Genomic DNA, 144,179 nt, shown 5'->3' with positions numbered 1-144,179 from the left:
GGCTAAATGTATTCATTTGTCTTTTTACCTAATAGGCAATAAAAGATTGCCCTGTTAGAAGAGAAATTCAAGGCCGGATGAGATGCCAAAGGGGCTTTTGTACAAAGTTTCCTGATATCCTTAAGCTTGTCATAGTTCCCTCTGGAGCATCTTTCTTAAAGTTCAAAGACATCAATTATAGATGCAGGGGGAAAACGCAAAAAGGGAAACAAAAACACAAGTGGAGCTATATTCAGCGGGAATTAAATACATATAGAAATTCATTAGAGAGGTACCTGACTTTTCCACAGCTTCGTATTTCTGTAAATCACACGGTAAACGATCCATTAGGCATCCGCGACAGAGACGTGGGATTTTGAAACAAACAAGCAAACAAAGAACCAGAGTTTGGGCTTCTGTCTATTCTCTGTAAACTATGTAACCTGAAGCAGCCACCAGCCCCTGAAAGTTTCAGCTGTCTCATCTGGGTACTGGAAATAATAATGGTTGCTCTCCTTGCTTCTAGAAATCCTCTGGAAGATCGAGATGCAGAGAGTATATCACCAATAACTATACTCCTTTAATGGGGTTGTTTTGGGTTCAGAATGGAGGGAAGTGTGGTCCCTCCCCAAATCTGGGTTTCTAGGAAAATAGAGGTCTCGGGATGAGGAGAGAGGGTCTTGCGCAGAAAAAAGGATTAAAAGAAACATGGTAGGTCGTATGTCGCCGAAAACCCTCCCAAAGATTGTTGTTTCTACTTGAGTAAAGACAGCGCACTCAGGAAAGACAACCTAAATGTCATTTTACACACGGAGCAGATGGGTGACTCCGGGTCCTAATCTTTTGAAAGCTCTGTTTTTTTTCACATGTAAAATGATAAAAATACCAATTCATATGTATGTTTGTTTCTTGTCTGCCAGATACTTTCTGGGATTTTCAAGGAAAATGTTGGAACTTTGCTTTGCATTTATTTATTTATTTTTTTTGCAAAGATATGTGTTTGTTTGTTAGTTTGTTTCTAGCCAGTCCTTTCACAAGGGACTCAATGCCTATCTGACATTCTTGGGATATTTTCCCAGTCCTGCCCCCTTGGGCCCGAGGACCTCGAAGATTCTGCTAAGATACGGGGTGACTGAATGCTTGAGCTGGGCAAAAAGCTTTTGTTCTCTACCCATTTCAGGTCTTTTCTTCTCGGGGGTCATACCACAGTGCAGTTCGAGGCGCGAGTTTACTTTTCCTCATCTTTATTTATCTTTCCCAAGATTTTCCAGCCAAGTTTCTCTTTGTGTTTCCGCCGCTGCTGCAGTCAGCCCCTCCACGGCTGAAAGCTGAAACACAGCTTTTGAGATTGGAGCAGGCATGTTGAAGGCGTTGCAGAGCCGTGTGGAAATAAATTGGTAGAGACGAGAACTTTGTGGAAGAGAAACTCACGTTTTCTAGAAAGTTTCTTCTATGCGGCCAAACTGCAGTTGTACATTCGCGTGGGGCAAGGAGGCTGAGTCCAGACAGGAGGGCTGGGGGTCTCCTGGTGAATTGCAAGCCCAGCAGCCAGGAGGAAATAGTAGAGTCCGAGGGGGGCCAGCTACAGAAAACTCCATATACTGAGGAGGGAAGACCTGCGTCTTCTTCTCACCAGCTCCTCCACATGCCTGTTCTTGGTCTCTTTTCTGAACCCAGGTGAAAAAAAGATCAGATCCACTTTCTTAAAGCAACGGTCTCACTTCAAAGCTCATTTGAAACCTCTATATACTCTTTCACACTATTTTCACCATGATAATTTGATATGGACTCGGCCAAATTAGTGACAAAGATTACTTCACATTTTTGGCTCCAAGGTAGTAGCTGGTGTTCCGTGTCTAGACAAATTTCACTCAAATTTGGAAAGCTAAGAGAAAACATTCACGCAGGTGGAATGTCTCTGCGGCTTTGGGGTTCCTTTAGGTACCTTAGCTGGTCCCAGACTCTAGGCCTCAAGGCTGGGGGAGGGCGGCTTGGGCTTCTCGTCTTGGTTTTACTGAATATTGGGCATTAATCAGTCACTGTAGTTCTAAGCGTGTGGCACACACACATACACCCACTCATATTCACATGAATAATTACAGCGAACATATTTCCTTTCAAAGTGACCAGATTTTACTTAAGAAAAGAAACCAGCATCTAACAAATAATTAAATTGGGGTTAATCATTCCCATTATGAAATGCTTATTTTGGCTTTCGAGGAGAACTCAAATCTGGGATCTTTCAAACTCCCATCAGGCATTAGAAGTAAGTCACATATAATACAGGGATCTAATATTAGACAGCAATGGATCTTATATAAGAACTGAAACAAAGGTAGAACTGAAACGATTTCATGTGAATGTGAGGGGGTTGGAAATATTTTTAAAAGAATGTTTCTCATTGTTGCATGCATAGTGAGAGAAACTGCCAAAATGTGGGCAAAACGAGAGAATTATGCAATGGGAGGAAAGAAATCAAAACATGTAGCATAATTTGGACTCTATTGTTATTAGAGTTTTTTTTTTTTGAATTAATAATAAAATTGAGCAGGTGGAATGAGTCAGTTGATGACTCAGGAAGGCCCATTGGAAACTTAAAACTGTTAAGTAAAACACTCTTCCTTACCATGGATTTCGGTTTCTTTAAATGGTTTCTCAACAGAAAACTGAATCTGTAAGAAGATCTCTACCCTGGGGTTAGCTGCGAGCCCCTACCCACCACCTGACTCTAAACCTTCAGGAAAATGATAGATTGCTAGGACAGATTGTTCACATAATTTCTTTAAAATGCAGAAAAGCAAAAAATTATTTTATTTTTTATTGAAGTATAATTATCATGGAGTGTTATATTAGTTTCGGGTGTACAACAAATTGATTCAACAATTCTGTACATTACTTACTGCTCACCACGGTCAGTGTGGTCACCACCTGTCACCAAACAACGTTATTACAATCTTGCCCGCTAGATTCGCTATGCTGTACTTTTTGTCTTCCTGACTTCGTTATTTTGTAACAGGACGTTTACACCTTTTAATCCTCTTTATCTGTTTCACCCGTCCCCGGCCACATGCCTCCCCTCTGGCAGCCATCAGTTTCTTCTTTGGATTTAAGTGTCAGGTTTTTTGTCTGTCTTTTCTTTTTTCTTTGTTCATTCATTGGTTTTGTTTCTTAAATTCCATATGTGGGTGAAATCATATGGTATTTGTCTTTTTCTGTCTGACTTATTTCACTTAGGATTATACCTTCTAGGTCCATCCATGTTGTTGCAAATGGCAAGATCTTCTTCTTTTTTATGGCTGAATAATATTCTGGACACTTGGGTTGCTTCCATATCTTGGCTATTATATGTAATGCTACACTAAACATGGGTACATCTATTGCTTTGAATTAATTTTTTTCATTTTCTTTGGGTAAATACCCAGGAGTAGAATTACTGCATCATACGGTAGCTCTGTTTTTAATATCCTGAGAAACTTCCATGTTGGTTTCCACAGCAGCTGCACGAATTTACATTCCCACCAACAGTGCACGAGGATTCCTTTTTGTCTATATCCTCACCAACACTTAGTATTTCTTGTCCTTTTGATTCCAGCCATTCTGACAGATGTGAGGTGATATCTTACTGTGGTTTTAAAGCAAATATTTTTAAGGTGCAGTCTGGAAGTACTGAGTAAAAGGGGATGGTAGTGCTAGTGGCAGGGGATATAAATGAGGAAACTGTCGCTATTTTGTGTCTTAAAAAGAGGGCACCCTTAGTTCAGGGCCTACTCTTACCAGTGCCTTGGGATGGTTTTCTGACTCGTGTCCCTGTGAGGACCTCACTAGTATTTCTGCTGCACTGTTACTGGAGTTCTCTTCCTAAATTGCACTGGCAATCCTGATGATTATCTGATGAAAATCACTCAGTTACCCTCCTCATGGTCACCCAGGTCCTTGCCCCAGTGAGCTCTTTCCGCCTCACGTGGGTCCTGTGACCTCTGTGCCCGAGTACGCCCGTTCCCTTGCCAGGAACACCTTCCCTTTGCTGTTTACCTATCTGTACTTCCAAGGGCTGTCTCCTCCTCGATGCCTTCTCTGGTCTCACATGTTATATGTCCTCCATTGCACCTTGCTCTGTTCTCATGGTGTTTTATATTTGCTTCAAGGAGCACGATATGCTGTTCTGTAATCATTTGCATGTTTGCTCCCCTTCAAGACTGTGCATTTCCAGCCACTTCAGACTGACCCTTCCATCTTTGGTGACCTTAATATTTCCTGGGCCTTACTAGGTTTCAGATGAGGCCATGGGTGAACAGCTTGACATGCATTTTTCTGGCTGATGAAGAACCATAGCATTCCTGAGTCTCTTCTTCACACTTCTCGGATATCTAGACACATCTTCCGTGTGAGGACGTCACCCTATCATGTCTTTCTGCTGGGGGCCTTGTGCAGACACTGCCATTGTGTTGGGGGGCTGTATCTGGGGCTCAGAATCTTCCAGGCCCCCAGATGTTTGCATGATCCACAGCTGCACTTGCCAGAGGTCCCTGTGTTCTGTGTAGCAGTGGGGACAATGTTTTGTTTTGTTTTCTTCTCAGGGGTCAGCCTTGGTCAATGGGGCCGGGCTGAGAACCAGATATCTGATTCTTTTTATTGTTTTGTCTTCTAATCAACTCCTGTCCAGAAACTCAGGACGGGCCATCCACCAACTGGTTGATCAAATTCAACCAAGGCATGTATCCAATTTTTATCTCCGCTAGGACACTTTAGAACGTTTTATTTCCTTCCGTCACCTAGACAATGCCTGACATTTAGTAGGTGCTTTCCCAGGTGTTTCTAGGACTCTGAGGAAGGCCTTTATGTTTCTCCAAGCCTCCCTATTGTCACTGACCAGCTTGGCTTGCCACTAAGCATACCCAATCCTGCTCGACTTTTCTTCATGCTGTGCACGTTCCAAAACTTTATAGCTGAATCCCAGGCTGAGCCATAGTTCTGGTACATTTAAATAAAAGTTGGGAGATAACCTATAGAAAATGTTAGGAAGCAGAAATGTTATAACTGGGTGCTGGAAATGGTTGCCTCATAAGCTCTCCAACCTGTTTCAATGAACTTCTGATAACTCTAGGGAATAAAATATTTTATTCTAAATAAAAACCATGTGCATTATGGTGCCTTTTTTGACATTATAACCAATTTAGCTCTTCATTGACATCTCAGCTCCCTATTTCAGGAAATGATGTTTATTTTGATATAATTGAAGGGAATCCCTAAAATTTTATCACAGGAACACAGAGTCTCTGTGTTTTCATATCCCAATCTCCTTTTAAGAAGATATGCTTTCAGTCTTTCAGGTTTTTTTTTTTTTTAAGATTTTGTTTTATTTATTTGACAGAGACAGCCAGTGAGAGAGGGAACACAAGCAGGGGGAGTGGGAGAGGAAGAAGCAGGCTCCTAGCACAGGCGCCTGATGTGGGGCTCGATCCCAGAACGCTGGGATAACGCCCTGAGCCAAAGGCAGATGCTTAATGACTGTGCCACCCAGGCGCCCCTCAGTCTTCCAGTTTTTAAAACCCCTGTGGGATTCATACTCACATTACTGGTGGCACAGCCCCTCGCCCCATGACTGACTGATTGCAATGACCCTTAGCTAGGACAGTGACCCACTGTCTATATGTGATGCTATGCTTGAGAAATGCAGGTCTGGAAAGATGTTAGAGACTTCCCCTAGATCGCCACCATGCCTCCTTTGAAGGTGGGGTGGAAAGATTTAAAATAGTAAAATAATAGGTAATATTAACAAGGCTATTATCTTTATTAGTCACTAAACTTTTTTAAAAAATATTTTATTTACTTATTTTAGAGAGAGGGAGAGAGAGTGTGAGCAGGGAGAGGGGCAGAGGAAGAGGGAGAGAGAGCGTTCTGAGCAGACTCTGCGCTGAGCACAGAGCCCAGTGCAGGGATTGAGATCATGACCCAGGCTGAAGTCGAGAGTCAGATGCTCAGCCAACTGAGCCACCCCAGTGCCCCACAACCACTAGACTTTAGAATGAGAATTTATTGGAAGAGCTCAACAATCCTGTTTCTGAAAATTTCATCTGCCAGATATTTTTCAAAATTTAGATTTTTTCTGATTTTATAATCTAACATGAGCTGAAAGAACCATGGGTATCAAACCAGCCCTGCATGGGGCTTCATTTGCAGGAGGGAGAAGGCAACTTTGTATCCTTTTCTTTTTTTAGGCCACTGTTATTTATTTATTTGTTTTCTGTCACATACAACCAAACCTAACCCTAAATCATTTAGGTGTAAGAGAGAATTAAAGTCTTAGATTGGGTGGGATTTTTACTTCCTTACTGGGATGACACAGTCAATCCATATCTCAATTTGTTCATAGAGAAAACCACATGCACATGAATTATATTTCTGTATGCATTGTGCTGTGTTAATTAGATTTTATGCATGAAAATGTGAAGGCACACAGAAGAATCCAGAACAGAGTAAGTTGTTTATGGGTTTGGGGGGATTCTCTTTACTTCCTCATTTATCTTTGGAATGACAGGTTTTTCTTTTTTTAATTTTTACACAAAATTGGCTTATAGTGAAGGAAACCATTCCTCATCCTAAAGGCAAGTTTCACAGGTGGTTTGTTTTGCCTTAGTTTTCCTAATTCACACAGCATTTGTGATTTAATAGTGACCAAAAGACGTCTGCAGCGTGGAGCAGTCAGAGAGAGGTGCCTATTTGACTACATTTACTAGGGAAAAGATGAAAAGCAACCCTTAAACAGATGAAAGTTTCATCTCCTCATTCACTTTGGGGTTGATTCTTCCTATTCATGTCAAATCAGAACTTTCACGTGTGGCTGAACTCTGGTTGTCAATAAAGCAAGGGTCAATCAATCAGGACAATTCACCCATACTGGCTTGGGGAATCCCCTTAAAGTTTTTTAAAGTTCAAGGTGGGCAGAGCCTGCAACAGAAGGACTCCTAATAGCTCTGAGTCCGGACATGCCAATATTGGCAGCTGACCTTTTTTTTTTTAAAAAGATTTTCTGTATTTATTGTCAGAAAGAGAGAGCGAGAGGGCATGCACACAAGCAGGAGGAGCTGCAGGCAGAGGGAGAAGCAGGCTCCCCAATAAGCACGGGGCCCAATACGGGACTCAATCTCAGGACCCTGGAATCATGACCTGGGCCAAAGGAAGACACTTAACCAACTGAGCCACCCAGGTGCCCCTGACCATTCTTATTGATGGGTATTATTGCTATTGGTATTATTAAGAAAATATTTTCTCTCTTGGAAAGGCCCAACTCACTTTCAGTCTTACTTTATAATTAATGTCTATGCAGTTTTTATAGGCTCCCTTGACTAAGGGTTAGTGTGTGGCTCTCATGAGGGACATAATTAAGGTTTTCTTTTCTTGGGACCATGATGCTAAGTTTTCTCATCTCTTTTTTTCTTTCTTTTAAAGATTTTATTTGTTTGAGAGAGAGAGAGAAAGAAAAAGCACAGGAGCAAGAGGAGGGGCAGAGGGAGAAGCAGACTCCTTACTGTGTAGGGAGGCCAATTTGGGGCTTGGTCCCAGGACCCTGAGATCAGGACCTGAACCGAAGGCAGATGCTTCACCAACTGAGCCACCCAGGCGCCCCAAGTTTACTCATCTCTTGTGCACGTGTTGTCTGTTTTTTTCTGTGGTCTGGACAAAGGAGTATGAATGTATTGGTGCAGAAGATTCCAAACTATGCTCTCAGACCCCCTCTTATTCCATAGGGTATCTCATGTGTTGGTAAGGAGTGGAAGATGGTTCCTAATCCCCCTACCTGCTTTGCTCACAACAGATCAAGTTTCATCTGCTTTATGTATCAGACTGCCATGTACAGTTCTGCACTGTATAAAAGGGATCTATTGCTGAAAGATAAAATAAATTGAAAAGTACTTGGTGGAGGGAAAATCCATGGCTGCTATCGGAAGAATAGACTCCTGGTTCACCTGGTTCACCTAAGTAGGGACAAGTATGATCAGTATTAAATCATTGGAAGTATAACAGATTAAATTAATCAATCTTTACATGTTGTGGGACAAAACAAAGGAAATAGATTATTGTATCTTTCTAGCAGCAAAGCCATTTTCCAACATTTATTTGTGAGTTTGGAACTCTTGGAAGCATGGCGTTTGAGGACAAGGAGATTCAGGACTCACTGAGATGCTGAGGTGCTCCAGTGACCTGAAGAAGACTGAATGCTTCCCCAAATTCTTACTGTACAGGATAAAACATAAACATTGAGGATGAATTGGGTGCATTTAACTGTACTTTAAGTTAGGTAAGTGTAAGTAAAATCATTTTTTTTCCTGAAAAATACAAGATGGCTGAGCCTCCCTATGGATGTTTTAAACACATCCGTATATCTGTATTCTAGCAAGATGGAAGCCACTCAACACAACGGGGCTTCCCTTTCTCAACACGGTTTGACCGTCACTTTCTCCTTCCTCATGAAAGCTGTTTCCCACGCTTAGCCCTCTCCATAAGCCTCCTTGTGTGTCCCCCTGACCTTTTGTTCTCAGCTACTGCCCCTGTCTTGTGCATCTGACTCGGAGCCTCTCAGCGGGATCCGCATGTGGATCCGGTTTACCTGGGGCAGAGCTGGTTGCTGAGATGTGGGATTTCGGGTCTAAAACCAGGAAGAGCGCAGAAAACAAGGAGGAGTTAGTTATCTCACCAACATCATTACCTCCCTTCTCATCTTTGGCTCAACTTAGTCCTTTTAAGACTCTGTTGGTAGAGCATGTGACTCTTGATCTCGGGATTGTGAGTTGGAGCCCCACATTGGGTGTGGAAAAAGACACTGTCTTTGACTCAAGAAACTGCTTTGTAATGAACCAGAGCCCACCATTGAACCACAGGGATTCTCCAGCTTCTGCATGGTTCTCCTTCCCCAAAGTCTCACTGTCCACAGTTTCCATTTCTCCACCTTGCCTCCGCTGAGACCTGCTAGATATGCAGCTCTGGACCCTAAATTTTTCTGTCCCTGCTCTTTCATTCCGGTCAGTAATTTTCTGGCTGCAACTTCTGGTAGAATGACCCTTGTTTTGGCAAGTTCTGGTTCATCACTTCCATTACGAGGCCCTGGAGGCTGCCCCTCTGGGCATAGACAGGCATGCCATCCATCAATGGCCAGTGAATGACTTGATATCAGGGATGAATTAAAATATAATAATAAACTCTAAGTTCAAATTCAATCCAATCTTTTTGCCCTTAGCAAGAACTAAGACCTGGGCCCTATCTAACTCATCGTAGAAGGATAGGATGTCCAGGAGAGTTTAAAGTATTCTAACCCTGGTAAAATGTCTTAGTTAACATCGGTAAGCTGAAGATCACTTTCCAGTCAGGTAACAGTAAATGGTGTCAGCTTTCCTTTCTGAATGCATTGAGCTGCAAATGATCAGGCAATCCTGGGTGGAATCTTGGGTGGAAGAGCTGGGTGGAAGAGCCTACTGTGACCAGGGGAACCTTCTAGGTGTTTAGTGACGAGGTTCTTACCTACAAAGAGAGGAGACCAATGAGGAATAATGTGATCTCACTGTCTATCAGGAATGATTTCTGGTGCAAGTCTTCCTCATTCATTCATTTACTCATTCATTCATTCACTCAACAAATATTTTCAAGGCAATGCCGGGCCTTGTTCCAGGCACTGAAGTTATGGTTGTAAACGAAACAGACAAATATCCCTGTCTTCATGGAGCTTACATGTGAGGGCAGGAGGTAGATAACAAATAAATAGAATGTCATGCAGAAAAGTAAAGCTGAAAAGGGAAAAAGGAGTGCTAGGTGGACGACTTGCATTTCACAATGGGTAAAGGACATCATCAATGAGAAGGTGACATTTAAACAAAGCCATGGAGGAGGTGAGAAAGCTGGTGGTATGGACATGGGCTGGCTGAGGGAGAGCATTCCTGGCCAAGCAGAAAAGTGCATGGCTCCTGAGGCTGGATGTGCCTGGTGAGTTAGAGGCCTGTGTGGCTGGATCAGAGTGAGGAAGGGGGAAGGGGGAGAGTGGGACTCCTTATTGTCCTGCCTGCCTGCAAACTGGCCCAACAAGCCCTTCCGGTTTGAGAAATACTACCGATACCTTTCTCCTGGGCATCTCCCGGATCCCACTGCGGGCTGTCCAGCTCTAACCTGGCAATGGTGACCTAGGTCTGAATCCTACTCTTGTTCCTAATGCACATAGACCATGTGACTTCTTCTGGCTTAGATGTCTTCATCATATGATAGAAGGATAGAAAGTTGGACTCGTAGATGTTCAGCTGTTTTCAACACAGAAGTTTGACTGTTTCTTTAAAGCATACCTTAATGTGATAGGGTTTTATTTCATATGCTAATATGCCCTTTCTTAAAGAATTTGTTATGAAAGTCCTTTATACTTAACATATAAGTGAAAAACAAAAGCAAGAGCTTTTTAGTTACAACAAAATATTTTAAGTTTTATTATGATTATTACTATGATTGCTATTTTATTGTTGGCAAATTTACAGGCACAGATTGGTGGGATGAGAAGAGGAGTTAAAGTTTAAGGAAATCCAATTAGATTATCATTTTCCTATACAACCACTAGACAACTTCACACCCATTAGTTCTTTTTGTTTTTAACCTCAAAATAGGTGAGAAAAGGTAAAGGAAATAACATTAGTTATTATTAGCCTTTGACAGCTAAGGAAACTAAGGGTGAGTGGATTTAGGACATCACTCAACCAGTTAATGGCAGAACGCTTGTTAGAACCAGTGTCTTTTGGGTCTGAGCTTTACGATTTTTCCCACTGTGTCTCTGTGCAATGAAACCCACAAAGACATTCAGTGACAATGTGGACATCGTCACTGAAATAACACACTGTGAGGAAGCTGATCAAGTCGACTTGCTTCTGGCCCACTTTGATTCTATACTGTGTAGGTCTTCTGTATTAGAATGCGTGTTCACCCATCACGATTTACCTCCATTTATTCCATCCACAAATGGTGACAGAACACCTTAGTTTAACACAGTGGGGAAAACAGTGGGGAAACAGTGAAGATAAAGTCTTGTAAGTGCCATAAATGAGACATGAGTTGGGTGCGCAGACCACAGCTGGGGGAACACATAACAAGTGTGGTTTGGGAGACCGAGAAGGTTTCACAGAGATGACATTTCAGCTGGCTTGGAGGAGACGAGAGGGAGTTTGCCAGACATGGAAAAGAGCAAATGGCATCCAGGCAGACTCATTACATACAAAAGCATGTTTATGGGAAAGCGTGCAGCACATATGGAATCAGTAGTAATCCACCATGGTTAGAGCCAAAAGTAAGTTGAGGGTGGAAGGAAGATGAGGCTTAAGAAACTAACTTGAGAGAAATGTCACATGTTCGATTTCATATATTTAACATTTTAACATCTAGGAGAAGACTCAAAGTGAAAATGTCACTCCTGGGTAAGAAATTGGGTGTCTTGCTATCTTCTTCCTTCTTCTTAGGTTCTGGAGGAATCTCTGGATTCCTGCCCTGCCTTTGCCCTGGGAGCTTTCCGGCCTCTGCCCAGCGTGCTCCCACCAGGTGCATGGTTTTCTTTCCCTTTCCTCCTCCCTGCTTTTCTGATGGAAGTTCTTCCTTCTGAGAAAACTGCTTGGGTATAGCACAGATACACACTTACTTCTATTTCAGTTCCTTTGCCTGCCAAAACCCAGGAGGGAGCGTTAGGCCTGATGGAAGCCTTTCCTCTAGGGGACATGATGTGCTCTGGAAGGAAGGCACAAAGGGAGACCCTTGCGCAGGGGCAGCATGAATATGGCCAAACACACCCCCTCTTCTTGGTGCTCGGTAAGGAGCTCTGGCAGCACGTTTCTGACTGTTAATTTCTGAACCTAGAAAATACACTTGACTCCTGGATCCAGAAAATACTCTTCCAAGTTGAAAAAAAAAAATCATGGTTCTTTTTAAATGGGGTAACATCTCTGGAATACATCGTTCCCAAAATAAGAGCCTCCAATTTGGAAAAATCTAGCTGAAATAAATGAAAATAACAGATGGAAGAGAAATAACAGAAGCTATCCAAAGAACAGCAAGAGATATGAAGTGGGGAATCATCTGTCTAGAAAATGGTACTCAGTTGTACTTTTGAAATTAAAGGTACATTGACTTCTGAAGAGATTGCGATTTTTCTCTTGATAGTTCCCCTTTACCCGTTATGTCCTTTCTGAGCCACGGTTAGAGCATAGGAGGTATAGTTTGCTTTTCTATTCCTGTTTCTCCCATTTGTGCAGTTTCCATCTGTTCAAAGGTGTTAAGATCAACCGTTCTGGTCTCCTGGATAAAGGTTTGAGCTCTTGGCAGAGAGCTGGATAAATACAGAGTCATGTTATTAGCATAGGGATGTTTAATAACAGATTATTTATGTCCTTCTTGGCTTGTCTGAGTGCAACTGTGGGCAATCCAGGTCTCCTCGGCAGCCTGCGGAGTGCCCGCAACAGCAGGGCTGGGCCTCTGCTCCTCAGCTCAGCCACGGGAGGCCCTCGAATGGCGACAGCAAGGCCTCCCTGGTGCTCCTCCCACGGATCTCCTGAAGCGTGCTGTTCTGCTCCCTCATAGACAATGGAACCTGTGGGTTACATAATTCACTATTCCATTCCTGCTCTTTTCATAACTGTGAGACCTGGCACATTGCTGACTTTCTGGGTTTCCTTCGTCTTCCCAACCTCCCTCCTCATGTTCCCACGAATGGCTTTGAGGGATCCATCCACCGTGAGGCAGTAGATGAAGGCTTTGTCCCTGGCTGTGTGGGCACCCCGTCCCGCTGCCATCCCCTCGCTGGGGTTGCCAAGAGATATTTACACAAGGAAAGGGATGGAAGCTTTGGTTGAACAATTTATGTCTCCAGTCTGGTTTCTGTCTCTCATCCCTACCCTGTTTGTCTGGTCTAATGAAATGAATGACTCACTTTGTTTTAAGTTTAGGTAGAGACAGTCATGAGCCACTAGCATTCATTCCTCTCCATACTCACCCCCTCCACCCTCGTCTTCCCCAGCTCTTTGCCCCTCCAGAGTGGAAGGCATAGCCTGCACAGAAGCATTCCTGGCCTGAAATCTCGCCCCTAAACGTCCCTGCAGAAGGATGGGAGGAGAGGAAAGAAAGAGAGAGAGATGGAGAGACAGAGAGAGAGATATGGAGAGAGAGGAATGGGGAGAGGAGAGAGAGAGGACACAGAGAGAGAGACAGAGAAACAGAGAGATGGAGAGAGATAGAGACAGAGAGAAACGGAGAGAAGAAAGAGGAGAAACAGAGAGGAAGGAGAGGAGTGAGGAGAGAGAGAGAGACAGAGAGATGGAGACACACATACCCAGAGACAGAGAGAGAGAGAGGACGTGGGAGAGGAAAGAGAGAAAGAGGAGAGACAAAGACAGAGTGACACAGAAAGATAGAAACAGAGACATAGAGACACAAAGAGAGAGACAGAGACAGACAGACACACAAACAGGCAGAGACAGAGAGAGACTTCACCAGTCTGTTTCCCAGGAGAACGTATCCCCTAACCATTCCTAGACTTAGAAAACACTACCAAAGGTGCCATTTGTCAGTGGTGGTGGGGTGAGTCTTCATGGGAGCCGCACCGCATCCTTGAGAAAGCTGCAAAGATGAGTTCAGAGTAACCGGACAGAAGCTGACGTGGCCATTTACTCACTTCCCATGTCGCTGCAGTTTTCACAAACAGTTGTTAAGTACCCGGACATTTTTCAACAGGGCACCGTACCGTCTCCCTGAAAGTTTCAGTGGGAGCCACTCCAGAGCACGAGCTGGGAGGGCCTGAGAAATAACACAGCACAGACTTTCCAACTCTTCCCCAGACCCTCCATCCACGTTTTCATAAAGTCTTAGAGCAACACGTGGCATTCTACCTCCCCAACGTCAGAGAGGGGGACCTCGAGTTTGTGCTCCCCAGTGAATGACTGGGGAGGGGGTTAGTGAAGTGGAGCCTAGAAGAATGAGAGACAATTAACCTCCCACTGGACATTCTCAAGCAGAGAAGCTGCGACAGCAAGAGTTTGGCTTCAAGTTTGAACTTTCGGCCAAAGTGGTACAGCTGCTTGCTATCACGGCCTCCCAGGTTATCGCCTTGCTCTTTCCTTCTCCACCCCCCACCCCCAGCTGCTAGAAGAGAGCATGTTCTTTCCTTGTGGTCTGTATCTTTGGGACTTGACATCACTCCTTTGTCTTCTTTGGCAACATAAAGCCCATAAAGACGAGGGGCAGAGGAACATATCTTTTTCTGAAATGAGATGAGAAAGATTTCTGAGGAAAAGAAAATCCATACCACTCTGTATGAGGAAGACCTTCTTCTTTTCTGACGCCATCAGTTCTTGTTTTCCGCATCAGTTTTTGTCTTACTATCAAGAACATCTGACACCACTGGAAAACTGTCTCCTTCAGATTGCTGGTACCCAATTTCCTTCCTGTGTAGGTCTACCCATTAGAGGCCAAACTTCTCTCATGTTGGTGCACTGAGCCCAGGTCCTTGCTGCTAAAGTTCTTCAAGAAACATCACTGTACCCTCTGCTCCCGGTCACTTCCCTGAGGCATCCTTACGCCTTGTGGCCTGGCTTCTGCCTCCACTATTCAATTGAAACTGCTCCTGTCAGGATCACCATTCATCTCTTCGTTGCAAACTCTGTGCTCATCTTCCTAAACTCCCTGCCACATTATCACGTCTCCTTAAAACCATCTCTTCCCCTTTTACAAAGCTGCTCTCTCTTCTCTACCTTCTGCCCTAGAAAGTTGGATACCTCCCATGGTTTTCTCTTCTTTCTTCTCACCCCTTGGCAATTCTATCCAGGCCTATAATTTGACCATTTACCTCCCCATCTCTAGGGCTAACACTTCTCCTGTGCTTGTGAGCTTTTCCTTCCTACCCGCCTGATGAACATCTCCAACAAGTTGTCTTACAAATAATTCAAATTCATTATTTCCAACTGAACTTGTCTACTTTTCTGCACAATGTCCCGTTCCTCTGTGTTTCTTATTTCCAGGACACTCAGGACCATCATTGGTCATACTTTAAACCTATCTTCTTTTCACTCCATTCCCATTTTCATTACCCCCTACTTAGGCACCTGGTACCTCTTGTCCAGACTGCTGTAGTAATGAAGCTGATGTTCTTTCTTCCACATCCCTCTGATCTCAAGCATTGCCAGAGTTCACACACTCTGTATAGCTCTGATTATGCTACTCTTCCTGCTCAACAACTTTCAATTATGGGTCTTTATTACTTCTCAAGGTTACCATTTGTGCCTTAGCTTTTAACACTCTTGATGTTCTGGTCCCAGTATTTTTTTAGTTTTATATCCTACCACTTGGCTAAAAACTGAAATGTGTTCTATTCCCTTCCTATGCTTTATATTTCTCTGCTGCTTTTACTCTAATAGTCTATTATCTGTGCATTTCCCCTAATCATCATATTCTCCAATCCTGTCTTGCCTTTAAGGACGCTCTTTAATGAAGCCTATGTTGCTCATCCCATTCTCCTTTCCCCATTTTGGAACACGCACTGTGGCTTACACTGACCACTCTTTGCATTATCACAGTTCAACTTATTTTAAAACAATGATGTTCAAGTTTTCATCCTACCAACCTCCTAGGAAATAGGGAAGCTTATCTTGTGCATTTTTAAATCTCCTCCAGCACACAGCACACAGCCTTCCTTGCATTGTAGGTGTGCTATTTGTTGCAGAAATGGAAACCATCTTGATTTTTCTTACCATACTTGGTTAGCAATCAAAACTACCTTCATCTCCTTCTTTCTCACTCCTCCTCCTTCCCTTGCCCCATTTATATATAAAACACAGACTGCTACCATATGGTGCCTTTCTAATCACACTCTCGTGGGAGAGGAAGAGACATGTTATTACAGACTACTGATCCTTTAGCTGTATGAAATGACAATTCTAACTTAAAAGCAGATAGTCGATTTAAAGTTTTGTAGTCTTAATGTTCTTTTGTTGGATTATTTAATCTCCTTTACCAGGAAGTTGAATGATAGGCATGTACCCTAAAGATTGCATTAATATAACTTTGCAAAGATTTTAATGTGAGACACCCTTTAACAAACTGGAAAATCAAAAGCCTGTGGTGGGTAGGTATAATTCTTGAAGGGATATTACTTTCTTTTTACTTCAGTATAATCAATGTTGTGGCAGGAAAAAAGTTAGGAGCTGAAAAAAAACAACCTGAAAAATAAGTTCTAGGTGATGAATGAAGAATAAAAAGGGGAGAAATCAAAAGACAAATTGTTCAACATAATAAGCAAATGACAGACTTCTGGTGCCAACCAGGGTGGAGTAAGCCTACTACTTCTTATCTATCCCACTGAGTAAAAGTCAAACCTCTGGACGGAATACAATAACCAATTACCTGAAGACTCCGAGAAGTCAATAATAGCTGTCAGGCAGAGGAGGGAAGTCAAAACTTGAAGAACAGCCAGAACTGGTAAGTTCCTAATTTTTTCTCTTTTATGTCTCAACTTCAATTTATGGAAGGCCAACAGTCTGAAAAGTGGAACTATACAACAGGTGTGAGGAGCAAAACCCAAAAGAATGCTATCTTTCTGGACAGAGAGCCGGGAAAAGAGGCCCCTGAAAGTCAGAGAATGTAGGATGCTATCGTTGTTGTTTTTATGTTCAGGAAAAAAACTCCTTCAGGAATGAAAGTAAAATAAAGATATTCTCGTCAGCTAAAGGAATTCTTCAGGGCGGAAGGAAATGCCATCACATGAAAAATTGAGCATCAAGAATGGAAAAAAAAAACCCAACAGAATTGTTAAATACTTGGGTAAATATAATAGACTATTATTATCATTTTGAGTTTTAAAAAATATATATGACTGTTAAGAGCAAAACCTACACTCTTTGTGATGTGGTTTTAAATCTGTGTAGCTGTAATACATATAACAAGGAGACTGTAAAGGGAAGAGGAAACAGGGACCTATATGGCTAAAAGCAATAACATATTAACTGATATTAAGTGAATATAAACTGATATAAGTAATATTAATTACTAATGTAATTAAGTGAACTATAAAAAAGCAACGACGAAAGAAATAGTGAAAAAAAAAAGAAGTATGGACTAAAAATCAATCAAGTCAAAAGAAAATATTTTAAAATGTTCAAATAATACAAGAGAAGACAGGAAAACAGTGAGCCAAGCAAAAAATCAAAAGAGCCCTAGAGAAAAACAAACAATAAAATATAAATTTGAATTAAAGTATGTCAATAATTCCAGTAAATGTTAATTGTTTAAGTAAACCAAATAAAAAATTGGGATTCAATTGGACAAATTCGACTGGAGAAAAATTCAAGACTCAAATATACTATGTCTATAGCAAGCCCACGATAAATAAAATTGTATAAATAGATAAATAATTAAAAAGATAGAAAATGATATGCCATGCAACAAGAAAATCAGAAGACAGATGGAAATGCTATATTAATACCAGACTGAGCAGAGTTCAAATGGTTAAAGACAAGCATTACATAATGATAGAGGGGTCAATTCATCAAAGAGGCCTAGCACGTCCGAATGTGCATGCATACACCTACCAAAGTTAATGATACATGAAGCAAAAGCTGACAGAGCTGAAAAAAGCAGCAGAGAAATCCACAATTATAGTTGAAGACTTGAGCGGTCATCGTTCAGTAATTGAAAAAACAAGTAAGTATAAAATCAGCAAGATTTCAGAAACCTGAAAAACACTGTCATCAACTTGAACAAATACATATTCTAAAGTATTCCACCCAATAATCATATAATACACATTTTTTTCAAGTACACATGGAAACTTCACCAAATTAGACCATATTCTGGGCAATAAAACCCACCTTGAAATAAAAGAATTGAGATCATTCAAAGTGTGTCCTCTGATTATAATGGAATTAAAAGAGTTAACAATAGGGGAGAGATACCTGACATATTCTCAAATACTTGAAAATCTCACAGATACTTGTAAATAACCTATAGGTCAAAGAGAGCATCTTAAGGGAATTCAGAAAATATGTTGAAACAAATGAAAATGAAAATACAATTTGTGGGGGTACCACTAAAATGGTGCTTAGTGGAACATTCTTATCATTAAATGCTTGTATTCGAAAAGAAGAGAGATCTGAAATAAAAAATCTAAGAGCTAAAATTTTTAAAAAATCAACAAACAAAACCTGATAAAATCAAGTGGTGGAGGGGTTGAAGAGCAACTGGAATGCTTACACATCCCTGGTAGGAATGCAAAATGGTAGAGCTGCTTTGGTGAACATTATGGCTGTTTTTTACAAACTTAAACATGCATTTAACATATGACAGAGTGATTTCACTCCTAATTGACTCAAGGGAAATAAAAATCTATGTTCACACTTCTTTGTGTGAACATAGGTTTTTCACAATTTTGTATCACAAATTTTATTCACAAATCTGTATCACAGCTTTATTCATAATTTATTTCCCAAACTATAAACAGCTCAAATATCCTTCAACTGATTTTATTAGTTTCCTGGGGCTGCCATAACAGAATATTACAAGCTCGGTGGCATAAAACAACAGATATTTATTTCCTCACAGTTCTGGAAGTTATGAGTCCAAAATAAAAATGTTGGCAAGGCCATGCTCCCTTTGAAGACTCTAGGCAAAAATCCTTCCTTGTCTCTTCCTAGCTTCTGGTGGCTCCCAGCAATTCTTGGTGTTCCCTGGCTTGTGGATATATCACTCCAATCTGTCTCCATTTTGACATGGCTTTCTTTCTCATGTCTCTGTATCCAAATCTCTTTTTCTTTTTCTTATAAAGATACTGTCATTGGATTTACGGTCCACCCTAATCCAGTGTGGCCCATTTTAACTTGATTATATCTGCCAAGACCCTCTTTCCAAATAAGGTCACATTCACAGATAATGGAGGTTAGAACTGGAACACATCTTTTCTGGAGATGTAATTCCACTCACTACAATGGTGATTGGATAAAAACACTGGTACATCCATCCAATGGAATATTACTCAGAAATAAAAAGGAACAAACTATTAGTACATGCAAAAACATGGATGAGTCTGAAATGCATTATGTTAATGAAGAAAAGCCAGATTCGAACAGCTACATATGATATGATTCCATTTACATGACATTCTGGAAAAAGCAAAATGGTAGAGAGAAAGAACTGATCAGTGGTTGCCATGGATTAGGGGAAGAGGGAGGGTTTGATTGCAAAGGGAACTTTGAAGGTGATGTTTCCTGTTTCTTGTATCATGTTTGGTGTGAAGTTTGCACAATTCCATTTGTTAAAGTCTATAAATTGTACACAAAAAAGAACAAATTAAAAAATAGGTTAGAAATTAAAAGTATATGAACAGAGTTTGGAGGGAACATAAAGCCAGATATTCAAGGAAAATCACAGATGCAGCGAGATGGGACCTGCTATAAAGGATGAAACTTTAAGAAAAGAGAGCAGTGGGAGAAATACATTTTTAGAAGTCTCGTTGATGGTACGCAATGTGATTGCTGCTTCCATATTACCAGAAAACTTAAAGATCCGTGCTGCTCAAAATTACATTTATGTTTTGTTTTGTTTTTGGAATTCAAAAACTATATAGCCTGGACTTAAGCGGGAGCAAGTTACTTTTTTGGCTATAAAATAATCAGAGGCCAGTATGAGTTGTGATCATTTTTAATGGCAACTATCTTCAAATGTGATGCAGAAGTTAGGCATGGGAGCGTGGAGTTAGGAAGAGAAGCTCCCACATGCAAGAACGTGGAGTGTTCACCACCTACCTTCACATATTTCCAAAAATCACTTGAACGCTTTACTTTAGACAATTGAGAAAAAAACCAAAACCTAAAATGTAAGAAAGGCAATTTTACGGTTCAAAAGAATCTGAAGAGTGAAACTCAATCATTATAAATTTAATGTGATTTTAGTGTGAATTTAAAACCTTTGAAAGAGAAGTTATATAATGTAAAATTATAATTTAGTGAAGAAAATGGGTTTAAATTTTATGTTTAAATTTATGAACAGCCAGAGTTAGAATGCAGTTGTGAAGGAGTGTGGCTGTGGGTGGGAATTGGGGGCGAGCAGAAGCAGGCAGACAAAACAGATTGCTTCACTCTTGACTTTGACAACCTTCGAAATAAGGGTAAGCCATTTCTAATTGTTTGCCTAAAATATATTCTCCCTTCTTCCTAAGAGAAACCCAGTTTTGTTCAGAGTGGCAAACGACCCAGACATACATACATACATACATACATAAATAAATAATATCCTCTATTTCCCAGCTTGCTTGTTGCCAGAGGAAGCCGTGTGACACAATTCTAGCCAATGAGACCGGAGAGAAAGGTCACTGCAGGTTCCGGGTACATTTTATTACAGGGGTATAGACAACTGTTTCTTCCTTCCTGTTCTCTTTTTCTCTCCTTTTCCTCCTCCTCCTGCTCCTCCTTCCCCCTCCCTTGCTCCTCTATCTTCCTGGTTGGACTGTGGAAGGGAGGGCAAAGATACAACGCTTCTCTAGGACACGGTGGCCTCTGTGGGATGAACGCCTTCTGCTTAGGGCAACAGAGCAGAGCGAGGGGAGGAGTCTGGAATATGGATAACTCTGGGGAGCCGCTGAACAACCTTGTACTTCTATGTTCTTACTTCCTGTTCTGTGAGAACAGTGAGTCCTGGTCTGGATGTTTTTCTGTTTCAGGTAACTGAAGCCAGTCTCCAACTAAAGATGTTTTCGAAAGCATAAATCTAACCACTAATAGAATCATAAATAAAATATATACTTACCAAATTACTAAAAAAGATGAAGGCAGCAAAATGGTGCCTAAACAACAACAACAAAAAACCAAAGTAATAGCCAAAGACATTAATAAAGTGATAAAATGATAAAAACAATTCCACATATACCATGTGGAATAAATAAGAAGAAAAGATTAAAGTAAAATAAAATCTCACTATAACCTGCTTACAGGAGTTGCCTGTCAAGAAAGAATCACCAGAAATTTAAAATTAAATGTTTGTCAGATATTTATCAGGGAAACAACAAAAGAAAGCAGTATGAGGTGGCAGAATTTACATCAGACAAAGTAGAAATTAAGGCAACAAATATTTAACCAAGGAAGTTCTTTTATTCTGATAAAAAATACAATGAATTATGAAATGTCCTTTATGAGCCATCTGCCTTAACTACACCTATCAGTCAACATTTCCGGGAAGAGAAAAAGATAAATTGGTTAAAAACTGTTGTGAAAGCCTTTAACATGATCTTTTAGGTCTTCAAAGATCATGGAAATAAAAAATACATAATGACATAGAAAATGTAAATAATACATTTAATGAGATTGAGGCAATCATATTAAGGTGAGAATACATGGTCTTTTTGAGGGTTGAGTACATTTTCAGAACTAAAAATTATAAAAAACTGCAAAATCAATAGGTGATACACTCTGACCTTTATTCCAAAGAAAATGAAACCACAACATCAGAGCTATGTAGTGCTGCAAACCATACTTAGATGATCTGGGAAAATACTCATATTATGAACATACAGGATTGTGAGAAACAGGGTCCTTCAAAATGATAAACTGTATGATCCCAAAATTTTAAGTGTGTGGAATAAAATACTATGATATTCACCTTAGGTGAAATTAAGAGAGATACAACTTTGTGCTACTGTATTTTATGCATTTTCTACCAGGGAGTAGGTACTGTATTTATAATACATGAAAAACAGTAATTGGTGATAAGAGCAGAAAACCAAACTGAGTGTTCAGTATGAACTAATTTTGTGAGTGTGTGTGTGTGTGTGTGTGTGTGTGAATTTACAGAGACAAAAGTTTAAAAATTTTGCTAACATATTAATAGTAGTTATCTCAGAACTAAGGATATTTCTCCAGTTTTCTACAAAGAGTCTAACATCTCCATAATTAGGGGAAAATAAATATTAATAAAAAGTAAGCAGTCATTGGAAGTCTTCCTTTTCAGATGGCATAGGGATTCATGCTTTAGAGCATTTCTTCTTTCTAAGTATGTAGCAACACAAGTTCATACATTTATATATACATATTTGAATATATATGATATATATTATATATGTGTATATCTATCTATCTATCTATCTATCTATCTATCTATCTATCTATCTATATTTAAAAAGGAGAATAGAACATTAATAGCTGGGTTCAAAACACAAAAGAGTAACTTCAGATGCTGAATGAAGTTGGTACACAAGTCTAGAAGCCAGAAGATGGGACCAGTGACTAAGGGTTTAACTCCTGTGGGCACTATCTAATGTGTTCCTTATGAGACAGGCCAGGTAAACCACACTCATTGATTAAAGTCTAGGGCACCTCCCGCCTCCATGTGCCTTCGCAAAACAGGAGACTGGACAGAAGGAGGCCTGGATTTCTAGCACAAAGAAGCAGAGATGCAGCAAGACAAACACAGGTACTTACAGTCCAGGAATGAGTTGGGTGGCCAGCTGGACTGGAGGTTGGCACTGGGATAGCCCCAGTGCCACCATGGATTAGGAACCCAGGAACATCGTAAGAACGAGGGTGGTGGTGGTGGCTGGGGTGAGAGGGAGGCAGGAAGAAGTGATCACAAAAGTTCTGGACAAGCTGGGAGGCGCGGTTAAGGAAAGGGGAAGGAGGGAAGAGGCAAGAAAGAAAAGAGGGAGCGAGAGGAGGAATAACAGGCAATTTCTCACTCAAAACTCCTAGACACAGGAGGGACTCTAATACAAAGAAAGATCCAATAATATCAGCAATCAGAAATTCCCTCTAGGTGAATTGTGCAATGTACATAGAAAGAAGGCCGCATAATTAACCAGAACTTCCTTAGAGAGGGATCGGTGTGCATAAAAGACATGGAACCCAAACCAGTTAATCTAGGCATCTAATGGCTGCTCTGGGGAGATGTCTGGTACAGAACCATAACTTAATGCAGATGGACATGTATATGGCGATGTTATATATATAGCTATGTTATGTATATAACACAAGTTTATATATAATTAGATTACATGATCATATATTATGTAGTATATAATTTAATTACAATTCACATATAATTATATATGTGAAGATATATTATCATATAGTCAAATTATATATACTATAATATAATAATATATATTATATAATATATAACTTAATTATACATTCATATATAATTATATATACTTATATATAATTAAATTGTATATTTACATATAATTTAAAAATCTTTGTAAGCCCTATCACCTATTAGGGTAGATGTCAATAGTAGTTAGCAAAGGAGAATATGACTTCACAAGTTTACTGATCATATGACTCAAAAATGCATTCAAGTTCCTAGAGGGTGAGAGGCTCAGTGATTTAATAATATTTTAAAACATCAGAGGTCCCAGCACAACACTAGAGTATCTTAGAGTCTAAGTACCACCACAGCCTAGGGCGATAGGCCCGCAGGGTTCAGGGTTCAGCCTGTTGCTGCTTCCTGGAGCTCTCCTAGGGAGATTGCACAATAGGGGTCAGTTTGGACTCTGCAACGTTAAGAGGCTATGAAACCTTCCTAATGCTTCTGGAGAGCCACCCCGTGGTACCAGAGAACAGTGCACAGAGTTGTGCCCCTGCTGGAACCTCTGTTCACTTCCTTCTGTGCTGCTCTCCTCCCAGATTCAGATCTCACTTCCCATTTCACCTCCACCTTGGACTCTCGTGTGGCCGATTCTGTTTGCTGTGGTGGCTGTCATGTTACTCAGATGTCCCTGAGCTCATGCCTTCAGGTCCAAACCCTTCTTTCAAGATCTTAGATCCCAGGCGCTGGCTGGGAAGGATGTTACGGGGACACCAGGTGACTCCCACCTCCCTAGAGACCCTGCTCAGTGTTCAGTTAGCATAGAATGTCCCCTTCCTTTACGAGGGCCTTAATCTAGGCATAAGAGGGCCTACTTGTCAGTCCCAGAGTGTTTTCGGTAGAATCCCCCAAAAGAGCTAGGAATCCTCAGGAATATAAGTACCCCCTCCCATAGCCGGACTCCAAATCCTGGGGTTCAAATGGTGGATGCCAAGATACGTGACACAGAAGAGCGTGTACAGCTGTTTTCTACCTTCAGTGCGGGCAGAGCAAGGAAGAAAGGGTCTAATTTGCAGGAAAAACAATTCTAGTCAGACTAGAAGTAACAGTTTCCTACTATTGAAGATTACTAATCTTTGAAAGACCGGTGAGAGTATTTTTAAGAAGTCAATAGACTTACCATATGCCGGATAGTCTTCCAGGGGCCAGGGATACAGAAATGGCTAAGACACAGTCTTACCGGGCTCATGGCTGTGGTTGGGTGATGGCTCATCTCACGCAGGGTATCCCAGCCTCCTCCTGTTGACATTTGGGGCCAGATCATTCTTTGTGGTTGGGGGTTACTCTGTACATTTCTGGATGTTAAGAAGCATCTCTGGCTTCTACCCATTAGATGCCAGTAGGAGGCCCTCCCCCAGTGGTGACAAAAATGTCTCTAGTCATTGCCAAATGTCCCCTGGGGGGGGGGCAGAGTTGCCCGAGTTTGAGAATCATTCATCTAAGAATGTATTAAGATCCGTGAACCCTGATTTTTTATTTGAGCTGGTATTTGGGGAGAAATAATTCTCTTCATGATGTTTTTACATTGAACGGATCCACTGGCTGGTAAAAGAAAAATGGGGAGGAGGCGGTAGCCTGGTGGGACCCCAGAGTCTTACTCCTGGTGGGCAGGCTTTCGTTTGCCCCTACAATAAGGGAATGGCCCAAGGACGGGAGTCACAAGCCTATAGCGATCCGTCGCATCCAGTGTAGCATTAAGGCCCAAGAAGACAAGCCGTGAAAACAAGTCCTAACTGGCATCAAATAAAAGGTTTTTAACCACATGGAGCAAATCATTCTCTGGGCTGTGCCAGGAAGGAATCTGGAAGGGACACAATTATGGAGATTACAACTAGAGAGATGATTAGAGACTTGGGGAATTCTTTTTTCAAGGACTTGCTAAGGAAATGGGACTGTAATTAGAAAGGGAAGTAGAATGAAGGCTTCCCCCCCCCCCTCTTTTAGGTCAACTAAAAAGCTTCAGTAAATATATAACAAGAACCTATAAAACTTCCAAATCAGTGGGAAAATGTGCTAACTTCAAGAATCACTAATGAATACATCCTAAAGCAAAATACTGCATTTGAACATCAGTCTCTCTGTTACCTGTCAGGTCCAGAGCTTCAGGAGTTTGAGGTATATCCTGGAATAGCCGCTGACAAGCTATTGAAATGAAAATTCTGAATAAAATTAGGACAGCCCATTAGCCCAAATGGGGGAACATGGTAAAAGATTTCATGGATTCGTGAGTTGTGATTTTTTTTTTTTTTGTCATTGATATTCTTACTTTGAAAAGTAGAGAAAGTAATTTTTGCATTTTTGGGTGGGGGGGATAAAAACCAAACTGAGATCTGAGGTTTTTATAGTTTGGCAAATTTCAAAGATATGAAAGCAGAATTTTTGGCACTCGGGGACTGAGAGGCAAATGACATCATATGGCTTAAGGGAAATAGAGAGCTAAAAACGTACATTTGGAAAATTTCAGAAGCTGGCTGCCGCTGAAATAATTTTGAATTTTTTTCCAGTAAATTTAGTTGTCACAAAAGGCGCTCGATTGACAGCCCCGCAGAGGAAAACGTGCGAGTCCGGGAGAAGCGATGTCAGCTCCTGCCTGAAGAGCACCTGGGCTGGAGGGCCTGTGGTTGCCTTGTCAGAGCTGGCCTTTTGGAGGCCACTCCCGGCGTTGGTTACACCCTGGGGGTGAGTTCAATGATTCAGCCGCGGTCTGGTGGGCTTGTGGGGAGGAAGGAGAGCCAGTTTCCACCCTCCAGTCTCCGTTTCTTGAGTCCTGTGGCATCCCAAATTTTTATTGGGGTGATTTGGGGGATTATTCATTTTGAAGCTCAACTTAGTCTTCCCAAAGCTTCTGCGTTACTTTTCGTTTCCTGAAGGGGAGGTCATGGCATGATATCATCTTCAGTAAGTGGCAGGTGAATTCAAACATGGAGGATGGTGACAATGGATGAGGGGAAAAAGATATTCCAATAAAACCATGATTGATGATTGACCCACTGCGTCCCTCATCCTAGTGTGGGGGAGGGGAAGCCGGTTGGGGGAAAGGAGGTGTATCTGGGCTTATGATGGATCCAGGGTGGGAAAACTGAGGTAACAGGACCTTTTTCTGTCCTCTCTTTTCTTTTTTCTCCCCCGGCTTGCTAATTCTCAGCAACCAACCTGGAGTGTATGGCTTTGCAGAGAGGTGGTAAATGAGACATTATATAAAAACATCCTTAAATGAGGAAAAAAATATTAAAATGGGATAAAAATAAAACGAAGGAAGAACAGAAAAAGCACTTCATGCTTCAAACACACACCCGCAAAGGGGAAAAGGAATCGAATGCATGGGAGAGTTTCGGTGAGCCGAGTGTAGTTTTACCTGAGGTCTGGCCCCTGTTGTGATGTTATTGTGTTCAACCCTTCCAAACCCAGCCCTGGACAGCTTGCCAGATTAACGCTGGTGTCGATACTCACGTTGGAGCAGCAGGACTGGGCCATGTGGTGTGCTCTTCACTATGGTCGTGTCCAATCAATTTCCTATTTGTTTCCAAATCTTGCTTTAAAGCATTTGGTTTCCCTCCCTCACTGTCTATCTCGGCTCTGGATTTCCCGTAGGATTACTGAACGTGCAGGTGTTTGCCATGACTACATCCTGAAATATGTCAAAGTTTCACCCTGAAATCATCTCAGACTGCTGCTTTCTGATTACGGGCTCCTCTTTGTACCTCCCCTCCCCTCCCCTCCCTGCCTCCCTCCTCACTTGGGAGAACAGAAAAGGTCTGAGCCATGGAGCCTGTCAGCTCTCTCCTTGCTTTCTTTTCCCCAGACAACCTGAACCTTTCGGGATGAATTCCATCTACCCCTTGCTCTCTGGTTTACCTACTTGGTTTTTTATTTTTTTATTTTTTTAAATTTTTCCCTTCCTTACCTTCACTTTTTTGAAGGCTAACCGGGGCACTTGTGGACTCTTGATCCTAACTCCTTTTGTTTCCCCAAAGTCTCTGCTCCATGAATTATTCCCTCTTTTTCTTAAATCTTCGATTACTCTTTCCCTACACTGGCTCCTACCCCCTCTGGCTACAAACATACTTAGATCTCCTTCATCTTAGGAGAAAAACATCTCCTACAAAAACTTCTGTGTCTCCCTCAACTATTATCCTTTTCAAACTCCCTTTCAGATAAATGCCTCTATTTCTTGACCTACACTTGACGCATCAACATGATTTGATTCTGCTCCTGCCCCAATTTCTTTTCCATAGAAATTGTCAACAGTGGTCAATCTCTAATTGTCAAATCAAATTGGATCATCTGCTTTCATCTTCCTTTTCCCTGGTTTCCTTGCAGCTTGATACCAGTACTTAATTTTCTTCCTTGAAACTCTTTCCTCCTGATTTTGCTCCCATGTCTTTGAAACACATTCATTTTATCCTCGCTGGCTCCTTTCCCTTTATCCTCTCCCTAAATGTTGACTCTCCCTTTGGTACCAGCTTCTCTCTTCATTCTACAAGCTCTCTCTGGGCAGTTTTATTTACTCCTGTATTTTCAACCATGTCTTCGCCATGGATGACTTTAAAAATCATACCTCCAGTACTGACCTCATGCTTGAACTCCTCTGTAGTATTTCCAGTTGTCTTCTGATATTTCCAATTCACTCTGTCAAAAAGTGAACCCATTATTTCCAGAATCTGGCATGGGACTTGGTATGCGACAGTCTTGCTGAAGCAGAGAAGAGTCTCCAGCAGGTCAGAAGATAGTTTCCTAGCTGGTCACTTCTGCATTCTTCCCTTTCCCCTGGGGAATTCAAAACCAAGCAGATGCAAACTGGTAATTCCCATCCTGACTTATCTTCAGAACCTCTATCAATTCTGTAATTACAGAAAGCAGAATACAAAATAATGACTTCAAACTCTTGTATGAACAGATGTGTTGGCAGCTTTGCAGTGGGACCAGAAGGCCTTGAACAGCCTGACTTTTGGGCTAGTACAGAATTGGTTGATGCTTCGGTGTTATCTCTGTGTGCCTTGATCTATTCATGCTACTTCCCCGGCATATCCTGGAAATTCTAGCTCTGGAATTCTGCATCAAGGCTCAGCTCTGTTATTCTCCTGGTACAACATGTTTTATTCATGTTTTAGTCCAAATTCATTTTGCCTTCTGGTAGAGACTGATAATTCAGACTTCACCCAAGATGCTGGGAAACAGAGAGGGACACTGTCAGCAGGTGGTAGCACTGATCTCATCAGATGGATAGTTATTCCTCTGAATGTCTGTTTCGTGAAACCCAGAGAACAGAATAGTAGGAAAGTATTTGGGGGAAGGGGTGAAAGATATGGAGGCTCCCCCTGATCTCTCTTAGAGGTCACATCTTAAGCTATTACCTATTCATAATAAAAGTTAACACTAGCAATGTTTTGTTGGGGCCACTTGAAGCACTCCATACATTCTTTGGGAGTACCTAAAAAAAAGAAGGGACCTTGGACCATTAAAGAGAAAAATCAAGAATAGGGGGCATTTGGACAAACAAACCCCATTGCACTATTGTTAGGGTCAGCAAAACTACCCCAAGATTTCTGACCCCTTGTTTGCTAGGGTGGTCTAATGATGAAAATACACATGGATCGAGTTCACCTCAGGATCTCAGGTTTTGAATTGGAAGCCAGTATCTACCCATGGGTTGTTCACCTACAGAGGGAGATGGATGTTGGAGTCACTCTAGGAATGCAGAGATCTGTCTGTCCCCCAGGCAGGAAGGAAATGCAAACAAGTATACAATATACAATGATTAGTAACATAATTCTTTTCTCTCTTTAGTATTTTTATCTGGACCCCAGTTTGAAGGTGTGTTTAAGGAGATCTATGGAAAGCAGTCGTCTGGCATAGGGGCCACTTGCTGTTCTGTAGGGGCTGAGCAGAGAGGTGGAGAGGAGGGAAGAGAGTGCGGATGTAGGAGGGAGGCGTGACTCTGCTCACAACTAGAAGACACTTCCTAATGGGACACACGGAGCCTGATCTAATTCTCCTGTGGGGTTTCAGTCTGGATGCTTTCAGATCTTTTGAACTCGATGCTTTTATCTTCTACTGATTCAGTCGATGCAGATGAGCAAGTCCTGTGAGGCAGTAATGACACCAAAAAAACTCTGTCCTTGGCTTTTATTGTTCTAATTGTATCCGCTCTGGAAGGCATTGGAATTGACACAGCCCAATCAATAACGACTACTTTTAAGTGAGGAACCGTTCTTGGAGACACTGCCGCAGCATTTGAGATTTACAGGTATTTTCTCATTCAATTAAGAAGATGGAGACCATTCAACCTCTGCTGGTCAGAGAGCTGGAATTCCTGTAACAAACTTTTGCCCAACTATATTTGGCTGCAGAATTCCCCTGTCAGAGAAAATTTGGGCCGTGTCCCCTGCCTTGATGCCCAGTGTTTTACATATTCAAGGGAACTGTGCGGAACAGAGCAGAGCGTCCTTTCAGTTTACTGGGAAGAAGTCCTCTTGAGCCAAGTTCTCCTTCTTACAAGTTTGCTTGGATCAGACAAAAAGTTGTCCATTCATGATGGTCCTTAATAGCTTGTAGCTTCTTCTATGACCACGGAGGGGTCATCACCGAAGCTATGTCATCCCTCAGAGCGGCTTAAATGCTTGATGCATATATAGCAAACAATTTGAATTCCCAGATTTGGGTATTTGGTATAAACTCTCCCAACCTGTTGTGGACAGAGGAGTCTCCAAATGTAGGTACAGCACTGGACCAGACATGGAGACCCTCCAGCTGGAGCGTAGGACAATTAAGATACCCAAAGCCCAAAGTTAGTAATTTAAACAAGTAAATCCTATATATACAATAAAGTGCACAAATATTAAGGGTGTAACTCAATGAAATCCCTCCTACACACAGATCCAAATCAAGTTATAGAATACGGCCAGCATTCTAGAAAGCTTAATCCTGACTTTTCCTAGTCAACACCCCGAAAGCTTACCATTATTTTGACTCTTACCCCATAGATTACTTTTGACTAATTTGAATTCTTTCGTATTCCATTTTTTATGCTCCACATTATATTGGTGAGATTCACCTTGCTGCTGTTTGAAGCATAGATTTATTCCTTTTTAGCGCTACTTACTAGTCCATTATATGAATATGCTGAAGTATATTTACCCATTCTACTGTTGACGGTCATTTGAAATGTTTCCAAGTCTTAGCTCTTATGAGAAAAACTGCTATGAATATTCTTATACCAGTCTTGTACACTGCCAGAAAGTTTTCCAAAGTGGACATAATAATGAATACGTCTACCAGCAACGGAGGAGAGATTCAGATGTTCTACATTTTTACCAATACTTAGTATTTACAGTCTTCTAAAATTTTAGCCATCCTGGTGAGCATGTAGTGCTATCTCATTGGGGTTTTATTTTGCATTTTCCTGATGAATATACCATCTTGCATGGACCATTGTTCCCTGTGCTTAATGGTCATTTGGATAGCTCATGTACAGAGTATCTGTCCAAGTGTTTTGTTCATTTAAAAAAAATGGGTTGTTTGGGTTTTCCTTATGGATATAGTAATGCCGTGTATATTCTGTGTTCTTTGTCTAGTGTATATTGCAAATATCTTAGCATAGACTGTCAGTTGTCTCAAAAGTGCTGTCTCCCCAGGATTCTGTCTTGCTGACACTAATGGTTATACCTAATTCCAACCTTCCAGTACTGAAGTCCAAAGGAAGCAAGGAGAACCAAGGGGGAAATGGAGATCCCACATCAAGCGTTATCCAGTGGGAAGGTGCATTTTCTGTACCATCCCTCAACCCCCACATCTCACGGTCCTTCATATCTCAGGGTGCCTTGTACTCATGTCTGTTAGCACTCAGAGTATACTGTAGTCTCTTGACAAGCCTGTGAGCTCCTTGAAGACAGGAATATGTCTTCTCTTCTTTGTGTCCCCAGCAACCAAGTCAGAGCCCGGCTATGTTCCACTTTGTCATTGCTCAAAAATTACATAATAAGGAAATAGATGAATGGGATGATTTTAAGCATGGAGGCAACATGACAAGATTTGCATTTTAAGTAGAAAATTCTGGCAGCAGTTTGGAGAGAGAGGACGGAGGTCTCAAATATTAAGTGGCAATTTTAGATCACACCAGTTTAGACAGCAAAGCCAGAGAAAATATGCTGAACAATAACAGAAAAGGTCTGCGTGTATTTTTCTTCTGTAGCCAAGGGATGCACGATCAACCCCAAGGCAATGATGATGTCAAATTTTGTTAGAGAATTTACTGAATCTGACTCGGTGATAGATGACAGTACAAGACAATGAAAAAGATATGTCACAAAGCCCAAACGACAAATGTCAATTGAATAGTGCAGACAGTTAAGTGCTAAGAGTTCAGAGGAGCTACTGATTACCATGAGCCACACTGATCGGGATCTTACTAGTAAGATGTTTTCCTTAATACTAAGATGTTAACTGACATTTTTTTTATTATGATGATAAATATTATTACAAACCCGAAACTAGAATGAATTGAATGAGAAAATACAAATGATGAAACTTGATGTTTCTATTATCTCTCAGCCTCAGAATCAGCACTGAGAAGGGAGGAGTCAGTGGAAGTTTCTAGAGCCGCAAGAATCAGCACTGCCGAACTCAGAACAGCAGTGGCTCTGTAGCCTGTTGTCAACTGCACATTCGTGGACAGGGGTGCTCACCCCCTCTCCACAGTGGACCCTGCCTCTGCACTCATGCTCTACTCTTCCAGCCAAAAGGTACTTTTACCAAAGGACCCCAATGAAGCTGACCACGCACTTTCTGGAGCTTTTATAGATGGGGGGGTATAATACTTACACATCCTCAGGTTACATTTTTAATTTAAAATTGATGACACTCAAAAAACTCTACAAACTTAATTTTTTTTAAGTGCCTGGGTGGTGCAGTCGGTTAAGCATCTGACTCTTGGTTTTGGCTTAGGTCATGAATTCAGGGTCGTGACATTCAGTCCTGTGTGGGGCTCTGCACTCTGCACAGCAACTGCCTAAGACTCTCTCTCTCTCTCTCTGCCCCTCCCCTGTTCTCTCTCTCTGTCTCTTTGTCTTTCTCAAATAAATAAATAAAATCTTTAAAATAAATAAAGTGGTAAGGTTTTTTACTGCGGTAAAATATGCATAACACAGAATTCACCAAGTTAAGCATTTTTAAGTCTACGTTTCAGTGGTGTGGAGAACATTCACACTGTTGTGCAACCAACACCACACCACAGCTTGTTCATCTGCCCAAATTAACCTCTGTCCCCATTAAACACCTCCTTCCTCCCCTCCTCCCAGCCCTTGACGAGCACCCTTCTGCTTTCTGTCTTCATGAATTTGACTACTTTAGATACGGTATTTGTCCTTGTGTGACTGGCTTATTTCACTGAGCGTAATGTCCTCAAGATTCATCCATCTTGGAGCATGTGGCTTTACGAGACTGAATAATATTCTATTGTCTGTATACACTGCATTTTGTTTAGCCATTCAGAAAGTTAAATTTTATTATTCCTACTTCTCCAAAGTGAATGTGAATATTTTTGTAACTTTTTACACATTTTCAGAAGAAGAAATAAAGTGGGAGGGAAGGGCACTAAAATTTATTGAGAAACTACTACGTACCCAGAGCTGGGCAGTATTCTTTACACAGCGTAGCCATCTGTGCCTCACACCAGCCCTGTGAAGTGGGTGTGATCACGCCAATATTCAGCCAAGGGGGTGGAGTGATTTGTTCTCAAGCTTATGAAACCACAAAGATTATTCGTTTTCCACTATTTTGCTGTGCATGGGGACAAAGCCCAGAGAAAGCTGACACTGTGCAGTTTTGAAATGTATAGAGTTTATCTTCGGTTATTCCTCATACTTTTACCATCTTTCCACTTTCAACACCCTTCCCCCACCTCCAGATAATCTGTCATCTAGGTCAGCCTGATTCTAGCTTTAAGAGGAATAATTTTCTTCTATCGAAAAGGCACATAACTGAGTCAGGAAAACTATGATTATTTCAATAGATGCTGAAAAGCATTTTAATTCTTCACATTCATTATTTAAGAAAAAAAGAACTTAAACACTTAGCAAGCTGAATGACAATATCCGGGTCCCTCGACCCTGGATTTTTCACTCATAAAATGAAAACTAGATCTCTCCAAGTCTTGGATTTCCCTTGTCTCTTGCTATTCAACCCAATGCTTGATTTTTGTAAATTACACTGCCATTTTTTCCATCATGGTTTGCAATCCTGGAAGGTACTTCAGTGATGGGAATGCTGAATCATAGAGAAGAAAGATTGTGTTTGGCTGCTGGGAGTTTGCACCATCGACTCACCGTAGAAATGTCCACACTTGAACTCACTTCTTTCCTAACTGAACAACTAAGCCATGGGGATATTGCTGACTGATAGACTCATTCAATTTGACAGGTGAGTCTCATGGTTGACCTCAGGCCCATCCTATCGTTTTTGCCCTGCCCTACAGTTTTTGTTAAATACTTGGCTAGAGGTCTGCTAGCTAAATGAGCAAGTTCGTAGAGGACATGAAGCTAGAAAGGATAAGAAAATTAGGAGTCCAAAGTATTTTTATAAGCTGGAAGCATGATCTGAATTTAAGAATATTAAATAGTTGTAGGGGCCGGCGTTTAGATCCCAAAAGCCAAATAACTGCTCAAGCAGAGATATGGTAGCAGTGAATTAGTCAGGACTCCTGGAGTCACAAGGGACAGAAATGAAACTTTCATGGACACCACACGGGCTGGATTTTGGCTCTTATAAGAAAACCATGAAGGCTTGGAACTTGAGTGCTGTTAGGACTTTTTCAAGTTGCCTTATTTCTGATTCCCTTTGTGAATTTTTTTTTTCTCTATGAGGAAGAATTCTGGCCTTGAACAGCTCTCAGACTCACATGTTTCTAGTTTAGTCAACAGGAATAAAATAATTCTCCTGCCTCAGTTAAATAAATTCTTCTGAAGGATTCTAATTTGCCTGTACCACTCCAGGCCAAATGTTGTAGCCAGATAGGGGAATGTATAAGAAGCAGTCACTTACCATGTGAATCAAATGGTGAGACAAAGTTTCCAGCATGAGAGGTACTGTTAGATGAAGGGTCCAAAACAAGAAAGACTCGAGGGTTTCATTGACTATAAAGAAGATAGGAGCTGATGGTAATATGGGGTTGTCAGAAAAGCTGGATCCTTGCCATGATGGAACTAGGGTATCCAGAGCGAGGACATGATGGGTATCTGTTTTTCACTCTTCAGGTCATTTCTGCTGGTCATTCTGGTTGAAAGGAAAATTGACAAATGAGAATGTCTCCCATAGGAGAGTTCCCAGAAAGGCAAAGAAACACAAAGTTTTGTTATGTGCACGAAATGAAGGATCAGGGATATCGAACCCGGAGAAGAGGATGTCTATGGAGACCTGATGAATGTGAGTCACGTATCTGAGGAGACAGGACTGAACTTGCCCTGTACTACCCTAGGGAGGCAGTCTGGTACCAGCACCACCTGGGACCTGCAAGCCTTGCTATGCAGTGGAAAGAACACAGTCCGTAGAGCCAGACAAACCAGGCCACTCATTAGAAGTGTCATCTTTGGTGCTTGATTAATGCGCCTCGTGGGAAGGAACATACGAGTGTATGAGTGTCCTGTAACTCATGTTAAAGATTCTGTGATGTCATGAATCTGACGCTACTAATACAGTGCCTGACATGTAGGGGTGGCTTCGTTCACAGTAGCATTCGTATTAATAGACTTTGCATAAATGTAAGGAAGGCATTTTCACAAATCGGGTGATCCAACAGCAAACGGGAGCCCACACAGGTAGTGAGCTTGCTGTCCGTGCAGGTGTTTAAGCAGAAGCTTGAAAACCACGTGGTCGAGCACAAACATTTCCTCTGGGTAGCAGACTAGGCAGCTTCCAGGGTCCTTTCTGATTTAGAAAGTCAGGGATTCTGGATCCTTATCCGTTTCTTAACTCCTGAAACTATTTTTCAAATTCATATTCATAATTTATCTGTTTTCAAAAATCTAACAAGTAACAGTTTCAGCGATAATTATTGCATTTCTATATTTATAGATAACTGGCACATATGGAGGTGGAATAGCACAATTTGATATTTTCTCATGTGCCAGATTTTTTTAATAAATATAGAAAATCCTATAGTTATGAAAAACTATTTGTTAAAATTAAACATATATGCAACTGGGCATCTGTTCTGATGTACCAGCGCTCTTGAGAACAGGGTTTCCTGTTACCGTTGGATGGAACCCAATATTAGCCCGGAGTTCAAGGGCCTCATGTGTCAGATGGCCCAAATAAAAACTGAAAAAATGTTACTAGTTCTCACATGTATGCCACTTCTGTTCATTCTGGTTAAAATTTAATTTTCTATCTATAAAAATAAAAAAAATATCCCGTCCCTGCAAAAAGCTATAGTAGGAGATATATATATATACATATATGTATATATATAATTTTTTTTCTCAATAAGGAATCCAAGTAGACTCCGTGGTACAGTGACAAGATGAGATTTTTAGAGCCAACTAGATTTAGGTAGAAATTTCTGGCTTGCTTGCTTTCTACCTGTGTGATCTCGGGCAAATTGTTTAACAATTCTTGAGCCTTCTTTTCCCACCAGTAAAAGTAACACCTACCTTTAGGTATGTTGTTAAGGGTAAGATAATAATCGACATGGTGCCTTGCCCGCAATAGACATTTAAAAAATATTGATTCCCTCTTTATTATGTGTGAGTTTATGCATTTTGGAAATGACAATAGGGATTGTATTGATGTTGGCAGAAGTAGTATCTACCATTTATTAAGTGCTGCTTTCGCACTGGGTACTAGATCAAACATTTAAAATACAAATCTATTTAATTCTACCGGCAGCTCCATGGGATGCATGGAATTTTATGAGACAAAACTGTTAGAGAAGTTAGCTTCTTAAAGATCCTAAAGCTTGCAAGTGGCAGAACGGGATCTTGCAGCTGGTTCCAGAGCCTGGTTTTTAACACTCACTCTATACTACTTGGCTAAAATTTTAGAAGAATCTTTAAAAGAACCAGAGTAACATTAACAGTGTTTTATAGTTAGCATAGATGGTGTTTGCATTTTCATTTCACTCAGGTGAAACGTGAGTTTTTTTGTGTTGTGTGGTTGAATTTTCACAACCTGCTATCTTTTTGTAATTACAACTCCCATAGAGTTTGACAGGTAGCCATTGGCCCAGGATGTCCTTGCCATTACCATGGTGCCATTAAGTCGGTTTCTGCCACTTTATGACTTGTTTATCGCATAAGACCAAACCTCTGTATTTATTGTTCTCAACTATTAATTTGCAGGGTGAAATATTCCAGGCACTATGATCTAGACAAAATTATGGATGAGTGAGCTCTATCCCTTGTCTCCCTTCACTTGGGAAATTTCCCTTTGGGTTTCTCATGCCCTCCACCTCCATGAACAGTCAGGTCCAGCTGCTTCCATTCCCACTGGTGTGCCTGGGGGACAGGAGCCTCCCGGCAGGCTCGGCAGAGTGCCTGGTACTTACTGCCCGATGACTGCCTGTGACCCCTGAGAGCTTCCAGAGATGCTCAGAACACCTGTTCTTTCAGTTTAGAAGGACACAGCTCTTAGCTTTCACTGAATGTCAATGTTTAATTTGCTAGCTTCCAATTTAGGCTTATTTTTGAGAATTCGAATCTCCTTTCAGATAAATTAAGTTAACCTACTCGTGGTGAGGGAGTTGCTTGACCTTGAATTATTTTCTTTTTCTTTTCAGAGGAGAGTTGACAAAGAGGCTGACACATGAGATTGAACACGCTCTGGAAAAGCCAGAGAGAGTTTATGAGCATAAATATACAGATCAAGGAGCAAGTAAATATGTCAGAGACCGGTGGCATCACCTCCAGAACAGAAACCGTCCACACCTTTTTGACGATTATGTTAGCGCCCTACAAATTTCATACTCTGTGTTTTAAGTGGTCTTCTGTATTAAACTTTTTGATAGCTAACAGGTTCTCAACAAATTTTAGGTAGGAATATAAAAAAATATAAAGAGACACAAGAATGTCAAGAAGCTACCACTTTTTAAAAAGATTTTATTTATTTATCTGAGAGAGAGAGAGAGAGAGAATGTACAACCAGGGTGAACAGCTGGCAGAGGGAGAGGGAGAAGCAGGCTCTGCACTGAACAGGGACCCTGATATGGGGCTCGATCCTGGGACCCAGGGATCACGACCTGAGCCAAAGTCAGATGCTTAACCGACTGAGCCACCCAGCACCCCAAGAATCTAATATTTTATTTAAAATACAGCTGTACCTCTTTAATTTTTTAATACAATAAGGGTTTTTCTTGTATCCCTAAAAAAAAAATGCTGCTCTTAGGTTTAATGAACTCTTGTCTTTACGTTCACACAGAAAGTCCCTGAGGAGTGCCACTTGGCATTTTTTTCCAAACTGTAGACCACTTGGAAGAGAACAAGGAAAATCCGACGAAAAGGAACGTATGATTTGACCATCATCTAGGGCAGTGTTTCTCAAATCACCTGAAAGTCTTGTTAAAGTAGATGGCCGGGCCTCGCAGAGTCTCAGATACAGTAGGTCTGTTGTGGGGCCTGAGAATCTGCATTTCTAACAAACTACCAGGTGATGCTGACACTTCCTGTCTGGGGATCCTCTTATAAAAAGAACTGGTCTAGAACAGTGCTCCCTAACGATACATAATGCGAGAAACATAGGTAATTTTAAATGTTCTAGTACCCTCATAAAAAAGTAAAAGGAACAGGTGAAATAATTGGTAGAAATATATTTTATTCAACCTAAAATAGCCAAAATATTATCATTTTAATATACAGTCAGTATAAAAATGATTAATGATATATTTTACATTCTTATTTTCACATCAAGCCTTCCAAATCTGTTGCTTCCTTTATGCTTATAGCACATCTGATTTCAGACTAGCCATATTCCAAGCGTTCAATAGCCACAGGTAGCTACTGGCGACTATATCGGAACGTGAAGAGTGAATATTCTAATAAATCACATTGCTAAGAAACAGCTCGAAGAGGTCAACAGTGATTCGCAGCGCTGGTTGCACATCAGAAGCGTCTGGAGGAACTTTTAAAATATACCAATGTCTCAGGCCCATTCCCAGAAAAATCTAATTTAGTTGGCTTGGGGTCAAATGTAGGCACCAGTATTTTAAAAAATCTCCCCCAAGTGATTCTAACGTGCAGCCAGATCAAGACTTCCTGGGACAGATGGAAGTGCAACCAAAGGTAGGATTAACCTATATCGGTAGGATCCAGCTACATATGTTTCCTTGGTGCTACGGTCTGAGTGTGCCCCCTCTAAATTCATGTGTTGATATCCTAACTCCCAAAGATGGTGGTATTAGGAGGAGGGGGCTTTTGGGGGTGCTTAGGTCATGAGGGTGGAGCCTCATGCGTGGGATCAGTGTCCTTATAAAAGAGGCTTTAGAGAGCTCTGTCCACCATGTGAGGACATGGCAAGAGGCTGGCCCTCTGCAGCCCTGGAGAGGTGGGGAGGGCCTTCACCGGAACTCCGCCATGCTGGTGTCATATCACGGACGTCAACCTCCAGAACTGTGAGGAAGAGATGTTTGTTTTTATAAAGCACCCAGTTTATGGTACTTTGTTACGGAAGGCTGAATGGACTAAGTCACTTGGCAAAGGGAGAAGAAACTATTACAGATACCAATACATCTGGGGCACTTTCCAAAAGATTGTTTTATTTACTTCATCTAATCCTGCAAAGCAGATCTTACTGCTATTTTGCAGAAGGTGTAGTGGAAATGTGGCAACGTCAAGTTGCTTAGCCAATTTCAGTTGTACTGAATCAAGAGCAGATCCTAAGTGGCAGATGAAGTGACAAATGCCAAGACCTGCTCTTCCTACGGTACCATCTTGTCTGCCTTGTCCTCTTTACTGATAATGTGGTGTCCCTTCAGCTGGAACTGTGGGTCCACTCTTCCTTTTCTACTTAACTGAATACAATTCCTCACTTTGAAAGAAAACTAAAACCAAATTTCATTAATAATAAGAAAATACAGTCAGTGGCTCCTTTCCACAGAGGATCCAGATAATTTTCCAAATATTTTGGGTGAGGGTGGGGGCAGCAGGGGCGTCATCAAAACAAGATGATTAAACACAGGCCATTTCCTCTCACTTTTCTGTCTTAAAGGGAACTTCCTCTGGGTCATCCTTTTTTTTTTTGATTCTCCTAGTTGAAAGAGATGTCCACTTGACGTCTAAGAAACTTTTCAAGCTCTGACTTACGTACTTTAAAGTTTCTTTTCTTAGAACTTGTCAGCCACCTGTTGGCGGGAACACAGGATCATCGCCAGCACGGCGCGCCCATGGGTTCTGATGGCCTGGGGCAGGGGGGTGGGCACCCGGGTGCAGCTCTGGCGCTCAGGGGCGGGCACCTGTGCTCCACACTCTCACATAGATTTACTATGAGCTGTCCTGAAGTGAAATGTGTGACTAAAGGTTTTTTGTGTTTTTCTATCATATGGAAGTTACTACATTTAATGTGTGATTTGAATCTCAGACCTGAAGTGACTTAAGCCCTTATGTATTTCAATTCACTCTATTCTTGCTGGTTTTGCATGTAGGAGATGTCTATTCGAGGCTAAGAATTACAATTACTTTCCAGTGTTTTACTTATGGTGTCTTTCCTGGACCATTTTTCAGGTACTTCAAAATCATCAACAAAACAAAATAGGAATTCGAGTCATTCGCTGATCTCAATTGTCCTCAATTTCTCCTTTAACATTAATAGTATAAGTAGATCTACCTAATTAAGCCAATTATTTGTTATTCTTGCTGTAGAGGCCATAAGTGTGACCTTGGAATCCCACTGCTGAGAACCTTAATTCTGAAATACAGTTGACCCTTGAACAACACAGGTTTGAACTGCACAGGTCCACTTACATGAGGATTATTTTCCATAAATTCAGTACAGTACTCTAAACATATTTTTCTCTTCCTTATGGTTTCCTTAATCACATTTTTCTTTTCTTTAGCCTACTTTATTATAAGAATACAGTCTACAGTACATATAACATACAAAATACATATTAATTGACTATTTATGTTATCAATAAGGCTTCTGGGCAACAGTAGGCTATCCATAGTTGAAGTCTGGGGGAGTCAGAAGTTACACGTGGATTTTAGACTGGGGGGCTCAGCACTCCTAAACCCTGTGCTGTTCAAGGGTCGACTGTACTGTCTTGCAAACTTCTATTTTTGAGTGCTTGGATCTAAAACACTCCAGTAAACCCTGTTAAAATCCATGTCACGAGTTCCTGAAATTTGGTGACTACTGGTTCAAATAAAGGCATTTTACCCACCCTTTATTAACTTAATAGCAACTGGTCTTCATTATGAATATGAGGACATGACAGAGAGGTAGGAATCTTTAAGGATACTAGTATAAATGTTTGGCCAATTTATACTAGATTTAAGTCAACAACAGCAACAACACAAAGAAGACCCCAGATTATGGAAAAAGAAGGAAATAAGGTTGGATATGTAGGTTTGTTTGAATTAGGTAAACTCAGAATCAGGAAAAATAATTTGCTCCTCAAATTTTGTTCTAGAAAAGAGAAAGTCTTGTAAGTTTTCTCACCGGGTGACTTATGGAACTGAATTTGAGTATGTGCCAAGGGCTGCTTGGTGGTGGTGGCAGCGATGTCGGTAGGGAGAAGGCACTTTAGTTGCCCTTGGTATGATTTCATCCCACCCCAAGGCACCCCAAATAATAGGTGAAAACAGGGTACTCGCTGTCCAAGTCTCCTAGGTCCCTTCTGGCCAGACTAGATTGCCTACCTATATAAATAGGATGCTTGTCCTCAGGTCTCTCTGATTCATACAGCTGAGGCTTCAAAAGTTGTGGGTGTCAAGTATCTCCCACTCTAAGACTTGCTCAAGACCTGCTACTGTGTGCCAGGATCTTGTCAGCATCCACCACTCGCCTCCAGTCTTTACAAAGAGGTGTGTGGTGAGGACTGTTTAGGGACCGTGGTCAGTGTGCTGTACCCCCAGCAGCGAGGAGGACATGTTTCTCCCTCATCGAAGCCAACTAAAGGAGGGAGCTTCAAGAGAAACAAGCAGGCAGTTTGCTATGTCTTCTGGAGTTTGAGGAACACAGACACTTTGTGAAGGTGCGTGCTGGCTGGAGCTGGCAGAGAAAGGGTTGCCCGAGTTCCTAGTAAGAGGCACAACCCCCAGGGCAGGGTAGGGAGCCTGTCTCCATGCAAGGCGAGGGCCCAACAGAGGGAGTCAACCTGGAGTCTGAGAGCCTTCCTGCCCAGGAAGGCCACCTGAAGGGACCATTTGACCCCAAGGAAGGATGGAAATTCCATTCAGGGCCAGGGAGGAGTGAGCTCAGGGAGGTTACTGGAAAGGAATGTAACAGAAAATACAAAGTTGGTTTCTGCTAGCATCCTATAGAGTGCTGGTACTTCAATAAAATACTATATAAAATATAATTTCAAGTCATCACGACATAAAGATACAATAGAAGTAAAGTCATCACCCAAAGATCCCTTCATTCTCTCTCCAAACCTCTGTATCATGTCATGTGGTCATGTCCACGGGACTAAATCCAGTTCTTTAAAGAAGAAACGAGAATTTTTCTCATCAGCAACTAGCACATGGGTGTGCTGCAACAGGACCTTGGAATATAATCGGAAATTCTGTCAACTTCAAGACCCACAAGTGAAGACTTAGAATTGGCCGAAGCATATGAACTAGCCCAGGGGAGGGCGTGGCCAAAAATTTGGGGAAGGAAAGCTAGCGTGGGGAAGGAATCCAGTAAAATCAGCCTCAAAAGCACTCTTTGGATATTATAGAATTTGTGACTTTTTTTTTTTTTTTTTTAGACTGGGGTATGACTTTCCTCTAGGTGATGTCCACTGACTTTGCAGGAAGCAACAGAAGAGCCAATCAGGAACAGGCCCCACTTTTTCTCTTCCTTATCTCCTGAAAGGGACAAAGTATCTCCATGGAACCCGCAAGGCAGAGGGAGAAAAAACGGTCTACATTATAAAAACCTCTTTTGTATACATTATGAACTGCCATATCAGGCAATCCATGCACAATTTGAAAATTGCTCAGAGGCTGAGTGTGAGAAAGCTGTACTGTATCAAAGAAAGCGTCCAGAGGACACATTTTCAAAAGGGAAAATTGCCAGCAAACAGCAGTGTGGACAATCAACATGAAAACAGGGGCTGATAGAATCACAGCTAAAGGAACAAATGTTAAGCATTCTCCCTTCAGCTCAGCTGGCCTATTATACCTCTGAATACCCAGGCTTACAATGCCTCCCCTCCCTGCCTCCAATTCCAGAAGTGTCAGACAGGAGACACAGTGCCAGCAAAAAAACCTTCCACCGATCTCTTGTTAGCTAACTGCGGTGTTTTGTTCCGCGGTTACATGTCTGCACAGGCCGTCATTGTGTCAGTCATAATTACCACCTGTTCGCCCGCTCCCTTCAGGTTCCATCACCTCTGCGGCATTAAGCAGCCAGAGGCAGGAAGCAGTGCCGATTGCCCAGGAGCAGCGACTGTCAGGCTCTGGGTTTCAGAGTATAATTGCTGCCTGCACACACAGAGCCCTGGCCTCTTCCCCTCCTTCCCCTCCTGGATCAGGAAGGAAAACACCCAGCTGCACGCTCTACACTAACTAAAATTCTTTAGGCAGAGGAAATCAGAGGCACATCCAATGTCATTATCAGGCTGTGAATCAGACCTGAACTCTCACAGGAACATGCCATTCCGTGACCCCCAAAAAGTTCAATTTTTAGAAACTGTACAGACCACACCTCCCTGCCTCTATTTAGTGCTAAATAGTACTAAATAATGCTTCCAGATGCAAAGATGGTTTTGTTCTTCTGAGCCTCATCCTCTGAAGTTTTTGATTAGAGACTTTCTTAAAAATGATGTTCGGATTGTGTCATCACCTCTCCCCCTACTCATCCTCTGATCATACCGAGCAAGTAACAGATAGCGCTAGCTAGTACTAGTGGAGAACTTGGTGTGGGACAGGCATTGTTTTAAGCATTCTACATTAAGTGCATAATTTAATCTTCATAATGCCCTAATCTGGTAGGTAGCATTTTCGTTCCCTTTCATGGATGAAAATATCAAAGCATAGGGGCGCCTGGGTGGCTCAGTCGTTAAACGTCTGCCTTCGGCTCAGGGCGTGATCCCAGCATTCTGGGATCGAGCCCCACATAGGGCTTCTCTGCTGGGAGCCTGCTTCTTCCTCTCTCACTCCCCCTGCTTGTGTTCCCTCTCTTGCTGGCTGTCTCTCTCTCTGTCAAATAAATAAATAAAATCTTTAAAAGAAAAAAAAAAGAAAATATCAAAGCATAGAATTGTTAAGCTCTACCAGCTCCTTAACTGTGCTATGATGTTTTCTTTCCTCCAAACCTCTGTACCCTAGGTATTCGTAATGCTAGCTTTTTCCTTCCCATCAAGCTAATTCCTGCACATGTTAAGAATTCATCTCAAATTCCAGTTGCTTGGGAAAGCCCTTCCTGATCTCATCCCCTAGGCTGAATTAAATATTCTTATGAACTTGGTTTCTATCATTTGCATAACTCTTATTTATGCTACCATAATTGTTGGTGTTATGTCTATTACTTCCTTACGGGTGGGGCCTATAAATCTCCCAAATAAATTAGTTCCCTGAGTCAACTGTCTTCTGACTCAAGACTAGTTTAACATCTAAATAACTATTAGCAGGAAAAAGATGATGGAAATTATGGCATTTTTTGCCACTGTTTTTTTCCCCCTAAAATTTGCCAAAATATGGACTTTTTATGGTTATCATGAAACACCAGTCAAGAATGTTTATCACTGACACAATATTGCTCGGGAAGAGAGTATTACTTAGGATTATTAAAATGTCATATTTATGCAGATAGAGTCTGTAGGTTCAAAGCGTAATGCTTTCATGTGGGGACTGGACAGGATTAGAGTTATTCTGCTGTCTAGTCATCTCAGGGAGGGGAGGCTGGAATCACATCACGTCCGCCTATGGTTCCCAAAGTTGGCTGATCATGAGAATTACCTCAAGAACTTTGAAAAAACAGATTTCCTGGTATCCCACCACCACTGAATCAGCATGTTTGGAGGCAAGGCCAGGGAACACGCGTTTGTCAAACTGCCCTAAGTTAATTCTGATGATCCGCCAGTTTCAAATGCAGCTCTTTCATAGGACCTGAGGTGGTTTTCAGTGGTTTGGTCTGAGTAATTACTCAAAGCACATAAGAGCGATCTTCTGACGTGTGGACATGGGGCCCCCAGAGAAAATACAATAAACAACTCACCAGTCATATCAGTAGCATGAAGCAGATGAAGAAGGAACGTACGTTTTCTTCTGGTCAGGATGCTTGAAAACAGGCTCAATCGGAATAACCTGGAGAAGCTTTTATACAGGGCCTGTGCCCCGGGGTTCACCCCTGCCAATTCAATCAGCATCTTAAATCAGAGCAAGACTCAGACATCAGGATTCCTTGAGAAGCAGCCAGATGATGCAGCCAGGTCTGGGTGGAATTACCGGCACAGTCCAGGAAGTTACGTCAGAAATCACCATCTCCTGGGAAAACTGGACTTTCCCAACGACTTTCCTCAGAACACTACCTCATCAAGATGCTCTGAAAACAGAAGTGTGACCCAGTATACTTGAGAGATGTCGCCTCCTGTGTACGCCCATCTTTGAGGCTTGTGTCCATCGTACAGATCAGTGTCTCCAAGAAGACCTGTGATCAAGAAAACCGTTAACTTGGTTGAATCCAGTATTTTTCCTTTTTATTTTCATGGCATTTACTAACATCCGCTGGAGCTGCCAGAACAATGACTCAAGACAAGGAGGCCAGGTACTGGAGCCCTGAGCGAGGGCGGCTTATGGCCGAGGCTCTTCTCTATCACGTATTCGGGACTGGGGGCCCCAGACCTTGGAATCCTGGTTTTGATATTTCAGTTTTAAAGTGATGGGGTTGGAGCGGCTGGTGGAGCTGGGCCTTTACCAGTGTGAACGAGTCAGGATGCTTTGACCCTTTGTTCTACGGTATAGAACGTTTCTGCCACAGAAACATTCGTGATAGAAACCTCGCTGCCCCACCTTCCGCAGAACAAAAGACTTTGCCATTGGCTTGAAACCAATGAAGCAGGAACCCCTGAAACACTTGCGTCTTTTGGCTCTGTCTCCTCACACTCCCTCCGCCCCAAGAACGGAGCGCCCACATAGCAACGGCTCTTGCAGCCAGGGCCCCAGGTTGGGAAGGCGCATGCGTTTGAGTTCAGCCAAGCCCAGTTTAGTCCTGGCGTAACCTGAACAAGAAATAAATAGTCGTGATTGTAAACCAGCAAGATTTGAGAATAATTTATTACAACTAAATGCAAGATCTAAATCTCATTTGGTTCCTGTCTCAAAGAAAACAAATAACTTAAAAAAATGGGATAATCACAAAAATTTCTATACTGACCTTAGGAAGTTGGTGTCAGTAAAAATAATAAGAATAATAATGGAGCTGTTTTGCTTGTATCTAAATCAAGGGTCCTTCCCTTTAGTGAGCCATACTGGAATATTTTCTGTATGGAGTAAATTAATATGGGGATAGGAAAGTGGGTGGAGTTATAAATGAAGAATGTCCAACGGTTGATGATTGTTGAAGCTGGGTAATGGGTAATCAGGCCTTCACCGTATTATTCTATTTTGTGTATTTTTGAGATTTTCTACTGTAAAGTTAAAAAAATGAATATTCCCCAAAATTATTCTCTATAGGTTGAAAATTAATGGAGTTTCTTGTTAGAATTATAACAATCCTCTAATTTTATGGCATTGCCAATGAGCCATCCCCATCATTAAAGAGTCAGCCAGAGATATCTAATAATTTCCACCATGCAATTATTATTACTATTTGTCTCTATGGAAATTGGTGCATGTTTTGAGTTGGAACACTAAAAAAGAGAAATGAAGATCTAGAGAACTCAGAAGATAATTATCCTTCTTTGAATATTGACACACTTACATGTTTTTCCAGACGTAGGTTTTGTGTAGGCGAAAGCTACTTGATTATAAAAGATCCGGTTTCTCCAAATTTTTTAGAGGTAGAAACTTCATTAATTAGCATCAAGGAAAATGGAGCATCTGTTGCTTTTTTGTCAACAGATTTTAATAATATTGAACACTGCTAATTGGATAGGACTGAAATATAGCTCTTTGTATGTTAAATTAAGATGGTTTCTTCTGCTATTTTTTTTCCAGCAAATTTTATTTAAACCATGGCAACTCTTCAGAGTTTTCCTCAACCACTTAAGTTAAAATGATTTTGAATACTTAGAGAGAAAAAGGATTCATGTCAGAAAATGCTGTCATAATTCTGTTGTGATAGTTACTGTGACCCTGGAAGAACAGTCGGACTTGCTAACATTCCAGCTCAAGTGTTCTCTTGAATGTTTCTGAAGTCAGAGGATGAAACCAATACATTTAATAGGCTTGAGGAGAAACTCCAAATGCAGCACTGGTTTAATACCAAACGAACAATTTGCCAACACAGCGGTGGTAGGAATGAGAGACAGTACATATCTTTATTTATCTTTAAAAACACTAGTATTACCAACAGATGGTGAATTAACCCTGAATCGCTAGAGGCAAACTTTGGGTCCAGTGTAACCTCAGCTCTAATTAATGATAGAAATCAGAACCACCATTAAACTGATTGGAATCTAGTTTGGAAAGAAATGGAAAGAAAGGTGAAAATGGAATCAGGTAGCTGGTTCTAATCCGGACTTCACTATTTTTTTCAGCTGTGTGACTTTGGTCAAATTACCCGACCTCTCTGTGCATCAGCTTCTTTGTGTAATGGTGATGAAAAGACTTATCCTATGGGATGCCTGTTGTCAAGTTCTCTTCCTCCTCTGCCCTTTCCCTGTAATATCAGAGAAAGGCTTCCAGGTTTTCTTGGTTTTCAAACATTGCCATTCTCGCTAAATCATGGGTGCACCGGCTGCCAGTCCTGGGTCATGATGAGAGTCCATGTCATATGCTAGGTTAGACCAGGTTCTTGTGGGAAAGTTTCCTATCGGTAGAGGTGTTTTAGCTCATTTGTGAGATATTTAGAGCTAAGAATGTTTTCCAGCCTAAGCAGGATCTAAAAAAACCTTGCCCTGAACGACCTAATTTTATATATATACATGGACTAGACTGGGAAGAGAAGTGCCATCCCAACACAACATGGCAGCTCTGATGCCCCGCCGTCTCAACTGGGCCAGTTCTCCCAGGAAAATATCCATTATCCATTCACCCGCGATAGGCACTTAGGTTGTTTCTGTGTTCTGGCCATCGTGAACGCAATCGGGAAAGGATAGTTTCTTCAATAGTGTTGGGAAAACTGGATATCCACATGAGAAAGAATAAAATTGGGCCCTTACTTCATAAGCAAAAATCAACTTTAAATGGATTAAAGACTTAAACATAAGACTTGAAACCATAAAACTCCTAGACTAAAACATAGGGGAAAAGCTCCTTGAAATTGGTCTTGTCTATGATTTTGAGATAGGACAACAGAAGCACAGGCAACAAAAGCAAAAAGAAATAAGTGGGACTACATCCAACTAAAAAGCTCTATACAGCGAAGGAAACAATCAACAAAATGAAAAGGTGACCTATGAAATGCAGAAAATATTTGAAAATCATATGTCTGATAAGGGATTGATATCCAAAATATATAAGGAACTCATACAACTCAGCAAAAAAACCAAATAACCTGATTTAAAAAATGGGCAAAGGACCTGAAGAGACATTTGTCCAAAGAAAACATACAAAAGGCCAACAGGTACATAAGAAAGGTGCTCAACATCACTAATCACTGGGGAAAAGCAAACCAAAGCCATGAGATACAGCCTCACACTTGTTGGAATGCTGTCATCACAGAGGTAAGAGATAACAGGTGCTGGTGAGGATGTGGAGTAAAGGAACCCTCGTGCACTATTGGTGGGAATGTAAATTAGTGCAGTTGCTGTGGAAGACAGTATGGAGATTCTCTGAAAAATCAGAAGTAGAGCTACCATAAGATCCAACATTCTCTCTACTGGGTATATATCTCAAGGAAATGAGATCAATATCTGGAAAAAAATTCTGCACTCTCAGTGCCTTTTCAAGCAGCCAGGCTTGCTAGTGCTGCCTCTCTCAAGGGGCTCCCCTCTCTGAGTGCACCTCTTGGGGTACCCCACCCCACCACCTTTCATTGATGCTTCCTTAGCCACAGAAAGGCCACAGCAACGGACATCTGAGCCTCCTTCATCCTGCAGAAGTCAGTGCTTCCTTCCCCCTTGTGGTTGCCAGGGTCTTTGGGGAGTCCCGGCAGAGAAGACCTCACCTGAATAGTACAGCCTTGCAGGGTGCCTTTTGGTCATCCTGCCTCATGGACCTTGACAAGTGGAGTCCTTGGCATTGCACTTCTAACTCTCCTTCACTGGAGTCTGCTGCTCAAGCCCTGTGCATATCTCTTGACTCCAAATGTTCCTTACTCAAAGCTAGTGGCATGGACCATGCTCTTGCCACCCAGGTCATAAGATTTGGCTTCCTTAAGGGGTTTTCCCCAAATCCTCCAAAACATTTACTCTTTCAAAGGGTACTTAAAGGTTTTCTTTCAAAATTTTCCCTTAGAGGTAAAAGCTTTTTGGATAACATATTTGCCATAAAGTCGATATTCTCAATTCTTTCCTTAGATGGCAGTCATGTTTACACACACACAGACACACACACACATTCACACATGCACACACTCACACACACACTCACACTCTCCTTCTATGCTCATAGCCTCTAAGTTACAAAATAATCAAAAGCAACACTGTTTTTGGTTGATTGGTTTGTTTAGTATTAGTTGGTCCTTAATTCTGCATCTTTATTTCAGAGGTTGTGGGGAAAAAGCACAATATTATGATTCTGGTATAAATTCTATACAACTTATTACCAGATTCAAAAACAATTGTCAATACTTTCGGAATTCCTATTGTGTATTAGGTGCTATAAAGATGCAAAAATATCTAAGATATTGTCCCTGATCTTAAGGGGCCTAACTTCCTTAACATTAACTAGAATCTATGGAAATTTGCAACTTTTCACTTCTTCATTTCATAGATGCTTTCTGTGATGTCTTCTCTCCTGTAGCACAATTCTAGGCTCTGAGAGAAAAGAAGAAGGATACTGTTAAGGGGATGTGTTGACGTTGAGCAAGGCAAAAACAAAAGAACAAAATGATCATTTTGTACCACTTTACAACTAATAAAATACTTTTTCATCTATTGCCTCTTTGGCCCTCACAATAATATACTTATCCCTCTCTTTTGTCCACACCATTTGTTGGGCCACTTCTGCGTGCCAGGAGCTGGGATATTCAGGACTGGAACAATCCCTGCTTGGGCTCAGAGAAGTTTGCAGAAAGAGACAGATAAGAAAAATCAACACTTGCCAAACAGTGTGATAGGTTAGATGTTAGCAGTTGAAAAAAAATAGGTTTAGAGAAACTTGGCTGGGCCCAAGTAAGCTTCAACTTTGATTAGTGAACAGAAATCCAAGGCACAGTTGAACTGGTCTGAATTGAGTACATAAGAGAAAGCAGAACAGCACCATGGAAAGAGTGATAAAAGTCAGATAACTTGAGATTTAATTCTGGACTTCACCATTTGTTAGCTGGGTGCTTTGAACAAATTACTTTGGAGTACGAGTGGTCAGATGTCAGCTTAGGACAAGCATCTGGAAATGCTTCATGGAAGATGAATCTTGAAGAGTAAGCAGCATCTGGTCAGCAGAGGAAATGGGTGGAAAGGCATTCAGACACTTGCTAGCTCACGAGCATGGAGGCAGGGTGTGGATTGTTCCCTCGGCTTGAGCAGAAGGCTAGGGCTGGTGGCGCTGGGCAGGCAGCAATGATAAAGGACCTCATAAGACATGCTCAGTTCTGGGTGAAACCACTTCAGGATTCCCAGCAGGCATGACACACCTTATACTTGCACAATGAATTAGAACAAGTTAGGATTACACTGGAGGCCGGAGACCTGTTGGGAAGTTACAGAAGCTGCTTTGGCAAGAAATGATGAGAGGCTGGACCACTGTGGGCACTGGCAGTGAGTGTGGAAAGGGAGGGATTCCAAGAGGAATTTAGTATTGTCATCAACAGCTAACATGGAACACACTAGCATTGGCATTATATTATTATAGATTATTATATATATTATATATATAGGTTAATATATATAATATATCATTATAGATTATTATATATAATATTATATTGTATAATTTATATAATTACATAATATATATAAAATTTAATCCTCAAAGTAGATTAGGTACAAAATGAGATAGCACATATGAATTTGTGCCTCCTAATGGTGGGCACATGCTTTGGGGAGGAGATGGCATCTTGGTGGGTAGAAAAGTCTACTCCTTCCTAAGGGCAGACAGAGAGCTATACCAGGTCACATGGCTCAACAAATGGAGGATTCTGCTGTCTCTTGCCCCTTTGGCTGGGTGCCTTCGTGTCATGCCAAATCATACAGATGCATGACAAAGTATCAGATGAGGACCTCAAGGCTCAGAGGTATTCAGCTAGCGAAGGGAGAGCCAGCATTTACATCCTGGTCATCTGACTGTCAGCGCCTGTGTTTGTAAGTACGTGTGGTTGACATCATCACCTTGACTTTTACAGATAGGGAAACTGAAGCTCTGGGGGTTTAAAACAATTTGCGCTCCACTGGAAATCAAAAGTGATGGAAGGGGAAATGAAACTCAAAATGTGTGTCTTCAAATCTCACTTTTCTAAAATCAAATTAACCTTAATAATTTCAAGTGGTAAAAATATGACAGAATCCAAGAAATTGGGGGCTAGTTATTCGGGAATTGAACACGGAAGAATTGCTTTAAAATTATCAACTGTGTATCTAAGAATATGATTTTGAAGCAATTAAATTGTTATCAATTTCTTGGCCATATTTTGAATGCTGGAAAAAAAACCCACCTACCTTGCAAATTCAATACTTCTTTCCCCTTAGCGTTATGTATAAAACAGAGGGCAATTTTGTAGTATTACAAGAGTTATACAAAAACACACTTGGGTACAATAAGGACTGTAATATTGGTGAAAATGACCCCTCTCTTATGGAGATTTCCAATTGCCTGTGTTCCATAATTGTGCATTCAGATGCTAATTGCATAAAACTCTTGCCACTGCTTTGAGGTGTGTTGACAACTACAGATCCTGAACTCCTGTGTCTTTTCAGTCCCAGAATGCACAAAGTCATCATAATAATGATTCTAAAATGTCTGTCATCTAACAAGTCTTACATTCTTTCCACATAATAACAGATAATTCATTTTTTTCTACCACCCTTTTGAGACAAACAGTTCTTTCCTATTTATTTTACAATGAAACTGAGATTGGGAGTAATTGTGAGCTGTGTACGACTGTGGTGATGGTGGTGGGGATGATAAAGAAGGACACCTTTGGGCTGGTCCTTTGTGGACCAAAGAAACACATACCTATGTGTTCTCTTCAGTACTGTGTGGAAGGAGTATGGCACTGTCTTCACAGATGAAGAAATAGAGACTCAGGAAGCTGGGGTCCCTTCACTCACTTATTCCCCCATTCAGTAAGTGCTTGGAGGGAGCCCACTCTGTGCCAGGGGCAAGTCAAGGTGCTGAGAACATAGCTGCTGACAAAAGGGACAACAATGTCCGCCCTGTGGAGCTTATCCTCTGGTTACCTCTGTATTAGTCAGGTCCAGGGACCACAGCAAAACACAGACGGGCGGCTTAAACAACAAAAATGTGTTCTCTCACAGTTCTGGAGGCTGGAGTCCCAAATTCAAGGTGTTGGCAGAGCTGGTTTCTCCCGAGGCCTTTCTCCCTGGCTTGCAGACAGCTGCTTTTCTGCTGTGTTCTCACACGGCCGTTCTTCTGTGGGCCCACTGGTGTGGTGTTTCTTCATGTGTCCTAATGTCCTCTTCTTATGAGAACACCAGGCAGATTAGATCAGGGACGACAGTAAGGACCTCATTTTAACTTCATTGCCTCTTTAAAGAACTGTCTCCAAATATAGTCACATTTAGGATAGGGGTGTGGGGGGTAGGGCTTCAATATATAAATTTGGGGATGGACGCAATTCAGCCTATAGCAACTCAGATGGCAGGTAGTAGAGTCAGGGTTAATCTCTGCTTTTTTGACTTATTTCAGAATTTAGAAGATGCCGCCTGCTGCCCATCAGATTAAGACCTGAAACATTGCTGTCAGGGTGCAAGGGGAGTGTATGTGTGCGTGTGTGCATGTGTGCGTGCGTGTGTGTGTGTGTGTGTGTGTGTGTGGTTATGACCGAGCTACTTACACAGAGGAGAAACTTCAGTTTAGGGTAATTGCCCTCTCGAGGCTGTGCTCCCCAGAACTTTCTGATTCATTGCTTAGATCTCACCAATTATTCCTTCTCCTTCAGCCGTCAGCGCTTGAACGTTTTGGTTTCTTCTAAATCTCTTTCGATGACTTCAAAATTCACACCATTTAAAAGTAGCAGCTTCGACTATCTTTGAGCTAGAACTTCTTTCTCTTCGACATCAAGACTTTTCCTCTGATAACTTCAAATGTTTCCCCTTCTACACCAACCACTTAATGGTTACAGTGGTTTAGCCTTTCGAACACCTTAATAATAATATATTTTGTGTGTATCTTTTTAAAATCAGTTTTAACTATGCATTTCTGCCTGCCATGCTAGTATAAACAAGGCTATTAACTGAATAATATTGTTCCTAAAAATTGTCTTAAGAAGTCCTACTGCTATTTTTTTGTTTTTTTTAGTGCTTCTTCTAAGCACAGGCAGATCCGAACGATTGAAATTTCCATTCTGTGCTCTTCGGTATACTGCCTGTGAAATAAATAAAAGATAGCTTCTGCATTTGGTAACCTTGAAGTTCTCCGAATACTTTTACCTCCAAGGCTGGGTAAGTAAATGTTTTCAAGTGACTTAAGGAGACAAGGTGGGAGGGGGAGGTGGTGCAGGGGGAGGGAGCTTGGCTTTTATGTGAAACAAGGACAGGACTGGAGATATTCAGAACTCAAATTAAAAGAAGTAAGCAGAAGTGAGGAAGGAGAAAACACCAGAGTGGAATAATTTTCTAATTTCAGATGCACATCCGGGAGCATTTCAATATTGTAGTACGAACAGAACCTCTTATTCTTCTAATGTATTCAGACACTACATGGTGCTTTTCTTCTGGAAGGAGTGCAGATGACTTCGCATGTGTCCCTTTATTTCCCACAAGCACCACCTCTGCACGCAGAGCAGCCGTCTCTGGGGCACAACAGAACTACTATTTAATGAAAAATAATTGGATACCTTTTTCGGTGATGAGCAGAAAGAAAGATACTTGGGACCCCACCAAAATAGTAAAAGCAGTCATTCATGCAGATGAATTATGGCCTAGCCATGAACTGTATTTGTTATAATAACAACAGTAAAAAAAAAAAAAAAGAAAGAAAAAAAAGGTCTTTGAACCTGTTTTTAATAAAAACGAAAATAGTATCCACAGCACAGAGGGCTGTATTTCTCCTATAAATATGGACTTTCTTCATAGAGCTAGCCATCTTGAGGCTTGAAGTTTTACAGGGCAAATAATTCTGTGGTTCCCTATTTTTCACAGGATGAAAAAGTTCCTGCAAGATGCATATAATGACCTTTAACCTTTAGCTGTCTAACTATTAAGCAGATACTAGGGGAACTTCACGAATCAAGCGAGCATTATGAGATGAGCAGGGGTGGGCAAGCTTTTTCTACAAAAAGCCAGATAGTCAATATTGTAGGCTTCATGGATCAGACCATCTCTGTGACAAATATTCAGCTCTACCGCTGAAGTGTGGGAGCAGCAGAAACAACATGGAGATGAGTGGGCGTGGCTGTATTCTAATACAACTTCCATTTACGGACACTGAGATTTGAATTACATGGAATTTTCATGTGTCGCAAAATATTCTTCTGATCTTTCTAACCGTTTAAAAGCATAAAACGTGTTTTTTGCTTGTGGGCTTGTAGGAAACGAGAGAGACAGTGCTACTGGCTGACCCCTGGGACGAAGGCTTGTGTGGCATTAGTACTTAGGCTATTTAGCGATATGTCACATTATTGATTGGAGCTGGAGAATGAAAGTATTAGTATCCATATCACTGAAGTATCAGATATATGAGTGGCGTATTGTTAGGACCTTGATTTTCTTTCTTTTTTTTTTTTTTAAGATTTTATTTATTTGACAGAGAGAGACAGCCAGCGAGAGAGGGAACACAAGCAGGGGGAGTGGGAGAGGAAGAAGCAGGCTCCTAGCGGAGGAGCCTGATGTGGGACTCGATCCCAGAACACTGGGATCACGCCCTGAGCCGAAGGCAGATGCTTAACAACTGCGCCACCCAGGCGCCCCAAGACCTTGCTTTTCTGCCATGTGTGATCAAAATCTGGCTGGTTCTCTTAGAGTCTGGCTCTACATGGTAGAGATGACATTTTTTGTTTTTTATCTATTTATTTGTTTTTGTTGGTTAAGTCCTCTGTGCTTTACTTCTCTCCCTACCCCTTCCTCCCACTTGAGGAGAATCTTCAGGAGCCTGGTTCTCAGATCTTCTCTGAGAATTAAGAGAAAGAGCCGCAGTGGCCCAGAGAGTGGAGGAAGGACAAAGTCAGAGAAGCTAGGCTGACTTGCTTATGAAAGTTTGGAGAGTATGAGAAAATAGGGGAATATCATAATGGCTGAGATGGTGGGACCAGTTCTGGATTTTAGAATGAGAGAAACTGTGTAGGAGAGAATTGAGGGAAGAAGGAAAGGAAATTGAGTAATGTTGTAGATTATTAACTGGTTCCCTTCGTCTGTTTTCTAGAAACATAAGTAAATAGTAGAGTTCTCTTTGGAAGTTTACATTTTGGCTGCTGGGCTATGTGTCTTTGTTAAGATCCCACACAGAGACCAGGCCACGTGAGGCCCTGGGTTTTATTAGTTATATAGCTGTCTAAAATTTCATAAAACGAATAATATCACATACACAAAGCAACATATTTTATTTTTACTTACTCTTTCTTAGATATGTTGAAATTACTAAATATTTCATGGACTTTGACAAGAGTGTACAACACTCACAGGGGCTATGGTTGCCGAAAAATAGGTTAATTAGAATTTTAGCTTTGGGCTTTGATAGTAATGATTGTTCGCTGTTTTTGCTTCTCCTAAGAAGGTTTGAGCCTTTGTTTTGGTTCACATGTAGCGATCTAAGTTGGATTCTCATTTGAGTAATGTGTTCTCTAATGGACTTAAGAACAGCATTAAGAAAATAATTAATTTTAAAAGGTAATTGCTACTTCTTTGTAAATTAAGAAATATCTATTTATGTGCACAGACTCGGAAGAATTATAACACATGATTCTTATCCAAAGAGGACTTACTGTCTACTTAGTTCAGATAATATGAAGAGGCAGAGAGGAGAGAGTAGTCTGAGAATGAGGGCAACATAGCATCTTGATCATAAATATAAATACCTGAGATAGACAAGGTGCTATCGTCTGTTTAAAGCAGTTGTCAAAATTTCCATTAGAAACTTTATTTGAAACACAGAAAAACAATAAAAGTCTGTGGAATGAATGAATGCGATAGCCTTTCTTCATTCTGTCTTGGGCCGGAAGCCATGGTTTAGGATTTACCCAGAAAATACAGTTGCTTTTGCTAAGAGACTGGTTTATTCTTTATCATGTTCTTGACCGTGACTGACATCATCCACACGCTTATGCACTCTGATAGGATCATAGCACAAAAATAACTCTTCAGAATGCAATTAAATTTTAAAATAATTTAATAACTCAAGGACAGTATCCAAAGGAATGAAATTCATTTGCTCAGTTCTTTCAAATCTCAGGCTGCAATCAAATTATCACCAAGATCCTCACCGATAAGAGCGAAGAATGGTTCTGAATAATCAAATACTTGCAAATACACCACCTTCCCAACGTATCTCTGTTCATTGCTTATATCTTGGATGTAAAAAGGTTTTGGTCAAGATTTTCTATAATCACACTGCTACACCAGGTTTGCTCATCCATACGCTGGCTGATATCATTGTAGGTACAGTTGCCTGTACTAGTGGGGCTAAGTTTATGTCTAACTCAGATAACTAGCACCAGGGAATGCAGTATATTCTGTTATTTACTCTTTGAGTATGCTGAGGTCTCAATTATAAACTGTGCCAGGTGAATTTTTCTTCAGTTCATATAATGAAAGCCTCATGTATACCACAGAAGGCTAGAAATGCTCTCAGGGAGTCATTCATGTTCTGTTTGCATTTAAATACACAACATGTCTCAAACCTTTATTCTAGTGTGAGGGCATCTCTTAGCTGTGTTTCCTCTGGCTCCCCAGAAGCTACTCATGGATGGATACTTTCCAGGTATAGACTCAGGACTCAGTTAATCAGGGCAGAGTTAGAAACCTAATCACCCTCATGTGAATGGATCTTTAATTATTCTTGGTACCAACAGATTTAGGGACTCCTGTGCTGGAGTTTCTTGTACCCTGAATCCTCACTCTGTTTTGTTAGGTTCGGCTTGTGTTCATCTCCCTTGTCTACCCCTTGCATTCTCTCCTGAGACTGAATTCAGACTCTGCTTGGTGAGACCCTGAAACCTTATGGGAAGAGGGTAGGTACTGAAAAAAATATATCAACCTAAAATTTTATACCCTTTGGAAGTGTCTTTCAAAAACAAAAAGAAAATAAAGACATCTTCACACATGCAAAAGCTGAAAGAAACCATCACTAGCAGAATAATATAAGAAAGGTAGTCTTTTAGGAAAAAGAATAACATGGATATACAGATCAATACAGAGGAATGATGAGCACAGAAAATAGTATGTGGGTAAATACATCAGATTTTTTTCCTCATTATTTACATCTCTTTAAAATATAGTTGAATGTTTAAACAGAATAATAACAATGTACTTAAAGTAAAAAGTTCGAACCATAACAAGATAAAAGGGAGTCTACTATTGTAAAGTTTTTATACTATATATGAATTAGTGTAATATCACTTTAAGGTAAGTTGTGGTAAGTTAAAAATGTATTCTGCAAATTCTATTACCACCACTGTAAGAACAATATATTTATGACTAGTAAGTCAATAAAGAATAAAATCATAAAAATTATCAGTTAAAAAACAAGAGGGAGAACAAATAGGAAAACCAAGAGCAAGATGATAGACTTAAACCTTAGGATACTGATACTCACATTAAAGAAGAGTGGTCTAAACACCACACAGATAGGGTCAGGTTGAATACAAAAACAAGACCCAGCTCTAAGCTGCCTGCAAGAAACATACTGTGAGTATGACGACAAAAACAGATTAAAAATAAAAGGATGGAAAACAATATACTATACGAACACCAATCAAAGGAAATCTGGAATAACCATATTATTATCAAAATGTATTTCAAAACAAAGAGTATTACCAAGAATAAAGAAGATCATGTCATAATAAGAGAGAAAACAATTTATCAAGAGGCCAAAATATCCTAAATGTACATACTCAATGACAGAACTCTAGAACACATGAAGAAAAAATGAGAATTGCAAGGAAAAATGGACAGATCAGTAATTATAGTCAGAAATTTCAATACACCTTTGTCAATAACTGATGGAACAGATAGAAAATCATTAAGGACATAGAAGACTTGAACAACACTATCAACCAACTCTATCTGATTGGTATTTGTAGAGCTCTGCCCAATAATAACACTATAGTCATTATTGTCGAGTGCACACAGAGCATTTACCAAGAGAGACCATATCCTGGCCCATAAAACAAGTGTCCATAAATGGAAAAAGATAAACATAATGTAAGTAATACAAAGTAGGTTCTCTGATCACAATTCAATTAAATTAGAAACTAGTAACAAAAAGATCTCTGGAGAACTCTCTAATATTTGGAAACTAAATAATATACTTCTGAATAATCCATGAGTCAAAGAAGAAATCAGAAGCAAAATTAGAATTTTGACCTGAAAAAAAACCCCTGAAAACACAAGGTGTCAGTATTTGTGGAATACAAAGTAGCACAGTGGTGAAACTCAAAGCATGAAGCACAGATGTGAGAAGAAAAGAAACATCTCAAATCAAGAACCTCAGAGGAGAACCGCTGCACAGGTGCTCGAGTGGCTACGTTTAGAAAGACTGACAATCTCAAGCTGGCAAGGGTGTGAAGGAACTGGAACTTTCATGAACTTCAGGTGAAAATATAAAATGGCATAGCCCCTTTGGCGGTTTCTTAAAACTTTTAAACATATGCTTCCAAGATGATCCAAGGATTCTGCTCCACGAGAGAAATAAGCGTATGCTCATACCAATATTTATATAGGAATATTCAAGGCAGCTTTATTTGTAAACAACCCCAAAGGTAATAAGCCAGTGAGCGGTTAAAAGTTCTGTGGCACATTCATATTATGGACTATTACTCAGCAATAAAGAACAGGGAATTATTGATACAACAACAACACAGATGGATGTCAAAATAAATAGGCTGAGTGGAAAAAGCCAGACAAAAAAGAGTCCATACTGTATAATTGATATAAAATTTATATTTATGTAACACTTGTAGAAATCTTACACATATACATACATATGTACATACACACACATATATAAAATGTATAAAATGTATGTGTCTGTAAAAATTCTAGAAATAGCAAACTCACCTGTAGCGACAGAAAGCAGATGAATAATTCTGTGGGGACAAGGGAAAGGAGAGAGAAGGAAGGGTTTACCAAAGGGCACGAGGGGACTTGGGGGTGATGGATATTTGCACTATCTTGATTACAGTGATGGCTTCGTGGTTTAATACACACATCAAAATGTATAAAATTTTATTTTTGGGGGGCGCCTGGGTGGCTCAGTCAGTTAAACCTCCAACTCTTGATTTCAGCTCAGGTCGTGATCTCAAGAATGTGGGATCAAGCCCTGCACTGGGCTCCGTGCTCTGCAGGGAGTCCGCTTGAGACCCCCTCTCCCTCTGCCCTTCCCCCTGCTTGTGCTCTTTCTCTCTAAAATAAAATTTTTAAAATTATTTCTTTGTTTACTGTTTATTGTCATTTGTGCTTAACCCCTCCCCCCAAAATTCTACCACCACAATCTTCCTAACATATCAATTGTGATTTTTTTTTCCCATTTATCAAAAACTTAGACAGTATTAGGCTCAGTGTTAGGAGCAGGAAACTGAAACAAATCAAACTGGGTTTAGCTTTCAGTGAGCCTTCAGTCTTAGAAAAATCATAAAGAAGCAACTTTTATGTACGGCTTGGTAATCTATAAGATGTTAATTTTTGCAGCATTATCTCATTTGAGCATAATTATTTTTAACCTAAGGTATTAACCATGTTTCAAAGGAATACACATAAAAACATAAAATAGGAATTTGACCCCACATGCAATTTTGGGAGCAGCTTATGCAGTCTATGTGAGACTTGTTTCTGGGTCTGGTGCAGGAGCCGGAAGTTCTCAGTTGGAGTCTTCGGGAAGAGAAGGTGGACCTGGACAGGAAGTGGGGGTTAGACTGGAACCTGAGATGATCTCCTCCCCACCTTCCCCGAAGCCTGTAACTTCAAAGATGCAAGTGTCCCTCAGTATGACATGAAACACTCATGTGGCCCAGAAGCTGAGCAAGCTGGAAGTCAGCCCTGTGCTATCCATGAAGACAAAAATAAGAGACAACATATATGAGTTTCGATAGTAACCCAGACTCCGCTCTGCCCGTTTTAAGAGTTAAAAGCAAGATGGCTGACCCTCCATTTTCACATTCCAGATCTTTAGCAAAATGTCTCTCAGGGACCAAGAAGGGAATTCTAGGACATGTAATTCAATTTAGTTGTATTAACACAATCTAAATCTTCCCCGCACTCTGTCTCTCACACACACACCATGTGTATATATATGAACATGTATTTTTGTGTGTGTACGTACATATGCATACGTGTGTGTGTGTGTGATTTAGACTGTGTCAGTATGGTTGAACTGAATGACATGTAATAGAATTCCCTTCCTGATCGACAAGAGAGCATTTTGTGCACGGTCACAAATAAATAGTACATAATATGTTGTATGAAACAGACATGCGATTATGCATTTAATACTTTTGGAGAAGCTCTTCTATGAGGAATAACAACCATAGCCAAGCATGTGCAGTGTGCCGGGCTCTGTGCTGATTGCTTTACTTATATTATGTAGTTCTGTCCTTAAATAATTCTGTGAATTGGTGTCATCGTGACCATTTCACAGGGGAGACGACGAGGGCAGAGAAGCTAAGTGACTTGCCCAAGATTCGATGTTAGTAGGAGGCAGAGAAGGCCTTCAAACCCAAAGCCTGTGTTGCTAACATATGTTCTAAACCTACATGGCAATTTAGTAAGACAAAAATAAAAAACAAAACTAAAAAATATAAATAGTAAATCACCAGAACATTTTAAAATAACCAATTAAAGAACTTTTAAAACATGGCAATGTTAAACAAATTGAAAATCCTCCGAGATAAATAACTGCTCAAATCACATTTTAAAGATTGTAATCTCATCTGTGTAGGACCCTCTTTAATTTGCGCTGAGTACACACACTCCTAAAATATATGCCAACAACATGTGAATGTTTACTGACTTGAATTAAAAAAAAAAAAAAAGAGGAATCAGAATAGCCTTGTGGATCAGGGACAGGCTGCAGGGCGGGGGAGGGAATCTGACAGAGGGAGGGAAAAGCAGGAGCCAGAGACGGAGAGCCCCTGAGCCTGTAAACTAGACAAGCCTGAAGCTGAGGGAGAGATATGCAAATATGGCCGGGTGTGTAATGAAAAATCTCCTTTATTAAACTGTGCTTTATCTGGGAACAGGCTTCCTTTTAGGAACATATCCAAGCAGAGATGAAGGCATCTTACTCTCCTCATTAAACTGTGCCTGGTTTGATGCAATCAGACTTGTATAATTTGCATATGGAGCAGTTTCATCTAGCTCATCCTGTCTTGCACCTATTGTTAATCACGCCCAGGCTTCCCTCCTCCTTCCTCCTCCTCCTCCACTAACCCTTTGATTTAAGCAGACAAATGAATAGACATCAGGACATCAACATCTTTGTGAGTGATCATCAGCCTTGTACATTCAGAATATCCCTTGGTTTGCTGATTAGGTCTTGGTTGGCATTCCATATGTTTTTGATAGTGTCCGTCTTTGCTAATTTAGAAAAAGCGGTATACAACACAACAAGATGGCAGAAAAACATTATTATCGTACATTGTGAGCCCACGTCTCTGTTGGTCTTTCGCCATAAATATGAAGATAGGTGTTCCCACCCTGTTTATTGGATGGCACCTGCTTTCAGCCAAGTATCTTGAGTCCGTATGTAAGGTTTGTGTAAGGGCGCTTTTAAGAATATATGAAAACTTTGTAATCACTTCTTGGCAGTAAGTATGCCAATAATATGCAGTTATGAAGATGGGTGCAATTTGATATTCCATGGGCTGGTGTTCGGTAAGTATGAGAATTATTCAGTCTTTGCTTTGGTCAGTTGTAATGTTTCCCATTAGTTATATTAAGGGGATAAAGCATAGAAAGTGGGATAAAGGAAGCAGTATAAGGTTTCCTTCACCTCCTATCAACCTTGACTTAGCCCCAAATCCTAAAGGTATTTTCCATGGTCCCTCCACCTTACCGTCACACACTCGCCCAGTGTTGGAGGCAGGAGAGGAACGCAGGAAAGAAGATGGTGGGAGATTCTCTGGAGTGAGTTGCCTCTACCGGGCGCTCGTGGAAACCAGCAAAGCTGTCTGTGAGAAAGCCTTACTCCTACCATCCCCACCATGGGATAGACTGTGTCGTTGCTGGGAAGTGAAGAGCCTGTCCTCAGAGACATGGAAGGAAGTGTATCACTGTATCTCAGGGCAGGACCCTGAAACATTTAGAAGTGTGAGGCGAGTAACATTGAAACATAACAGGGCTCATTACTCTCTGCTTGTACCCGCTTCAAGTTACAATAGGCTGTTCATTGTGTGAAGACACACTCATATGGTAAGTTCTAGGGCAAGAGGGTGTGGGAAACAAAGGGGAAGGCAACCGCCCCCTCCCATTTCGCCCCCCCCCCCCCGCCCCCGGTCTGGCAGGGACAGCCTTCCTGAGGGCGAGCAAGGAGCCTGGATTTTGAAGAGGTGGGAAAACAGTAAGAAAAAAAGCAGTTCCAGGCTTTGGGAAATAGTAAGCTTGGGGGAAGTCGATGGTACTTGGGGTGCAGTCAGTAATGGTCACAGAGAGGTGTTAGGGCATTAAGTAAAGCAGGGAAGAAAGCAAGACTGATTAGGGCAAGGAGTGAATTCTCACGAGGCAGATGATGGAGATGATCTTTCTCTCAGGAAGTGAGGGGTGTGCTACTCATTCACCAACATTCACTTCCCTCATTCCACTCTGGGTCTTCAGGAGATAGCCCTATTATAGGATACATTTGGAGTTTGAAGTTAAATACACACGGATATCCAAATCTTGTCCTCCATATCCAGCCAAATAGGCAATAGCAACATGACTGTCCGTGAATTATCTCATTTAATTTTCTCCACACTGAGGCAATTAATACTATTACCATCATCCCTATTTTCACAAATGATGTAATGGGCTTGGAAAGGCTCCTCAGGTAACTTGCTCAAGATTGCTCACAAATTTGTTGGTTTGGGCTTTCCGACATCTACCGCTATGCCTCCACTTCCTGTTAGCACCTGACTTCCTTTAAGGAGAACTGTTTCTTGTTAGTAGGGGACAGCAATTCTTAGTGCCTGCCTCTTATGCTTCCGTCTCCAGCCACTTCTGACCACGGAAGTTATGGGGATAAGTCCTTTGTTTATGTGTTCCTGGCACACCTGGGGCAGGCATGGGACTCGAGTTTATCCCCCCAGTCCTGGACACACAATGCAAAACGTGTTGGGAGGAGGGACTCACAGCAGCAGTGGTCAGTCTTGTTTGCCGTCCAAGCTGCCCAGATGCTGGATTTCCTTGGTTTCTGCCTGTTTCCAACCCCAGTCTTTGTGGCTTGCATTGATTCTAGGCACCCCAGGTATCCTTAAAACAACGACCCCTCTTCTGACAGAGCCAGAGGACAACTGTTACCTTGATCCTCAAGTTCAGGGTACCCCTTCCTTCTCCCAACGACGAGAGGTCCTCATTCTTGCGTCACAATTTGGTGATAGAGTTTGCTCATTTCTCTGCTGTACCCATATAAGTCTTACCCATTGGTCAAGTTTCAGTTGTACCCTCTCATGATGCTTTTCCTGACTACTCTAGTGCTGGAGGATTTTCTGTTACTATAGCCTCTTGTACCCCAAGTGTGGCTCAGACTGCTGAGCATCAGCACTCCTTCTTACGCTCTCCAATGCAGATGTTCTAAACTCATGGATGCATTTATTTATTCAACAATATTTATTATTCAACAGGACTCCACTAGGAGCTAATGACGAAGTGGGAAATACACACTGTAATCACGCGACATGTGCCTCCAAAGAGGAAGTAAGGTTCTAGGGAAATTATGATGGGAAGTCTAATCTCATCCTGGGCCAAGGAGAGATCAAGAGGTGTATGAAATTTCTGAAGTGTAGTACAGAATTGCATAATATTCAATTTTTTCTCAAGCAGGTCTCTGTAACTACCATCAGATTCTCAAAGAAGTTCATGAGCCCCAAAATATTAAGAACAAAATTCTAAGCACACATGCTGGTCTTGTCTCTCCAATGAGTGAACTCTCTTTGAGATAGGGAACTGTTTTATAAACTTCATCCACTGCCCAGGTGACCTACCCCAACAGTGCTGAGCAGATAGTAGATTCTCAATGTTATTGATTCCCGAGAGACTCGAACAAATAAAAAGCATTGCTTCAAAATGGAGGTCGAGTCTCCCTCCAGTCATATGTTTTTCTAAAATTCAAATTGAATTGTCACGTATGTTGTTCAATATCACGTACTTCAGAACTGTATTGCCTGACGTAAAAACGTGGCGGTGAGGAATCGAGAGCATTCTTAACTTCTGGATTGTGATTTTAGTCCCAAAGCTGTACTTTTCAAGTGCCCGCTGACCCTGTTTTTGGATGTCAGGCTGTTGCCCTACATTTTCTGTGATCTTCCAGGGTGAGTTTCAGGTAAGCGCATTTTAATTTCGTCATTGCCTCAATAGGTAACCAGCCCTGTTCCCCCCATGTGCGCTACCAAGCTGGGGAGAATACAAAATGCCTTTCTCATTCATAATGATTGCTGTCAGACTTCTGGGAGACCTGATGGAAACACTTGAGTCTTCTGGCCAGGCAAGGAATCTGGAAATTAGCTTTTTATAGTTTCTAGAAGCCCTGGAATGAAAGAAGATGTTAGAAGAACAAGTGGCAAGCAGGTCAGAATCAATATTTATTGGCTTATTAAAGGAAGGGGGATGTTGGGAACTAGCGTCTCCTCCACTAGGCTGGGGAATAAGAGTCTATACGTGCCAACTGCTGCCTGCCCGTGGATGCCAACTGTTAGGGTCAAGCATTCTCACTTTTCTCATATTTACAGTCTCTGAAGTTTCTCATTTAACATGCCACGGGGCTGGTGCACTGGCCCTTTAGGTGTTGATGCGGTAATTATTACACCAGAAATGATTCCTAATTTTTGTTTTCTCTCTCTCGTCACCCTACCCTTTTTCCATATGCTTGGTTTTTTTTCTTCTCCTTTTACCATTTAATCTCTGTGTGGAATATTCCAGTAGGATTTCAGTCCTCAAAGACAGTTCATCTCTGGGTTGAGGAAATCCCGGCTGTGCCCTGGAATCCGTGTCTCACCTGCGGAAGGCAGGGAGGTGCATCGCCCCCAGCGCTCTGGTGAGAGGGATCTCCCCCAGGATGGGAGGAGGTCTGTGAGGGGTCTTCCCACGCGTTGCCTCTCCTTCTGTTCTTCCATCACCAATAAAAGTCTTCTCCATTATTGCTGATACTAGAAATTCCTCCTGTAAAATTTCTTCCTTTGGATCCGAGTGCTCTCTAGGGAGGACAGGGATATCTACTACGCCGTTCGTGAGTCTCAGCACACCAGATTAATTCACGCAATTCAAACACTCAAGACAACTTTTATTGAGCAGCTAGTCTATACTTGACACTGTGCTGTGTGCTTTATCTAGGTCGATGCATGTCATTTCCTCCAAAACCTTCAGTAGCAGGCTCCCTCATGACATCAATTACAGTTTCGAGTTGGCTAAAAAACTTTTCTCCTGTAGCATGTGTACATGTACAGAGGAGTATAAACTAAAATATAAATGTAAGTTTTATATGAGTAAAAGTAATAATACTTAATTTTTTAAAAAAAGAATTTTTTTCTGAAAGTTTAGTTGATAAGCAACAGGACCAGAATTTGAATCAGTCTAATCTTGCTTCAAATTTAAGAACTTTCCATTATACAAAGTGAAATAAAACTGATATATATATTTTACATATAATATAAATATATATATAAATATAAATATATTTATAAATAAATATAAATAAATATTATATATATATAAATAATACTTGGTTAATAAATATATTAGCTCCTTCACATATCTATCTCCCCCAAATTTGTATTGGGACAGATCATTATAAACTATAACACCTAAATATTATTGGGGACTAAGAGATGGAGAGACTCATTTAGTGTTATGAAGTGGCTATTCTGTGCTAGGAACTTTTCTAGTTGCTGGGGAGATAGCCATCAACAAATCAAAGATTCCAAGTCTCCGGGAAAACTCACATTACAGTGGGGGCAAATGGCAAAAAATATACATGTGTATAAAATACAGTATGTTAGAGGGTTACCAGTGCTATGAAACCATAAATTATGGAAGAGCAGTGGTTCAAGGAGGATGAGTGAGATACAGTTATAAATTATAAATTGGAGTCCACGTAGAAAGCTACCTACTGTGCTTTTAAGAGAGAATAAGAAGAACGAAGATAGAAGTCTTTTGTGGTTCCTGGGTGGTTAAGCATCTGACTCTTGGTTTTGGCTCAGGTCTGATCTCAGGGTTGTGGGATCAAGCTTTACGTCATGGGTCGTTGTTCAGCAAGGAGTCTGCTTAAGTTTTTCTCTCTCCCTCTCCCTCTGCCCCTCCCCCCTGCTCTTTCTCTTTCTCTCTCAAATAAATAAATAAATCTTTTTTTTTTTTTAAAGAAAACTGTTTCAAGGAGTTTCACTCTAAAGGAGAACAAAGAAATAGTACACAGAGAGAAAATGTTTGTTTTTTCAGTATGATAAAAACAGTAGAAGGTTGTGTGCTAATAGCAGTGAACCAGGAAAGAAGGGGAGATTTGAAGGAAACAAACGAGAGATGGGGAAATTACTAGAGAGATGCCTCTGGGTAGCTAAGAAAGGTTAGGATCTGGTGGGAAAATGGAAGGATTTGTCTAACTCAGAGCCCTTCATCCCTCACAGTACAAGCAAAGGAAGCAGAGGCCGTGGGCACTGCTGTGGGTGGCTGGGGAGATATGGTGGTGAGAATGTGTTGAAATCTCCAGTGAACAGCTTCCATTTTCCATGGGTCCAAGAAGCAAAGTTACCAGATGAGCATGCCCATGAGAGGGAAGCGTTAGAGGATGGAGGGGTGTGAAATCATTATCTAAGGAACAGGGTGTCTATGGTCTAAGGACGTACAGACGAACTCTTAGCAGGATCTGGAGATTCGAGATTAGTGATCATGAATTTTAAGTGAAAATAGCAAGTTAAAGATTAATGTAAAAAAGGTTATGTGGCGATTCCACTCTGTCCCAAACCCATCCCAATATTCAAGGTCCTGGAAAATTGGAGGGGAGTGAACAAGTGAGAAAGAAATGACAGACCAAAATCAGGATTTGCTCATGCTAAACTTACCTACACCCACACGTATAAGCACTGTGAAAACATTCCTCATTAAGAGCCTTAGTTTTTCCTTCACCACAACGACCTACTTGCTCAAGTCCTTTGTGGGTATGACTCCTGTTATCACTCCAGTCAACTGGTTACCTTTGGTTTCACATCTGTTTGGAAAAGATCCCCCAAATTTCTGTGGGTTTAGGTGTTCAACCACAGTCTTTCTGACTTCTTATAAGTGTCTTAGAAGGCTAAGATCTCCCTTGAATGTTGAAAGTGGATGTCCGGTTTCATCTTGCCGATAAGACAACAGAAACCCAGAGAAGAAAAGTGATTTGCATAAAATCATCTAATTCGGGACAGAAGTGGAGTTGGTAGCCATATTTGAACCTCCTGCCCGTTGTTCCTTTTGGCACACCTCTCAGCTGGTTCCTGGGACTCAAGACACCTGCACAACTTCTTTCAACTGTGGAGTGAGAAGTGGCTCTTGCGCTGAATTTTACGATGTCGCTTCATGCCAGACACATAAGCCATACTGATATGAAATTAATTTCATTTGCTTGCCAGTGCTCTAACGAGTGATTTAAATAATGACACCTTGACAGAAATAGCAGAGATGTGAGATTTTAAGATTTCATCACTAATCAGGACAATCAGAACAATAGTGAGAATTTTCAAATTGGCAATCATAATTGGACCCCTTCTCCGCCTTTCCATGGCATTCCATGTTCTAAAGCTTCATCCTAAAATTAAGAATTATACTTCTAATATGTGCAGTGTGCACTCATGTCAGACTGGCAGTGTGAATTCTAGACCTTCCATTACATCAGTTATTGTTAAATGTGAAAAGTAGGACACTAGCGCACTATTCACTATACAAAAACTTCAATTTTCCCAGTAATAATGGTACAACTACATGGGAGAGAACAACATGAGGAAGAAACAATTATGGGGGCAAGTCATAAAAAACACTTCTGCTTAGTTTCCCATAATTATGTAGTTAACTTTGGTCATTACTGTGAAGGAATTAGCATTTTCTGAGATAATATGTTTTTCTTCAGTCCACAGCATAATTACTTACTTTCTTCAACAAGTCGGGATTTGTGTGGGCTGAAGCACAGAAGACGGAGCAATGGGTTGTTCCCTGAAGGGGATGACCCATTATTTGATGGACTTGCCTACACCCATTATCACTCAGAAGTGAGCACGGGCAGGCTGACTTCAATGCAGTTTCCAAGGAGGCGTGGTTTAGAAATTTAAGCAGAATAAATGAACATGATTTTATTCACAAGTGTAGATATTTGAAACAATGATGAGTCTCAAGTGCATCTGGTTGTGAACCTAAACCTGGAGAAGGAGCACCCGCACTCTTGTGGCCACAGTGTAGGCATCGGGGACATCTTTGTTAAAGCAAAGGTCTACTTCCAGCTTCCCCCAAAACCTGTCATTCTTGTAGTTACAGACCTCTACAGACCCAGGGATGTCTGTGTGTGCAACTCTGTGTGCAGACACATACATGTTGCTTGATTTTGCGGGGAGTGATTGGGATGCAGAAAAGACAATCATTTGAATTACAACATTATATAAGGGAATGAAACTTTATAGATTGTGAGGACAATGATTGTTCTCCCACCCAAACCTCTGAGAGGTTTTATCATAAAAAATCTCCGGAGTACCTGGAAGACATCTTGGAGGGGCTTAGTAATGTTACCACAGCCCTCTGCTTTTCCTTCCTGCCTCATACTGCATGTCTAAGAGAATGGCGAGAGATAATGGTTGCTTCACATAGGCTTATCATTCGAACACTCTTCGTGTAATAAATCCACACTCCGAATCATACCATCTTTTCCATATGTGTGTAAGACTTTTCATTGAGATTGCTGTGCTCACTGTGGACTCTCAGAAAATATTTGGATGTAATGATGATGCCTGCCGTAAATGGAAGATCATGGACTCTTAAATTTGCCTAGCTTACTCGACAAGATGAAATAACTGATACAGCATTTGATACTGGGCAATAGACATTGTGCAAGGAAGGTGGGCTTTTGCCCTAATTTATTTCAAATACTTAGTAACTTGGGGTACCTGTGGGGAAGAGGGTGTGCTCTTTTGGGTCACATGAGATAATCCAATATATTCTATAACCACAATCCTCTAAAATTCCTGACTGGTTCTAATAGGAGGACTTGGCAATGAAAGAAGAGATGGTCTTCTTCATGTCAATGACCATCTTCTTGCCTTGATGAGAAATCATAATCAGAAATAACAAAGATTACTAACTGGTCTTGACAAAAAGGCTTTATGAGGTCTTAGAGGTGAAGTGCCTAGTTTTGATCTGTTTAGGTTGTCATTACAGTAACTGTCCAGAGGTCCAGGTATTGGGTTACAGTGGCTGAAATGGTCCATGTGGGGCTTTCCTTGGTGAGGAATTGAACCATGGTATCTTGGAGAAGTGACTTCTCCAAAAAGAAAATTGAAGGAGTCCTTCTGAGATAGCAGTAAGACTGGCTTGTGTGTTAATTTGGATATAAAGCCATCAATTAATCACTGGTTAATTTAAAGGACATTTGTTTGGCCATCGTGCTGGGTGTTAGGGATATTCAAAGGCAACTCTGATAGACCTTTGTCAGCAAAGCGCTTACAGTCTGAAGGGGAAAGCAGGCATTCACAAACGATCTTTTTGTAATTTTAAGACAAGGTAAAAATAAGTGATATAAAGGTGTAAATGGAAAGCAACGCAAACACGTCTCGCTAAATTCCAATTGAGTCCCTGCACGTATATACAGGACACGGTCCTTATGCTTTCAGAACTTGCTGTCCACTTGTAGCAATAACAAGTCATCTTACTGTTTCAAGGCACTCGGCATAACGATAATTGCAGTGGGTTTTCATAAAAGAAGGATGTCTGCTCAAGCTGGGGTGACCAGAGGAGCCCTTATTGCTGAGGAAGGAATTGAGTCTACTCACAAAATCTGTCTCTCTGACAGATGCAGGGGACACAATAAGAGGCACCTCAAATAGTGAAAGAAATGGGAGAATAAAGGGCATGTTCTGGGCTCTGTGTCTGTGATTCCCACAAGGAAGCATCCAGAAATGCTGGTCGGGGTGACTCTGAAAAGTTTTAGTGTAATGGCAGATTCTCAGGTCCCCTGAGAAGGAGTGGCACTTTGTCAAGTGCCCCCAAGGTTCTGTTCACCAGCCAGGTCTTTACAATCTGCAAAGGAAGGTTGATTTACATAGGGGAACGAAGAAATGTAAGATGATGGACTGACTGGGGTCAGATCGAAGAGCCATGAGTGACAGGCTGAGGCTTTTGGTAAAGGATGCACTGTCCTCTTTCTAGAGGCCACTCTGGGACTTCTCCTGGTTGATGGTGATAGGCTTGGTAGAAGCTGTTTTAATCTGGAGAGGTAAGGGGGCATCATTTGTCCCAGATCTGGGAAGCTTCCGGAGCACTCTGAGCTGGCATCCTAAAATGGGTGACAGGATGATTCAGGCCCTGTGAGACTTTCCACGTTTTCTGCAAGGGAGCTGAGCTGCTTGCTTAGCCAATGACTCTCAGCCAGTTTCCTGAGGACCTCAGGGAACAGCACGGGCAATCAGGGGACATCATGGGCCACACAGGATGCCGGGAAGAAGTGAACATTTGGGTCAGCCTTGAGTTTTGTTAGAAACAGCCAGATAGCGGGCCTGACATCGTCTTAGTTCCTTAGTTCTCTTTCTTGGTCTGCAGCCTCCCTTCCTAACCCCTTTCTTTGCGCCATCATTTCCGCCTTATGATAGCATAGGTGCAACCACACAGAGTGCCCCCCCATCTCTAACACAATGAATGCTGCTGTCAGTTCAGATAAGAACACCTACCGGATAGAATGGTAATATTTTCAATCCCGGCAAACACGATCATAAGTTCAGTTTATTAATATTGCAACAGTTGCACTAAATGAGATCACTTGGCTAACAAAACATTTATCAACAAAACGCTGCCACCTACTGAAGTTTTGCAAACAGCCCAGATGATTGGATACGATCACAAATTCACTCTGTCACAAGCTTATGGTCTTTTCTGAAATCATTCTGAAAAAAAGAATGATAACCAGCAAAACCAGACAAGACATCTCTTTCGTGCAGTCTGTTAGAAAGTGTCAGTATAAATCCTGCAGAGTGGCATCCAAACAGAGAAAAAGGTATGGGGGCCCTTGATGTTTAGTTGATTATGGAATTTTCTAGTAGGGTCTGGGATGCTCCCAAACGACTGCTAGCTAGGGCTGTGTCTATTAGGAAAATGTTCTTTACAAATTGATTTGCAACATTGATGTTCAGTCTGCAGCGAAGGCACATAAAAATGACTCGGTTTTTATTTTTATTTTCTGGAAAATAAATATATTTGGTACCAAGAAACATCCCAATGAAACTTATGACGATAATAAAAGCTATTTTTCTATGAGAATATATAACTCTGGAAATATACTTTCATTCAAGGCTCCTTAAACTGTGGAAACCACTTTCGAAAGGGATAATGAAGTTGTGTGGGGCTTATAATGCTTAGACCACTTTAGTAAATAGTGGGAGAACTAATTTGTAGTGCCAAGGGGGAGTCAGGGAAGCAAAACAAAACAGTGATGATTTGTTGTGATTTATTTCTTCTAAAGCTAATAGTCACTCTTCTTTGAAACGTCTTAGGACTTCGTTTTGAAATGCTGAAAGACAAAACGGGGCTCTCGGTACCATGACTCACACTCATCTCCCACAGCTCAGTTCTGGAGCAAGGACAGTTGGCTAGGAAAGAAAAGAAAACATGCTGGAACTCCTGTAGAGCTCTGTGCTTGCTTCTCGCTCTATTTTACATAGACGGGAAAGCGTCATTTCTCCCACTACACTGTGATGTTCTCCAGGCTACGGTCCTGGATCCTTGGGTCTAGGACAGTGGCACGCACACTTTAGGCTCCATGAAATGAGACACTGAAGAAGTTAGTAGGTCTGAGATCTATGTAGCAAGCCATACCAATTTTAGATAACTAATTTTGTAGATCCCTAGCAGAAAGGGTTTTTAAGGACTGACTTTCCTCCTTCTCTCTCTCTCTTTTTCAGGGAATTCCTACACCTCTCTGACAGCTATGGGTATGAGATTACTGGTTCAGTGATTTCAATGTAGGGTGAATGTAGCCTTTCTCCCCTCTCTCTGGGGGGAGAGGAAGGACCCGTGCTGCCTGAGCCCATTGATGGTGGAATGGGAAAAGCCCCTATCCTGGACATCTCTTAAGCATGTTCACACCTCTGCTCTGGCATTTTTCTAAATTCATAACACAAAGTGAGCTTCAAAGTAAGCAAATGCAGCATGGGAGTGGGAGAGGAAAGCAGCCTTCATCTTGGCTTTGGGGTCAACTCAACAGATAACAACAATTGACACCATTGATCGAACACCAACTACATGCCCGTGTGTGAAGCATTTTACCTGTATTCATTCTGTTCTTCAGAACGATCCCTCATGGTCAGAGTCATTGTACCTATTTTATAGACAAAAAAACTGAGGCCCAGAGAGGTAAATGACTTGGCCAAGTTCATCCAGATGGAATGGCAGAGCGCCCCCAGATCTAGGTCTCCTGGCTTGGAAGACCCTGCTGCCTTGAGGCCACCAATGTGAGCACAGCCAACGTATTTTCCTCTCTGCTTGCACAGAGTGTTAAGTGGAGAGAGGGGACTAGAGGAAGTTCCTCTCTCTTCTACCCAGGGAAGTTGCGCTGCTCTCCCACATGGGAGAATAAAGTTCACAGTGTGCTAGTAAATGAGATCATGGGTAGGAAACCCTTGGACCTCCTTAGAAGTAAGTGACTATAAAAAAATCCAAACCATTTGTATTACTCTTGTAGGTGATGTGATTTCAAATGGACAGAGAGCACAGTTTGTCTTCTGTTCAAATTGGCATCCCTTCATGCCGTTCTGGGAATTAGTTCAGAACTGACTACAGGAAGCATAAGTCACCTTTGCTACCCAGTACTATTTCCTAGCAGGCCCATATTTTCCCAGGAGGTGCTTTCTCTGTAGTAGATAAAAGTTTGCCTTCATTTCATGTGATCTCATTTCATTTTCCTCTTCAGTAGAGACCAGCCAAGGTCCATCATTCCGGGTAAAGCAGGATCCTGTCCCGTATACTTAAATTCCAGGTGGTCCTCCCGGAGCCTCACTTTTTCCATTGAATGCCTCCATCACTCCTATTGTTACCAGGGGAATAATTCTCATTCTCATTGAAAGGAAAAGCACATTCTGAATGTGTAACAATAACCTGCATGCAGCTCTCTGATTATAAATATCAAGTGTTATAAAAGCCCCATCAGTGTAGTGATCAAAGGCATGAAGGGACTCACTGCTGAAGCAGCAGGTGACCCAGAACAATTGGAATAAAGGGAAATGCTGAGTAGACATGGGGTCCTAAGAGATTCACATTAAAGATTTCTTCTGATGTATTTCAGTTGTGCCTTATAAAAGGATTTCACTGAGAGCTAACAAGGCAGTTGATTTTGCATTGAATGCTCCCTGATAATTAAAAATAAGTTTGAGATTTACTGATCAGTAGTAATTCCTATTTTTCATCACTAATAAAGCCAATAAGTGTTCTCTGTAAGAATCACTTTCACCACAGGAAAAAGATACTAAAAGTGTTCCCATGGACTCCCTCTTCCAGAAAGATATTGTTCTATGAATGTAAGAGGATCTGGGTCAAGGAAAGAAACCCAGAAAGAGTTGGTGGCCAATTAGTCAAAATAGGCATATGTTTTGTCAATAAATTCCTTTTTCTTTTTAAGAGAATAATTCAGGCTGAAGAACCATCAGTCACTCAAATCGAATGCATTCACCATGGTTCTCAACAAAGCAAGTTTGGGGAGCCACCGAACATGAACATCACTTGTCCCCATTTTTTTAAGGTCATTGGTTAATTTTATTACTTAGAAATACATTTGTCTCTCACAAAAACACTTTTCTAGAGAGTAAAATTCGTTAGGGATGGGCCCGTTAGCCCCAGTCCAGGGGAGCTTCTGAGAACCCAAAGGGACAGTTTCATGGCCATTTCATGAAATGAACTCAGAACCAAGATTCCACGACTGGCCTGCCCATGCAGGGAGAGGCTTCCTAAAAGGAAGCAGGGCTGTTGCTGGAGACACCACCCAAAGTAGAGAGAAACAGGAAGAAGCATCCTGGTTTCTCCTTATTCCCTCCCTCCAATCTTCTGCCAGCGTTTCCCACTGGTTGAACCTCGCCAGCAACCAGCAGGTGGTGAACCAGAAGTACAGTTCTCTGCAGTCCAGAGCAGAGCAGGAAAGGTCCGGAAAGGATTTGAGAAGAGACAGGAGAATGACCAGCATGGGGCTACAAATGGACACACTCTAAGACATTTACGTTCTTAGGAAGGATTCTTGGTTTGAAATTCTTGTCTTGGACCTCATGTCTCTGTCCAATATACCCAAACCAAGCTGTATCATCATGCCTTAGTTCTTCTGCCAATTTTAGGGCATACGTGCTATTTATTCTATTTATTATCTTTCAAAGTATCTAGCATTCACGGCAACGGGGAGGTCATCGTGAACTTAATGACTAGATGTAGAAGTTATCACAGCTGGTCACTAACTGCCAGGAAATACCTGATTAGGAGAACATTATTTCTACAAGCCTGAGAGAATTGTCCTTTCCTTTGTTTCTCTCTGTCGCTCATACTGCAGAATACTGTGGGCTGCTTCTGAAGGCCCTGGTGTTGCAAGATAGTTCACTAGTGACTTTTGTGATTGGGGAATCAATTAATAGGAATATGGTCCTTGATCCTTAACGTCTCATTAAGTCCACATGAGGACAGGGTGAAGCTGAAACTCAGGGTGGGGGGTGCACAGGGATGGGGTGTTAGAGAAGGGACGTTAACTCTTGGGATGAAACTCCATCACTATCCTCCTGGCAGTGGTCCTAGGTGACAGTCTTTATTAAAGTGAGGCAGGAAGGCGGAGGCCACTTTTCAGTTTTATTTACTTTTGCTTTTATTGCTTGGCTCTCTTGAAACAGAATATTTTCTTTAATAGTGCTTTCTCCTCTATTCCTACCCATTTCACTTCCCTTCACCTGCTTTTAAGATTCCAAGTTTTAACTATTATTATCTTTTTCGACCATTTCAGCTTTTCCCTGTACCCCTTAATTGGCCTGAGAAGTCCCTTCACTTAGAGGCTGAATAGTTGTCTCAGCCCTTCCTGACCCAGAGAGCCAGGGTTCAGCATAATTGAGGGTCTTTCATTGTGACATTGTCGGGCACTCACAGTCTGCTTCCCTGATGCCATTCCATTAGAAAATTCTGCGTCCTTCACGCAGTGAAGGGGCACTCTGCTGTAACTTTGGCCGTCTTGCAATCCCACTAATAGCCTTTTACTCAGGGAAACTATCTACAGCAGCATCTAAAAGGACCTCCTGAGGAAGAAGCAAAGAGGGCAGCTAAGAGAAGGCTCGATGTTTTGGTCTCCCACCGTAATTGCAGTTAAGTCAAGTAATTGATTGCAGAAACAGTGGGCTTTCTACCTTCCACCACGTATTTCCACCCCACGGTCTAGTAACCAGCAGATGTTGAAAATCTGCGCAAAGCGGAGCACATCGCAACTTCCTGGCATTTGTGACATGACAGACACGGAATGTATCATTGCCAATATTGTTAATAAAATCGAGCATTTAAACTTTTCTTAAAAAAAATATCAGACCAAAGCCATCTACCGTCTAATTTTGTCACAGATTATATGCCATGGGGCTGAAGTCACACTGAAATGAGTTTTCACCTCAAAAGAAAATGTAGTTTTCTTTAATTTTCTATAATTCATTTCATCTTATGCTTGAGACCCCATTCTTTTGTGAATAGAGGAAAAACTGCCCATGAAGGGTAAAGTGATTCCTTTCCTGTAAAGGGATATCTTTGAGGTTAATCTAGTTTGTCTTGGGTAAATGTTTAGACTTTCAGGGCTTCTCTTTGCCTTCTCCTTGCCTGGGTGGTATCCAGAGATAGGGAGAAGACCACATGCCCTCATACCATAGTGTCCTCCTCTGGTTCCCACTGGCCAGAGGTGCGGGATCTTTCTAACCTTGCCACAGAGTAGGGTCCACACTGGCATCCTCACTGGGGGGGAATACAAAACTTCCTTCAGCTTGACCAACACCCTTGACTTTGGCATTGGATGTCTTTCCCCTGAATCTCAGCCATGTGTTCTATCTAATACCTAGGACAGCTGACCTCCCTACAGCTTCTCTTACAAGGAGACTTCACTGACCAGCAGGCTTCATCCTGGCAGGTTCACTGCCCCTCAACTCTGCAAACATTTTTCTCTCCCCCTGGAAACTCTCAGGAATTTCACTAAAATTGGCAGTAGAGTTGGAGAAAGAAGGATGATGAGAATTTTGAACTGAAACTTTAAGTCCACAACAAGGATTTCAAACCTAGGACCCTTCCTAGAGAGACATACATGTCTTAGTATGTGCCGATTTAAAGCTGCACACTGGGAGCATGGGATGTGCTTAGATTCATGGTTTATACCCCAAGTCCTAGGGAAACAGGATTATTGAGGCCTGGCCTATGCAACTACTGTAAAAACATGGCAAGTGTCTTTGGCCTAAAGCAAAAAATCCTCTATTCTACATGAGAGCTGGGAGATACACAGGATACTGTCTCTAGTCCTTCCTATCATGAGATATTTTTTTAAATTTAAATTCAATTTAGTTAACATACAGTGTATTATTAGCTTCAGGGGTAGATTTTAGTGATTCATCAGTTGCATATAACACCCAGTGCTCATTATATCACGTGCCCTCCTTAATGCCCATCACCCAGTTACCCCATCCCCCTACCTACAGCCCCTCCCTCAGTTTGTTCCCTAGAGTTAAGAGTCTCTTATGGTTTGCCTCTCCTGTTTTTATCTTATTTTATTTTTCCTTCCTTTCCCCTGTGTTCATCTGTTTTTTTAAATTCCACATGAGTGAAATCATATGGTATTTGTCTCTCTCTGACTGACTCATTTCGCTTAGCATAATACCCTCTAGTTCCATCCATATCATTGTAAATGGCAAGATTTCATTCTTTTGGATGGCTGAGTAGTATTCCCTTGTGTGTGTGTGTGTGTGTGTGTGTGTGTGTGTGTGTGTGTGTAGTCTCACATCTTCTTTATCCATTCATCTGTCAATGGACATCTGGGCTCTTTCCATAGTAGTTTGGCTGTTGTGGACATTGCTGCTATAAACATTGGGGTGCAGGTGCCCCTTCAAGTCACTGTGTTTGTATCCTTTGGATAAATACCTAGTAGTGCAATTGCTGAGCCATAGGGTAGCTCTATTTTTAAATTTTTGAGGAACTTCCATACTGTTTTCCAGAGTGGCTGCACCAGTTTGCGTTCCCGCTAACAGTATAAAAGAGTTCCCTTTTTGCCAGCATCTGTTGTTTCCTGAGTTTTTAATTTTAGCCATTCTGACCTGTGTGAAGTGGTATCTCATTGTGGTTTTGATTTATATTTCCCTGATGTTGAGTAATGTTAAGCATTTTTTCATGTGTCTGTTGGCCATTTGTATGTCTTCTTTGGAGAAATGTCTGTTCATGTCATCTTCCCATTTCTTGACTGGATTTTTTGGTTTTTTGGGTGTTGAGTTTGCTAAGTTCTATATAGATTTTGGATACTAGCCCTTTATCTGATATGCCATTTGCAAATATATTCTCCCATTCCATAGGTTGCCTTTTAGTTCTGTTGATTATTGCCTTTGCTGTGCAAAAGCTTTTTATCCTGATGGAGTCCCGATAGTTCATTTTGTGTTTGTTTCCCTTGCTTCTGGAGATGTGTCTCGCAAGAAGCTGCTGTGGCCAAGGTCAAGAAGGTTGCTGTCTGTGTTTTCCTCTAGGATTTTGATGGATTCCTGTCTCACATTTAGGTCTTTCATCCATTTTGAGTTTATTTTTGTGTATGGTGTAAGAAAGTGGTCCAGTTTCATTCTTCTGCATGTGCTGTCCAATTTTCCCAGCACCATTTGTTGAAGAGAGTGTCTTTTTTCCATTGGATATACTTTCCTGCTCTGTTGAAGATCAGTTGACCATAGAGTTGAGGATCCATTTCTGGGTTCACTACTCTGACCATTGATTTATGTGTCTGTTTTTGTGCCAGTACCATGCTGTCTTCGTAATTACAGCTTTGTAATACAGCTTGAAGTCCAAAATTGTGATGCCTCCAGCTTTGGTTTTCTTTTTTCAACATTACTTTAGCTACTAGTGGTCTCTTCTGGTTTCATACAAATTTTAGAATTGTTTATTCAAGCTCTCTGAAAAATGTTGGTGGCATTTTGATAGGGATTGCGCTGAATGTAGTATAAATATTTTTGGGTAGTATAGACATTTTAACAATATTTGTCCTTCCTATCCATGAACCTGGAATGTTTTTCCATTTATTTGTGTCTTCCTCAATTTCTTTCATAAGTGTTCTATAGTTTTCAGAGTACAGGTCTGTTACTCTTTGATTAGGTTTACTCCTAGGTATCTTATGGTTTTTGGTGCAATTGTAAATGGGATTGATTTCTTAATTTCTCTTTCTGCTGCTTCATGGTGAGTGTATAGAAATGTAACAGCTTTCTGTGCATTGATTTTATATCCTGTGACTTTGCTGAATTCCTGTATCAGTTCTAGCAATTTTTGGTGGAATTTTTCGAGTTTTCTACGTAGAGTATTATGCCATCTGCGAAGAATGAAAGTTTGTCTTCTTTGCCTATTTGGATGTTTTTTATTCCTTCCCTTAGTCATTTCTGACCTACTGTGTGGTTAGTGCCATGTTGGATACGGTAATTATATAAGGCAACTTAATATTTTCACAGTCTGTGAAATTATTAGGTGAAGCCATTGAGATTCCCACAACAGCCACACAGTGCTGTGAGTGGAGGGAGAAACTCCATATTGATCTCCAACCTCTTCAACAGCTCTTCCTCTTCTCTCCCTTTTCTACATCAAAGGTTAGGAAAACTTCATTTTCTCTAAGGTGGGATGGAAACTTCCAACTTATCATCCACATGGGTTATGCATCCTCTTGATGTGCAAAAGAGAGATTTTGGAATCCAGACACCATTTCTCTCGTAATCACAAATACTAGTTCCCAAAACAGAGATCTCATTTTGTACTTAACAGAAAAATCTCATTTGAAGCCAAAGCTAGTGCTGGCCACTTTGTTCTAGTTGGAGTTCCCCAACGGGGAACCGCAGGCATGATGATTTTCAGTAGACTGAAGAGTGCACTGCTTTATTAAGGATCTAAATATCAAAAACAAAACTTTAAAACTTTTTAGAGAAAGTAAAAAGAGAATATTGTTATGACATTGGAGTAGGAAAAGATTTCTTAAAGAAAATTCCCAAACCTATGCCAAAAAGGAAAGCTTAGGTTATAAAATGGTTGAGGTAGGAGATGGGACACAGGAAGAAAGGCTCTCCATTGGGACAGGACAGATAGGACATTGTCCTATCTTCCCTGAAAAGAGATATCTCTTTCTCTCTTCGAGTCAAATTGTATGTGTTTGGGCGGGAGGAGTTAAGGGAGGCTCTTGGATCATCTGACATGTTTGCTGTGGAATTTTATGGGAACATAAGGGAATGGTGTTTGATTTATGTCTATAAAAAGTCTATGGTGAGAGTGGGGAGAGGAAGTTGCCCTGGGAGCAAGCAATGGTCCCAATAAAGAAAGCCTGTGTGGAGGCCCCCAGAGTCTCAGTGTCACTCTGTATCAAAGGATTTGCTTCTAGAAGTTTCCAGTGGGGAGTCTCAGAAAAACTCAGTAAAGTGCCTATGTATTACAAACTCACATTGGGAATATACCGTATTTAAGAACACCATCTCCAGACTATATTTGTTTCTTATCTTTACTCTCTATCTTCACCTCTCCCACCCCAACCAGGAATATGTCAGAAACTCAAACTAGGGACCTGGGGTGTGGCTGCAGGAGAGACGAAATTATAAAGGAAATGCTAACAATGACTTCCTCTAAGGCAAGCTTCTCAGTGTAAACAGAAAAGGTAGCAGGGAATCTCAAATACAAAGATAAGCAAACAAATAAAAATCACCAGCCACCAAAAGTAGAAGCATAAATGACAAAATAGAGAAGAACTGAAGTCCAGAGAAATAGGGTAAATTGTGAGAGGATGTCTTAATTTGGGTTTCCCCAGAGGCAGACCAGAGACAAGGATTCAAGTGCAAGTAATTCATTGGAAGGTGAAGGAAAGAACAGGAAGAGAGAGAGAGGAAGTGAAACAGAAAGGCAGAAAATAAAGGGAATGACATCAAACCAGTAAGCACTATGGCAGGGAGAACTCAATTCCACTGGGGAAACTGGATCCAGTGTCAAACACACGGGTCAGTGATCCAACCTGAGGGTGAGAGAGTTCAGGTAATTATATACCAACTTTCAACAGTCGTTGGTTGAGGGCTGCTCTTGGGGTTTAATTCCTTAATTCCTCCAGCCTGCAATTTTGGCAGCAATGTGGGTTTCAAAGGCAAGAGAAAGCCCGCAGGCAAAAAAATACAGGTGCTGGCCACCGGCTTGTGAGCACATTTGTGTTAAGAATGAGGAGATATGCATATGGGCCACTGAGACAGAGCCCACTACAGTGGCAAACCCACAACGTCTGCAATAAATTAATATTCTCAGAAAGATGTGAGAAGAAATTGCATTCACTTGCTTGTAAAAAAAAAATTAAGTAGAGGATTTGGAAATAGCAGACACACACACACACACACACACACACACACACAAGAATGAAGAGTAAATTAGTGTAAAGTTTAAATTGAAGAATTCATCCAGAGAATAATAAAAAAGGACAAAGAACTAGAAAACATGAAACAAGGCATAAGGAATGGATCTAAAGGTACCCATCCTTCCCAGAAGAAGAGAATAGAGACAACAGGGGAGGGAAATTGCAAAATGAGAGAAGAAAATGCTATTGCTGAACAAAAGAAACAAGTTCTTACCAAGGACTAATGAGGATGATGTTACCGAAACAAACACCTAGACATGAAATTTTCATAATGAAAAGTTCTTAAATGGGTCTATGTACATAGCAGAATATGGCAGAAGGTAAAGTGAATTTTCAAGTTAGTAAAGAAAAGCTATTATTCGAATATGATATTGTCACAATTAGCCATCAGTTTGGAAAATAATAGTCAGACCTCTAGCTCTCATCATACCTGAAAATAATTGTAGGTGAAATAAATTTTAAAAAGCCAAATCTGGGGCGCCTGGGTGGTGCAGTCATCAAGTGTCTGCCTTTGGCTCAGGGCCTGGGCCCAGTGTTCTGGGATCGAGCCCCACATCAGGCTCCTCCGCTGGGAGCCTGCTTCTTCCTCTCCCACTCCCTCGCTTGTGTTCCCTCTCTCACTGGCTGTCTCTCTCTGCCAAATAAATAAATAAAATCTTTAAAAAAAAAGCCCAAATCTATAAAAACATGAGAGTAATATTATGGGAGTCTTGTCTCACATTTACTGTCAATTAATTTCAACAACTGTGCTGAAATAATTTTACAGGGTAAGAATAATCTTTTCAAGAAATGGTGCTGAGACAACTGAGTATCTACATGCAAAAGAATGAATCTGGACCCCTATCTCAAAGCATGTACAAGAATTAACTCAAAATGGATCAGAGACCTAAATGTAAGAGCTAAAACTGTAAAACTTTTAAAGGAAAGCATAGGATTACATTTTTATGACTTTGGATCTAGTGATGAGTTCTTAAATACAATGCCAAAAGCACAAGTTTCAAAAGAAAAAAAAAAGGGAAGCTTGGGTTTCATCAAAAATAAAAACCTTTGCGCATCAAAGGACACTAGCAAGAAAGTGAGAAAATGACTAGTGAAGGGGAGAAAACATTTATTAAGCATATGTTTGATAAGGGATCTGTATCTAGTATATATAAATAACTCTTACAACTCAATAACAAAAAGACAACACAATTTAAAAATGGGCAAAGGATTCAAACAGACATTTCTTTAAAGAAGATACACAAATGATCAGTAAGCACATAAAAATGGTTAATATCATTACTCATGGAAATGCGTATTGAAACTACAATGAGATACCACTTTGCACCCACTAGGATGGCTAGAATAAAAAAATCAGATAATAATAAGTGTTGGTGAGGATATGAAGCATTTGAAACCCTCATACACTGCTGGGGGAATATAAAATGGTGCAGCCATTTTGCAAAACAGCCTGACTGTCAAAAAGTTAAACACAGCTATTATTTGACTCAAAAATTCCAGTCTAGGTATAGACCCAAGAAAATTAAAAGCATTATGTCCATGCAAAAACTTGTACATAAATGTTCATAACAATATTATTCAAAGGAATCAAAAGGTGGAAACAAGCCAAATGTCCATCAACTGATGAATGCATAATTCTGTCATAAAAAGGAATAAAGAGCTTATAGATGTTATAACGTGGATAAACCTTGAAAACATATGCTAAGCCAAAGAAGCCAGTTACAAAAGACCAAATATTGAATGATTCCATTTGTATAAAGTGCCCACAGGAAGCAAATTCATTAGAAACAGGAAGTAGACTAGTAGTTCCCTGGGGCTGCTGGGGATGGGAGGATAGAGGGTGGGTGATAAGCTAAAGAGTACAGGATTCCTTTTTAAGGTGATACAAATGTTCTAAAGTTGATCATGTTGATGATGGCACAACTCTGTGAATGTATTAAAAACTACCGAATTGTACACTTTAATGGACAAGTTGTCACGTATGTGAATTATAGCTCAATGATGCTTTGACAAAAATAAAAATGAATCTATTTCTGTAATCTTGAAGTATATAAGACTTTGCTAAGCATACAAACTGCAGAAGTTAAATGAACAGATTGATAAATCAACATTCAAAATCTATATTTGGTAAAAGATACGATAAAGTAAAAAAAAAAAAGAAGTAACAGGCTGGGAGAAAATAGTTGCAGAATATATATCAGACAAAGAATTAATATCCAGAATATGTAGAGAGCTTCTATAAACATCAAGAAAAAGAAAACACAATTAATAACTTAAAGTGAATATGGGGGGGGTTCACTGAGGAGGAGGTGAGAATTGGGGATGAAAGTGGGGGGTACGGAGGGGTTCCAGTTTAAAGAGAAAGAACTGGAGGACAGAACAGCTTCAAGTTGAATGAAGTAAAGAACATCGTGCTTGGGGTGCCTGTGTGGCTCAGTCAGTTAAGCATCTGCCTTCGGGTCAGGTCATGATCCCAGGGTCCTGGGATGGAGCCCCACATTGGGGAGCAGAAGACCTCTGCCTTCTGCTCCTCCTGCTTGTAATCTCTCTTTCTCTGTCAAATAAAGAAATAAAATCTAAAAAAAAAAAAAAAAAAAGAACAATGTGTTTATGAGCCTGTACTGGACACTTCAGTTCCGGAAACAAGATTGCTCTTACGATTAGAAGAAATGGGAAGACTTTTACTCTCTGTCAGTCACTGGAAACACAGAAGAATTTGGCTGAGATTTCACAGAAAAAATGAGGAAGAGGAAGAAAAAGTGAAAAAGTCTGAATCCGAGGTTGGGCTTGGAACAGGAAGTTGTAAGAATGAATAAAGCTGTTCTCTGCTTAGTCCACGTACTCGTCATAAACATGTGAAAAATACTCACACTCAGCCACGGCTAGGGCAAACTAAATTAAAATGATATATACTTCATCCATCAAATTGGATAAAATTTTACAGGCTTGGCAAAAGTGTGGGAAAATTGATATTTTTGTACTAGGTGGTAATAAAATTTGATGGATATTTTTTGGAACATAATTTGGTTGTCTTTATCAAAATGAAAAATTCTCCTTCCTTTTGACCCAGAGACTCCAAGTCTACATATTGCTACAATGTTATTATGAAAATAGAAATGTGAAAAAACAACTTAAATTTCCATAAACAAGGACATTAAATAAATGTTGGGGGACTTCCTACAGCGTGCACGTAGCGATAACAAAGAATGAAGGACATGCACACGTACCATCAATGAACAATCTCCTAGATCTGCTGTGAGGGGGAAAACGAAGACAATTTCAGGAAAATGCATGTAAAATGGCTCATTTTGTTTTTAACTTTCTATGTATCAAATGAGGTCTTGAAGAATACATAAAATGTTTCAAGTGCTTTTTCTGGGGACAGGAATGCAGGGAGTGAAGTTGAATTCTCATTTTATCTTCCATTTCGTCACTCTTCAACAGAAATATAAAGGAAAGCAAGTAAGTGAACCACGCATTTAATTTAAAATTTTCTAGTAGCCACATTAAAAAAGTAAAAAAACCCAAAAACATGTGGCATTATCTCTAATAGCATATTTTTTAATCTAATCTCTCCAAAATATTATCACTTGAGCATATAATCAGTATAAAGTTCTTTTAATGTAATATTTTACAATCTGGTTTTCATCCAACGTCTTTGAAATCCAGGTGTATTTTAGATTGACAGCACATCTCAGTTTGGAGCAGCCATATTCCACACGCTCAAGAGTCCCCTGTGGCCAGTGCCTATCACTTTGGATAGTGTAGTTCTATATTTTCTGTACCTCTGCTTTGTTTTGAATTATTTTATTATATTTTTGTGTTTCTTTTATTATTAAAAAATGCAAAGAAGCAGAACCCTTAAATTTTTCCTAAGGAGAAAAGAAAAAAAGAAAGAAAGAAAAACAACGGAAACTCACTAATCACCTGCCTTGCACCCATCATTTCCTGAAAGTCTGTGTTTTTTCTCTTCTGCGCTCTGGATCATTGCTATTGATGTGGGTGATTGGCCAAGGGTTGGGGTGGGGCGGGGTAAGCAGAGCAGAGGGAATGTGGTTTCTGTCCTATGGGACTGTGACGTGTGGACAAGTGGTTCCCGAGGGGGTTGGGCAGCTCTCTCTGGTTTTAGGGGTCTTGACCTCCTCTGCCCAGGCAGTAATCAAATCACCTATATCTGGTTGATGGCCTCCCCCAAGCACGTGAACAAGTGATTATTTCTGGAATGGACGTGACCTGAATCCCCCTGCTGCTGTCTGACGCTTTCAACTTGTCCACTCGCCCTGCCTTTGCCCCTCTTTATTATGTTGACACAGACATAAAACCATTCCTTCTCTTTCTCCTGGCAGAGTAATTTCCCCAGTTCTTCTAGACTTTCCAACACAGGTACTGCATTCCTCTGGACACTTTCCACGTTCTCTACACTTTGTTTCAGTGCAAAGCCCCAACATCATCATCTAAGTAGGAGACGCCCTGATTAACTTGTGGTGTCCACAGTCTCTACCCTGGTTTATACCTCATGGCGCTGCTGCTCACTTGATTCCCATCCCCCCGCCAAACAGTATTTTACTCCACCAGCCATTCCAATATTGCATTTGTAGACAGAGCTCTGACACCAGGGTTCTTCCTTTGCTCGCAGGATAATTGACTCCCCGGGCAGAAATAAGGCAAATTCTCCTTTCTGGAAATATTCCTCACCCCTTTAAACGTCCAACATAACAAAAATTGGGATTAAAATTTGTGAAAGACACAGGATAAATACTGAGATCCGAGGGAAACTCCCCGATTTGAACAATGCATAAGATAGACGGGGGAAATAGTAGGTTAAATACTAGTTTTCATTGTGGATTCATTATCCTGCAAGCTGATTCAGACCTCAACCTCCCTTAAGTCCCTGGGATTGGGTTAGGAACCTCTCCTGTGGATTTCTAATCCATAAAGTGGTAAATCTTAAATCTTAATTGACTTTTTACTGTATTTGCTTTTCCTGGGGCTTGGGACACACCTACAAAATGTACTGAGGCCAGATGTTGGTCTAGAGCAGATTGTTAAAGGTAAGAGGCCCTTTGAAGTAGTTTGTTACATCAAGACCTAAAGATAAATAGATGCACTGTATTTGGAAAGAAGATGGAGAACCAAACAAGGAACCTGTATGTTTCTTTGGCTGCATGTCAAGCACAGAAATTAAACATTTAGTGTTTTCACCCTTATTGAGTTGAGGTTCAATCAAATATTAATAATGATTCTATTCATATTACAATAACAATGATAAAACCAGTTAATTCCCCCGAGCTCTTAGCATCTTGAAGATGGGACCTCTCTTAGGTGCTCTGTTGGTCTGATGTGTGGTTCCTAGCACTGTGCCTGGAAGGTAGTCAGTGCTCAAAATGGGATTGCTGAATAAAGGATGTGAGTTAAATGAAATCACATTAGGAAAAAAACCCACTCGTTCTTTTAAGAATCCTATTTCTAGGCAATCAAATGCCAGTTGATACATTTGCTAGTTTTACTCATCCAGTTATAATGTTTATTTTCCAGGTGTGGAAAGAGGAAAAATAATGATCCGTGTATATATTCATTTCTTTATTTATTTTTCTTGCCGAAATGTTAGCAGGGTATGTGATGTTTACACTTACGAAACTTACTGCAAATTCCTGTGTTGCTATTTTCAACTAATGTTTTATAACAACAATTACTAATAATGTTAATGCTTTGTGCTCATATAGCAATTTCCAACAAAGAATTTCAAAAGCTTTCAAGTCAAGGTATTTTCAAGAACATTTGTATTATATTATAGTCTTACTTATTTTGAGAGTGCTTGCAGATATTGCTCATTTCTTCCCATTTCATCTATTTTAAATCCTGTTTCTTCTTTTCACAATTCAATTCAATTATCTGTCAGCTTTTCAAGACTCCCTTCACCCCGCACCTCCGTACACACTGTAGTGAATTTTAGGCTAGTCAAAAGTTTCCCCATAGATACTAGCCTGAAAGAGCTCTTGATAAGCAAATAAACATTTTAACTGGAAATACCAAATTCATTCCAAATGATGCCAATGTTGCCCGAGGATCAAGAAATAAGGCCTATTGTGTCTACTGGATTCAGACATGCAGTAGGGATTAGATCTTGGAAACAGAGCTGCTATTAGTATAAAGTAGAAGCTTCAAATATAGAAGTTGTTGTAATTCCAGCGAATGACTTCAGGTAAGTGCTTGTGGTCAACTAAAACTGGAAATGTGATGCTGTGAGCCCTGAGCAACAATCAGGATATGAATTTTTATGTTTTAGGATGAGTTTACTTCTCCACATATGAGATGTGTGTGTATATATATATATATATATCTCGTATGATTCTCCAGCAGACTCCAGCTGGATTCCAAACTAGTTTGGCTCTTCCTGTATTTACTCCAAATTGGAATACGAAAGGGATTTGGAAGAGAAATGATCATATGTATATTAAGTATTATTTTATATTAGTATCTGTGGGGTTTATTTATTCTCTGTGCATGTGAGGTAGAGAGAGATTAGTTAAATAACTGATAATTTTTTTTTTTTACTGTGACAATAAATCAAATCAAGTCCCCTTTTGCATAAGTACCTTTAAAAGCACTCCCACTCCTTAAAAGTTGCAATAACGGAGTAAAACCATTTGAATGAGAACAGAAAAATTCAGTCATCCATTCTGATGTTTTATTTGCACAAAGCCAAAATATGTGAATAATTGGAAATGTTTGGGTGACTAATTGGCTGAAGTATGTGAAGTAGTGAGATTTCCATACTGAAGGCTTTATTATTATTACTATTATCATTATTAGTTATAATAATTCATCTTCATCTTTTGAAGTTTGAAAGGCTGTAATCAAATGTAGTTTTTCTTAATTTCACGACTCGGAATCTGTGCCCTTAGAAATACTACTTCAGAAGGGGAAAGAAGTGAATTATTCAGATGGCATATTTATCCGATCGCGATGAGAATAAAACACTTTTATTGAGGGATCAGTGTAGTTATTTACACATCTGCACTGATGTATTAATGCTATAGAATCTCACCCATTCGCATTTATGAAGGGGTGTGCCGTTTGCATTATCTGGTTTTATGAATTAGCTTGTAAAAATAATGCAATTGCTATTGAGCCTATAATGCCTCACGGAATTTACTTTGCTTGTTTGTTTTGACAAGTGAGGTTTAGTTTTATGATAATATTTCAGAGCACACGAGTAAATGCCCTGTAGTCTGTTTTGTAAAGGGAATGAAGCCTTAGTTATCTGCAATCTCACTGCTGCTTCCAGATATTAAATCTTCGCTTGCAAGTACAGTGAGGCTGGCACGTTCACGGGGAATTCCTAGGCCAAGTAGAAATGATAAGCATCCCTATCATAGATATTGTTTCAGTAAATTTATCCTGGTTATTATCTTGATGTATTAAAGTAAATATTTCAAGAGCATTGTTCACGGGATTGATGATCTTCCGTAATAATAACAACACAAATTTGTACCAACTCTTGAATTCCAGGCACTGTCAGCCTCTGAGGGTGTGGCAGCGAATAAAGGCAGACGGAAGCACTTCCCTTGTGGGGCTTACCTTCTAGTGGGAGGGGCATCTAAAGACAACAGAAGGATGAAAATACGAGTCCAGGGCACAGCTATTCTTGCCTGGGCTGCTTTTAAATGCCATCCTTCATCTAGATTCCACACAGTAGCAAGAACAATCTTCCTGAGATAGAAATTAGACGTTGTCACTTCTCTGATGAGAAGAAAGAAAGAAAGAAAGAAAGAAAGAAAGAAAGAAAGAAAACAAAAAAAAACTAAAATTAGTGCCGAAACTTAGAAGCTTCTGCCCATTTCGAACCTCAGCTTCCAACCAAGCTGTTCTCCAACCACAGTGGTCTTCCAAATGCTTTGATTTGCCAAACTCACTACTGGCTTTGCTTATGCTGTTCCTATGAGCCACAATGCTCTTCCCTCCATTTCATTGTACAGTGAGCCCTTTCTCATTTTTCTGGACTCCTCTTAATCCTTATCTTCTCAAGGAATCCTCACCTGGACATGCTACCACGTTACTCTCTATGTTATCCATGTTTGGGTCCCTTCACTGCACACACAGTATTTGTCTTCATTTTGTCTGTTACTTTACTTGGGTTTTGTATGTTTCCCCCCATAGAACGCAAGTCTACATGCATAAAGACCTGCTTGTCTGGTTTATCATTCTGTCTCTATCTAGCACCTGACATTATGCAACGCACATAGTAGGTGCTTAATTAAATTTTGTCTAACTGACCTTGATGGACTCTCTGAATGAATTCATGGAAAGGAAGGGAAATGAAGACTCCTAACCATCACCCCTCAATATGATACTTCACATTCCTTGTAAGACATAATACTAATTGTCTCCATTTGAGAAGAGCACTCTCTCCCCTGTTCACTCCCCCAAACACACACCATACATGAGACTATGTCAGCTTCTCCTACTCTTTGCTATTACAGCATTATACTTCTTACACTGTTTTGATCTCACCTGGCACTTGTTCATGTTGAAATTTTATATTACTTTGGGAACTATTTGCTTAATATTGGCTTCTCTAGAGAGAATGAACATCACAAGGGCCAAAGCTATATTGGTTTTGCTAATGCTTGTATCCACAAAGCTAGTACAAAGCCTTACAAATTATAAGCACTCAATACAAGTGTGCCGAATGAATGAAGAGGAGTTCTGGCAGCCTACCTAATTTCTGCCAGCGTATACCCTCTGCACAAATATGCTAGTTTGACCCCATCAGAGTTGTACAGATTAATTCAGGATTTAACAATCAGAGGAGAATGCCCCTTAGATTTCTACCAATTAGAACCTGGAATTCTCAAGGAGTGGATGTTTTTCTTAAATTTTTACCAAATTAACTAGAGGTTAGGTAGAAATTCCTTCTCTGGTTTAATTCTTGATTTGTAATATGGATTATTTCTATCTTCATTTTAGCAAGTGGAATATAGTCATCACAATTTAACCTTAAGATGGGGTAAATGGTAAAGCTGTCAGGAGTAGAGAAATCAGTGTAGGGCTGAAGAATTGGAGAAGACATGCCCTATCTAAGACATTCAAGATGAATTAAACAAAATAAAACAAACAAGCCCCAGACAGAAAATACCATCGAAACCAAATATTGGGGTGCCTGGGTGGCTCAGTTGGTTAAGGGTCTTACTTCAGTTTGGCTCAGGTCATGACCTCAACGTCCTGGGATGGAGCCAGGCACTGGGCTCTGTGCAGAGCAGGGAGCCTGCTTCTTCCATTCCTTCTCCTTCTGCCCCTCCCCCTGGTCATGCCCTCTCTCTCTCAAATAAATGAATAAATAAATCTTAAAAAAAAAAACCACACCCAAATATGACCCAAATGTCCATCGACTCATCAATGGATAAACAAAATGTAGTGTATTCCTACAATGCAATGTTATTTGGCCTTAAAAAGGAAAAAAATTCTGACACGTGCTCCAGGATGGACGATCTTGGAGGACATTATGTTAAATGAAATAAGCCCGTCACAAAAGGACAAATGCTGTGTGATTACACTTATATGAGGTGCCTTGCTTAGCCAAAATCACAGAGACAGAAGTAGCATGGGGGTGAATGGGGGCTGCCAGGTGCTGGGAAGACGGAGTAATGGGAAGTAGGGGCAGAGATGATAAATATGCATATTAAACAAAAACATAGCTGGTAGCAGCACTGTGCTGAGAAAGTTAGATATTTTTTACATTGTGACCTATTTCATTTATTTTTATTTTTAGTGATAAAAATATCTCCTCTCCCTTTCCCCCCCACACATATATATACACACACACCCTTGCAGTTGGGTTCCCAGCTCGACTGTGCACCAGTTAACCAAGTTCGACTGTGAGTATGAATTGTGGCGACGTTGATATTTTGCACCACATGTCTTGCTGTTTTGGTTACAGCAAATAAGAGGCATGAATAATAAAGTGTGTAATAATATAACTAAATCACATTTGTGGGATGTTCTTTGTTTTGCAAATTAAAATGCACAAACAGCACAATCCTTTTGTCTTTATTAAACAGTTTGCTGGATTACCTCAACTTGGAGCACTTACATAAATATTCAAATTGAGCTGCTCACTCTGAGGCAATTTTGACATTTCCATATTGGGCTCCTCAATGGTTTATCTAAGAAAAATTAACCACATGTGACCAAAATACGATCCTTATATTTGTATTACAATTCTTCCAGTTATATACCTGACAGGGAGATGATTTCACCAAGTCCTCCCAGATGAAGGTATTATAAGGGGTTTAACCACTTAAAGAATTAATAATAAAATGTTTATAGGGAGATAAAACTACCATTAGCTCAAATAGTCCAATTGCTATCTCTCTGGCTCTGTGTCTATTTTCTATCACTCTGAGATGTGCTGGGTGGGAAGCACTTTTATTTAAAAAGAAGGTTGTGCTAGCTAGCTGCTTCGACTGACTTCAATTGAGTATGTGAGCAGCATGAAGAAGGGGAGCGAGCCAGCCCGATGCATATGGATGCGGGAACACAACCGGCCCTAGCCCAATCTCCCTTGCAATTCAGATGAGGCCCTTGGGGATGGCGCCTTTCCATTGCACTCTCTGCCCTAGGCCTTTGCCACTTTGCAGATGATTGTGAGAGAAGGAGCAGCATGTCCTTGGCGAGGGGGGGCAACAGAATTGGACCAGAACCCACGATGCAACATGGACTAGTGAACAAGCAGGAGGTCCAGCGGTAGAAAGCACGGGTTTATGCCCTGGTTCACCACATGGCTGGCGAAGTAGGAGCAAACACCGCATCTCCAAGGAGACTGCCACTGCCCTCCACAGGGCTACGGCGAGGGTGTGACTGTCTGTCATCTGAGAAAGTGTCCCATGAATATTTGCTGGACCTCAGAGTCAGCCATTGTTTCACTGTCTTATTGGTCTTTGGTATAAATGTGCCCTTACAATGCTCCCCGCCCCGCTTTTGCTGGAAACCTCACCCAGATTTCAGCCTATCCTGGCTTCGTGTTTCAGATGAGTGTGGGGGCCGCCTGGAACACCTCGAAGATGCTGGCGGCTGTAGAGCACAGCTCAGAGGCCGTGGCAGAGAAAGGTGGTGGTGTTAGTTCTGTTAGCATAGACAGAGCAGCTCTGTCCGTGAAAAAACACAAACTGGGCACCTCCAATCTGTTACATATCTATACTTCCATATATTGGAGTAAATTATGCTTTCAGGGATCCTCTCTAAAATGCTAGGTCAAATTCTCCCTTGCTGAAAGCAATTTTCAGGGCAAGTCCAAGGGCAGGTTTTGACCCGAGGTTATTAATCCATCATTATTGAAAGTTTCATTGTATAATGTTAGATCATAGTATCCTGAGTTATGGTTGTTTAATACATATGCTGTCTCTCTTTGTCTCTGTCTCTCTCTCTACATATATACATGTATTTATATGTATATATGTGCACACACATACAAATGTATAAATACACGTATACAAAAGGGTCCTATTTATTTTACCTGCAGTGACTACATTTTCAAGCTTTATAGGTTTATACTTTTTTGGTTTAATGTTGCATTAACGCATTTTTGTTTGCCTGAATGACTTATCCCCAGCCCTAGCTTGAGTCTGTTCATTAAGATTTCATGAAGTCAGCTCTTGATGAATTCACAAGCCAGAACTGCAACTTTCTCACTGTTTTTGCCGTGTTAAAAAAGCGCAGCACCAGCTTTCATACTGGTGGATGGTAGAGATAAATCCTCCAATGCCAACTCGTCACCTCGGGATGACAGAACTCCTGCTGAATGTACACGAGCCCTTTATTATGTGAAGTGATTTGAGTGAAACAAATGGGTTAGTTACTGTGTAGCAGGCTAAGAAGTGACTCCTTTAAAATGGTAAACATTACAGTACATCATATTTGGAAAGAATTTTTTTTTTTCTTTGTCTGAGATTCTGCAGTTGATGTGAAAGTTGCAGCTTTCTTTCGAGAGGAAAGTTCCAGAAAGGGGGATGGGCACCCTCCCCAGGGATTTTCGAAGGACTTGCACAGCCTTGGTCTTGTTCTAGTTGACAAGTTATTTTCAGGCATTTCCTCATTGAGGGGTTTAAAATCACAGAAATCCTATTTGGGGGATCATGGAGGTATTGCCTTGTCTTCAGTTTTTAGCTTTTTGAGCTCAGGGAAAGAACATGATTTGAGAGCAGGACACACTGTATTGTCATCAAGGCTTCTGTGAAGTAATGGATTTGGGGGAGGGGAAATACCTTTACTTAAGTAAGATTAAGAAACCCAGAGCATGGACACTTTCTGCCCTGACTTGTGAGGACCGTCCTCACTGTTTGGCATGAAATACTTGGTGTTGAACGCTACTCCCAGAGAAACAAGAACATGGATGAGGGCTCAAGGATCTTGGTGCATCTCTCTTCACATGACCCTTTCCTTCCCGACATGCGCCACTGCTTGGGCTTCTGGTAGGCATTTCTGTCTGGCCAATGAAGTCCATAATAAGCACAACACTTTACTGAGTAAATACCAAGGATTAGAGACTATACGTGCTTTTCAAGTTGTAGACATGCAACCTCTTGCCGGGCAGTTTTTGTTTTACTTTGAGGAAAGAAAATTTGGGAACACGTAGCCTGGTGAGTGGAAGATGTGGGCTCTGAACTTGGGCTTTTCTGACTCTAGATGATGTCTTTTCTACTGCACCACTACCCCATTACTGTATTTGCGATACTGGCTATAGAGCCGTGACAAAGAGACGTAAGAAGGAAGTTCATTTCTCTCTTATGAAGCAGACCAGTGTGGCCCAGAGATTTTCATCCACAAGTCATCCAAGGACCAGGCTGGCCATGTGGCTTGCTGTGCCCCAGCCCCCGGGAAGAAGCAAGTCCTCCATTGCAAGTGTGCCCAAGATGGTGACCGAGGATTTGCACGTATCCGTTCCACTTGAATCCCACCAGCCTGAACATCCCCACGCATCAATGCAAGTGAGGCACTGTAGTGTCTGCCTGGGGGGCCAGGGGCTGAGGTGAAATGGAAGGGAAAATGGATATTGAGAGACAACTGTCTCTCCCTCAACCAGGGGACCTCCCTAGTGGCTCTGCCCTCCACTTTCATGGGACAGGAATAGCTGGAGCTTCGGGAAGAAAGGGGGTGAAGAAAGCAGAGCTGAGAATGGTTCTTGAAGTTCTGGATTTAAGGTTCTGGTTTTCATAGTATTTATCAGAATCTGATCATAACCTGCCCCCAAATTGCCTGTTCCATGAAGATAACTTTTTCTTTCAGGCTACTCACTGGCTCTTCACAATAACCCAGAAATTGGTCAGTTTCAGGGTACTTCTTGTTCTAGAAGTTACTACCAAAACCCAACTAGCCTATTTCTTTGTTCTCTGTTTTGGGGTCCTCTCAACAGGGGCATATACCTGCAAGTTGAGCTGCTTCGATAGCTCCAGACTTTCCAATGTGGCCTAACTTCTCAGATAGTATTTTATTTCTCACCATTAGCTGCCCCAGATACTGTTGAACACTCTTTGGAACTGATATGATCATGTGATAAACTCTTATTTTTTTACTTCCATTGTTTTTTATTTTTTCTCTTTGAATTTCTGCCTCATTTTAACTTCTTGTACCACTACAAGTCTGATAAAGTACAGAGGTTTATTTGTTCATTTAATATGTGTAATGAGCACCTACCACAGGCTTGCTGTTTATCTAGGCATTGGGGATTTGACATTGAACAGAACCAAGTCCCCACTTTCATAGAGTTTACATGCCAATATGCATGGGATAGGGGAGGAGACAGCAGTCAAGGAGACACCCAAACATGTAAAAATCTGATATGTCACTTGGTGATTTGTGCTACAAAGATAAGCAGAGAAAGTGTTATGGAGACCGGGTTATTTTAAAGGAGCAGTCAGGCTGGACTCTGTAGTGACATTTAATCAGACTGTAGTGAAGTGAGGGAGTAAGCCATTTCAAGATCAAGGCAGAGTTGAGGAACTGTGAAGTCAACGTGCCCACAAAGTAAAGGAGAGAGGAGTAGAAAATGAGGTCAGAGAGGTAGTCATCAAAAATATTAGCAAGTCAAGGTAAGAGCTTTGGATTTTATTCTGAGTGAGACAGAAAGCTTTTTGAATGTTTTGAGCAGAGAAATCAAATGACCTGATTTCCATACTGTGAAGTTCACTCCAGCTTAGAAGTCGGTCTCTCTCACGTCCACCATCTTCCATTGGTCACATAAGCTAGCTCAGATTCAATGAAGGCAACTGTGGAAAGACATGATACTGTAGGGCAAGATTACTGGGGTCATCTTGGAGGCTGGATGATGCACAGACATCTAATTGTTCCAACACTGTTTGTTGGAGAAAACGATATTGTCCCTATTGAACTACATTGTCACCCTTATGACAATTAATTAGCCATGGATGTGTAGGCTTATTACTGGACTTTCTATTCTGAAACATGAATCTGTATTTCTAAACTATGCCAATTCTACACTGTCTTAAAAGAATTTATGAAATAAGCTAGTGTAAGGCCTACAGCTTTCTTCTCATTTTAGGAGTTAGTTTAGGTTCTTTGCATTTCTATATATATTTTAGAATCAGCTAGTCATTTAAAAAAAACCCACATATTGGGGGGGTGCCTGGGTGGCTCAGTCAGTTAAGCGTCTGTCTTCTGCTCAGGTCAATGATCTCACAGTCCTGGGATTGAGCCCTGTGTTGGAATCCCTGCTCAGTGGGGAGTCTGCTTCTCCCTCTGCTCCTCCGCCTGGCTTGTGTTCTCTCTCTCTCAAATAAATAAATAAAATCCTAAAAAAAAAAAAAAAGCCTATTGGGACTTTGATTGAGAGTGTATTGAACTTATAGATCAATTTGAGAATAGACATCTAAACATTACTGAGAATTTTCATCCATAAACAGGATACATTTCTACATTTGTTTAGATATTTTTTAATGTCTCATAGCAATGCTTTGTAATCTGCAGGTTAAGGTCTTTGCTCATACTTTAAGAATATCCCGAAGTATTTTATGTTTTTTTGACACTATTACAGATTTTTCTTCATTTCAATTTCCAACACTGCTGCCAGCATATGGAAATATGATTGAATTTATTTATTGGCATCTTACGACCTTAGTAATCCCACTTACTAGTTCTCCTAGCTTCTTTGTAGATATTTTTTCCTTAGGTTCTTTAGGATTTTGTATAAATACAACCTTAATGCCTGTGAGTAAAGACAGTTTCATTTCTTCCTTCCCAACGTATATGCCTTTTATTTCTTTTTCTTACCATATTGCACTGACTAGGTCCTCTAATACAATGTTGAATACAAGGGGTAAGAACAGTCTTACCCTGTTCCTAACCTTAAAAGGAACTCATTCAGCTTTTCACCATTAAGTATGATGTTAGGTGTAGAATTGTCATAAATGCCGTTTTTCAGGTTGATGAAATTCCCTTCTGTTTCTAGTTTGCTGAGAGTTTTTCATTATGAATGGATATTGAATTCTGTCAAATTCTTTTGTTGCCTCTATTGAAATGAACATATATTTTTTTTCTCTAGTTAGTCTGTCAATATGATAAATAAAATAGGTTTTTCTAATGTTAACCCAATTGTTGACTTTTCAAATAAATCCCAATTGGTCATGCTGTATTGATTTTTGATTTATTACTAAATCCAATTTTCTGGAATTTGTTAAATATTTTTGCCATTATATTTGTTACAATGTTGGCCTGTAGTTTCTTTTCCTGTAGTATCTTAATCCAGTTTTGATACCCAGGCTGTGCTAGCTTCCAAAATAGTGTGGAAGGTATTCTGGTCTCTTTTATTCTCCAGAGGAGTTTGTGTAGAATTGCATTTTTGCTCCTTTGTTTGCTTGAACCCGCCATTAAGTCATCTAGACGTGGATCTGGAGTTTTCTTTGTGGGAAGGTTTTTAATCACAAATTCAATTTCCTCAGTAGATACAGAACTATTATTTATCTATTTTTGTTAGTTTGTGTCCTTTGGGAATTTTTATCAGCTTGTCAAATTTATTGGCATTAAATTATTCATGACACTCTCTTATTATACTTTTAGAGCATGTAGAAACTGTAGCAGTATTCTTTCTTTCATTCGGTATTGATTTTTGTCTTTTTTTCTCTTAATCACTGTTAAAGGTTTATCAATTTTATTGATCTTTCTCAATAAAACAGCTTTTATTTTACTGATATTTTGCCTATAATTTTTCTGTTTTCTATTTTATTGCCTCCTATTCTTATTTTTATTATGTTCTTTCTTCTGCTTAATTTGAGTTTAATTTTCCATTCTTTTTCTAATGCCTTTACATATAAACTTAAATAATTGAGTCCTATATTTGTAAATTTTCTAATAGAAGACTTTAATGCAATAAATTTTCTCTATATATACTTCTTTAGCTGATTCCCCCCAGATTTTGATATGCTGTCTTTTTGTCTTCATTAAAAAAATAGTTTTTTAGTTTTCTTTATGGATTTAAAAAAAACATAATATTTGGGAATTTTTCAGAAATCCTTTTTTATATTGATTGCTAGTTTATTTTCATTATGATCAGATGACGTAATTGAGTTTGTTTTATAGTCAAGAATGTGGTCCTATCTTGGTGAGTGTTTTACATGCAGTTGAAAAGAATGTGTTTTCTGCTGTTGTTGGGTGGAGTGTCTTACAAATGTCAGTTTTTTTTGCTGTCTTGTTTTGTGTCAATTTGTAGGACACAACTCTTTTTGCTATCTTGTTCAAGTACTTTAAATCCTTATTAATCTTTTGTTTAATTGTTCTATCAATTACTGAAAAAATTAGACATTGGAGAAAAGAAGATCAGAGACTTTGAAGGCATAACAATAGAATCTATTAAAAATGAACAGTCAGAGGGAAAAAAGACGAAAGAAGTGGGGAAAAACTTAGGGGGCAAAGAAAATTTTGAAAAAATAATGCCCCCCAAATTTTCTAGTTGATGAAAACCAAAAACACACATAGCCAAGAAGTTCAGTGGATCCTAAACAGAAGAAACGGGAAAAACACACACACAAAACCCATAACATAATCAAATTTTTTGAAAATATGTGATAATGAGACAATTTTTAAAAGCAGCCAGAGATAAAACATGCATTCTGTATAGAGAAACAAAGAAAAGATTAGCAGCATACTTCTCATCAGAAGCCATGCAGGCATTCAGACAATGGAAGGACATATTCGAAATGTTGGGGATAAGATCTGCCAGCCCACAATTTTTTTTTTTTTTAAAGATTTTATTTATTTATTTGACAGAGATAGAGACAGCCAGCGAGAGAGGGAACACAAGCAGGGGAGTGGGAGAGGAAGAAGCAGGCTCCTAGCGGAGGAGCCTGATGTGGGGCTCGATCCCATAACGCCGGGATCACGCCCTGAGCCGAAGGCAGACGCTTAACCGCTGTGCCACCCAGGCGCCCCCAAGCCAGCCCACAATTTTATGTCCAACAAAAGTACCTTTTAAAAATGCATGCAAAATAATACTTTAGGACCAACAACAGCTAGGAGAATTCATCACTGAAGACATCTACTAAAAGAAATATTAAAAGAGTTTATCCAAGCATAAAAAAAAAATTATGGCAGATGGATATCAGGACCTACAAAAAAGAATGGTTAGTACTCCAAGTTGTAAACACGTGTGCAAATGTAGAAGGCATCTCTTCCCTTATTTTAAAATTTCTTTAGAAGGTAATTGATCATTAAAAGAAAAACCAATAAGCTTTTATTGTAGGTTTTATAATCTAGAAGATGTAAATTGTGTAATAACAATTCACAGTGTTGGAGGATAGAAGTATATCGTAAGATTCTTAGACTACATGTGAAGGGGTGAAATGTAAGTTGAAGGTAAACACTGGTAAGTTGAAGATGTATATTATAGATCAATCCTGAGTAATTTTTAATTCAAATGTTTTACTTTATTTTTAGAATTTCAATTTCTTTCTATCTCTTCCACTTTTCTCTTCCTCATGTTCATGTTTTTTTTTTTTTCATCCTTGAACATATTTTATGATTTGTAAGCAGAGTAATTGGCCTTAGAGATCTCTGCAACTTTGTCTCTAGGGAACTGCCTTCTTTCTGGTGTTCAGTGGTAGCCCCCAGAGTGAAAGAAATCCCCACCTCTTTTTGTCCAGAGTTCCAGTCTCCCAAAATAAAACCCAGGATATCATCCTAAGTGGAGAAACAAAATTCCTCCAGCATCACTGCACTCCACATTCCTCTGGGGCAGCCAGCTCTATAAAGCAAACTCCAAGAAAACAAACAAAGAGAAAAAGAGAACGTCTGCTCACCCTGTTGTGAAGCGGCATAAATTACCTTTATCATCTCCACTCAGCCACCACCACAGCCCCTGCTAGGCTGCTCCTCCCAATGTTTTGACCTGGATCCGCTTCTAGTTATGGAGCTAATGCAGCGCAGGGCTCACCTTACTTCTCTCTGGAGTCAAGGTCCAATGATGACTGTTTTCCGAGGTCTGAAAACCATGGTTTCATATGATTTTTTCCATTGTTTATGACAAGAGGGCAATTTGAGTAGCACATGATTTTTTATAGGAAGTGGACTTCCCCCTAAATTCTCATGTCTCCCTCCCATGTTGGGGTGTCTTAGTTGCTACCCCTTTGTGCTCTCAAAGCTCTGCCTTTACACTCTAACTTCACACTGTATTTTAACTTATAGGCCCCAGTCTCCTTCTGGCCTTTAAATCTTGAAAGCAGTGGCTGTCTCACTCATCTTTCTGTTTTAACACTTAGCATAACATTTGCACAGAATGATTCTCAAAAATATTTAGTCAAGCTTTCTAATGTTGTTGGGTCCTTGGAATGTGTGAGGTAGCAAATATCTCATGCACATCAGGGATGGCAGAAATGGAACACATGTCTTGTCACTTCCTCTATCGGAGTCCAGGGCAGACATCATTGATCACCAGGGTTCTACTTTCACATGAGCCGAAACATGGCTTTGAACTCCTTCCTATCAGTTTCAGATATCTTCTACCAATAAATACAAGTTCACTCTAATGCTGAAATTTATTTGCCCTCCATGAATTAGTAGTATCCTTTCTTAGAAATAGTATTTTATTGGGGCACCTGGGTGGTTCAGTCGTTAAGCGTCTGCCTTTGGCTCAGGGCGTGATCCCGGCATTCTGGGATCGAGCCCCATGTCAGGCTCCTATGCTGGGAGCCTGCTTCTTCCTCTCCCACTCCCCCTGCTTGTGTTCCCTCTCTCTCTGGCTGTCTCCCTCTCTGTCAAATAAATAAATAAAATCTTTAAAAAAAAATAGTATTTTATCTTATTTCCTTAGTAAACATTTATATGACACTTATTATGTGTTAGCTTCATTCTAAGCATTTTAAAATATCAACAACTTTATCTTTATTACGATTGTATGTTTTGTCAGAACTTGTATTAGCTCCATTTCACAGATGAGGAAGTTGTGGCACAGAAAGTGTTAGTAACTTATGCAAGGTCATACACCTCGTACGTGGTCAGTAGGGATACTACTGCAGGGAATCTGGCTTAGTATCCATGCCCTTCACTGTTACACTACACCGCCCCTCCCCACTACGGCCCAAACCTACTAAAACATTTCTCTTTAGGAAGAAGCTAAGAAAGTAGTTAACACCTTTTCTGACAAGCTCCAGGAAGGGCCACGCTGGAACAGATGAGGCATGGAGTTAAAAGTACCTTAGGCCTCTTAGAACACAGGGGAACAAAACCAATGTTCCTCTTGATTTATTCATTTAAGAAATACCTATTATCCCCTTTCCCAGGCACTGCTGGAAAGGAAAAGCAAACTTTAAGCCAAATGAAGCACAGAACAGTTACAGACTGCCAGGTGTCACCTCAGACACACAAACAATCAACTTCATGTGAGCTCAACTGAATTCCAGAACCTGTCAGCTAGAACAACACATATAGTCTACGCCCGGATAGGATTTTTTTTTTTTTTTTTAAACTGGAATTGCGAAGGGGCTGGGGCTGGGGTGGAGAGTTGGGAAAGGCAGGAGGTGACCTCCATCTTTATTTTTTAATATCCACCAACTGCCATGGGAGCACCATCCTTGTAGGTGCCTTTCCACCCTCGTGTGACTGTTTTCTAGGGCACAAAAATTGTGTTCTGGTGCCCCACCGACCAGAGCAGAGAAGCAGCAAGAGACCGAGCAGAAAAAGAGTCAAATAGCTTATGTCACATTTTTGTCCGAAAAGGCAGATAATTCATGACACTTACACAACAAGGTGAGGAGACGGTCTCTTCTTCTCTGTTTGTTTGTTTTCTTGGTGTTTGCTTTATAGAGCTGGCTGCCCCAGAGGAATGTGGAGTGCAGTGATGCTGGAGGAATTTTGTTTCTCCATTTAGGATATCTTGGGTTTTATTGTGGGAGACTGGAACTCTGTTCGAAAAGCGGTGGGGAATTCCTTTCACTAGAATTCTGAGAATTGGCTAGTCAGCTTGACCTTTGCCCTCAAGTCACCCCTGGGTGCCCCACCGAATTCAGCAGAACACAAATGCTGAACACAAATCCAGACCACATGCTTCATTATTAAGATGGTAATTATCCAGGCTAATACTGTGTGTGTGTTATGCTGTTTGTCATTGCCCAAGGTCATTCATCCTGTGCTCCTGTGGAGGAAAAACAACAGCTACTTCATTCAAATACTTTGGGAAAAATCTCATTTCACAAAGATTCTACCTCTCACTTCAAAGCCTGTTGGATACTATGTTTCTCAGCAGCCCCAGAGCAAAATATTGTCAGAACATACGTTTTTTAATGGGTTGCTATACTTCTCTTTGTTTTCCTGTGGTACAGAAAGTTGCCTGTGAGAGCACGTGCATGTTTTCTGGGGCCCAGGAGAATGGGGGGTAAAGTCTCCAGGGAAGAACAGTGCCATCCTTGTCGTTTCCGCCCTGGGAGTGGGCTATGGGCCACAAGGTTAAGAGAGGAAAACCCTCTTCCCCTCATCAAGAATCAACTATTGGCTTGGTCTGGAATGGAGCTCATGGCTCTGTAATGCTGGACAATTGGTTGGATGCTGAGGAAGTTATGTCTTACCCAGATGTATCTTTTCAGACAGTAAAAGTTAAGAGTTGAATGTATATTCTTATACATGTATAGATAGGGTTGTTGAGATCTAGGTAAAACAAAATTGGGTTTTGTTATTTTTAGGGCACAACTTACGTATGATAAAACAAAACAAAACAAAAACAAGAAAGACAAAATGACGTGGAAATTAGGTCCCCCTCCAAAAACCAATCCCTATTAGCATTTCTCTATCGCAGAGAAAATCGTGTTATTAGTTATGAATTCTGTATAATGGTAATTTGTGAAGATACAGGTATGTATTAACTTTTGTCTTAGAGTGTTTTCCATGTCCTACAAATAGATATGGACCTCGTTGGGGATGGTGGTGGTAGGGGTTCTTAGGACTACAGGTCAAGAAGTTACCTTCCTTGGAAGCAGGAGAAAACCTACCAGCTTAAATTTCATAATTTTATACTAGAGGCTAGGTTGGGGAGGAGAAGCTTGTAATAATTATTTTACAATATGAATAATGGTGTCTACTATGCAATAGGCCTCATGCAAAGAATTTTACATATGCAGACCCAACTACATAATTTGTAGGGTCCAACGTAAAATATAAACTTCAGATTCCCCTTGCTCAAAAATTAAGCATTTAAGACAGGACGGAAGAGCATTATACCAAGCAGGGGGTGTGCTAACAGGCTGCTGTGTGACTCAGTGGGTTGCACACCCATGAGGCTGGCCCTGTGTGTTCATTTTCAAATTTACCCATGAAACCATCCCAGGATGGAAGCATCGCTGCTTTCATTTTGCAGATGGAGGCTGAGCTTTAGAAATTTCAGTTCTCGATCTCTTTTCCAGTGCATTTACCTGTTGGATATCGTGGCTTGAAAACAGTGTCTGCACCAAAACAATACGAGATCCCAAAAGAAGGAAAATATTTAACCCTGATATTGGTCATCTGGACAATGTGAGTTTTATATGTTAGAGCTGCTCCAACTTCCAGCTACCAGATGTCTGTAAAAATTCATAGCAGGCTATTAAATTTAGCAGATCCTGTCTTAATTAGATTAGCCTATGCACAGCACGATGGCAGAGTGTCTCTCTGATGGAGGGTTTATAAAGATTTCTGGTGGGAATTCTTTATGGAAGATGGAGTCTTTTATCCACAGAGACTGACAAATAGACGAAAAAAAAAAAAAACCCACCTCATAATAGTATAAAAACGTGGTCATGGTGTGTCAAAGCAGAAACATGGGTCTTTGTTTCATTGATGTTTCCTTTTTATTTGGCTTAAGAACAGGGATGGTAGGGGATAAGGATGGGGGAGGGGTGTTCAAAACGACCAGCCCGGAGAAGAGCACAAGGGAGGTGAAAAACTACAAGCAAATTCTTGCCGTCAAATCCTCCAATAAATCTAGCAGCAAAGGAGTGCTAAGCGCTCAGTTGCCTGTCAGTACATGAGTTATTTTTTTTTTCAGACAGGAAACAAAACTGCACAGTTTGTCTTGAGCTGGTCTTACGTGATTAAACTCGGCATCTATTCTCGCTCCCCATTTAAGGTCACTCAGGAAGGCTCACGTGACACAACCAACAGCCCAGAGTCCCTTCTTTGTCTCATCCTCTCTATTCTGCCTGGGGCAGAGGCCCTAACCTGCAGTGTCGTGTGGAACAGTGCTTGTTTACCAAAGGGGGTACAGAAATGGCGACAGTTTTGAGAGGTCCCCAGCTCTTCCAGGGGTCCTTCTGTGTAGGTCACTCCAGAAGGAAGGTGAGTGTCAGCCATTTTTCTTGTATGATTCACCAGCGGAAAGGTCATGTTCGAGCAAAGACTTTCGTCCCTGGGCTGTGAAGTCTGTGGAGAGACACCGAGAGGACAAAGGAGAAGATGATAAACACGTGTTCCCACCTCCCAACCTCCCTGCTCTGGAGCAGGACAGGAATTTGGGGTTTCCAAACCCCAGAACGCATGAAAGCAGGACGAGAGAGCGCTGGGAGAAAGAATGGCCAGTCGTTTGCTCCAGGGCAGGCTGATCAGATTCACATCATACACAGGCAGGGTTACTAGGCAACTGATTAAATAAACGTGCTGGTCCTACAAGCAAGCTCGCAATTAATTAACTTAACCATTTTCATTTCGACTGTTTTCTTCCCTTCTGCACCTCAACCTGCTTTGAGATACTGAAATGTGAGAGGCACTGGGGAGGAGGGGGCTGAGGACCCATTTTCGCCTTCAGTGGGAAGAACCCGATTCCTAGGAGTTCTTCCTACACCTGGAATGGAAGTACCTGATCGGCAGGTAATTCGCTTTTTGAGCAAATAAGAAAATATACACTAATGGCTGCAAAGGGTGCCAGTCATGTATTTATTTAAAACCTGTTATTCTTCCTAATCAGGCTAGTCACTGGGTTGAATGAGATGAAGAACTTACACTCTGGGTTATCATTTCACTAGACTAATATGGCATTTCTGGGGCTCCATGTGCATCCCCTACACGCTGTGGAGATGGGAGGCAAGCCTTTCACCAGCCCAGATGGTCATATTCCTGGAGGCCAAGAGGCCTGAGTCTTGTCTTGAAAGATGAGAGACTCAGGAGAACCACCCACGTGAAGGAGCATTTTGGGGAGAGGGTCGAGAGTGGACAAGGTCCCAGTTATAGTGGTACCATTATGAACGATTTGGTTTTTGAAAAGGTAGAAAAGGCAAGGTCTGGAATGGGGCTGGAGTCACTGCCTGGGCCAGATTACAAAGACCACGGAAGGATTTTACAAGGAAAGTGTCACAGGTAGACTTTCATCATTGATAGTCTACTCCTAGTCATATAGAATTAGGATTTAAGACGACACTAAAAGAGAGAAGACACTGAAGAGGCTTTTTGTAATGGTTTAGAAGGCAGAGGAGGAAATGAAGTGGGGCTGGGGAGGAGGGAGGGGTCAGAAGAGGCAAGATACTTGGTGCTGGGAGGTGGATTGGGAATGGGATGGGAGGGATGGGGAGGGTCTAGGTGACAGCCAGACCTGATCTGAGAGCGGAAGTGGGTAGTGGAGGCATCACCTGAAGATGGGAGTGCGGAAGGAGGAGCTGGACCCTGGTGGAAAGCAGAAATAAATGAATCTGACTCACTTGTTGATTTTGAGGTTCCTGTGTCCAGCAGGCTACCGGTTAAATAAAGCCATTACTTAATCTTCCCTAAAAGACAGGAGTTGGGGGAGATTCCTTGTAGAACCTACATTCCACAATAGACTTGTGTATAAGATTTTTTTCCCACAGTTACGTTTAAAGCAGGATATAGAATGTGTAGATAGGAGGGGTGGGGTGTGGAGAAGGGAGAGCCTCGTCCAGAGCCTTTTTCACTTAAACATATTTTATTGACAGCCAAAGAAAATAAAGACCTAAGATCTTCAATAGAGTTATTATTAATCATAACTACTTGATTCACTCTAATCTCTCCTTCTAATTACGGGATGGAGTTGTCATATTCAAATGTGAAACAGGCTGGAATTACCCACGGCAAAGAGACAAGCCCCTGGCATATGAATCATCCTGAAAGATCTGATGTCCCCTGTGCACTGGATCAAATGCAGCCGTCAGCCTCTCTGGCGAGGGCGAGATCATCTCTAATGGCAAAAAGGGTTCATGAAACCGGGAACCGAATGAGAAGCTCCTGGCTGCCGTGCGGGAGCCCGGAATAGAGAACTATTTGTCCAGGTCCTGGGAACCAAGATTCTGTTTCCTTTTGTAACAATTGGAAGATTTATGGTCTTGCTTTCACATTTGCCTCAAACTGGCCATATCTCTGGGTAGCCAGTTTTCAGCATTTTTCAGTGAAATGTGAATGACCATTCCGGACTCACAGATGGTGATTCAAAGAAAGGGGGTGGTAAATGGCATAGTGCACAAGTGCAGTGGGTTCTAAGGAAGATGCTTTAACAGGTAGAAGTAACTGAGGACATGTGTCCATACTACTCCAGGTTTTATACTCATTCCCTAATTTAAAAGAAATCCTTAAGTCTTTATCTTCTGTAACATGTCTTTTTTTAATTCGTAGACTATTTCATAAGCTGTAGTGATTTTATCCGTGGAAATGCCTATAGATGGTCCAATGCTGGCGAAAGAGTTCACTAAAAAATTTGAAAATGTCTTTTCTGTTATTTGCTGAACTTGCTGCTTGGGACCTTGCTTCTCAGACACTGTCTTTCCCAAAAGAATTATTATTATTTTTTCCTGATTGCTTCTCTTCAGGCACAAATGCTTGCTGAAATGGCTCCCAAGGAACCCTTATTCCAAGCGACACTGTCCACTTAAAATGTGAGCAGTTTTATTCACTGTTGTGATGTTCCAGCCCTCACCACTCTGACCATTTAGTGGTCCAGCCATGGACTATTCAAAGACTTTTGCCCCCATCCTGGGAGAGATCTGGATTACGGCATTAGTCAGTTTCACGTTTGCCATGGGCATGAAGTTACAGGGAAGCCAAACACCGTTGGAAATGTAGCAAGCTGGAAAAAATCATTGTTACTTGCTTTTAAACTTTATATTAAAAATGTCATACTTAAATTTATGTATTTATTTTTAAAGATTTATTTATTTATTTGAGAGAGAGAGAAAGAGAATACGAGCATGGGGAAGGGCAGAGGGAGAGAGAAACTCCAGCAAGACTCCTCTCTGAGCTCAGAGCCCAATGCAGAGCTCCATCTCAAGATCCTGAGATCATGACCTGAGCTTAAATTTGTTTTAATGCAGTTTGCTATCATTCTTCCCCACCATTTTGTTTTTGAGATTTATTTGCACTAATATATATCGTACTGGTTCGTTGGTTTTAGTGATTGTATAGTATTCCATTAAATAAATCCAACACAATTTATTTATCTTCTTATCAATGAACATTTTGGTTGCTTAAAATTTTTCACAAACAACATCGATTGTTTTAAGACTTGCCTTAAAATCTCTATTGTCTAATATTAACATGGGTGTTTTATTTTGGTTAATATTTTCCTTTTTTTTCAAACTTTCTGGGTCTTTTATTTTTCAGTTGAGACTTCAATAAATAGAAAATAGCTGGAGTTTATTTTCTTATTTTTGTTTTTTACAATAATTTGATCTAATGCTCTCCAATCTTTAGCTGGAAAATTTATTCCATTTACATTCATTGTGAATTTTTGGATTTGTTTCTATTGACTTATTTTTTTTTACTCTTCGTTTTCCCTCTTTTTCTATCTTTTTTTGATTTGTTCACATTTCCCTACAATATTAACAGACATAAATTGAGCTAACAAAGTCTAAAATCAATTATTAACTTGCGCTTCTCCTGAGTGATGTGGAACTGAAGCATTTTATTTTGGATAAATCTTTTCCCAACTTACATATTATAGTGGTTTATTTCTACCTTATTTTACTACTTAAAATTAGATAGTGTTACTGTTATCCTTTTAAATAGCCAATTCTTGTTGAAATGTGAATTGTGAAATTTCCTCATTCACAATTCCTTTTCTCCCTTCTGAGACAATTTTCCTCTTTCTTGAAACTTATCTCCTAGAGATTCCTTCAGTGAGGGTGCTAATGGTAAATAAATTAAGTTTTCAGTTCGAAGTATTCCATTATTCACCTTTTTTCTTTTTTTTTTTGCTATCTTTGCAATTTAAATAATTATAGATTTTCAGGAAGTTGCAAAGATAGTACAGGAAGTTTCCATTCACCCTTTTTGCCCAACTTCCCCCAATGGGAACATCTTGCATATTGATAATATAGTACAGATACCAGGGAATTTACTGTCAGTACAAACAGCAAAGTTTATTCAGATTTCTCCACATCTACATGCACTCGTTTCTTTCTCTCCTTCCATTTTTATCATGTGTATAGCTTCATGTAATGACACCACAGTCAAGATACTTTCTGTACCATTACCACAGGTTCCCTCATGCTATCCTGCTTCTGTCCCTCATCTTACAGTGTTGATTCCAGGAGCACTCCCTAAGAAAGCATCCCACATGCTAAGCTCTCATAAACTCTCATAATCTGAGCAACCTGTCAATGGACAAGCCCTCGTCCACTGATCATGCCATCCATATGGGGTCCTGGGTTAATGCAGGTGTCTCTGGTTACACTCCCCACATCATACAGTCACAAGTCCTCATCTTCTATCCTTGCTTAGGCAATAAAGCTGTCATATTGAGGCCAACCACCACTCATCTTCCACTTCTCATTTCTTATTTGCCCCTGAGAATTTTTCTTATTGTTTCATAAATTCAGCTTTGCATTAAAGGAATGCTTTCTATGTTGAAATAATTATTTCTAGATGTATTGTAGCAACAGGGGTTTTTAAAATTGTACAGATCACTGCAATGTCAGAACAGATTGGCACAAGGATTTCAGAGGGGACTACTCAGTATTTTGTTCTTGTTGTCATTAATGATCATTATTGTAATTCCTGTGAAAATAACAACTTGCTGATTCTTCTTTCCCTATTTCGTGAATGTGTTCAGTTCTTGCCTCTATCTTTGCCACTTGTGGTGATTTTTGGACGCACTGGTCCCTCAGTCAGCAAAAATCTTTCAGCCCCAGGAAGAGTGTTATTTGGATTGTTCTACCTTCCTCAGGTCCCTGGGGGCGCAGTATTTGCTCTTTTAGCTCAGACTTAGGGTAGTCAACCTGCCTTACCTTTTCCAAAACAAAGGAACACCATTAATAATATTCTAAGTAATATTAATATCCAAAGATAGAAGACACACCCTAAAATTCAATATTGTTGAGGTATGATTGGCACATAATAAAATACACCCATTTTAATTGTTCTTAATGTGCCTTGACAAACTTATACATGCATGTAACCACCAAACACATCAAGATATAAGACATTTTCATCGTTCTGAAAAAGTTCTTCCTGGTCAGTGCTTCCAAATCTCTGGCCGCAGGCAACCACTGATATGTTTCCTGTCAGTATAGATTACATTTATTTTTCCTACCCAGTCTACAAGTGAAATCATACCAAATATATGCTTTGGAATCAGGCTTCTTTCACTCAGCGTAATATTCTGAGCTCATCCTGTGTTGTGTGTATCAGTGTTTCCAATTTGGGTCATTGTGAATAAAGCTGCTATAAACACTTAAAGGCACACAATTGCAGATTTCTCTGTAAACTCTCCTTTTCTCTATTCCAGAAGATTTGGGGTTCCAAAGTCCTAACCTTTCAGGTTTCATAAGATATTTCTGAGCTAAGATACATTGGACATTAGGATATCATTGGACCCTCATTTCCCTGTAAGAATCAATATCGAAGCCATGTTGTAGAAAACAAAACACAAAAACATGAGTTCTTGAAACCTGTAAAAATATTATTTTTATTATCGACATTATTATTTTATAGCTAATTCTGTCATTTCTCTACATGCTCGATGATGCATGCATATATGGGATTGGTGCCAACTGTTTTTAAAATTATTTCCTTCCTATTCCTCACTGATTTTAGTTTTTCCAACATAAATATAATGAAATCTTTCTTATTCTTGCATGGCCTTTCCTTTCTGCTGTGCTCATGACTCTTCTTAACTGTGCTTAGATGAGGGCTGGACCTTCCAGGCTCCAGAGTTCCTTGTTGGGAGATGGACAAAGAAGGCCAGGTTGAGTTGGGGAACACAGAATGGTATGAAGAGGAAAACAAGGAGGAAGGAAGGAGAAATGTACACTGAGAAAAATAACACAAATTCGAGGACATGGAAAACTTTCTTCCTTATTGAGGGCAATAGGCATCGGGAAAATATTATTCAAGAGATATGCACAAGTGTAAAAAAGCAAAATATGAACTCCAATGAACTATTTTCTTGTCCTATTAAAAAATACTACCTGAAAACTTATACCAGCATAGGTACATTTATAAATCATAATTTAGCTATGGGTTGTGATTAAGTTGAAAGGGGAAAATGAAAGAGGGTCTCTGTGTTTATACTTCTTGGTCTCCCATTCTTCTCTCTTCTCTGTCATGTGGCTGGATGGGTTCTGGCCACCATTGTCTGTATAGAACTTAGCATACCATTAAAAATAGCCTGGGCAATGAGTCGATGATGAGGTGTGGCTTGATACTCACAAGCTCACTCATGAAAAGAGTGACATATATCTGGGTGGCTTGAAAAGACAGCAGAAGACATGTGCAATGACCCCCTAATCCAAGCTTTTCTTTAAATTCCCCTTTTTCTTCTTAAGTCTGCACCATTGTTAACCTTGATCAAACTCTTTCTTAAAAATTTCTTCCTCCTTGACTTCCAAATTATTTCCTTACCCTCTGTGGTCAGCTGAGAAATGGCCCTAGAAAGTTATCTACTTCCTAATTCCTAGAACATGTGAATGCGGCCTTATATGACAAAAATGTATACATATATGCATAAATACATATATATATATATATATATATATATATATATACACACTATATACATAGTAAAAACAAAAAATACAAGAATTTTTGCAGATGTGACTAAGTTAAAATCTTAAGATAGATTATCCCGGATGATCCACATGGGGCTTAAAATACATTCACAAGCATCCTTATAAGAGAAGCAAAGGAAGATTGGACACAGACACACAGAGGATAAAGTGCTGTGAAAACGGAGCAAAGAGATATTTGAAAATACTGGTCTTGAGATTGGGATGATGCACTCACAAACCGATGAATGTCAGTGGCGGCCAGAGGTTGGAAGAGACAAGGAAGGGATTCTTAGAGCCCCCAGAGGGAATGTAGCCCTGCTGCCACCTTGCTGTCGCCCCGTGGTACTGATCTGGAGCCTCCGGCCTGCACGACTGAGTGACTACATCTCCGTTGGTGTAAACCACCCGGTTTGTGGTAAGTCGTTACAGCAGCCGCAGGAAGCTAATACACTCTGACGGTTTCTTGTCTGCCTTCCCCCTTCTCTCCACCCCCACCCCTCTTTTTAGCCTATCCGAATAACATAGAGAATGTAAACTCCTGATCTTCTGAATTCTTTTCTTGAGTATTTGTATCTCCTTCTGTGATTCCTGCGAGTTTGTAAATCAGTATTTCTGGTCTCAGCTTTGCAATTGCCACTTAGCCAGCCTGAGGATTTTCCACATTCTAAACCTTCTGCTCACTGTTTCCATTGAGTTAATAGGATGTGAGGGGTCTTAATACATGTTGCACAGAAGATTTCTGTGGTTAAATTACCTTGAGAATTGCTGGCTTAAACAAAGTGAAAGAATGCTAGTCCTTTACCAGGAGGCCTCTCCTCTAACTGTTATGAGATACTCCTCGGGAAATGCCTGCTGAAGTGGTGATTTAATTGTAGATTAAACCCAATTCCTTGTCTGGAAGCTTCTGTACACGCAGGCTTTACCTAGAGAAGGCCTGCCCTTCTCCTTCTGCTCAAGCGGCCCCCCTTCTACAGGTGCTGCCCGCAAGCACTGCTGGCCTGTGATGGCCGCCGGCCGAGTACAGGCTTCAGTCCTCTTCATGCCAGACTCTGCGCTTCACTTCGAGTCCAGCTCGTGAAGCTGCTGTGGGTAGAAAGGCAAACAAGATTTTCTTCTTTCTTTTTTCCCTTTGTAGTATACAGGTTACAATGGAGTCTGGAGTAAGAACACAGAGAGTCCAAATTTGAAAATAATAATGGCAATTTCATATACTTCCAGTCTCCAGAGAAATAGTGATGATCTACTGTGCCTTTAAAACCCAAACAAACACAATTCTTAAAAATGTGGTTAGCCAAGTAACCCCAGGAAAGGTAATGAAAGATAGATTTGGGGAGAAATTGGGAACTGGAACCCAAGTCCACGTAGGGCAGCCATCTGCCTCTCCCCAGACTTTCTCAGCCTCGCAGCATTGGCCGGTGGCCCCCAGCGACTGTGAGGCTTTCCAGGGGACTCGTAACCATCTTCCCCTGAGCAAATTTACCATGTTCAAGCCCAGCTGCCTGCTGGCTAAGTCTGTTCTCCATGCTCTCTGGTATTCTTGGCTGCTCCAGACCTTACCACAATGGTTTCTAATCTGGGGTCCTCGCACCCCTCAGCATTCTGAAATAATAATTGGACTCTTGGGCTATTTTCAATATTTCAAAAATCAGTGGTTTTCTGCAGTGAGGCTGTGATTATTCATGAAGTCACCATTTTGGGGGGGGAGGGAATCATTTTAAATCCGTTATACTGATAATATAAGTTAGTCTGTGATGATTAAAAGCTCCAATTGGCAATTCTGCATGTCGTCGGTGAACACAAATGATGAAGCAAATTAATCAGCAAGCAATAAACGTTGTGTGGTTAGTAGACAAAAATTTGTAAAAATACGCATCCTACTGAGAAAAGTAATAAAGGTAGCCCTCGGTGGGGAAGGAAATGGGGCATTCCGCTGTAAATCTTTCCCAGACGGTCTTCGCATTAATTCTTCACCGGATTACTCACTTTCTATTTTGCTTATTTTTCTCTCCCTTTCCTGAAGGTTATTCTGTATCTACTTCCTGCCTACCCTTCCCCTTCTTTACCCTGTGATATGTACCCAGCAAGCGATTTACAGCATGGCTCTGTGGTCCCTAAAAATGATGACATTTAAGAGAGTGATTCTCAAGCCACAAAAGCGACTCCGTTTACACAGGCAGAATGCGGGAAACAACGTGCCTCGTGGGCCATAGCTTGCTCCTTGCAGTCTTGTGTGACCACGGGCCCCCACACTCACTGTGAGCCTCTCTTGCTGATGTTGCCAGGGGCTGGGACCTTGTTCCTTTTCTTTCCTTCAGGTCCTCTCAAGGTCCCTGGGGCCATTCTGAACATGTGGTATTCAAGTGTTTCTTGCACTGATTTAAAGTTATCTGTATAGAACTTAACAGACCATTAGAGAAAACTGGGCAATTAAGAAATGAGGATGGGCTTGATACCCACACACTCGTGAAAAGCTTGACATTTGTCGGGTGGGTTGAAAAGGCAGCAGAAGACAGATGCCCTCGTTCCAGTATAAATTTTGGATTTATTTGGTGGTCTATCCCCCAGACTGCTCAACAGCTGACCCAAGCCCTCAGAGCAGCCTGATGGGACAGGAGGACGGAGGGATGAGATGGGAGGGTTCAAGTCTGTCCCCTCTGCGGCCCGTCGCAGGGCCTCTGTGAGGCGAGCTGGTGGCATTTCCAGCACGCTTGCACACTCGAGGGAGGTGAAGTGCAAGGTCAGCATCCAACTGCGCTAACGGGAGACTGCAGCTCGAAGGGACCAGACATTTCATTGATTTTCCATGTCACGCAAATCACAGAATAGGTTCATGACGAGCGAAATGGAAGAAAAATTTTGCCTGTGACTCACCATGGCGAGAAATGGCCATTTCCATCTCTTCATGTTCTGTGTTCTCTTACCAAATGAGTACATCTTTATGTGGTTGTAACTGTAATGTAGACAGAGCTCCATACTCTGTTTTACATTTAACATTTTATCGCAACTATTTCTCTGGGCCATTGCTGTAGCTCACAGCTTTGCGGCCCGGACCGTCTGTCGCCACGAGCTTTCTTGCGGCCCCGGAGGACGGTCAGACAGGGCTGGCTGAGGCCTGGGCTGGGGCATGGCCAGGCTTTCCCACTGCCCTCAGGCTGAGTGCTTGGTGCGGGCTTATTTTACCACGAGGGCTGAGGGTTCGCCGAGGAGGGCCCTTGAGATTGCAAGGAAAGATCAATTTTTCCATTTGCTTTCCAGAATAGGCCCTGGGGGCGTTTGTGGCGATTTTAGTCCACGGATTTGGAGAGGAAGTGAACAAAAGGAAAGTAAGAGCTGGGAATGACTCTGTTAATCACCAGACAGGGGCCTCCAGAGCATAATAGCCTCACCAGAAGGCCAAGAAGAATGTCTGTGGCGGACACTCTGTGCAGCTGGGTATGGGACGTGTATTTCAGACTCAGGCTAAATCTGGACAACAGAGAAGCCAAGAGGACCTAGTGGGCGCTGAGGAGCTGATGGAAGCTTGGGACTCACTCTAGTATTTGCTTCTTTGTCCCAATTTTAGTTTACATTGCATAGGCCATTTGGCTTATTTATTTTGGATTCTTACTCTGCTTCCTTCCGTAAAAGATTTGAGATATCTTGCCCAAGACACCACAGATTCAGTAAATCTAGCTTGTCTATTAGCATTTGTGTCCCTTTTATTTAGACCTGAGTAGTGTGGAGTACAGAGGAGGAAGACGAAGAACTGGAGGAAGACAAACAAAGCTTCAGCAGGGCTGTGAAATACACAGAAGTAAACAGGTGAGCTTGGCCATTATTTCTTAGACAGGGCACACCAGGAATAAAAATACACAGCCTACTATTCCTTGGAGGAAATGATGCATGAAATAAATGTTATTAGAAGCCCAGGGGGACGCTTTTCCTTATTTGTTAATGTACCTCATGCTGAAAATATGCCAAGGGCTGTCAGCACTGGGCTGCAGAATTCTAAGAAGGCTTTCCTCCTGAATCTTCTGGTGGTGGAAGGCATACTCTCCTCGGCCTCACAGAGCCTACAGCACAAGGAAAGTCTATATTCCCTTTTCTTTCCACATCTTTTTATTCCTCTCTTTCCTGGTCAACATTGGACAACGGAATGCCTTTCCAGGATACGTATGACATTTCTCCCTGCCACCTTGAGCATGCCCCTTGCCCCTTTCCCCCAGAGAGGATTTTTCTTGCCCTGACTGAGAAAGCATCATTCTCTTGCTCTCTAGGTTGATGTTACATTGTAGGAAAAAATGATTGCAGCCAAGGCCAGCAGAGTGAGGAGGAGTGAATTTGAGACTTCCCCACCTTGCCTCACGACAGTGCTGGAGCGTTAGTACAATGGGCGGCTGTCAGGGTTGGGAAATAATCCCACCCAAACACATTTCAAAGATCTGGAGGGTGTCTCCTCAGCCTTGTTAGTCTAGCAGAGGGGGAGGGGAGCGGGAAGAGCGAGAAGTGCCGAACACCTGGAATTTGTTCGCATGGCTGACAGGTTGTAGCTCGATGTTATTCCGCCTCTGTCTGATAACACTTTGTATTTAATACTCTCTAATTGTGCTTGCACTCCCTCTCTTCTTTTCATCTCTCGGCGTTTGCGCACAGATATGGCTTCATTTCAGCCCTTCTTTTCCGCTTCCCTTGAGATGCTCAATCCTGTGGGTTGGGCAGAAAAGGCACTTTGCCAGGTCTGGGACAGGACTTGTGTCTAGAGGAGTCAATGAGCACCTTCCTGGGTGTGCGTGTATGTGTGTGTGTGTGAGAGAGAGAGAGAGAGAGAGAGAAAGAGAGAGAGAGATCGAGAAAGGGGGAGAGAGAGAGATCTTCTAGGAAACACTTTGGGAATTGCTTCTTCCATAACGGCAGTTCTGATTCCACCATATAGATGTAAATATTTTACCAAACTTAGAGTCTAAGGGTCACAATATTGACTTACGCATTCACTCAGTCACACACCCATTAATTCGACAAATATTTGGTGATCACAGCTGTTTCGTGTACAATGTGCTTGATTATCAGCGATTTTTCTCTTGGATTTGCTGTTTCTGCCCAAGACAATACAGGGCTAACCTCATAATAGATAGTCGTAGAGTGATGGCTGGTTGTTCTTGAATCATCCAGTTCTTTCCTTTGTGGTTCAGGAAATACATAGCCATTATATTTTCATGACCTAGAGCAGGGTTCTCATGAAGATAGTGCCCCAGCTTGCTACAATACGGCAAACTCTAATTACTTATGTGTAAACACTCATTTTGAGGTTGACCAACTTCGATTTGAGTCCTGGATCCACCACATTTGTGTGTGTGACCCTTGAATAAATTCCTTGGCACCTGTGAGTCTGTGTTTGCATCTATAATGGCTCAATTCCTATTGTTATTGTTGTTTTTAATAACACAATGTCTGGTAATTTCTTTACCTCCTCCTTCATTTCTGATCACCAAACACTTGGCCACATACATATATTTTTTGCCATTTGTAGTTAAGTATTTCTCATCCTTAGCCGTTGACTGGCAAACCAGACAGGTACTCAGAAAAACTTATTCATGCATAAAGCTTGAACCTAATTTTCTGGGAGTTGATAAATAAGGGATTTCTCATTAGCTTCTACACACACTGCCGAGTGCTTTCCGGGGCTGCGAATGGAGCATGTGGAAGGTCTGTTGGAGAAAGAGCAAGAGATTGGCTTTGTGAGGATGGGCTCTTGAGAGAAAACATTGACTGTTTATTTTTTAATGTAATAGAAAATTGCTGACAATTTCCTTTTTTTTTTTTTTTTTTTGCAACTGAAATTCTATTCGCTTTGGCTATTTGTTTTAAGATTTATTCAAATGTTTTTAGAAAATAAATTATTTTAGTTTAAAATTATTTTCACAAGTGGAAAATTATTTTCTTAAAAAAGAAATACATTTTTATAGAGAATATGGAATATTTGGAAAATCAAAAGTTATGTTTCTGGTGGATATAGTGCTGTCAGTGTTATTTTGATGCTTCCTTCGAAGTGTATGTATTGACTTTAGGTTCGATCTATAGGAAAATTCATGACTGCATGTGTCCCTACGAGTAGCCAATTGTCTGGCCTGATTTCTGCATCTGAATTTGAAAGAAATTCACCGACTTAAAATTATTTTCAACAATCGTTTTACTATTGCTTCTTTAGTCATCTCTTTTCCTTCAAGGTGTCCTCTAGTTTTTTGTGCACATCCTTCCAATTTATTTTTTGTGCATTCTTCAATTTATTTTTTGTTATCTCCTTATACACCAGAAGTTCCCCAAACCTGGCCTTCCATCTGATTTTGTAAATAAAGTTTTATTGGAACACCATTGTGCCTGCTCATTTATGAGTGGTTTGTGGCTGATTTTTACAACAGCAGAGCTGGGTGGTTGAAGCAGACCAATATGACCTGCAAAGCTGAAAATATTTACTGTCTGGCCCTTTATGAAAATGGTCTGTCAACTCCTGGACTACAATACCATCTCCTATTGGTGGATATTTAGGTTGTTTCCAACATGGAGCCTGTATGAATAGTGTATCCTTGAACATTTGTAAGTTTCTCACTGTCTATGTGTGTAACGGTCTCTCTAATTTATATGCTTAAGAGTGGATTCAAAAGGGTCAAAGGGTATGAGCATGTTTAAGTTGATTTGATTTTGCAAAATTGCATTCCAATCCTCTGTTAGCTCTTTTCAAAGTGTTATGGGCATTATAGCCTAATTGTCTTTATTTCTAAGTAATAATATAGCAAAGTATACATTCTTGGGCCATGCTCTTTTCCCCATGAACTTATTATATGCCTTGCTCTGAATGCCACAGTAATTCAGAGACTCTGAAGTCCGAAGCTAATTTTCTTTTTCTTTCTTTTTTTTTTTTAATCTCTCATGGGTTCCTGATTATTTTGTTTGTTTTTTTGTTTAGCTTGCATATACTAAAGGAAGATAAAAGAATCTTTTTCTCTTATTTGTAGCTTAGGAACTCAATTCGCTTTGTATCAACTGCTGCTAGATCATGGTTTCCTGTTCAATATAAGTAATAATATAAGGCATGGGATAATCACATTTTCCTTCAATTTTCTGCAGCTTGTGCCAGAAGCCTGAGGGTACCAGCCATATCCTGGGTCACAGTATTAGGCCGAATTGTGTTCCCCTCAAATTCAGGTCCTTTCTGGAACCTTAGAATGTGACTCTATTAGGAAATAGGGTCATTGCAGATGTAATTAGTTAAGATGAGGTTGTGTTGTAGCAGGTGGGCCCTTAGTCCAATAGGACTGGTGCCCTTATAAGAAGAGAAGAGACACAGAAACAAACACACATAGAGGAGAACACCATGAATATGGAAGCAGAGGTTAGATGATACATCACAAGCCAAGGATTATGATACAAGCCAAGGATACATCACAGATTCCAAGGATTGCCAACCACTAGCAGAAGCTAAGAGAGAGGCATGGAATGGGTCCTTCCCTAGTACCTTCAGAAGGATCTAATCCTTCTGACATGTTAATTCTGGACTTCAAACCTCCAGAAATTCCTGGTGTTTAAGCCACTCAGTTTGTTAGGGCAGCCCTAGCCGACGGATACAATCATGTTACTCCAATTTTAGGAGTTAGAGTAACCATGCAGTCATTTCAGGCTATGCAGTCATTTCAAATCCATGCAATGGCTGCCATCCTTATGGCTCCTCTGCGCTATAGCCCATTGGGCCCCAACCCTACATATGGGACCACTTACCAGGGCTTCCCCCCTCGGCAGGCTTTTGCAGACTCCTTTGGGAAAATCCTTTTAGATCCACGGGAGTAGGCATCCTTTCTTGGTGTCCTCCCTCACTCTCGTGCAACTTTCATTGCACTTGGTGAGTGTTTTTTTTAGATATATATTTTGACTTGGATTCTAGGTGATTCTATTTGAATGGAAAACATGGTATTTCTTTTGTGTCCCCACCCCCTGCCCTTGTTTTTGGTTTATATAAGGGAAAAGAAAGAGTCAGCATTGTCTTTACTTTGTCATCTTGTAACTGCCTCCCCATGACAGATTTTTAAATGGAAAGTTGCTTCTGGAAAATCTTTCAACAAGACCAAGAAGATGGGCATTTTAGGATGACTATTTCCTTGGTGGCTTTTTATTCTCTTTGTAATACTTGGCTTAGATTTATAGGATAGCCAAGGTTGTATTCCCAGAATACATATCATCTGACTGATTGCACATGAAGAGACAAATCAGAAATGTACCCTCAGCAGGGGATGCCATCCTGCTGCGGCATAGTCTAAGCCCACAAAATTCTCTGAGTGATTACATAGACCCTACAAATGTGCCACAAGGTGACGAGTTTTCTCTCTGTTTTCTAAAAGCAAAAACAACCCAGTCCTCTTCATTGAAAAGTCAGAGGGTCAAAAACTCCATTTTTAAGGAGTTAAACAATATTTGGCTGGTAGCAAAACAGAGACAGATCCTGTGGGTCCCCAGAAGTGGGAAGAACAGAGGGAGGATGAGAGGACTCTGCAAAGTAAGGTTTCAACCCTTTCCCCCTCCTGTCGGTGAGTAGTTATTAATAGATAAGAGACTTTTACGATTACTAATGGAGAGTCTTTGAATAATGGACCCATTCTGAAGGTGCAATTTAGGGAGATAATATTTCAGAGCAGCTATACTTATGGTGAATCATGAACCATCCAAGGTACGGCTAAGGCTTAGCAAATTATTTCCAACTCTTCACTAGTTCTTGGAATCACTGCAGACCGTGTTGAACTTACTATGTGTTCACGTCTTTCCCCAAAACAGCATGTTCAGGCTTTTTTTTTTTTTTCCCTATTATTACTTGGTCATCCTTGTCAGGCTAATTCTGAATTCTGCTGTGTCTTATTTGAACTGACCTGGCTAAAACTGATCTCGGTGCTTAGAATCAAGGGGGGCTGTGCTTTCGCTACCCAGAATGGCATCACGCGAACATCTCATATTCACTTTGAGGGATTTGGGGAAGATTATTGGAAGTGATTTCCAGGACAGTGTCACTTTTCCTTATCTAAGCCGAAATTTCTTTCCTTGGCCATCTCTGTGACTTATTTCTGCCTTCCTCACAATTTCTCCTAGCCTTGACAGACTGTGTAATTATTTTTTATCAGCACATTTTACACTTCCATGTTGTTAATAAATATATGGGAGAAAATTAGCACCAGAGGATTAACTGTAATCAGATTCTTAAGGCAGCAACTATTAACTCTGTCTGAGACTGAGGAATGACCACTGATCACTGCTCTTTAGGTTCTTTTTCTTAGCCAGCTCTAAAAATCCATAATGGGATTTTATATTTTGCCTTAAGTATTTACCAGGTTTCCCCCAAAAAGTCACTAAAATTTTTTGAAAGCCCAAATGTATTTTGTGCATTCATTCCCCCCCCCCCCGTATCTACCTTATTTTAAAAGACGCCTTTAGGAAATTCTCTGACCTAAACAGTCACAATCTCCTCACTACAGGAATACGTGTGTCTTTATTATAGAGAACCGATTCTTTGCAGGTACCTGATAGCATCCCAGTGATTAGCCCTACATTCCTAGCCCATCCGCAGTTGCTGAAGAAGCCGAGGCAAAGGGAGGGAAGGGCTATCTTGTAATAGGCTGGCAAGGGGGTAGCTGATGTATTCCTGAGCTAAGGAAGCAGAAGAGTGGATTAATAGACATCGCACTTTCCCCAAAGATACTTAGAGATAAACTCAGCCTAGAGTTTGGCTGAGTTTGGCATTTAGAAAGTTGGATTTACTATACCTTAAAAAAAGGGTTTCTGGAAAAATCATGTCTGTATAATTGTAAATTATGCAGCCTCATGTCTGTATTCTTTAATCTTTGTCACTTTTCATCTAAAGACATCCCAAACATGGGGCTCTGGGCTTAGAAAAGGAAGTGTTTAGGCTGGGAACAATCTTGGCATGGCTTTATAACTAGTAATATCTCTTTCTAGGCACCCAAATGAATTTGAACTGGAGCCAAAAGACATTTCCAGCATGAGATCAACACAGGGACAGATACAAATGTGTGGCTTGCTGATCTTGGTAAACAGCAGCGATGGGAAAATTGCTTTAGATGAAATAAGGAACTCTTAGACCTTCTATCAAGGCGTTCCCTTGAATCCTTCTTCTCCCTGGTTTCTGAGAGAATTGGACAAAAGGAACTTTCCACACCTCTTATTTAGGGGCATGCCAAGAAAACCCAACCATTCTGATTCCCATTTCCTCCAACCCACAGAGCCTCACAACAATCCTGATAGAACAGTTCACCTCTCATTTGTCAGCTCTGTGTGTTGGCCCTGAATTCTTAACCCTGGTTTTAGTACAGGGCATTACAGAGCTGGTATGTGCCGCTCTTCACAGGACCTAAAGGTTTAGGAGTGGTCTGTGGCTTACCTGTGCAATACTCATCTCTAGCAGATGGGACGGCAGTACAACCAATGCTGTGCTCTTGTTAGCCCGGCCATCTTTATTCCTCCTGATCTACTGAAACCTCTTTATAAAATTGCTCTGGCTATGCTCATGACTTTCTCTGAGGCATGAATATGAAAACCATTAATTTTACCTTATTAAGAAAATAAAGTAGGTGTAGGAAGATGGAGGAATTTATTCTACAAGTCACTGCAGAAATACAGTGAAGAGTAGAACCATGGCTTCTAAGTTGAGTTATAGTAATCTACCACATGGGTGTTCCAGGGTTTCCTTCAAAAGCTGTTTGTTGTGAGTGTGTCTCTAGTCTGTGACAGTTCTAGAACCGGAATAATTCAGAATTCATACAGGGTATTGAGGTTTCAGATAAATGACTGAAAGACTCATGGAGATTGCTGTGGACTGAATAATTGTGCTCCCCTCAAAATCCATAAGGTGAAGCCTAAATCCCCAGTGGGCTGGTATTTGGGGGTGGAGCCTTTGGAGGTTGTTAGGTCACGAAGGTGGAGCCCTCCTGAATGAGATGAGATTATAAGGGGATTAAGGGACTGGTGTTCTTTCTCTCTGCCCTGTAAGAATATAATGGGAAGACAACTGTCTGCAAACCAGGGAGGATGCTCTCACCACACACACCTTCCAGTGCCTTGATCTTGGACTTCCGAGCCCCTGGAACTCTGAGAACTAATTGCCGTTTAAGCCACCGAAACCGTGGTATTGGTATTAGGGAAGCCTGAGCTGACTAAGACAGAGATCTTCAGTAAAATCTATACGAATCTCATTTCTGAAGTGGGTGGTGAGGCTCTAGTATCTACTTTATTTCTTTTCTTATGTGCACGATTTCCAACAAAAAGATTTTTTTACAAGTCCTTATCTGAGCTTTCATCATTCAGCACTCCCTTTTGGCTATATTATGGGCTGTGTATATTCATTTTTAATAATCAGATACATTCTTAGGGACTCGGGGATACATTTCAGGGAGAAATAACCATTGCTGCCTTGACTTCAAGATCCCTAAATAGAAAGGGTGCTCTCACGCTCTTTCTCTCTCTAATTATGCAACTAATGGACACAAATCCAGTATATATAGTTAATAAGCACATTAACTAATACAAATTATGGCTAATCCTGCAAAGCATCTGCCCGCTGTTATGATAGTTTTGTTAGATAAGATTAGAAATTTGACGAATGGAGATGATTTCTGGCATATAGTTGACAATAAATATTTGTTAATTCAATGAAAAAAGACATTGATTTAGTTTGCTTAGTAAGTATATGTGGAATTTTCTGATCCCCTTTTCTCTGCTTATTCTCTATACCTTCTCATTCCTCAAATATACAGGGTGGACCGAGGAAAGGGTGCATTTTTTATTTATGTTGATAGTAGTAAAGGGCTACTATTTAGTGAGTGCTGTTTTAAGGACAATAAAATTAATGTAGAGAATTTTACACTATTACATTGGCTTAAAAACTGCAAGGTTTATATTATTATTTACATTTCAACTATGAAGAATCGTGGTTGGAAACTGCTTAAGGAATTACAAATAAGAAGTCACAGGAATGAGATTCAAGCCTAGACTGGTTTCATTCCAGAGCCTGAGCTCTTCCCATGTTGTTCTTCTGTCTCTATTTGTCAAATCCCAACACCTCAGGTGTGCATTGTGATGACGATAATGGTGGGAAAGGGGGACAGTGAAAGAGAAGAAAGAGTAGTTCTTCCCGGTTCTATGGTTTCCCCATGACGTGGCCCATGATGACAGGAGACACATCAAGTGTCCTGTGTCCTTTTCTACATTACACTCCCAACCAGGTGTCATGTGGATTTCTTTCACGCTTGTTGCTGTGCTTCCTGAACATATAGTAGGGAACCTTATCTCAGATGATGGTCTTAGTACATGTAGAGATGACACATCTAGTTTTAAGTCTTCCACTTGTCTGTCATAGGGTACTTTTGTTCATGCATTTGTGTATGGTTTTACACATTTACATTTAGAAAGTTTTTGTTTGATGGTTTTTCTCTCCCTGCGGTTATAGCAAGATCTGTCATGTCATGTCTTTCTGAGCCATTGGTGATTTATTATGTCTGTATTGTTTAGAATTTTCTAAAACTGTTCAGACAACCTTACCAGGGTTGCAATGCTCTTGCTGTTTCTTATGTTTTTGCTGTCACTCTTTTTCTCAAGGGGGAGGCACAGAGTTGGGTTTGTGACAGAATGAGGGTGGGGGAGGCACACTTCGTCTCTGTAAAGTTGCAGTTCATGAGAAAGGAGAATTGCTTTAATTAATGTGTCTCCTAGGAAATCCGAGATAGAGTGGGACAATCTCATCACAATCAGAGCTGTCCCCTACCTAATTAGTGAAATATTAAAGCAGAATTGCTTAAGTCAACCAATCTCACGTTCATAATCAAATGTGCACCCCGAATTTGCATGCATTCTGACCCAGCCTTTCTACTCTTAATTTGTTTCAGGATCTGGGTGAAAATTACTTCAAAAATAATTGTCCTCCTCAAGAAATATGCAAGTAGTTCTCGTGCCACCTTGGTTAGCGGATCAGATATGTGCTATCTTGGGTGTTATCTTTTTCCCCTACATCATTCCACGATGCTTTTGTCAAAGTTCATTTGTTTGTTACCTTAGTTTGGTCTTTAAGGCAAAAGCTATGGCCTCATAGATTTAATAAATGATACATACAAATCTGACATCAGAAGATATGAGTAATTCTTGTTCTCAATTTCTTTTGCCCTTGGACATCATTTATTAAATGATTTTCATTCAGAATAGAAATTTTTTAGTTTTGAGTAAAGCTTTAGCATTTTCTAAATGTCTACACACTGAATTGTTTTTGTTAGAAAAGCAGACATCTCATGATAGTAGAGTCCTGTGAGATCTTGAAGGATATGGCTTTTCTTCCATGTCATGCAGCTGCTCAAAGTATGTCAAATTGCAGTTTGACATTTCCACTTCTGGCTTTAGAGGGGAAAAATGTGCTATAGAAATAAAAAATTTGATATGTAATTTTATGTAATAATGTATGAAGTATACATTTGAGTCTAATGTAGAGTGAAATTTGATATTCTTTACTTAACAACTATTTATTCAGCACAAACTTCATGTCAGGTGCTACCCCAGGTGCTGGTAATTGAAGCAGACGTGGAAGTGAAGTCTCTGTTCTCCAAAGTCTCATTTACATTCTAATTGGGATGGAGGAACTGAGACAATGAATCAAGAAAGTGTATCAGGTATTAGGTGGTGGTAAGTAGGAGTCAAATAAAGCAGAATAAGAGGCATGGGGAGTGATGGGGGTTGCTATTTTGTAAGGGTTATCAGGGATACTTGAGAAGACACCTGCAAAACAGATATGGACCACTCTTAATTTATAGTCACTCAGTTTACAAATTAGAGGTACATGTGTTGAGAAGTTCCTATAGTCCCACCACCAAAAGTGGCCCTTTTCTCCATTTTTACCAAAGGGCTAACCAGGTCCCTCATCCCGGTGCCTTCCTAGTTCCTGAATGCGGAGGTCATCTTCCTATACTTGAAATCTAGGCAGTTTCTGGACATCTATTCCCCTTCTATCCAACATCTTTTACCAGATTTTGATGGATTTGCAACTCAGGACTTTGGCTCTAGAAGACAGCAGAGTTCATAGAAAACATAGTTCACCATTCAGTCACAGAGAGTTAAAAAATCTCTGCTGAATTTCTGCTTCCCTTGGAGTCACTTATTCCCTCTAGTTTTGTGTTGGTTTCTTGTATTTTTCAGTAAACTTCTTAGTGAATCACACAACTATAAGCTCTTCTCATTCTCTCAGGGAATCTATCTGTTCAATTGTTTATCTCAGAGTCTTCCTGTGCCCGTGTGGACCGATGGTTCTCTGGTCCTGATGTACAGGTGTCCTTTTGAGTCTTCCCTGGATTTTCATCCAGGAACTTCTCTGTGCCTCTCTCCATTGTTCACTGAACCCTGTGTTTTCCTCTCTTCTGGTTTATTTCTTGTTTTGGTGAAGGACAGCTTCTAGTAGCTTGCTAAGATTGTATGAATATTTTCATACCATCTGAAAATATCTTTATGCTATACTCACACTTGAATAATTTGGATGAATTAGAGTTCTGGGTTAGAAATAATTTTCTATAGAATCTTGAAGGAATTCTTTCATTGTGTTTCAGCTTCCAGTGCTGCTTTTGAGCTGTCAATTGTTTTTCATATTCCTGATCTTTTTATATGTGGTCTGTTGTTTTTTTTCTTCTGGAAATTTCTAGTATATTTTCTCTTTTCCCAGTGTATATTTCCAAATAATTTTAAAATTCTATGAACTGGTGAGGATGTTTTTATTTAATGAGCTGGACACTTGATGGTATTTGTCAAGGTAGGATTGAATATCCAAGACATTTTATTATAACTTCCATCTTTTTTCTCTGTTCTTTCTTTCTGAAATCCCAATATTTGGATATTGACACTCTGGGTTGATCTTCTAATTTTATACCCTTTTATGTTGGCCATATCTGACTTTTTCCCCCTACTTTCTGGTAGATTTTTAAAAAAATATTTAATTTATTTATTTATGTGTGTGAGAGAGAGAGCACAGGCAGGGGAAGGAGCAGAAGGGGAAGGAAGCAGATTCTGCAATGAGCTCGGAGGCTGATGTGGGGTTAAATCTCATGACCCTGAGATCATAGCCTGAGCCAAAGCCAAGAGTCTGACGCTTAACTGACTGAGCCACCCAGGCTCCCCTTTCTGGGAGATTTTCTAGGCGTATTTTTCGTACCTTCTATTGAAAGATTCTCTAAATTCCTGGCATTGTAATTTAATTTCTAAGGCCACTTTCTTATTCACTGAATATTGTTTTTATAGCTTACTGTTCTTATTTCATTGATTAGCAGTGTGCTTTCATCTCACGGAAAATATTTTTGGAAGTAGTTTTCCCTGCTGCCGTCTGCATTGGTAGTGTCTGTTTATGCCAAATCCCTTTTAACTTGTTTGTTTTTGTCTCTCTTTGTCTTTTTTTCATGTTGCAGCTTCCTTCAAGTAGCTGTTGATGCCTGTGTGTCCATTCATATATAAACACGGGGCACTGAAAAATGTGTGATTGCTGGTGAGTGTCTCTCACTCTAGGGAGATGGAACTGGAACACAGCTGCTCCACTGGCAGTACCCTGAATGTTAATCCCTGACTCTTTTTCTGGGCTCATAAGTCCCTCAGACAAGATTCCTTCAGTCTTTCACCTGCAGAATATAAACTTCTCTGCTACTACTCTGGGAAGCAGCTGGGACCTGTGGAAGCAGCTGGGACCCTCCTTGTTCGTGTGCAGTTTTCCACTCAAACCCCGCTTCTGAGATGCTCCCCACCCTGGACCAAGAAGTGCCTAGTGTTCTTGAGTCTAGAGAAAGCATTGTGTTTGGCTTTTGTAAGAGTATCTCTTGCAGAGTCCTCTGCCAGGGTGGAGGGGTGACCGGCTGCATATAGAATTCCATGTTCAATATAATTCCTTTAGTATATTATAGGCTAAGCTCCATTATATCCTTGTATATAGTGTTCCTGGTTAGACAGATACTGATCTATTTTCTATTTTTGTGACCTGCTTTTTTCCCCCAGAAGCTCTTAGAATGGTCTTTTTATATCCGGTGTTCTGATGACGCTATGTGTGAATCTATTGATCCTCATTATGTTGGGGTTTCTCCTGGGTCTTTTCATCTTGGCCCTCATGTCTTTCCACAGCTCTGAGAAACCTTTATTACGTCATTTCTTTCATACCCCCCTTTTTGCTTTCTCTGTTCTCTTTGGGAAATTCCTCTTAGTTACTTTACCTCCTGAAGGGATCAACTTTGTCATTTATCTTTTACCTCCTATTTTTTAATTTCTCTTTTAATTTTCCTTGGTGTGAGAATGGTTTTATCTTATAACCATTCTGTGAGAGCCTTTGTTTCATCAAACTAGTTTTCCTGCCAAGACACCTTTCTGGTTTTCCTATATATTTGTTTCTGTTTCTTTTTAATAATATCTTATTGTTGTTTTGCAAATTTATGCCTTCTTAATTTCATTGAGGTTACTAATGAGAGGCTACCAGTCCTTTAAAGTCCCTTCATGTTATGTTCTATGTTGCTTCTCTTGTCTTTCTTCTTCAAGTTCCATTCTTTCCTCAAGTTTCTTGTTGGTATATTAGATTGAGCAACTGCGATGTTTCCTGCAGTCCTTGCCCTGTACGTGGACTGGTAGCTTTAGATGAAGCAAGGAAATGGCAATTGAGCTTTGAGATCACCAGTCAGGGTGGATTTGGCTTTGGAACCAACACCCATGTATTTCCTTCTTTTTATTTAATGAGGAGTCATCATTTTACAAAGAGATGGTGGTTCTCAACGCTTGGCTGTCAGACATTCTACTTACCAGAATAGGAGTGAGGGATAAGATGATTCATTGTTATGTATTCTGACTCTTAATTCATCTTCCTGTGCTCCAGCTTCATTTTTAGTCCCCACTTCTGTTCTTGGTGTTTGGGATGGTTTGGAACGGAGACTCTCCAGGGCTTTGCCAGAAAGCTCTCTCTGCTGCTCTGGCCTACTATTTTCTTTTCTTTCTTTTTTTTTTTCCCTGTAATTTTACTTTTATTGCTATAGTGTTTGAAATACTTTTTTAAAAAAAAATCACACTTTTTGCATTATCTTGATATTGATCCTAATTGATCTTTAATGAATTCTTTTGGATTTCTAGGCATATACCATACAATATATAAGAATATTTCTTTGACGACACTCATACATATTTGGTGAATTTCTTTTTTTCTATTTCTTTTCATTAGCCAGCATTTCCAAAGCAATACTGACCAATATGGTAGAGTGAACACCTTTTCTTATTCCTGATTTAAATACAACATTACTAGTGTTTCACTCATAATCCCGATGCTGGTTTCAACTGGGTATTTTCGATCTAGCCAGTATCTACATTATACGATGTAACATTTTCTTAGGAAAATTATTATTGTCTTAGTTATAGAGTTGGGAGAAAAAAGCAGCTTCAATGGACTTCTAGAAACCTGTGTTGACTCAAATGGGAGATCTAGCGAGGAGAAGGAAAAGAAATGCTCATACTGAAGGACCACTTGGCATGTATCCGTGGAGAGATAGGCATCTGGGAGAGATATGCTGACTTGTTGATTCATCTGTGGAATTCAAATTTTCACTGATCTCCTGGGGCTGACAAGCATAACTTGAAAATTAGGGCACCATGTTTTGATCGGCTACAGAATAAATAAGGAACTAAAATCAGTTGCTTGAAAGAAATATGACTACAGGGCTTGCGTTTGATCAGCACTCTTCAAATTTTTAGGTGAATGTAAGTTATCTGTATAAAATTCCTTGTTTGTTCTTTGTAAATTTTTTTCTTAAAGAATGACAATATTCTTTAAACCAAGATTATCAAACCTTGGTTTGTTAGCAATTTAACCCCTAATTATCCAGATAAGTAGGGGGTTTCAAGGGGTTGCTAGGCTTTCCTTCCTGGAGACCCGGAAGTTTTAAGGGACCAAGAGATGCGAGGCAGGTCAAGCAGGGACCTCTGCTCGGTACCACTTACATTTTGGTATTTCCAGGCAGAGATATGGCAGGGTGAATAACCCAATATACTTCTTTTCCCCCTTTCTTTAGACCTTCTCATATTCTTCCTTGGTTTCCTGTGATGACACTTCTTTATTTCGTCTCTTCTCCTAGCCATACAACATTCTATGACAGCCCTTCATGACCTAAGTCATGCTCACGTTGGACCTGACCTCGAAAGGGGAAGCTAGTTGTGATGCTAAAATAAAGCATACAAAGATATTACAGAAAAATCTTAGCTTTCTGGGCTCTGGTGAAGTTGGTTTTATTTGGCTTAACCAAAAAAAAAAAAAAAAAAGATATTTATTGCATTCTGGAAATGGTCCAGAATTGAGATTATTTTTAGCCTGGGGAAAGAGGGAGGAACACAAAACAAAACACACCTTTCTAAGTTGAGTCCCAAATGGAGCCCAAGACCTAGCGGGACTTGAACTAGGCTGGGGACCCATCTTCTCTGGGACCTTGACATTGCCACAGCAGTACAACTTTCCTGGATTACCTTGCTGGATTCTTTCCCCACATGCTCTCATATTTTCAGGGATTTCTGTGTGAACTGTCGCACCTGTGTCAGGATCTGCTTACTTCTCTGGATTTCCCAGGATGACATGCGCTGACAGGGGAGGAGGCGTGTGAAGTTTCCTGGGAATCGTCATGGCGCCAGGCCATTACCACACCCATTTTCCTTGGCAAAGTGGCAGGTGAGAAGACAGCAGTCGTTAGTCAGTCCCCATCCGGCCTCTGCTTCTACCCTGCCCTACACACAGACATGAAAGCCAAACACTAACTCCACAGGCCATTGGATTTCTCTCCCCCTTATCACTTTCCTCAGGGGTACAAAATGCTGATGCAGTTGACGTCTCGAAATAAGTGATTTATAACTAAAATGGCCCTCTGCAGTGAAAGGTCTATGAGAGACGGGAGAATTTATTTGCTGAGTTACTATGCAAATTTCACAATTAAATCTTAACTCAGCTCCTGAGGGAATATCAAGGATTACTGAAGGAAAGGGGCTTTGACACGATTTTTAAAAAGGAAAGAGAGCAAAGAAATTGCAGAATATCCTACAGTTTCTCAGCTCTGCTCCACCATGTCAGTCTCTCAGTGGGAATCACTTTGGAGAGAATCAGGTAGAACAGGGAACGGGGAAGAAATAATCAGGGGAGACGCAAAGAAACCCACTTTCTATTTGTAAAACTGAATTAATGAATTTTTTAAAGCATTCGTTGCTGCAGCGTGCTGTCCAGAGGGAATACACTTGGAGACCCGTACAGCCACGCATCTATTCCTGTATTTCTCCCCATGTGCCCTCATCCCCCTTCCTTTTCTCTGCACATTACCCCCACGCCGACTGTGCAGAGCTGACCTCCCCATGTCTCCCCCTTCCTCTGCCTCCAGCCCCTCCTGACTACCCATGCTGTCTAAGCTAGGTAGTTTCAGCAAGAGACTTCTGTTTTGACAGGCAGTCTCTTGGGTCTCTCCACTGAAAAGGCCAAAGCTCCCCGTGCAGCTAAAATCTTTGCCTTTAAACAGCTTCTCACTTCCCTGAACTGCATGCAAATAGGAGCGTTCTCAGAGCTTCATCGCTCCCCCCGGCTCCTCGGGATCATCTCGGCCCTGGAAAACCAGTGCTTTGGGGAAGGCTTTTGAAGGGCCCTCATTCCTCAGATGCTGGTCCACGGGTGACCACCAGGCTGTCCCCAGAGCCCGGCCTCCAGCCTCTGCTTCTTGGAGGAAGCCCCACGTGCAGGCAGGTGCAGGCAGCCGGCTCGTCCGTGCTCGCTGCGAGCCAGTGGTGCCTTGACAGCACCCTGGCTCACCAGCTCAGCTTCATCTCCGAAAAGGAAGCCTATTTCCTTTCCCAGGAAAGACTGAGGGTGGCAGCCAGCCCCCCACATACCCCGACTGTTGATCAACCCGCAGACCGACACCCGGAGAATGGTTTGTATCTTAGAAAATTAGGAAAGTGAGGTTGAAAATTCCCATTATTCCTAAGTACTTAATTTTATTTCATTCCTTTCTTTGTGCCGCTTCCCTGATAGACATCTCCCCATCTCAAAGTCACTTAGAAGTAGCCGAAGGACTTGGGGATTTTCTGTGCCTCTGGGTGGGTCACGTGTACCTGGGACTGCTGACAGTAGACAGGAAAGACCATAAACACGACAAGAACAATGGAAAGTAGCAAAGGGGTTTCTTAACCCTGCAGGCCAAGGGAAAGGGGAACGAACAATTCTGTGCTTTCTTAGAGAGTGGAGCTTCCCCGATTTGGTTACATTTGGTTGCACGTACCTCTGAGCATTTCATCTTTTGTGCCTCCCTGCTGTTTATTTCTTGGGGGAAAAAATGCACATTTTCCCTTGGGATGGAGGTAAGTTTGGAAGTCTTGGTAAACTTTATCAAGATCGGTATTGATATTATATTGGAATTGATTGAGAGGCATTATATCCCCTGGGATATTGTTTATGGCAACAGATTACCATTGCAAAGTTTGCTTATCCCACGGAACACAGCTTTCTCTTTCAACAAATAATGAATTTTTTTTTCCATCGTAGCTTTTGTATGGAAACAATTCATAACTATGCCTAACCACCTGAGAAGGAGACCTCATATTGCGGTGTTGATGTGCAGAAACTGTACATTTCAAAAGCAGATGTTAGACTGGGAGCACACTTGAATGTCGTGTAGATCTCTTGTGGCCCTGTCTAGGTTACATTTTGTTGAGGAGGTTATTTTTCGAAAGTCTTATTTACTGGTTACCATAGCCCTTTGAGGCAGGTGGGACAGGCAGGCTAGAAGCGGATTATTTGGAACTCATCTGTCATGGAGTGTATTTTTCATTATAACATAACCTCCTTCCTCTACTCGTCACTGATTAAGAGAAGATTGAGATTGTACAAGCCTTTTCTGAGAAGCAAATGCAAATAGTGGGGAATTCAACGCAAATAGCAGGAATCAGAGGCCCTTACTGCAGAGAGGAACCTCGGGTACCATTTATTCTCAGATGCCACGTGAGGCACCAATCCCCTCGCCACCTGGCCCGTTCCTGGTGTGGTGGACCCTCCCCACCATAGACACTTTGAGTATCAGGGGCCTTTCTGGGCTGATCTCTTAACACACTGGGTAGTTGAAATATGATTTCTTAGATTGAGCACCCTGGTAAATTTGGCTCATTGGTCTTCACTGTTCCTCTGTGTACCTCACAGAGAGACACCAATTCATTATTTCATTTATTCAGCAAGTATTTACTGAGCATCAACTACGTGCCAGGCATTGTTCTGGGGGCTGGGGATACAGCAGTGTGGGAAGAAGACAAAATCTCTGTCTTCAGGGGACTTCCATTCCAGAAGAAGATGGTAAACAAAACAAGGAACTTAGGTGGGAAGATAGACATGATAATGCTATTAAGAAAAATAAGGCAGAGAAAGGGGAATTGATGTTGGAGCAGGACCTTCTGGCTTAAATGATGTGTTGACATTTGAGCAAAGACCTGAAGTAAGTGAGTGGGTGAGCCAGCCGTATAGGTAGGCGAGCGAATCCCATTTGAGGCAGAGGGCACGGCCAGAGCACAAACTTTGAGACAGGGTGTACCTGCCATGCAAAGGAGTGGCGAATGTCCCAGCAGTTCAGTTGGGGCAGTGTGAGCTAGAGAAAGCACAGGAGGAGAGGATCCTGGGGAGGAAAGACCTGGGTGGGGCGGGTGGGCAGTGCCCCTCTGGCTCCTGCGTGGGCGAAGATGTGAAGCCACCGGACAGTCGTGGAGAAGTGATATGACCTGACTTATGTGTAAGGAGCACTTTGGCTCTGGGCTTTAGAGTACATTGGTTGAGGGATTCGGGAGAGGCAAGAGTGGAGGAAGGAGACAAATTTAGGGGCCATCAGAATAATCTAGTGACTTAGGAGCAGTGGGGATGTTGACAAGCGATACATCCTGAAAATAAAACCAATGGATGTGGGCTTAGATGAAGGGAGGATTCAAAAATAACTCTTGAGGTTTTAGTCTGGGCCAGCGAAAGGATGGAGCCGGCTCTTAACTTAGATGAGAAGAGCTGTGGGCGACAGGGAATATGAAGAAATAATCTGAAATCCCTAACCCATGATATTTCAAATATTAGAAGACAATCGCCATGCCCAGATAAGAATCAAGTATAGTCACGTTTACTCGTCTTGCCATGCAAATTTGCACAATAAAAACTGTAGGGATTACGGGAAAAATAGGGTTGGAGTTATAACATTCGAAACCTTTTTTAGTGATACATCAAAAACAAAAGGGCACAGTTTCCCATGTGTTTCATGCTTGAGATAAATATGGCGCTTTGCCCTGAAAAGAACTGGAAGGTTGATAAGTGGGCTTTGGAAGGGTTGCAGTGTGTGATTAACTGTGACTCAGTGAAAGGAGACTTACCGAAAATCGCATGGAAAGTGGCGAGGCTGGTGTGGACGTGGGTGTGGTTCAGTGCCGGCCGTGAACAGCCCAGAGAAGCGACTTCTGCAGCCTTACATCCTGGGGCATATTCTCCTGCTTTTAAGATGAAGGTCCTTCAAGGCATATATTTATAACAGGTCCCTGTTTCATCAGAACTGAAAATGTGATGCAGTGTAGATCCTTCTTCTTTACTTAACTTCTGTATTTCCTGGAAATTCTTTTTTGGATTTGAAATTGTTAGCAATGTTTGAAATCACAAAACCAGCCAGTACGAGCATCCAAAGGGGCTACTTCTGCAGGATTTGGCAATTTTCACTTCAAGTCTTTGTATACAGATAGCGTTTTCCTTTTTACATGGGCTGCTTGGCATTTTGAACCAGGGCACACAGACAGGCTTGGGATGTTGAATGAGTGTTTGTTTTTGTTGTGTGTGTGTGTGTGTGTGTGTGTGTCAGTGTGTGTGAATAGAAAAGTTCACAGATAAAAAGAATGACAGCATGTAGTCTTGTGGAGTAATACGGTGAACCAGGCTGGTTGGTAGGTGTTTGAGGTGTGTGCATACGGATTCTTACACAGCTCAGTTCAGCTGCATGCAGTTTTCTGTTTCTTGGGGACAAAACTGAGCAGCAGCAAATGCAAAATTCACCGTATGATCCGACTGTTTCCTAGTATGTCAATTGAACCCAAACAAATGTACAATTTCAGAATAAGTATTATGGGGAAACGGACTGTATTAATACTAATATAGGAAAATTTAAAAAATACTAGAAATGTAAATTGTGTAGAAAGCAAAAGAGGACTTTGAATCCCTGGTGTAAGCTGGGTATAAAAGAGGGGGTTCGTGAGCAAAAGCCGAATGCAGCTTAAGCAGGACTTCAGTTTATGGAAAGGGAGATTAGTGAGAAATCTGCGCGAGACCTCACACGGTGGAAGAGTTTCAATCACTTCCAATCTCTAACCGCCTCTAGGACCGAGTCCTGGGCAGCCGAGAAAATTCCCCTTCCAATGGGATCGCCCATGGCCTTCTGGCCCCAGCAGGGCTGAGGAGTAAGGATTGCTTAGTAATTGCTTGCCCTGTGCAGAGCTTTACCTTGACCCTACCCGGGCACATTAGCACGGGCCCAGAGGCCCAGCACCTAAATGAAATGTAGCTCAACTCTCAAGGAGCCCGTGTCTCAGCAAATAAGAACCACATATAAAAATGAAGACTTGGTCCCATATGTCTTTAAACCCATGACGGTTACTGCTGATATGATACTGCAGGGGAAAATGACTTAGATTTTTGTTGGGTAGATGGATTTTTGGGGTCTCTCTGTGCAATTTTCTTTAACATAGTGGGGTCTTTGTCACCGTAATGAAAACTGCCTTCAGCTGGACGGAATAAAAAGAGGAAGAGAGAGAAACAATAGCAGCCTAGAAGCAGAATTTTCCAAATAAATTAAACACTTTTGAGACATGGGATTTATATTAGAAACACCGATAAAACCTTATCCTTGAAGGTGTGAAGATTGAGGCTCTTAAAATTAATGTAAATAGCAGTATTACTGCTGCAGGCATCAATGGAGATCTTTGAGAGTATGAAAAGACAGGTATGGAAGGAGGGGCAACAAAAGAAAGGGTCACATCCAATAAAGAGTGTTTGCAAAATCTTGGGGAAATTTGTGCAGCTTTGAATAATAACATCATTCACTCTGGCTTCTTCACTGATACTACAGAAAATGAAGCAAAGAGAAACTTACAAACAGGTAGTTTTTCACGTGCTTCCTTGATGTGAACTAATGCAGATTTTTCAGTATATCTTCTATTCTGTGTGTGTGTGTGTGTGTGTGTGTGTGTGTGTGTGTGCACGTGCGCGCACACACAGAATTCTGTGGCTTAGTTAAGCCCTCGACCCAAATCAGGAGGTTTGACATCTATTCTTAGCCAATCATAAATGTGACCTTCCATGCATTTCCTACCTATAAATATAAAAACTGCTCTCCTCTGAGTTTTATTGGTCAAGTTAGATGAGTTGATGCATATGAAAATATTTTTCAAGTAATAATCTGCCGATCGAAGATTGTTGTTAATGTGCGGCTATGGAAGGAGGAAACATGGTCAAGAAAAGAGGAGGACTGCTTTAATTCATCCAGCTCCCCTGGGATATGCGTATTTTGCTAGTGGGGGAGCTGGGGCAGCTGGGTGTGTGAAAGAGAGTGCGCACATGTTCTAGGGTTTGTAAATGCAGGGGGACAGCCCTTTATTAGGCCGTAGATATGCTGAGTTTCAGGTTTACATTACCAGGAGACTTGGAAAAGTTGAAACTCAGCCTAACTAGGGCTGCCAATGGCCTCTAATGAAAATTTCCATTTGGAGAGACTAGATGTTGACTTGGCATGACACCAAACAAGCAGCCTGCTGCAAAATTTTACACCAATTGTATTTCTCCTAATTAAACCCTGTCTGACCTCAGCATTAAGAAACAATTTGTTTCAGGATATAACCAGCACACATAAGCAATTACATTCTGTTTGCCCCATTAGCATTATTTGGCTCCTTTGCTATCCAGGGCTACTATTGCAGCAAATGCTGCCCCTGAGCCAGAGCTATAAAAAGCCTGGAGTGTTCAGAGGCTTTTTCCCCCATACTAAGAACTAAGAATATCATCATATTTTAGCCAAGCCAAAGATTCTGGGAACAGTGTGCTTCTGTGTTTATTATGAGGGAGTGTCTATATATATATATATATACATATATATATATATATATATATATATATATATATATATGAATATTTCTTAAGATTTAAAAAAGACTCTACTTATAAAAAACCTGAGGAAGCTATAATAATCTAAGTTTATAATAATCTACGCGTCTCTGGTATGCTATTTTTCATTTTCTCATTCAGCTATGACCCTTGTACTTCTACTTATTCATAGCTGTCAGACTTGGTACATTTTTAATTTTAACCTCCCCCCCACCAACGCACTGCTTTCGGTGGGTTTGGGGCAAATGTTCTTTTAGAAAAGAAGCATCATATCCATGTAAAAAAGACATGAAACAGAGAAGGTCTTTCAAACTCTCAGCAGACCCACTTATAAAGTTCATTTCAGTGGTAGGAGCTCTGCGGCCAGGATCAAGGAGGTGATTTGGTCCTCTTCGGCCCTGCCACTTACACCTGCTGTATCTCATGCTCATCCCCTACCTCTCCAAGTCTCCATTTCTTCTTTCACAAAATGGGACAGGAGTTACCTGAGATAGTTCTTCTGTAAGGCTACTCCTGAGATTAGGTGACTCATAGGTAGTGTTTCTATTTGGTCCCTGAAAGCTGTAGAGCATTGAATGGATATGAGAACATTCTTCATGCTAACCTCCTTCTGCATCTTTGAGCTGTAGGCTTCTACTCTTCTGCCATCTTGATCTGGGAGCTGTGATGGGAAAGACCCGGAGCTGGAGTATATTCCATATAGGAAGCAGACAGATGGAAACGAGGAAAGAATTCCAGATCACCTGTTGGAGTTAGCAAGCGAGGCCGGTGTTTGTCCTCAGCTTTTGTCTGATTTTACCTTTCGAGCCTTGAAAAGAAATTTCCCACTGACTTTTCTACCTGTAAAATGGGAATGAAACCATCTCCCCTCTTCTTATTTCACAGAGGCACCGTGGCAATAAGTGACTCTTGCCGGCTAAGAGCTTTAAGAGTCCCAGGATGCAGGTGTTAAGGGACGGAGCATGATTTGCTGCCAGGTTCTGCACGGGGGCGTGTCAGAGTGGCTCTACGACGCACTCTTCAGAACAGAGCTTCTCTCTGTGAATCAAGAGCACCTTCTGTTGGCAACTAAGTCTCATGAGCCTTAACAGTAGAGGTACATGTCAGCACCGAAGCAAACTTACAGGAGATTGAGGACAGAGAACAAGTGCTTACTGACTTGAATGAACCATAAGGTGGAATAAACGTCCCTTCCTCCGGTCACTGTTCAAGCCTGTTGCTATAATACTGGGTCATGGCCGTGGTTTGAGAGCATAGAGATAAAGTCCTACTCTGAGTCCTGGGGTCTAGAATGTCGCATATCACCGTGGAGCAGGAGCTATACTTTGCAATGGAACGCTTTGACGGGAATCACTTTGCAACATTTACAAGCCATGTGGCTTGGACAAGCCCTTTTACATCACCTGGTACCAGCCTAACTACCTCTCATTTTCCAGATATCAGCATCTGCACTTGGTGATTCTCTACATATTTCTCCCGAGTCAAAGGCACTGGCACACCTGTTTATATTAACCAGTTGGTAGGTCAGTGATCCTAAGATTATGAAAATACAGATCCCCAGACTCCTTTGTAGGTGACGATAGCTGGTGAGGGGCCCAGGAATCTGCGTTATTAAGAAGCATCCCTGGTGAATTTGAGGCACTTGGGCTGAGATGAAAATACACTTGATTAACATGATTGGCACCAGGAATAGTGACTGATACAAAGAAGGCATTCAATCATCTTTATTGAATTAATGCATAAGTGGTGGCCTAGCCTATCCATACCAGAAAAGACTACCTTGCCCAGGGGGAAGTATAAAAGCTTACTGGTTGGGATAACTCTTTATCTAAATATTAAGGTCTGTTTCCTGTTAGGAGGAAAGGAGAGGAGAGATCTATTAAGAAGCAGGGTAGAAAGCCCTGGAATTTTACAAGGAAACCAATGACACAAGACCCTTGTGACTGGCTTAGGATTGAGCCACTACTTCTCTTTTTGAGAAGCATCCTCTGCTCTTTCTATTCCTTTATTGGCTCTTGGTTTTTACTTAATTCACAACTCTGATGCTGGTGTCTACTCTATCCTGCTGTTGGTATCTCCAACCATAACTGTTATTACTTTCCCTCCTCATCCCTGCAATTCTCTGCCAATCCATTGCCTTTTCTAACATTTCACTGATATTGACCAGTTTCACCACACGCTACCTAATGGCCTATGAGTTCAAGAGTTCTTTGTATGGGGTTGCCAGGAAAACAAAGGACACCAGTTCCATTTGAATTCCAGATAAACCACACATCTCTTTTGAGTATTAGTATGTCCCAAACTTTGCACAGGACAGTTATAGTAAGAAATTATTTTTGGTTCTTTAAATTTAACTGAGCATCCTGTATTTTTATTTGCTGAATCCAGCAACCCTTTCTCTGCATGATCTTGCTTTGTGTCTTTGGTTCGTGTTAATGTCTTGATTGCCAAAGTTACGCTGTGTTGCTTTTTCACATGTGTGACAACCAAAAGTTTTCATCTTTCTACATTCCTAGTCTTTCAATTTGCCTCTTCCTGGTTTTTGTTGCCCGTTTTGGTTTTAATCCATTGTTTCTCTCTACCCAGTGTTGCCTGCAGGGGAGACTGTTCTAGATCCCTGTTTCTAATATTAACATAGTTTCTGGCATATACTTGGATACTCGGGCGTAGGTTTTCTCTCCACAACTCCTACCTGGTTCCTAGTCCTGAAAAAAAAAAATAGGAGGGGGTTAGGAGTCAATGTCATTGCAAAAGGGAACTGAGCTTCGGTGGCCCAGCACTTAGTACTGTTGCTCATGACCAGCCATGGCTGCAAATGAAAGCAGGGGTGCCCAACCTGCAGTCTCTTTCTTACTTCTTGGAAATCGGGAAAGGGGAACTTGGACATGGATGGAAGATCTTGCTCAAGATCTTGAAGATGACTCTTTCTTTCTTTTTCTCATTCCCCTGATCCTTTCTGTCTATCATATTTCCCTCATCTCTTCACAGCCTAATGATCATTTCATCTTTTTTATTCACTTGTAACGTGCTACCTGTATGTGATCCATACAAGTCTTGCCAGTTCTCTACATATTTTCTTGCTGTCAAAGACTATTCTGTTTTTACTTAATAATAGCCAATATTTATTCAGTTTCTTCTAAGTGGGACCACCCCACCAAGCATCATATTATATAGGTGATCTCATTTCAGCCTTACATCATTTTTTTTAAAGATTTTACTTATTTATTTGACAGAGATAGAGACAGCCAGCGAGAGAGGGAACACAAGCAGGGGGAGTGGGAGCGGAAGAAGCAGGCTCATAGCGGAGGAGCCTGATGTGGGGCTCGATCCCATAACGCCGGGATCATGCCCTGAGCCGAAGGCAGACGCTTAACCACTGTGCCGCCCAGGCGCCCCCAGCCTTACATCATTCTTATTTCCATATATAGAAAACAGACAAGCAGATGCGTAATAGTTAAATGACTTGTGCTAATTTACATAATATGGTGAAGCCAAACTTTGAATCCTGCTGTAGCTGATATTGCAGCCCTGCTTTTCACGTTATGTTGTATTTCCCTCCATGTAACTTATCCTGGTTTCTAAGAAAGGAATTACTGGTTATTCAAACTATTTGCAGTACTTCTTCAAGTTGGGGGTTATAAAAGAATCAAATGTAATCTGGGTTTGGAAATCCAGGCTGGAGAGTCCCACAGTCTTCTGCAAAATCATTTGTGCCTCAATTTCTGCCACAAACTTTTCCTCTTAGACTTTTTTCTTTCAGCTGCTTGGCCTTGACCTAGCACCTTCTCCCAGAATTTCTCACTCATACATACACCTTTGACAGCATCAACTGTTGTCCCCATCACTGGTGGATAGTTCTTATCTTGTATAACTAAAGTGATCCTCCTCTATCTACCCCCCCCCAAATATTTTTCTTTCAGCTGCAGGATTTATAATATTCTTGAGGATCAGATCTAAATTTGGACCAGTGAACCTACTAAAGTAGTTCACTTAAGTTGGGAATGTTCCTGAAGTAATAGAAGTAATTCCACCAATGTCCAGAGGAAAATATGTTTCTCTTTCATAAGCACTACTTCTGGAAGACATTAACTCCATATTTACCCCTGATAGAAAGCATGACAATGGCAGGGGTGGCCTAGAGTTCCCTTTGCCAAATTATCACCCAAGCACAAATTTATTTGTATTTGCAATATCTCTGCTCAGAGGGTCATCTTGCCTCCAAGAAGCAAGGTGACTTTTTGTTTGTTTGAATCAAGGGAGAGTAAGGAATATCTAAAGTTAAAAGGGTATTTTATTTATACTATTAAAAATTTCTCTGTGAAAAATTCTGCTATAATCTTAAAATCTTACATATTTTCTGGAGAGTATTTTCCTTTCTGGGTCCCTCACTCTAAAAGCCGAGGGACTTATTATTCTCATGGGACAATGCAGAGGGTATCTTCTAAATTCTCTTTGGACTTGGCCTCTCTGGTTAGCATCAGATTAAGATCTCGAAGCCCGACATAAAGGGCATGTGCAAATTGTGACACTCAGGATAACAGAAAACTTGTAGGAAGCAATAGTGTCTGCCTACTGAGCACACATGCATGCACACACATGTGCATACACACGCACAGACACACATGCACACTTTCTCAAGAGCTGGTGTTCTGGGTTGTCATGTGGGCAACTCATCCTGAGGTCTGGGCTGCACTTCGAGGGTCAAATTTCTAGTGGTCCATCAGGTATTTGAGCCCATGATCTGAATATCACTGCAATGTGCCAGGATGTCCAAATCCTTGTGATGAGGTCCTCCTTGCAAGACAGCAGACATGAAAGCTGGCATTTTTGTAGTGCGTGGAAACATGTGTCACTTCTCAAGTGATGTTGCCCTTCTCAAGACATACGGACTTTTGTTCACTGCGAGCAAACTTCTTGGGGGTTGAGGAGCGAGGCAACAGTTCAGCTGAAGAAGGTCATGATCCAATTAGGTAAATGGAAGAAAGAAAGAATACCCCCAGTTAGAATCTGGGAAGGAGGAAGAGCTTTATGTATAAGTCATAGGGTGGAAACTGTGACATGGTAATTTAAGGAGGCAGAAAGCCATATTGGTTAAGAGCGTTGGCTGCCTGGATGTGAATTATGGTTCTACCACTTACTACACGTACGTCTACATTCTAGCGCTCTAACGGCCTTTGTGGCCTATAAAGTAAGGATATTTGTATCACACCGGTAGTGGTTGGTGCCAGGATTAGATGAGATAATTATGTAAAGTGCTTAGCAAAGGGCCTGGAATGTAATAAGAGATGAAAATGATGGTGATTTTGTCAGTTTACTATTGCTGTGTAACAAATTACCACACGTGTAACAACTTCAGGCAACACTGATTTATTACTCACAGTGCTATGGGTCATAAATCTGGCACGGCTCCTATGCATTTTCTGCATAAGGTTTTACCAGGCTGAAGTCAAGGTGTTGGCTGGCCTGGGCTTTTTTCTGGAGTCTCTAGAGAAGAACCTGTTTTCAACCTCAATCAGGTTTTGGGCAAATTTTGTTTTCTGTGGATGAAAGACAGAGGCGCTCTGATTCCCTGCTTGCTGATAGATGGAGTACCTCTCTCAGCTCCAGGTCACTGGGATTCCTTCTCATGTGGGTGATTCCATCTTCAAGCCAGCAACACTGTGTGCTTTGGAATTCTTTGACTTCCTCTCCTGCTACTAGCCAGAGAAAACTCTCTGCTTTTAAAAGGGTCACCTGATAGGGTCAGGCCCACCCAGAAAAATCTCTGTATTTTAAGATCAATTGACTGGGGGGCTTCTATGATCTGCAAAATTTTCCCAGAAGTAATTCCATCTGTTCTTGTTTTAATAACCAGGGGACAGGAATCTTGGGGAGGGCATCTTTAGAATTCTGCCTGCCACGGTGAGGACGAGGTAATGTGGATCAATGACTCACCTTTGACTGGTCTTTCATATACAAGGAGAGGGCTGAAGCTAAGTTTGGAGGCTGACAGTAGAAACTGCCCAGTTGTTCTGCATCAGAAAGCAGAATTCTTTATTTGCTCCTGAGAGGGCAGGGGAGAGTTGTAAAACGAGAACTGGATGGAGAGGAAGACAGGAGCTAAGTCACATGGCAGGAAAACTGAGGAATCAGGTATTTCATATTGTATTTGAGGGTTTTTACTGTTTTTTTTTTTTTTTTTTTTTTTTTTTTTAGTGTTTTGTTTTGTTTGCCTATTTGGCTTCTCCAACCTTTCCGTGGTACTGCATGTGACTAGCTTTCTGTGAAACTGTGAGAAAATTGAATTCCAGGGCTGAGATGATTGAAGCACTACCCTGACTCAGTGGACGAAAGAGCTTCGAGCGAGGGGTGGGCCTGAGAATCTGTGGAATCTTAAAATGGACATTGCTTTCCCCCACAAATTTAGAGTGAGGGTTTGTTGCAATCTTCCCTGATATTCTGAGGCACAGCAGTCGTAAAATAGTATTCCATCTCCACGTAAAACACAGAGCTGGGCAGACAGCTGGGTGTCATGAGGCCCAGCCCTCTGTGTGCTGGGATGAGACTGTGCAGGTGTTTCTTCCTGCACTTAACGTGCTCATGCGTTCATTCAGTCATTTGGCAAACATCCTGTAGGACCCAATATACAATATAAGACCATCTCTTAGGTATGGGACATTAAGTGTTGAGCAAAACCGAGTTGCTGGCCTCCTCGAGCTAAGCTCAGTTGGAGGAAATGGAATAAACAGATAAACAAACAAGTGCTAAATAATACAATTTTGGTTAGTTACTAGTACCAGGGGAAAAGGAAGCAAAGTAAGAGAGTAGATGCTAAGCATAGGTGCGCACTGCATTGGATGAAGTGGTCAGGGAAGGTCCCTCTGAAGTGACAACAGAAAAGATTCTGAAGAGATCAGGGAAGATGGAGAAGTTGACTGTATGACCTTAACTGAGGGGCCCAATGAGTATGGACTCCAGGAGGAGGGGGAGCAAGAAAGGAGTCCCAGATAATTCTATGACTTGTATTATTTCCTTTCTTACTAAGCCTGCTTTGAAACTACTTAGGTAAATGTTTCAAGAATGATTAATTATTAATGAAAATGTGCTCTCATTAGGTGCCTGGGAAAAACCACAACTGTCATGACTTCCAAGTATCCCCACATTGTCTGGGAGATCAAAGTGGCCTGTCTGGGCCATGTGGGGAATGATATTCTGAAAGGCGTCTCACCAAAATTGTTTGGGGGCTGAGTTTAGACTCCCTTCACTAATCTTGTTAAAAGGGGGATGGATTGATTGTATCAATTAAGTTTAGCCATCCTCTCTTACCCTCACCCTACCCTCTCTGGTCCTAGTGTTTCAGAGCAAGATAGAATGGGTTTTTGTTAACATAAATCAAACCTTAGACAACAGGGTGTCCCATGAAATTTGGATTGGGCTAAAACACTAGAACAGACAACAGTGGGACAAAATGTGAAGATCTGTGTTCATTTCTAGGTAGCGCATGCCAATGACGTCATGATAAGAGGCGCCAGAGGGTGAATGGGAGGACGCTGCTTTATTTAGAAAGGAAAACTGACATGAAGCATTTTATCTAGAGAGAAGTGAATTAAGGAAAAGATAGCATTTAGCTCAGTTGTAATTCTCCTCACCAGAGGCTGAGTGCTGGGGGAAAAAGGGCACCATCGTGCCCCCAGCATCTAGCCCAGACCTGGCATGCTGTATGGACCCAATAAATATTTGTGAAATATGTGAATGTTGAATGAGCAATAAAAATTTATTTTTCTACACGGAAGAGCTGTTTCTGTGAGAATGGGAGTAAATAATTGTCTATTGTTCTAAAAGACCCACCATAACGTTGAAAATCCTGGGTGCAGATTCAGCACCATGAAGGGAGAATTTTATAATAATCCAGATCGTTACAAAGAGAACTCAGTTGCCTTAAGAGAAGGATGACTTCTGGACCTTGAAAGTACTCGAACGGGGATAACTCTGTCAGTTGTGTAAAGGAAGCTGTTCCTCCATTGAACAAGATCTTTTTCAAGGAGACATTTAGGATCACTTTAATTATATGAGTCCCTGGTCCTAAATGTGGGAAATGGGCAATATGCATTCTGGAAAGTACGAAATTCCCCAAGATAGTGGCCAGGGGTATTACTCTGATAGAGTTTGAGAAGATACTCTAATTAAAAGAGGAATACCATGCAGCCATCTGACACCCATATAATTCCTGCTCCCCATCATGCCTTTCCTGAATCCCTAGATATCACTCTTTGAACACGATTTCTGTTCTTGGAGTCCCAAAGTACCTCCCACTAAAACCAGAATGTGGCAGAATTTCGCATTTAGCGGTAGTTGGCATCTACCATCCCATTGAATGATAGAAGGCTTTTCCTCTTGCTCTTCTTGCTCATGGCCTGTGAATGAAGAATCAATGAAATGAGTTCAGGGGCAGATAAATACCCTTGAGGTGCTGTGGCCCAATCCTTTCCCTTAGACCATTTGCTTTTAACTCTCCTTTGAGCCACCGTTCAGCAAAGTTAATAGCCGCAAGCTCTTCAGGGGAAGGTTTGTTAAAATCATGTCCAAGAAAATAAATATAATGAATGAACAATCTCTGGAGAAAGCCTTGACATTTAAAAAAAATGTAAATTAGTCTCACAAGGATCTGCTATGAAATAGGCAAAGTACATTAGTACAAATGAGATATTTTTACAGCGATTATAG

This window comes from Ursus americanus, chromosome 11, assembly GCF_024610735.1.
Source record: "Ursus americanus isolate L20-20 chromosome 11, mUrsAme1.1.p, whole genome shotgun sequence".
NCBI classification, from domain to species: domain Eukaryota; kingdom Metazoa; phylum Chordata; class Mammalia; order Carnivora; family Ursidae; genus Ursus; species Ursus americanus.
The sequence above is the reverse complement of the archived record's forward strand: the minus strand, read 5'-3'. Positions refer to the sequence as shown.